This window comes from Culex pipiens, chromosome 3, assembly GCF_016801865.2.
Source record: "Culex pipiens pallens isolate TS chromosome 3, TS_CPP_V2, whole genome shotgun sequence".
NCBI classification, from domain to species: Eukaryota; Metazoa; Arthropoda; class Insecta; order Diptera; family Culicidae; genus Culex; species Culex pipiens.
The window spans coordinates 166,352,566-166,476,822 of record NC_068939.1 but is presented as its reverse complement, the minus strand read 5'-3'; the positions used below and the strand labels follow the sequence as shown (position 1 = coordinate 166,476,822).

Sequence of the window (124,257 nt, the reverse complement as noted above, 5' to 3'; positions counted from 1 at the left end):
TTTTTAAAATATATGTTCAAAATCATCTTCAGAATCAAAACCATATTTTATATTCTACCCAGATTCTGTGTAAAATTTTACCCAGATCTGTGTAAAATCCTACACAGATCTGTGTAAAATTTTACACAGTTTGTTTAATAAAAATTACACAGATTTGACAGACAGCGGCTGTACACAGATCTGTGTACAAGGCTTCTACACAGATTCTGTGTATTCCAGGTTTTGGGCAATCTGTGTCAAATTTTACACAGATCTGTGTTATGTGGATTTTGCGTGCATATTACCAAAAAGTTGTCAATGTTTAAATAAAAATATAAAATTTTCACAATACATATCCGAGTTGGCTCCAATATTTACCCATATTGCTCCCATCTTCCCTAACCGTGTACTCGATTTTTTCCTTTTACAACCTTGTATGTGTTCGTGTCGAGCGCACTGCTCGACTCGACTCGCAAACTCGAACGGCACACGCACACCAGCGCCGACCGTTCACAAGAAAGCAAACCACCAGTCAGTGCAGATCGTGCTCCGCGAAAAATCGTTCTTTTCCGTGCAAAACCCGCTCCAAGTGTTCCGGAATCGATTACAAACCGTGCGTGAAGGTGTCCCGAGGGCGCGTCCGGTCGTGAAACATGGATTACGGCGGCGGATGGTCGTGAAAAGTGCGGAAAACTTTTGGTTCGCTTGGCTGGGAAGAGCCAAAAAAAAAAGGCAAAGACAAAAGAGTGGAACGATTGGTCGACCACTCACCAGCGACAAAGTGAGCGGTGAGAGTGCGTGCGCTCGCGAGTGATTGCGTCAGTGTGGGAGTGAGTGGCGGAGCAACTACTGAGAACCGTGACTTGAATTTTGGCAGAGTTATGTCGGAAGTGAAATAACTTAGCCCAAGTGGAACAGTGATTATTTTGTGGAAAATGCAGTTTTTATTAGATTTCCGCACCTAAAAATGGATACAAACATTGTTAGAATGGAGGAGCAAAGTGGGCCGAGCAGGAACATTCTGGTTCCAGGTAAGTGCAACTAGACAAAATGTTTAGAATCGAACATGAAAACTGAGGTTTATTTTTGTTTTGGTGGTAAATGTGTAAAAATTATAAATTTATTTAAAAAATTTACAAATCTCAAAGTCATTGCAAATTGAATTAGTATAAAGCCTACCTAAACAGAATTTCCTTACAGAATAAAATTAAGAGATTTTTAATATTTTCGCCAAATGAAGTTGTTTTTTTTTTGTTGTAATTTTTGGAAATACAAGCTAAAAAAATAGTCTATTGAAAACACTAGTAATTTTTTATGTTGTCTGATTTGTCAAAATTTTCGTAGAGTCTCGATCGATCAATAGTGAAATGATATCGCCAGACAGGTTAAAAAAGAAACGTTCTAGATTTTTTGGCTATTAATTAAAATTAAAGCTTTCGGATAGGTTACTTTAAATCTTGTATTCAATTCAAGTCAGGTAGTCATCCGCAGATAAATATTTGGACTTATATGAATAATTGAACATTGTGGACTTATGAATAACAAACAACTGTACATTTATTCTAGAGTCAGATCCATACAGCGTCAGTGTTTATTTGGTCGAAGTGTACTAATTCATTGGCAGATCTGGTTCTAGTTGTAATGTACGACAAGACTACTGTAGGACGTGACAGGACGAGGGCCCAGTTTAGAGGTTTCGACATCAACAATGTGCGGCTGGATCACGCTCCAAAAAAAAATCATTAAGTAATTTATAATATGTTTTTTTCCCCCCAAATATTGCCCTAGAATAGTTTTTGAGAGTATGAAAAAATTATCTACTATAGATAAAGCTTGATTTTTAGTTTTCGGAAAACTAAAATATCGAATAAATTCCAAAATTAAAAAACTTTTTTACGTTTTGAAACCATGAAGAAAATATTGAAATTGCAAAAAAAATAATCCAAGAAATTTTGAGTTTATTGCAAAATTGTATAAAAAATTGTCTTTTCAAACATTTTGCTTAGAATAAGAGGAAAACACAAATGATATCAAACTGAATTTTCATAGAAAAAAAAATTAACCACTAAATAAATTAACATTGATTAAAAAAATCAATATCAAAAATTACAAAATTAAAAAGGGAACATGGCAAAAACATTTTTTATGTATTCCTTGGTATTTTTCTAAATCCTTTGAAAGAATAATAACAGCAATTATGTTTAAATCGTTCTTTAATTTAAAATGATGATGATAAATTTCAAAAAAATGGAACGAAATTTTAAGTTCAGTTATCTTAAAATTTTTGTCATTTCCAGTTGAAACGAAGTATCAAAAAGTATCCAGGTTTTTAAGCGAAAATGGCGTTCGAAAGTTGAACGCCCGAAATGTCAAAATCACGCACTGGTACCAACATTACGAAAAAATAGTGCCATGGCATGACAGCCACATTTTTTTATAATGTTGGTGCTACTGCGCGATTTTGACATTTCGGACGTTCACCATTCGAACGTCATCTTCGCTTAAAAACCTGGATACGTTTGCCAATTTAAAAAATAACATGGAAGTTATAAGTATTGTTGATCTTTCGAATATATTTCAAAGACTAATTGTTTGTGTTTCTACTCAGAATCATAATAATGAATTTCCAATTTTTGAACTATTTTACAAAAATTGCCTATAGTTGGATTTTTTTAAATTCATTTAGAATTTTTGATGTTAGAAATCATTCTGTACATAAGAAATGCCTATTATTTGAGCATTCTGGAAAAGTTGGGAATTTGAAAATGGGCTTTGGGTGGTCACTAGGGTGGGTACGTTTTTCAAAATGTTCTCCGATTAAGTTTTAGTATGGTCCCTCTTGTAGGGCCGCATGTCCATAGGGGCTCTCATTTCAAATATCAGCGCATTTAGTTGAAAACTGGTTGCGCGCATCAGGGTTAAAGTTTACATGGGAATTACTATGGGAAATTTTTACTTTTTGTTCAAACGCTCCTACAGGTCTGGGAAAATCACGCGCCAACTTCTGGTATGGTCAGACCTATGGGGAATGGTCTGGAGAACACTTCTCCCGAAGAGAGCACACAGATTCGTTGTACCTAGAGCTGGCGCATTGGCAAACAATCCGATGTCTCCGGAATCAACGGTTTTCCCTGAAAAAGCATCAAATTTTCCTTAGCATGCTATGAAAGCTTGATGAACACCGCGACGCCGCAGCTACCACCTGGATAAGAAATGGCTGGAATATTCAACTTCAAACCTCTTTAAAACTAGAAAATGAGCATTTCGAGTAATCCTGATTCAGAATCTTTGCATATCAATTTTGTGTTTTGTTGCTAATATTTTAACCAAAATGCGAATTTCTACATGTATGCAACCCCTTAATGTAACCAAATTGATCTTAAATTTATAAAAAAGAGATGATGTAAAAGCCTTTGAATCGTAGTTAATGCCACAAGTTGCAGATAAAAATTGTTGAATAAATACGAAGCGCTGATTTTTTTTTTTGCAATACCGAAAAATACAAATCTGGAGTTTTTTTTAAAAGGTCCAATAAACCAAATTTTCAGTTTTAGCTTTTGGAGTGATTTTTAATACCCCTGACTCAAGGCGGTTTCAAAAACACCCAAAAAGCAAAAACTTGTAATTTGGTTTATTGGAACCCTTTAAAAAAAAATCCTGAAATATTTTAAGATTTTAAGTCAACCGCCAATGTGTTTAGTTAATTCGCCGTTTAAAACTAAATTATATTGGAAAGAATATTACATTTCAAAAAATAACTTTATAGCACTCTTCGAGTTCAGAAAAGTATTTTTTTTCAGCTATTTATCGAAAATTATTATTTTTCGATTTTGTTATTTTTGGTGAGGCCGTTTCGTCATAACAGGATAAGTAAATAGTTTCACAATGTAGGGGAAATCTACCCATTTTAATCCTAATAAGCGGTCGTGTTTGAATGATGCTGGATAATCTAGAGTCTCCCTTGAATTTTACTAAAACCAAGTACACCAACGAGTAGAGCAAGTTTTTGTGAACATTTCTGTTTATTTTCACTTTCACTAAAAGTTATTCTATTTCTTTACCAAGCATTTAACAAAAAAAAATTCCCAAGGGTATTCTAATCGAGGCGAATGCATTGGGCCACGCCCATTTTTCTAATATCGGCTTAGTTCTTTTTTCTTCCAACACTCTGTCGAGTGTTGCCATTTGCGCTGACAGTTCAAACGAACACTCACGAAAAGTGGCATTTATAGGGAAAGTTTCCTGGCATCGCTGGCTGTGCTGCTGGTGGTGTTGACGGCCAGCCTTTGTTCTTTTTTGCCTTCGTCTCTCGCTCGGTTTTCTTCAGCCTTCGGTTGGAATGCAAAGTGAAAATTGAAACGTCAAACGACTTGACGCGTTTGTTTTTTTGATGGCGCTTGCTAATTTATTACATTTTTCGGGATTATTCTTCAAGTGAGTGCCTTACTAATGATCAAAAGAACATGTTGCCGGTAGTTGGAAGCAATTTCATATCTTAAGCGCCGTGAAAAAGTAAGCGAAAGTGAAAAGGTAATTTTGGCGATATTCATTAAGCGTTTGAGGGATTCTCGTGTGTGTCACTGTGTGTGCCAACAAAATGATGAGAAGTGGTCTCGCAAAATACAAATTATGATCAAAAGTGCATTAAATGTGATCTTTTTGGCCAGTAAGTGGCATACATTTGCGTGCTTACTCGAGGCGGTGCTGTTGCTGGTAAGTTTATAGCCCAAATAGTATTTTTGGAGCTTTAATCGAGCATCAAACTCTCCATATGACGAAGATAGGTGTTTGATTGGAAAGGGTAGATTTCCCCTAGTTGCAAAAAACAATTTATTGTTTTGCCTCATAATTTTTTTTCTTCTAAATTGTTCTAAGACAAACCTTTACAAAACATTATTTGCAATGACAAAAACTTTAAGTCAAACTTTTCAAACTTCGCCCCTGCCGTGTCCTGAGAATCCATTCCGTCCCAGTGAGTACCCCCTACACTGAGTTCCTCCTCCTCTCACGGGTGGGCTCTCAGCTCTCAGATCGCTCTGCTGTAGCAGCAGCACCAAGCAAAAATAAACCCATCATCAGCGACCGTACAAATCGACGACCAGCGAAATGACTCAAGATTTGTCTCCGTGTTTTCTTTCTCGTTTTTCGCAGAACTCTACTTCCTGATTTCCAAGTTCCTGGCCAACGGACCCCTGCAGGAAACGGCCAAGGTAGGTAAAATCTGGTCCGCCGGGGCTTCCCCGGTGGGCGGACCCTCGAATCGCACTAACTTTCATTCCGTTTGTTCCAGGTTTTGGCCCGCGAATTGGAGCATTTAAATGTAAGTTTTTGCTGTTGTTGTTGTTGGGTCGGTTGTAAACAAATGCCAGAACGGTTTTAGCAGTAGACGCCGCCGCAACGTCAGACGTCGGGGGTTCAAACTACGTTTGTTTTTGTTTAGAAAGAAGCACGTGCTCCGAGAACTGTCAAAATGAGGCGGCGATCGGAGACCGTTATGTGGTGTTATAACGGTGCAGGGTGTGTTTTGGACGACCCAGACCTGCTGGCTTGTGTGGCCTTGACCTTGTCCTAGAAACACACAGACGGCGGCGAGCCTCCGATGACGTCTGGCGGGGGCCTGCTGCGATCCAAAGTTCATTGACTTATGATGGTCTTTTTTGTTTTGGTCTCGTTTTCTCCTTTCCCTTTCGATTTCGGAATTCCCTTGCCGCCGCCCCACCGACCGTTTTTGGGGGATGACCACCTTGCAGATCTTGCCGCGCCGTTTGGACTGGACCGGCCAGGAGCACCAGCAGACGTTGGAGGAGTTGGTAAGTTGGTATTGCTGGGAAGTCTAGGTTTGGGGGGAGGCCTCCATGAGTCACGGACCACTTTCGGTTTCGATGACCGGAATCGACTCCGGAGAACCACCCAACCGTCCCCTCTCTCTCTTTCTCTCGCACACACACACGACTACAGAGAGACATGGCCAACTGAGCACTCAGCGCACGTCAGCAGCAGCACTCGTTTTGCGATGTGGAATGAAGGGCGACCCCGGGGGAAAATTTGTCGGTTCCGCGGTGCTTCCGCGGATTTGGACCGGAAGTGGCCACTTTTTTCAACGTTTTGATGAACTCCTTTATGTTGATAATTATTTTTGAGTAATTAATTACATTTCAGACCACTTTGAAGCTCGCCAACTTGAGGAACCGTTTTCACCCAACCGGAACCGGAACCAACCCGGAACATCCGGTGGAGTGCCGAAATCAACTTTTTAGCGAAAAAAAAATCGTACAAAATTTTCAACCAAGGCCAAAAGTTTCATCAAGCAATCAATCAAGAATCTCCTTCGAAGCCCCTCGAGTGGCCACCGGACGTGGCCAACCCGAATTCTTCGGAATTCCGCCCGCCGCGCTAGCTGTGCGAGATATCGATTTGCTCGACCTCGTCGACGCCGCCATCTTGGATGAGCGCGTGATTCACCTCTTTTGCGAGGGTTTGAGATGCAAGCCTGGGGGACAATGAGGCATGGTTTGAAGGTCTTGACCAAGTGGACAATCCGGACATTCCGGATCGAAGGTTGATTGGATGTTACGAGGGGAACAATTTTCAGTTTACGGCTTTGTGTGAAGCGCAGAACGACGAAGCGATTGAGTGTGTGTGCGCGCTCTCTTTCGTGTTGCTTTGCGTCAGCAGAAATTTATAGAGCTAGCGGAAATTGATGGACTTTGTGTAATTTTTACAATAGTTTGACGATTTTTATAAAAGTTTTAATTGTTAGGGTTGCAAGTAGGTTAGTACTAGTGATATGAAGGCAAAAAATGTCAAATTTCAACTTTCACCAAAGTTGTAGCAGATCATCTGGCAATGCCAAAAAGTTAACTTTTTCAAAAAAATATTTTTTCACAATTTTTGAACAACAATTGCCCTTAAATTTCAAATCGCGACGCCATTTTAGCAGGGGCAGAAACGTATTTTATTTTCTACCTTCTGGCTCCTTTCGCTCGTCGTCGTCGTCGACGACGGTTCAACGAGACCCGCACACATCCAACCGTGCTGAAGCCACACAACCACACGCTCGCTCACCACCCTGCCCGGATCGATGTACGACGACGATAGCACAGACGAGGAAAAAAACCTTCCCTCTATACTTTGCTCGGGCGCGCGTTACCTAAGCAAAGTTTTCATTCACACACGATTTGAATCCTGCTGGCCGCCGTGTCGAAAGGAGCCCAATCGGGATGGTTTGTTTACAAACGGAACGGCCGCGGCCAGCTGATTCCGACGGTGTGCGGCTCGACCCAATCCGGGCCACTTTTTGGGCACGTGATCAAAACCAAAATCGTGTCACTTTTCCCACTGTCCTCGCCGCAGGCATTCCAAAAATACTAAAATTTCAAAAATCGTCAAATTTGACCAAAAATGCCCCGAAAAGCTGCGAGATTTTTTCTGCGAGCAATTTCATCATCATCGCTCGCGTTCATAACATGGCACAGCGCCATATTCGAAACGGGGAACGTTCGGTCGCAGCAGCGGCGGTGTATGACTCGTCGTCCGAACACCAATACCAACTCGCCGTCGTCGTCGTCGTTGGAGGTTCTTCTCGAACGAAACGAACGAAATCAACGAAATACAACAACACACTGACGGAGGCCGACCCGCCGCGCACACACCGTTGAGTGTTGAGGAATCATGTTTCTGCTGGTGGGCCCAGGCGAGGCGTACCAGTAAACTGGGGTGATTTTGGATTTTTCCTATTAAAAAGTTGCGTAATTTTTGGTTTGATTTAAATTTAATGTACAGTTCGTCCAAACTTGATTATTCGAAGTCCTCAGCAAAAGTTTACTTGGGAAGAAAGTTTAACTACATGTTGCACGCAATTTTAAAAACTTTTAATTTCTCGATAGCTCATATTCAAGTTTGGCGATCCTAAATTTGTAAAATTTGATTAGTTGCGAAGTGGGCAAGCAGATTCCTCTCAAATAGCAAAGTTGTTCAAATATTGCAAAATCAGCTTATTTGCTAATTATATGGAAACTTTAACCTGCGAATCATACGGGGAGTTCAGATTTGTTGTACTTAATTTGAAAATTAAAAAGTTTAAAACAATGATAAAGGAAACAAAAAAACAAACGGACCAATTTGTAGTTTCTGAAATATCATCATTTGAATTTCAGGGTTCCTAAAACCCAAAAACTGTCCAACTCCAAGCGAAACTATCTTCAATGGAGAGAATTTCGCTTATCCTCTTAAAAACGTTCTCAATGAATTTAAATTCAGGAATTCCAAATCTCAAAAAAAAGACTTGAAAGATTAATTCTTGAACTCATAAGTGCCACCATTTTTTTTCCGCCATCGTATATTATAGGAAATTAGATTTCGTGATTCGAGTACAAACTGTATAAAAAAATGTCAGGACCTTTAATTTTAGAATTCTTTTTAAATTTTTGTTTTTTTTTTTTATTTTAAAACTTTTTAGGATTTTTTTTATTTCAGATTTTTTAGAGAAATAAAAAATCCTAAATTTTATTTTTTAGCATTTTGTAATTGAATTTCTGATATTTGTTTTCAATTTACGAGCTTAAATTTTTCGGTTCATGAATTTATATAAAAACAAGCCTTACCCGACAAACTTCGTTCTGCCTTTTTTCGTCTGTTGACGTTTTTAACTTTTTTGCTTATTCAGCCTCCTGTGATCAAAATTTGATTTTACGTAACTTTGCCCATACAATCTGCAGATTTTCCGGAATCGGTTCCAGAGTGGCCAAGGTTGTCACTTTTTGGCGTAAGAACCTTCCTTGGAATTATACGAACCCAACGCAACAAAAAGCACCTCGATCCGACGCTCCTTACTGAACTGATTCGCGTTCGAACAAAACCATCGAAATTTTTTATATATATAGATTAATTTATTATTGCAGGCCAAGGATTGATACCTAAGAGCATGCAATAGCACTGACCTTGTTGCGTGCTCTTCGGTTGACGTCCACGTAAGGAACATCCTGGAAGGAGCGTAACTAACTACATCCGTAGTTCTGTTAGATCATCCGAATTATCTTGATCAGAACAGTATAGCTCTGGTTCCTTGCGAGTGTCCTATTTTCTTACCTCCACGTTGGCTTGGTTTTCATGATGACCTAGCTGGTGGCCTGTGGAAACGGATCATAAACCTTTGACCACCGCGGGTCAGAGTCGAGACGGCTAAAAGAAAGGGGCGCGACAATGTGGGAAAGGGAAGTAATTTGTGATTGTAGACGGTATTGTTTCGATTCGCAGTATGTTGAGTCAACTGCTGTGGATGTACCTGAAACATCGCACAACGGGGTTTCTCTTCTCTTCATTCTCAGCTACCACCTATCTCCTTTTTTATTTTGCTCTACTGATTCTCAATTCTTCACTGATTCTTCTATTTAATATCCATCATTTGATTTTGATTTTACTAACTTTTGATTCTCTTATCTCTCAAAACTTTTCCACTCTTTTTTACCAATTGATACTGCTGTAACAAACTTTGGTTTTTTTTTTTTTCTTAAAAATATACTTTTCCTTAATGTACTAGTAATATCAAGTCTATTTATCAATCGCCTAATCTTTTTTGATTTTATTGCGAATTTATTTATTTGAATAATTCTTTATCTGTCCTATAATCTAATCTGATCTAAGCTTGTTTTGATCTCTATTTAATAACTATTGTCTAATTTTACATCTAATATTTACATCTAGCTTCTCATTTTTATTCTTTAAAATACGATCATCATTCTCTTACAATTGATACTTGATTTTTATAAAATAAATTCTCTTTTACTGTCTATTGTTTTCAATCTTCACCCTTTTTTTCAAACAAGTGAGGTTTGAGCCCTTACTCAATATATGGAATGGTTAAAGGATTAACACAAATATTACTAATGTATTGGCAGTGCGTGTTCGTCGGGAACCTGGTGCATAAGATCGGTCAAGGCCCGTTCTTACACTGAAAATTGCGAATTGCGAATGTCTGGAAGGAAAATTAATAAATCATAAACATAAAAAAATTTAACAAATTTAGAAATTCATAAATTGACATTTTGACATTTTTCGATTTCAATTTAAAAATTTAATTTTGACATTTTTCAATTTAAAAAATTTCTTTTGCATTTTTCAATTTCAGTCTAAAAATTTAAAAAAATGTAAATTTAAAATACAGACTTAAAAAAACAAAAAATTACTTGGAAAGTTCAAAAAATCTAAAATTTATAAATTCAGGGAAACAATTATTAAAAAAATCCAAAGTTTAAAAATGTTTTATTCAAAAATTCTGAAATTCAATAATCTAGATACCTATTCAAAAATTAGAAAATTTAAAGTTGAAAATAAAAAAAATAGAATTTGGGGAGTTCAGAACATCATAATTTAAACATTTAATAATGTTACACTTAATTTAAAAAAATTATAATTGAAAATTTAAAAACAATTAATTGGATTTTTTTTAAATTTCTTCAATTAAAAAAACAAAAAATCAAGAAATATGTTTGACCTATTCTAAGGAACAGAAAAAAAAGAAAAAAAAATCTTGATTCAATCATCCGAAGTCCAAAACAAACCCTCGGATAATCAAACTTCAGATAATCAAGTCTGGACTAAATTGTTTTGTTTTTGTAATTTTTGAATTAATTTTTTTAAATTTTCTGTTTGAATATCTTTAATTTTTTGAATGCCAATGTTTCTAATTTTTGTAAGAATGTCAAATGGTTTTTGCTATGGCATTCTTGATTCTTTGCAAAAAAAACCGTCCTTTAAATATTCTGTAATTCAAGATTCGGCGTACTTGGGCAAATCTAGATTTTTACAAAGCTTTTCAAAAATATACATCATAATTTAGATATGTGTTATTTTCAGTCGCATTTAAATATAACAATATCTCTATTGGGCGTTGCAAATCAACAATCGGAAAACGGGTTTTTGGATTATTTTAAGCATCTAACTCGAGCCTAAAGTTAGTATAACAAATGTTTTGCATACAAAAATTACATTTTTAAATCGCTAATAACTTTTCAGATACGAGTTTTACAGCTTTGGCATGTTCTACAAAGTTGTAGAGCATGAAATTTATAATAAGAATCTCATTTTTGAGAATATTTGGATGAAAGTAGCGTGCCCTGCAGACAACACCGTAAGAAAATTTGGTTTTTCATACATTTTTTCAATTTTTCCCTTGCAAACTTCAGCCTCGAGTATCAATGAGTAAATGTTGACCGATTATGCTCATATTTGACCCAGAGTCCTAAAATAGGTTAAGGAACAATAATCAGCTTGTAGAGCGAGGTTTTGGAAAAAAGTCCCATATTCTGGGCACCCTGCTTTCTGCACAAGCTGATTCAACTTGTTAAATTGAACATGATTAAAAAAATTACTTTGGCTAAGATTTATCATTTGATTTTCAAAATATTCAAACAACTTTTTATGCAGCAATCAATCTTTTCTGAAAACTAAGATTTTTTCTACCTTCACTTTACATTTTAGCAAAAACTGTAGCTCGATGTCACTCCGGTTAACGGTAATACAAAATATCAATGAAGTTGATGTTCTGTTGTGATGTCTTTTTAGTTGTTTCATTACATTGGTATCAAACTCGGGTTAGTTTTCAAAAGGTTTTAACTTTTTGAAGAATAAACAAAAATCATTTCATTCGAACTTTTAAAAAGAGACCCTATTTAGAAATTTTAACAAATTTGAGATTGAACCGTTTTTTTAACATAGCAGGAATATAGCTGTTGGTTTTAATTTATTCTAGAGTTTTTTTTGAATAGGTCCTATGAACACAATAGCTTATAGGACCTTTTCAAAAAAAGAAAAAAAAAACTAGATATTTACTATTTAGGTACCATCGCAAAAAACTAAATCAGAATGTTTCTAGGAAAAACAAAAATAAATCCTTCGAGCTAGAATCTATTTTCCTCACTACCAACTGAACTCCTTCTCAAAAGGTAAAATGATGGCACCTCATCACTAGGGTTAGTGAAATTTCACGATTTCGCGGACAGCGTGAAATCCGCGAAATTTGACTTTTTCCGAGAAATCCCGTGAGATTTTATGTTTTTGTGAAAATGTAACGATTTTTCTCAAAATAATTTATCAAACTCAAAAAGGAATAAAAATAATCTTATGAACTATTCTAGAATAAAGCGAGTTTTTTTTAATTATTTTTATTTATTCAGATTTTCTTTTCCATATACATTCATTCAGTTAAAATATCATTGAGTGTCCAATCACAATCGATGACTTTTCACCTTAATTTAAAATACTAGCAATTTTCATTTATTCATGAAATATTGTAGCTTTCACTTATCATTGATTTCAAATGGGGGGATCTACATGTACAAAAATGAAAAGGGGATTAGAATAAAGCGAGTGAATACCCTGGTTAATTACAAATATAGGGTTCGTTTACGGGAGCGAATGACCCATAGGGTTAAAGTTTCCCTAATAAAATCAACAACAATAAATATGTCACGTTGATATGAACCATTTGAAGAAATTTTCAGATATTTGAGTTCGTTTTAGAACTAACTTAATTTAGTAATATTTTCATTCACTGTATTAACAATTTTACTGCTATTTTATTTCCAAGGTGTAGTTTTGAAAGAAATTAAAAGATTTAAGCTTTGTTTTATTCAAAATGAAATGAAAAGTATTTTTTATCTTAAGAATCACATTTTAAAAACAAATTAAAAAAAAAATTGGCCTGTTTGTTTTAACGATATTTGTTTATTTGGGTGGATGATTCCCGTGAAAATAAAAAAAATATTTCTTTTTTGTTTTCTTTTCTCATTAAGAATTAAAATTTCGATTTTGTTAAAAATTATATTCTTTTTTCAAATTGATTTTAAATTTAGTTTTTGAAACGTGAGCTTAAACCCTTAAAAAATATGTTAAATGTTGACTGAACAAAATTGTTAAATCTTGCTTTGATATGAATTTCAATTAATTGTAAAATGATATAACAGAAGCAAATTAGCGAAAACATTTTAGCTTTATTAGTCGAATATTAAAAGAGCAGTTTAGTGAATGAAAATACGCGTGCCCTAATTTTTTTTTTAATATATGTAGAGCCCATCCATAAACCAGGAGGATTTTGTTTGAAAATGAGGAGAATTTTTGTTGTGTCGCATTTAAATATAGAGAAGATTTTATTAGTTTATTGAAGAATAAAATATAATGAAGCATAAAAAGTAGTTTCTGTGTTTAAACATAGGATTTTCAGAGTTATTTTAACATTTTTCAAGTTCCGTGAAATTTGCGTGAAATTTTGTGTTTTGAAATTGAGGTCCCCGTGAAATTTGCCATTTTCGAGCGTGAAAAATCACTAAGCCTACCCATCACCGTCACCTCTAATAATGTGAGAGCATAAATTTGGCTATACTGCTGCTGCTGCGCTGCTGTTGCACACACCTCGAACACAAAGTAAAATGTTGCGACATAAAAACAGGGCAACTGCTCGAATTTCTACACGTTTGTTTTGGTTGCACAAACTCACACAGACTCACACACACCATAACAAACACAAACAAACTGCCCGTGTGTGAGGTCAAAGAAAGGTTTATTTTACTCTCTCCCACCCTCCCTCTCTTTACTAACGCAATTCTCCCCTCTTCTGCAAAAAATAAAACAGGAGCGCAAATATCCGCACATTGGACCGCAGCACCTGCTCGAGCTATGCGCCCGCATCGGACCGATCCTGGACAAGGAGCTGGCGCCGGCCGTCCCCGGGGTGTTGTCCCTGCTGGGCGCCGGTCGGCAGAGCGTCCTCCGTACGCGGCACAGCGTAACCCAGCCCCAGCAGCTGATCGATTACTGCTCGCGGCGGAACCACATGCCCCTGGCCGATGCCGTCCACCGGAACAACACGCACAACATCGTGCGGGTGTTGTATGGGCGCGAGAGTGCCGGGCCGATCGTACGCCGGCTGGCGATTCCTAGCTCGTTCTACTCGAAGCAGATGCTGCAACGGCGCACGTTGGGGCATTTGAGCGCGGTGTACTGTGTGCTGTTTGACCGGTCGGGCAAGTACATTATCACCGGGGCGGATGACTTGCTGGTGAAGCTGTGGAGCGCCATCGATGGGCGGTTGTTGGCCACGTTCCGAGGGGCGTCGGCGGAAATTACCGATATTGCGATTAATCTGGACAACACGATGCTGGCGGCGGGTTCGTTGGATCGGATATTGCGCGTGTGGGACATTCAGTACGGTGGTCCGATTGCGGTACTCTCTGGCCACACGGGGATGATTACGTCGGTGAATTTTTGCCCGTCGCCGAAGACGGACATGCGCTACCTGGTGACGACCAGCACGGACGGATCGGTCGCTTTTTGGGAGTACAGCACGCGCGGAGGGAAGGCCAACTTTAACTCGAAGCCGGTCATGTACCACGAGAAGCTGCGACCCGGGCAGGCGCAGATGATTTGCGCGTCGTTTTCCCCGGGGGGAATTTTCCTCGCTGCCGGTTCGGCGGATCATCACGTGCGCGTTTACCTAATGTCCGAGGATGGGCCCAAGCGGATCCTCGAGACGGAGTCCCACTCGGACACGGTCGATTCCATCCAGTGGGCCCACCGTGGGTTGCGGTTCATTTCGGGCAGCAAAGATGGGACCGCACTGGTGTGGCACTTTGAAACGCAACAGTGGAAGTCAACCCGGTTGAACATGACCGAGCGGTTGCCGAGTTGTCCGCCGCCGACGCCCGAGGAGGCCAGCTCGAAGCCCAAGGTGACGATGGTGTCGTGGGACAACGGGGACGATTGGGTCATCACGGCGGTGAACGATTTCACCATTAAAATCTGGAACGCTCACAACGGCAAGCTGCACAAGGTGCTGCGTGGTCACACGAATGAAATCTACGTGCTGGAGTCGCACCAGAAGGATCCGGGAGTGTTGCTTTCGGCTGGGCACGACGGTCAGCTGTACATCTGGGACATTGTGCAGGGCGTTTCGTTGGCCAACTTCCTGAACCACATCGACGGCCAGGGCGATGGGGGGATTTTCGATGCCAAGTGGTCACCGGACGGAAACATGATCGCTGCCACCGATTCACACGGTCACATTCTGATGTTCGGGTACGGTTCCGGGCACGAACGGCTCAAGCAACTGCCGAAGGAGTTGTTCTTTCACACGGATTATCGACCGTTGATTCGAGACTCGTCACACCACGTGATGGACGAGCAAACGCAAACGATGCCCCATCTGATGCCACCACCGTTCCTGGTCGACATCGACGGCAATCCGTACCCTCCGGCCATGCAGCGGTTAGTCCCTGGACGAGAGAACTGCCCGACGGATCAGCTGGTGCCAAACATTGGCATTGGCGGTCAGGAAGCCGCCGAATCTCCCTCGCAAGAAGTGTCCTGGTCCAACATTGACCGAATGATCGAAGCGTTGGCCAATCGGCAAGCCGGAGATCAGGCACCCGATTCGAACAACGATCGCGATAATCCTCAGCCTCAAGGAGCGGACGCCCAACCCAACGATCCGAACCGTCCCGCCGGAGGACGTTCCCAGCAAGGGGTGCAGCGTTTCAGTGCCGGCAACTGGCATCGCGATGGCAGCTACAAGTTCCACCGCCGGCAGTACGTTCGCCCGATGAACCATTCCCTGCTGCAAATGCTCAAACAAAAGACGTACGCCGCCGGTCTGCAGGAGCACGAGTTGTACCGTCGCGAGATGCGTCGGCGGCCGCTCATGATCAACACGTCCAACAACAGCAGCTCGTTGACGAGCCAGTCGAATCGTCGCTCCGGCGGCGGAAGTCGCAACAACTCGAGCCGTCCGTTGCGTCGCTCACAGGCCAACGGCGATGCCAACGGGAGTCGAGCTCAGCCAGCGTACAGAACGAGAGCCGTGCGGGAAAACGAACCGGAACCGGAAGCTCCCGAGCAGCACGAATCGTCCTCGTCGGAAACGAGCAACAGCGACGATTCAACGGCCATCGAGGAAGAGTTGGACCTGTCCGGATCGTCCACCTCGGACACGGACAGTTCCGACTACTCGGACTGGGTGTCGCACGAACCGGGTCGCAACCTGGAACCGCCGAAGCGTTCCAAGCGCAAGCACGTCCAACGTCGTGCGTACTCACCTCCGGAAGTGGAAGCCCCGGGACCGTCCAGCAGTAGCAACGGACGGCGCCCGAAGGTGCGCAAGATCCCAATCACCCGCGACGGTGAAATCCCCGAAACGTACCGTCCCCCCGAATGGCTGTCGGAGGTCATCCCGCGCAAAGCCCCGTACTACCCGCAGATGGGCGATTCGGTGGTGTACTTCCGGCAGGGCCACGCTCGCTACCTGGAGGCCGTCCGCAACAAGAACGTGTTCAACCTGGGCAACAAGTGCGAACCGTGGGCCTCGATCGAACTGCGTGACCACGAGTGCTGCAAGGTGATCGGTATCAAGTACGAGATTCGACCTCCGCGACTGTGCTGCCTCAAGCTGGGCATCATGAACGAGGAGGGCGGTCAAACGGGTCGCTCGTTCGTCATCAAGTATCACGACATGCCCGACGTGCTGGACTTTTTGGTGTTGAAGCAGACGTTCGACACATCGGTGCGTCGCAACTGGGGACCCGGCGACCGGTTCCGCTGTATGATCGAAGACGTGTGGTGGCTCGGCCAAATCGAATCTCACAACCAGCTGTCGCCGGACTTCCCCGATTCGCTGTTTATGTGCTTCCGGGTACGCTGGGACAACGGCGAGTACGAATTCATGAGCCCGTGGGATTTGGAACCGGTCGACGAGAACCGACTGCCCGTCGAGGTGGGCGGTGCCGTGCCCGTGCTGGACGAAGAACTGAAAGCGACGCTGTATCAACCCAAGACGGAAGAGTGGCCACGGGGCGATCGGGACGCGTCCTGTCGGAGGATTATCGCCGGACTGGAGCAGGTCATGGGCCTGGCCATCGCCGACCTATTCCTCGCCCCGGTCGATCTCAACATCTACCCGGAGTACGCGTTCGTCGTGGAGTATCCGATCGATCTGAACACGATCAAGGCGCGCTTCGAGAACCACTTTTATCGGCGCATCACGTCGGCCCAGTTCGACGTGCGTTACCTGGCCACGAACGCGGAAAAGTTCAACGAATCGCACAGCAACATAGTGAAGCACGCGCGGATCATTACGGATCTGTGCCTGCGGATACTGGGGTAGGTTGAGGGATTCACTGCCGTTCTACGCATAATTGTCCCATGTTCAAAAAAGTGCAACTGAGAAAAACGCAATTGAAATTTTTCGACCGATTCTGTGTTTCTACGCATAATTGTCCCGTGGGTTCCTATTCGCCCTATGTGTCCCTAATCACCCCAGTTAGCAGTTTATCACCCTTATTTGTGATTCTCTTGCTATACAACAGGTAAACGTGACATAATGCTTAATAAAACTAATGATACCGTGTAAGAAAATACTTGGTGGGACAATTATGCTTAGAAGCTTAACGATGGGACAAACAGACTTGGTGTTGTTATGAGTTTCCGAACAAAGTACCAGATTTTTTGTGTTTTTCTTAAAGTACACATCAAACTAAACTTAAAAATGTCATAAAGTCAAAATCGTCCAAAACTGACATGGGACAATTATGCGTAGAACGGCAGTTCAGGACGTGAAATTTTAAATTCTGATTCTAATCTTATCTTTTCACAGAGATGTGAACGACGTGGACGTTCCGGCGGTGTACCATCAGCTGGTGGACACGTATATTTCTTCGGACTCGGACAGCGATACCAACCAGGGAGCGGGACCTTCTACCAGCACCAGCAGCCGACGGCCACCGGCTGGATCTAGACGGTAAGCTAGTCGACTCCTATTTGAAATTTTATTCTAACGCTTAAATCCCACAGATCTCGCAGGTTGGTCCCGGAGGGCGATTGGCGCGTCGATTGCCGCGAGCTGCTCGAGATGATCTGGCAGTGCGACGATTCGGAACCGTTCCGGGAGCCGGTTGATACCATTCAGCACCCAGGTAGGACTCCAAATATCTACGAATAGAAGTAGTCATACTAAATCTCCCTGTTTTGCCCACAGACTACCTGCAAATCGTGGATACACCGATGGATCTGCGCACCATCAAGGAGGACCTGCTCGGCGGGAACTACGAGTCGCCGCTGGACTTTTGCAAGGACATGAAGCTCATCTTCCAGAACTCGCGCAACTACAACACCAACAAGCGGTCGAGGGTGAGTTTGTTGTGGGGGGTGTAATGCTAAACGTAGCCCTGCAACTGGGTTAGGGCGTCTCCATTGCTGGAGGCAAATCATATTTGAGCTAGGTTTATGAATACCGAGATTAAATTCCAGAGTTTTTTTTGAAAAGGTCCTATAAGCTATTGTCTTTCATATGTTTATAGGACCTAATCAAAAAAAAGTCGAGAATTTTGCTACAGCAAGGCAATTCTTAAATATAAAAACATTACAAAAGAATCCAGATATTCAAGCCTTCAATTAACCCTGTACAACCTAACCCCGCCTCTAGAGGGACTCGACCTGACAATTCGTCAAAAATCCACTTTCAACCAAATTTTGATCTTTAAAATGCATTGGAAAGAAGAACTATTACAATTTTAGAAAATTTTAGAGTTGGAAGTTTGACTTGTTTTATGTGACTTTGCCAATGTGTTTAAATATATATTTTTTTCTGGGATAAACTTTGACTATGCTTTTAACTAATATTTCCTATATTTTTTTTGTAAAAATAGGAAAAATATAAAATAAGAGAAGTCAAGTTTTTCGTAGAACAAAACTTGCTCAAAATGACGGGATAAATAAAAATAATCGAAAAAAGATTTAGGCATTAGAGTGTTAAAAAAAACATCAAATTTAAAAAAAGCAATCCTTTTATACAAAAAAAAATTCTCTATTTGTTTACTAATTAATTTCTCTGCAACCATGCATTTTTTCAACCTGGTTCAACCTGCGTTAGTTTAAATAGAATGTTAGCTTATAGCCATTAAAATTTCATTCAATTTGGTCGAATCAGTTTCAAGTAATGGTGATAACCGTAAAAAATCTCGATTTTGCTCTGGGCGGGAAGGGGTTAAAATAAGAAGACTTGAATTGTAATTCCTAAATTAAAAAAACATCCACAATTTTATGTAATATTTTCAATATTTTATTTTTTATTTTTAGTAATTTTAAAATTGCATATGGAAAATGCAATTTTATATATATATTTTTTTTTATTTAAGATTTTATTTTTTTTGTCCCGCCCATGTGGATCAAACGGATCGCGCACAGGACTTACAATCCAGAGGTCATCGGCTCGAAACTCGCGTAACTATGGGTAACTGGCTTCTCTCAAACCCTTAGGAGCCCAGGGCGACGAAGATAAAATGTAGACTAACCTAGCATTAGTTGCCGACCACTTTAAAGTCAATTTCGTTTAATTAATACATATCTGGAGTTTTTTTTTTTTTTTTTTGAAAGGGTCCAATAAACCAAATTTTCAGATTTTGCTTTTTGAGTGTTTTTAAATACCCCTGACTGAAGGCGGTTTCAAAAACACCCAAAAAACAAATACTCGAAATTTGGTTTATTGGATTATTTCAAAAAAAAAACTCCAGATATTTGGAATTTAAAAAAAAATTACAAAGAGAAATTAAACATATGAAATTTTAGTTTTAAAAACTCATAAATCATTATTAAAGGAAAAATCTAAAGGCTATAACAATTAAAAACATGTTTGAATTCCCAAAAGAAAAAAAAGGAAAAAAAGACTTAAAATTGAATTTTCAAATTTAACAAAATATAGGCTTGACTCTTTAATTTGAAATTTTATTTTTTAAGTTTATTTTTTTTGGTCCATCACTTAATTTAACGCGGTAGCAAACAAAGAGCAAAATGAAATCCTGATCAATTGAGTTACGTTTGCTACCGCGATGTGTTTGCCATCGGGTGCAAATTTGATTTGCTCTCCTGTTTGCACCCAACAGTGGAGATGCCCTTAGACCGTAAAGAAATCCTGAACATGCTCTATATTTTCTCATCCCTTTCATGCACACAACATTCGAAAACAAACTTATTTATTATCGAAAACTAAAATCCGTTGAAAACGAGAGTAATTCTTGTACCATTGAGAGAATAATTTTAAATTCGTTTGATTTCTTATAATAGGAGAGCATTGCGGTAAGACCAATTGAACAAATTTACCTATTTTTGAATATTGTTCATGTGCATGAAACTTTATTAAATTCTTAAATGTCAAAGTTAGGGATTAGCTTTAAATGTTTCTTGAAGTCGAAGAAAGTTAGGCAAAACCTAAGTTATGAATACGTTTTTCAACAAGTTTACTTTATTTCTTCTCCCTTTCAGATCTACTCGATGACGCTGCGATTGAGCACGCTGTTCGAAGCGCACATCAAACCGATCATCTACAACTGGAAGTCGGCCCGGAGGCGTGGCAAGGCGAACGCGGCCAAACGGGCGGCCGGCCAGGGCGGTGGATCATCGGCCGGAGCCGGATCCAGTGGAGGAGCACCAAAGAATCGTGGCCGCGACGACCGCAGCAGTCGAAGTGGTGGCGGAGCTGGACCCAGCAGTCGACGGTCAAACCCGCAAAACCACAACAACGCCAGCGGAAGCGGGAGTTCGAGGAACCAGAATCGTACCGAGGATGACGACGACGATGACGGTGACGATGAGGAGGGACCCTCGCGGAAACGACCCACCCGCAACGGAACGGCCTCGGCCCGGCGAATGCTTTCGAGCAGTTCGAACGGGGTTTCTTCGAGTAGTAACAACGTTTCGCCCGAGGCACAGCCGGGACCGAGTCGAAGCAACAGGGCGGTGCCCAGTGTGGGGGCGTCGGCGGCGGCGGCCGGTACGTCGTCCTCCAGCCGGGTGACGCGAAGATCTCAGGAAGCTGCAACGGAAGACGACGGAACGATGAGCAGTGCGGGAACGGACAGCTCGAGCGATTCCAGTGACAGCAGCGACGACAGCGCGTCGGTTCCGGTGTCCCACCGGCATGATTATGACTCGGGGGAGATGTACGATCCGTACAAGCGACGGCGGCGAAAGCAGTCGAAGCCGAAAAAGGCAAAGAAAAAGAATCCGAGCAAGGTCAGTTCATCGACGCCGCAGAAGAAGAAGCCTCCGGCGACGAGTGCGGCGACGGCCTCGACGTCCGGTAGTACGGCAATCGCTGGAGGGTCAAGGTCTGAGCAGTTTTCGTCCAGCAGTCGGCAGCATCTGCCCCAGCGTAATGGTACGGTGACGGGGTTGGGAGTGGCGGGCAGCTCAACGAGGAGAGTTGTTGAAGAACGTCGATCGCAGGAGCAAGACAAACCAAAGAACGTCGCTACTGGAACTGGTGGTGGTGGCGGAAAACGTACGCTGAGAAGCACCCGGAACAATACCGGAAGTGAAAGTGAAGACGACGATGACGAGGCGGGTGAAGGTCCGAGCAGTGGGCGTCGAGTACCGAAACGGGCAAACCGGTACGAATCTGACCACAGCTATCACATGGAACGGCCGAAGGCGGCTCGGATCGTGTCGGATTCGGACCACGAGGAGCAGGAGTCTCCGCGGAGTACGCGCGGCAGTACGCGACGAGCTCAGGCCGAGTGGGGTCGAAGTGAGGACAGTTTGGACGCCGCTCCGGAGGACGAACAACCGTCGAATTCGCAACAATCCGCTGCCAGCAGTAGTCGGCGGATGATGCGACCTCGCAACCGAATTTCGGATCCGGAGCAAAGTCCCGAAGAAACTGCCACCATCAGCAAGCGAGGATCGTCGCAGCGGGCCGCAGCCAACCGAGCCCGCCTATGGTTGGCCAGTGAGAGTGACAACGACCACCGTCAGCTGCAGTCGCCGGAACTTCCCAGCACAAGCTCGTCCACGTCACGTGCTCGCGTCAGTCGAATGGTGGTTCCTCCCAACGGAAACAGCAACAGCAGTACGGCGTCAACGACCCGATCGCCCCGCAAAACCACCAGCTCAACCGCCGGCGAAGGTAGCAGTCGATCCGCCACGAATCGTCGCCTCCGTAACATCTCCCAAAGTGAACCTTCCGTGACGCCACCTCCACACACCGTGGACCACAACTACGGGGAACCGTCGTCACGACGCTCCTCCCGCAACAGGCACCAGCTCTCACGCCACCAGCGAAACGCCGACGAGCTCGATCACACCCCGGAAGAGGGCGAAGATCCGCACACGACGGAAGGACCAACCGACGACACCAGTGACGACGCCCCGCTGCGGCCACGAACCGCAACGCGTCCCAGCCAAATCAGCTCACGGTTGCGCAGCAAAACCGCTTCCCCGGCCAAGAGGGGCAGCAAGAAGTCGTCCGGGACGTCCGAGGAGGACGACGGCGCCCGGCCAAACGACTCCGACGAGGAGTTTATCGGCGTCGAAGAGGAGAGCGACTCCGAGGAGAAGGTGACCGGCGACAGCACCGACGACGACTCGGACGACAATACGCCGCTGCGGGTGATGTCCAAATCGCGGACGGCCTCCAGCCGCCGGACGCAACCGAGCAGCCGATCGACGTCGTCAGCGTTGGCGGGCCGAAGTGGGAACATCAGCAGTCGGACGCGGCAAAAGGAGCGGAACTCGTCCGAGGATGACTACGGGGTGAGTTTTGCGTCTTGTTTTTTGGGCTAATCTCAATACTAATCGGCAACTCTCTTCCAAAAACCTAGGGTCCCGGTCCGTCGACGTTGCGAAACACGCGCAACCTGAAGCGGCCCCGCTACAACGAGGACAGCGACGACGAGGACGGTGGCGCCACCGGACGAAGCCAACGACCCAAGCGGCCAACCATTGTGCCCAGCAGCGAACGGCCACATCAGTACTTTGGCGGCGGAGGTCCTTCGTCGGCCAGTCGGCAACAACAACAACAACAACACAATGGCGGCACAACCAGCAACACCGGCACCGACAGCCACAGCGAGGACAACGAAGCCCTCACGAGCGTGAGCAGCCGCGGTCGAGTTCGGCGCATCAAACCGAACGTGCGGAGAATATTCCGCGAGTAGCAGCAGCGGAAGGCAGGCGTCTCTTTTGTACAGTCACCCTTGTAAATTATTGTGTGTCTCTTTCCCGTTTTGGTAGTTTTGTAAGTTCAATGGATTGTTAGATGTTACAACAGCAAGAAAGACGGATCAACGCCGCGTTCCAATACTGCCAGATTTTCCGAAACACACACCCACACAGTACCGGTTTTTAAAGTATCGTTTAAGTCACGAATCAGAAGCTCAACTTTGAACCAGCTAGATTTGAGTTGAACACGAGTAACTTGTTAGGAAGTTTAAAAGACTGATCGAATTAACAACTCATTTTTTTTCTGTTGTTGTCGCAAAAACAAGCCAACTTTCAATCTTTTGCTCTTTCTGAAGAAACCATCCTAAGTGTGTGTATGTACAATAGGTTAGTGTTTATGCGCTTTCGAGTGTCCCTTTGTAAGTATCGTTTTCTCAACCGCGCTTAAGTTTAATTCACTCAAAAAGTACACATAAATCGAGGAGTAATATTCGTGATTCGTCAAGCTATTATTATGAGTAATGCTAACACAACACAACAGAAAAAGGCATCGATTGTCAACGTAGTTATTAGATGTAAGAGAGAGAGAGTCAGCGCAGCGCAGAGAGAAACAAACGCAAAAAAAGTTAGACTAAATTTCTTGCAAAAGATTATTCTGAACCGAGCGTTGTTGTCCTTTAGCTAAGACGTACCGAAAGTGATCCCCGATATTCTCAACTGTTACTAATTTTGCAGGTTGAAATATCCGCCGTGACGAACCAAGCTTCACAAAAAAAAGGTAAGTGAAAAAAAAAGTTCCATCCTTCTCTCCCCGACGGGGAATTGAACCCCGGTCTCCCGCGTGACAGGCGGGGATACTGACCACTATACTATCGAGGATTTGGTGATTCGAGGGTGAGTTTGTGGCGAGCAGAGCGGACTGAAGACTGAGCTCTATTAATAGCGTTTCGTTATCTCAGCGTTGACTGTTTGTTGTTTGGCAACGGTTCGCGTGCAGCTCGTGCAGTTGCTCCTTCGCAACTTGAGCAGTTCTCCACGTTGTCGCAAATTGATTCTTAGATGTAGGGGAAATATGTCTAATTTCGTGAGTCACCTATCTTCGGCGTATGGCAAACTGTCTATAAACTTTCCAGCAAACAGATGCCGTTGAGTAAGCACATCGAATAAGCAAAATTTGCTGGCCAGGGTGGTTACCACGGGAAAAAATTGGGAATTTTCTAGTCTGGCCGGGAAAATCACTTTGGTAGAATAATAATGCAAACTAGGTATGATAGAAAATAGTATGTTATATGAAAATTACGTTGATTTTTATATGGTGTCTCAGTGTTCCTACATTGAAAATATAACATATTGCAAATAAACTCATTTAACTTTTGGTAGAAAGAAAAAAATTTAATTAAAAACATGGTGTCGATTTCTGGAAAAGTCAGGGAAAACCTGGAATTGTCAGGGAATTTTATTTGACCTGGAAAAGTCAGGGAAAGTCAGGGAATTTTAAGCTTGGTCAGGGAATTTCGATGATCTTAAAAATATTACTACAAAATTTCATTCCATTTTGAAAATTCGCCCTTGATGATGTATTTGAATGTTTTCCGAGCCAAACTTTGCAACATTGATAATATTTATTTTTTTTATTGGTCAGTCCGGAAGGAACGCAGAACTCCATATAAAAAATGCTTAAGAAAAGGGTCACGATGAAAATCGCGTAGCTTGTTTGCAATATGTTTAGGTTTAAAAATCAAATAATTTGGATTTCCGTTCAACTGAAAATTACAAATTACTAGCGCACACAGGGTGGGACAATATGAGGCAGAGATTTGTTCTAAAATTGGTCGATTGCTTAGCATATAGGGACCATAGAGAAAATCATACATTTTGTCAGAAAAATTGAATAACTTAAAAAATCTTAAGTTAAAACATTCGAACATTTGAAAATTTTAAAAAATCTAAAATTCTAAAGCATAAAGATTCAAAGTTTTTAAAATTTTGAAATTCTGGTAATTTGGAATTGTTGATATCTCATTTTTTTAAATTCTTATTCTTAAATTCTAAAAAAATGTAAGGCTAGAAAATTTTCCAAAATTTCACTTTAGTATTCGTTATCTAAATTTATATTTTTCTCAACATTAAACTAGTCTAATTTTGTGTAATCTAAAATGTAAGTAAAATAGTGATGATGAAATTGAATTAAAAATTAAAGAATTAAATTCAAGAATTAAAGAAATAAATCAAAAATTTATGGAAAGACATGGTTGTTACGGACTACACTCAACTCATTTTTAAACATACTGACTCTGAATAATTAATTTCTTTAAAGTTTTGAGCAATGTTATTTATCCTTATTTATTGTTCTTTTATACTGGATACATTCAATTTTAATCTTGTGAATCTTAACCATATTTCAAACTTTTCCTGAAGATACAGACATTTGGATGTAACAAAAATTATTATTGGGCATGTTCCAGTGGGTGTACTGTGCTTCTATCCCAAATATGAGCTCGATTGGACGTAACAGAAGCTTCTCCGCCTTTGAATTTTAGATGGGATTCAACCAGTAGAATTTTTTTAAATTTGAACATTCTTGAAGAAAAATAAAAAAAAATCCAAACATTCAAAAATTACATCTCCAACATTGAAAATTTGATTATTCAGAAATTAGGAAGTAAAATAACGAAAAAAAGTATTGAAAATCCCAAAAAAATAAATCCATATTAAAAAAAACTAAAAGATTCGAAAAAAAAAACAAAAATCAAAGATATCAATATTCAAAAAAAAGTAAAATAATAATAATCAAGAGAACAGAAAAATATTATTTTTAAATTCTTAAATTCTTAAATTCTTAAATTCTTAAATTCTTAAATTCTTAAATTCTTAAATTCTTAAATTCTTAAATTCTTAAATTCTTAAATTCTTAAATTCTTAAATTCTTAAATTCTTAAATTCTTAAATTCTTAAATTCTTAAATTCTTAAATTCTTAAATTCTTAAATTCTTAAATTCTTAAATTCTTAAATTCTTAAATTCTTAAATTCTTAAATTCTTAAATTCTTAAATTCTTAAATTCTTAAATTCTTAAATTCTTAAATTCTTAAATTCTTAAATTCTTAAATTCTTAAATTCTTAAATTTTTAAATTCTTAAATTCTTAAATTCTTAAATTCTTAAATTCTTAAATTCTTAAATTCTTAAATTCCTAAATTCTTAAATTCTTAAATTCTTAAATTCTTAAATTCCTAAATTCTTAAATTCTTAAATTCTTAAATTCTTAAATTCTTAAATTCTTAAATTCTTAAATTCTTAAATTCTTAAATTCTTAAATTCTTAAATTCTTAAATTCTTAAATTCTTAAATTCTTAAATTCTTAAATTCTTAAATTCTTAAATTCTTAAATTCTTAAATTCTTAAATTCTTAAATTCTTAAATTCTTAAATTCTTAAATTGCTTAAATGCTGCCATTTTTGTTACCATCTTAGATTGCATATTGATAAAATTTGAAGTGTTTTTGGAGTTTTTTCGGTTAGAGAAATTTTGAGAAGAAGATGTAGAAAACATTGCTTCGATTTTTTCAAGTGACGCTTTGGTAAGATCATCGAGTATGAACTGTATCTTAAATTTAAAACCTCAATATCGAGAATTTATTACATTTTTTAAATTTTATTATTTTTCTATTAAGATTTCATTTTAGATCTAAATTTCTAAATGTTTGTTTTCTTTTTGCAAAAATATTTGTTTTGGCTTTTTCCTCTAGTTTACCTAATCCTAGCAAAAATACATTTTCAGCGTTTCAAGATTCTGCGTTCTGAGATTACAAAATTGAATTAATATGAAACTTTTTTGTATGTTTGTCGCAAAATTATTTTTCTTAAAATGACGCGGATTGGGTTTTGGGATGGCGCGAATTTTTTTTCGATTTCTCCGTAACAATTCTGAATAAAGGAATTTGAGAGTTCAAGAATTTATAAAATGTGGTCTCTTCGGAAAAGTTGTTTCCAGCATCCGAGATTTCATAGGGATTGTACAACTACATTTCACATATTTTCCCCAAACAACATTCAAGGGGTTACAAGGAGGAGTTCCCATGGTCAGATCGAGCTTAAATTTGGAATCTATTCCAAAACACCCAAATATCTAAGTTTGATAAACATTGACTTTTTGAAAAGCTCGAGCAGGTTGTATCGAGAAATTAAAAGTGAGAGTGTGTGCGTGCAACATGGAGTTAAACTTTTCGAAGTGCCATGGAAAGCTTCACAGCAACTGCACAGAAAGTTTAACTCCATATTGCACACACTCTCATTTTTAATTTCTCGATTTTGTTTTTATTTTTTATAAAATGTATTGATTGTGTGAATGATCGCCTGTAGGCTCTGGTCAAGGCAGACACATTTTTTTTTAATTTTATAGCAAAAATATTTTTTTTGTAAAATTATTTAAGAAGATGTTTTCTTCAAATGTCCAGAAAATCGTTTACTTTAAATACAATCATTGTTGAAAAAGACGTAGATCTTTTTTAAAACCGTAAACATGTACTTGAAAAATTTACATTTAATTGTATATTTTTCTTAGTTTTTCAGTTTTGTTTTAATCTTTCTTAAGGTTCTACAAAATTACATATTTTTCATGTTTTTGTCTCCAAAACCTTTAGTTTTTTTTTAATAAAAACACAATCAAAAATGGCATCGGCCTAGTTCGTTTGAAAGTTCCGCCAAAGGCAACAATTTTAAAATTAAACATGACTTTTTACTTTAATTCAAATTTTCAATTGCTTATTTTTTGAAAACTTTTAACTTTAAATTTGCTTTAGGAAATGAAGTGAAACTAACTAATCGCAATTTGAAATTTGCAACAATTGCAATAATTAATTATTTCTAGAGTTTTTTTAAAGGTCCTATAAGCTAATGTGTTTCATATGTTTATAGGACCCATTAAAAAAAACTCTAGATTTTTTGGCAACATTTAAAATGGCATCACCAGATAAAAAAATAGGACAATTTTATAGTTGCTCATTTTGGATGTTCGATTAGAAAAAATGATTGACAAAAAAAAGTTTTTAAGTTTTTGCAGAATCCATCAATAGAAAAATAATATAAAAAAGTCATTGATTTTTTTTATATCTTAAATTTGCAATATTCAAAAAGGAAAATGCATGAAACCATAAAAACACTCCAAACAATATGTTAGTAAAAAATAGAAAATAAAAAAAAATTGTGGTCTGGAGAGGTCAGGGAAAAGTCAGGGAATTTTATTTTGGGATTTGGATCGACACCATGAAAAAATTCAGAAGAAAATCTTAATTAACGTAAAATCCACAATTTTTGAAGTTCTCAAAAATTGTGGAATTCATTATATCAATTACAGTCCAGACTCGATCATCCGAAGCCTTGACAAAATTTCACTTCGGATAATCGAATCACGATTTTTTTTTTCTTTGTCTTATTTTTGATTGTTAAGCTTTGGTATGGCCTTTGAACTACTCTAAAGTTATTTAGACTTTTTAAATTGAAGATGGCGACCAAAATGGCGATGATTAAATATTAAAAAAAATGCATTTTTTTTTATTTTACAGGCAATCAACCATACAAATTTGGCTAAAATAGGGTCGCAAAACTCGATTTTTTTGTTTAAAGTAAGAAGTTTTGCTCTTTGGGGGTTTTTAACCGCTAATTTTCAACCGTTTGGAGTAGTGTTTATCCTTTTTTGAGAAAACTTTCTAAAATTTCGTCAAAAAAATATTAAAGATTGGGTCGGTTTCTGGGATAGCCGCTACAAACAGGAGATTCTTTCAAGAGATACAGACTTTCGAATGTTTGCATACCGTTTTTGTATGGACATCTGCTTAAATTGTATGAAGATTTTTATGGGTGAACCAATAACAGAAAATAGCTTCTTTGGTCATAGGGATTAAATAAAAGAAAATAACTTCACAAAATTGGCCTGTTCGGGTGTACTCCATTTGGCATAATGGACATTTGGCATAACGGGTTTTCAAGAAGGTCGTTTGGCATAATGGACGTTTGGCATAATTGGTCCAAGACGTTTGGCATATTGGACGTTTGGCATAACTCGTTCAAAAATCATCAAGGACGTTTAGCATAATTATTGCTAGCTTTTTCTGTATTTATTTTTTATAAAGTATAAAGTATTTATCTTTTGTGAAGAATAATAATGTAAAGCTTTTTTCCTATTTTCTAGCTAAACTGATTTTTTTAATTAAGATTAAGATGATTTTTTTTTTTCAAGAAATCAAGTATTTTTGTCATTTTCTCCCAATAGATGTAATTTTTCCCCTTTTTTGAATATTTCTTAAAAATGCTTTAAAATGCAATTTTTCATAAATTTACTAGAAAATGTATTTAAAAATAATTTATATAATATTCTCCTTTGAAATACTTTGCTGCTAATTTTTTGTATTAAATTTTTCCTTCTTTTATTTTAAATTCTACCTAACAAAGTGATGTAAGTTTTGCCAGTCTTTAAATATTTTGCAATAAAGATTTTTTACTATTTTACCTTTTCCTTTTTTTTTAAATTCAACCTAGGGTAGGGTAGTCATCAATGAGACACTTTTGGTTTTCAAACTTCAACGATTTTTGTATTTTTTTCATTAGCATGTTTTAAAGAGCTTTTTGTTGCATTTTCTTTCTTTTAGTTTGTTCTAGCACTAATAAAAATATGAGATCGATCTCACGTCTACAACCAGAGTTATTCAACAAGCTGGGGAACAGTGAGACACTCTACGAAAATCAACATTTTTCTAGTAAAACATCGTGTTTTTGTATTGTTCCATGGCAGGTGACTTGCTTTGAACATTTTCAAGCAATTTTGCCAACATGAAACTTTTATTAACAAAAGTTACACTAAAAAAGTATCAAATTTTTGTAAAATCCTCATATTAATACCAAATAACTTTGTATTTTTGGTTAAATAAAGTTTAAACTCTATAAATATGCCAAAAATCACTTTTAATTCATGTTTTGAAAGATTTCCATCTATTTTGAAAAGTTTAATGAAGAAAAATCAAAGTGTCTCATTGTTACACATTGGCCGAAAAGAGTGGGGAACAATGAGACAATCGTGGATTCTGGGTAAATTCTAAATTTTGCCCAAATCTTAAGAAAAGAAAATGTAGCCCAACTCATGCCCTGTGAAGTGACGAAAGAAATTTGGAGAAATATTATTTTTTGTGTTAATGGCAGCCTATGAGCGTAAATGTAATTTTTAGTCATAATTTACTTTTACACCCCAGAATCAAACATGTATGCATAACTTTGCAAGGGAGCTTTCATAACCAAAGCCACTACTATCGCAGACGTGTATCTAGTAGACACACCATTCCCCCAAATATGAGCCTGATTGGTTGAAACTACGACTTGTGAGAGCCATTTAATCATTGTTCCCCGTGTCTCACTGATGACTACTCTACCCTAAATAATGTATCTGCATTTTGCTCTTCTTTAAAGAAATGCAATAAGTTTTTTTTAAAGCAATTTTCTCTTCTTTTATTTTAAAACTTAAAGAAGGCAAAATCATTCAAAAGCTGTGCAGTTTGTTTTTTTCAATATTTTGCAATTATTGTTTTTTATGCAATTTTCTCTTCTTTAATATTCAACCTAATGGATGTACATTTTTTCTTTCTTTAAATATTTGGCAAATGAGTTGTAATGAAATTTTCCCTTTTTTCATTTTAATTTCAACTTTTAGAAGGGAACATCTTTAAAAAAAAATACATTTTGAATATTTGAAAATTGAGTTTGTTTATGAAATTTTCCCTTCTTTTATATAAAAATCTTTAAATGTTTGTTTAAATCTCATTATTTTTTATGTTTTTCACCTACATCTATTCAAAAAATCAATTTATTTTGCTTTTGTTTTTAGTTGTCCCGTCTTTAAGATTGGTTTTGAATTAATAAAAGAAGGGAACTTGCGTAAACAATTTTATTGCGAAAAAATAAACCAACAGAGAAAAAATGCAGAAGTGATAGAAATGTTTAAAGAGCTTTAAGAGATTTTCCCTTCTTCAAGTTGAATATAAAAAAGATGGGAAAATTGCAAAAAAAAAAACTTAATTGCAAAATATAAAAAAAAGTTGCCTCCATTGTCGAAGATTTGAAGGGGTTTTTGTCATCTTTAAGTTGAAATTCAAATTAAAGAAGGGAAAATTCCATAAAAAAATATAAATGCTACTTATATTGAAAGAGGAAAAATGTAAATGTTTCCTTTTTTAAACTAAATTTTAAATAAAAGTATGAAGACTTCATTAAAATGTTTTATTGTGAATTATTCAAAAAAAAAAAACAATTTACTATTGTGGAAAAAATGTAGAGATACCTAATAATTCGAAACAAATGATAATCTCTTATAGTAATATAAAAAAAGGTAAAAAAACAATACATTTACAGTTGTAAAAATTAGAAATACTTTTAGAAAAAAAACCCGATTTAATCCCACCTGGGGTGAGATAGAGCCTTTCTTACAAAAGGAAGATAACGGCAGTTGATTTTTTTTCAAAGAAATAGCAAAATAAAGAATGGTCCATTCATGAATCAATTCAAAACTCATCATGATTTTTTCATAAAACTGAAAAGCGCTGGTTTTTGCCTCATTTGCCATGGCCGGGTGTAAGCTGTGCTCGCACACAAGCATTTTCGTTTTTTAAATCAGAACAAATTATTTGTGAGGTAGAGAATTAGCTCACAATTTGCGATGTTCGTTATGTTTTCTGCCTATCGCTAAATTGTAGGGCTCGAAAAATGCAATTTTTTGGATAAATAAACGATTTCAATACTTCAATTTTCGATCGAATTTTCATTTGAAAACCACCTGATCAGGTGAAAACACACTCCGAGTCCCCTTAAAAAATGGATAAATTCAAATTTGGTATGGAACTGGTCCAGGTTCAGCACATCCCCTTTCAAATGCGCCTAAGAGAGCTTAAATCCATAATGTGGGCTCTGAGAAACCCCCTACCACAAAATTGAGCACTTTTTTACCACACACGGACGTCACGCGTGCTCTACAGTAAATTAAGCGCCAAAATTCGGATATTGAAGATAGACCAATTCTGTCATTGTCAACCGATCGGGCGTCGAAAATCGGTCGTCCATGATTTTTTGCAGATTTTTCGAATGAATATTTCTCGAGAAATGATTTGGGAACGAAGCTTGATTTGGAGTCGGAGCCAAAAGCAAACCCTATACCTTTCTTTAGTAAGAAAGGCAAAAACAGTAATAATTATGCCAAACGTCCATTATGCCAAATGGGGCACACCCGTTGCACCAGAGCACTAATTTTTCCCTTCAAATTGAAACATCTCGAAATTTTTTGAATGAGGTGAACTCAGTTTTCCTGCGCAGTTTTATTTACGCAGGATATTTACTGCCTCCAATTCAAATTGCATCCAATTTGGTCAACTCTGTAACAAATGGCAAGGAAAACCGTAAAAAATCTTGGGTAGGGAGGAAGTTAATTTGATTTAAAATTTGACCTTAAATATTACCAAAAAGTGCTCCAATGTGATCAAAGATGGCGACATTGGGTTATCAACACCATTTTATTTTGTAATTTATTGGCCAACCAACGGGTCGAATAGGGTCCAAAAGTCCAAAGTAAGTTTGTTTATACAACGGTTAAAAACGCAATCAAATGCATCATAAGTTTTTCATAAGTCTCCGTACAATTTTGGAGGCTGATCATACAACATGGGTATGTAAATTTATGAAATTCTGTATTTTGAGTAGGGATTTTCTGATCGATTTGATGTCTTCGGCAAAGTTGTGGGTTATAAGAAAGAGCCCTATCTTCTTTATTTCACTTTTAATGACTTAAGTGGAAATCCCAATAAATTTTTTCATTTTGATTTTTTTATGTTTTATGGAACTAAAAATACATATTGTGAGCCATAGTGCGTGATGTTGCACAATTTGGTTTAAAAGATATGAAATTTTGAAAAAAATCGGACAAAAATAATTTTAAAAATATGTTTTTTTAAACAAAATTTCAATTGAAAAGTACTTATACAACATATGGTAAAATCAACAAATTTGCGATTTTTAGATTTTTTTTCAGTTTCAAAAAATATTCTGGAAAGAAACCAACTGAAAAAAATATTTTTGAAAAGCTGATAAAATTTCCTGTAATTTTCTCTCTGAAAGATAAGATATAGCCTCACAAAAAAAACGTCTGATTTTTGATTAGGTATGACTGCTAAACTACGCTAAAATGGCGGCCAAAATGCCGGTGATGCAATCGGGGAGGCAATCAACACCTCAAATTTTACTAAAATGGGGTCGTAGAACTAAAATTTTATGTTAAAAAACAAGAAAATGAAAACCTCCGGGTAATCGAGTGTGGACTGTAATTTTATATCTTGAAAACGATTGGCTTTGTTTTCAATGTTAAAAATTGAAACTTGTGCGAAGTTTTCTGATATTTGAATTTTTTTAAGAATTTTGCCGAAATATGAAATAAGGAAAAAATCTATCTTAAAACTTTTTAAAAGTTCTGCTTAATAGGGACCATCCATAAACCACGTGGACACTTTTTTGGGAATGTTTACATTCAGAAAAACACATAAAATCTAGTACTTTGTTCGGAAACTCATTAAAAACAACACCAAGTCTGTTTGTCCCATCGTTGTACTTCTACGCATAATTGTCCCACCAAGTATTTTGTATCACGAAATCATTAGTTTTACGAAGCAATTTATCTTGTTTATCTTTTGTATAGCAAGAGGATTACAAATAAGGATGATAAAACGATAACCGGGGTGATTAGGGACATATAGAGCTAAAAGGGACCCACGGGACAATTATGCGTAGAAACGCAAAAATCGATCGAAAAATTTCAATCGCGTTTGTCTCAGTTGTACTTTTTCGAACATGGGACAATTATGCGTAGAACGGCAGCATACCATCCTGTATTTTTCGTGAGTCTTTTTGTAAAATTTTAAGCTATTTCCTCAAAAATTTTGAGCGATAAAAAATCGTGACATCACCTTGAAATTTAACTTTTCTACTTAAAAATCAAAAAATCTAATATAAATGGCGTGTATTTTTGTTTCAGTGTATTTTTTTTTCAGAATGTATTTTTTTTTCAGAAAGCCCGTCCAATTTCCTACAAGTTTGTCTTTGATCACTTTTAGATACGATGCAACGGCTTCGAGATACCGTATTTTTTAATTACAAAATACAAAAATATTTAAAAACCTTACGCCCTTCTCAAATGTTTTTTTCGAGGACATTTGGCTCCAAATACACAAAAATGGCTTATATAGGCCTAGAACAACATGCAGGCCAAGGGTGCACATGATACTGATGATACTCGTCGGTTGACACACCTAGGCGAGGAACATCCCGGAAAGAGCCCAACTACATCCGTAGTGCTGTTTGGACAAAACAGCATGGCTCTGGTTCCTTGCAAGTGTCCTATTTTCTTACCTCCACGTTGGCTTGGTTTAGTCATCATGATGACAAGGTGTAACCTAGCTGGTGGCCTGTGGAAACGACTCGTAAACCTTTGACCAGCGAGGGTCAGAGTAGAGACGGCTAGAAGAAAGGGGCGCGTCAATGTGGGAAGGGGAAGTAATTTGTGATTGTAGACGGTATTGTTTTGATTCGCAGTATGTTGAGTCAACTGCTGTGGATGTACCTGAGCATCGCAGAACGGGGTTTCTCTTTTTTTCCATTTCAGCTAACAGCTATCTTCTGTTTATTTTGTTTCACTGTTTTTCTAAAACGGATTCTGTTTACTATCCTCCATTTGATTTCGATTTTACGTATTTGATTCTCTTATTTCCCAACGCTTTTCCACTCTATGCTGCTGTAACAAACTATCTGCTTTCCCTTAATTTAGCAGCGATGTCAATTTTGTTTATCATGTGCCTTTTCTTTATGTATCTATTTGAATAATTTCTCATCTTCCCTGTAAATGTTCCATCATAACAATAATCTAAGCTTGTTTGTTACCTCTTTTTATTAACTATTGTTAATTTCTATATCTACTTCATAAATTACTATATTCCTTTTACTATTGATTCTTTACAAAGTATGTTTCCTTCACTCCTTCATTGTTTTGAAACTTCACCTTTTTCTTAAGCAAGTGAGGTTCGAGCCCTTGCTCAATTTATGGAATGATTAAATGGTTAACACAAATATTACTATTGTACTTTTGAAAAACTTTTCTAAGATGCTTAGGACCAAAATATTGTAACAAAACACCGCGACAAAAGAAATAGCAACAGATAAACACGACTCAACAATAGGGAAGATTTCAGGAGAAAACAATACACAGTAAAATAACAACTAGTTTTTGAATTCAAACTAAAAATAAAACAGTTTTTGCTTTAAAGAAAGTTGATAGGCACACTTTAAATGGTTAGGCGCTTATACTTACATCAAACCCTACGTAATGTACCACCCCCGGCCGAGTTAAAATGCGTAACCGGAAAAGAAGGTGTGCATGCCTGGCACGAACACTCAAAGCGTGTTCTAGCGTGTTGCTCGTACTGACTCAGAGCAAGGGTGAGATGTAGGTGTAAGGGCAGTGCGTGTTCGTCGGGAACCTAGTGCATAAGATCGGTCAAGGCCCGTTCTTACACTGAAAATTGCGAATTGCGAATTATATAGGCCTAGAACAACATGTCTACAAAGCTTCATTGAAATCGGAGAGGGTCGGGTACAAAAGTACCAGAAAAATCCTAATTTGAGTTGGAATTGCTCTTTCTTGTTTTTTTTTTTCTTTTTTTTTTTTTTTCCACAAAGCATCAAATTTTAGGTCTGCGAGCCAATTTTAGAAAAAAAATAATATGGTTGATTGCTTGTAACATTACCAAATTGCTTTAACGATTATTTTTAGCTCATGTTCGAGCTCAACGACCCAAATTTGCGATTCGTTTATCCGAAGTGATTTTTTCCGAGAACTTTGTATAGCCAAGTCTGGACTGCATACTAAAGCAAACAATTTGTTTAACTGAGGTTTTTTTTAAGTTGTTACAACTTTCAAACTTTTAATCCGATTAGCAATGACATAGACTATAGTTTGACTTTCAGATATTTATGAATACCTACTCAAGAAACGCATTGAAAAATCAAAAGAAGGTAATAAAAACAAGTACCATTTAGATTGAAGAATACATTATCTTGATATATTCACGTGCTTTGCTACAATAAAAAAATATCTCTATCCACTATATATCAGAAAGCTATATCAAAATGGTCATAAACCACGTTTCGCAATACACAAACATCTACTCTAATGAATCCGGGTGCTGCACAGTCCGCACATCCGCCCCTTGTGCACCGTCGGCAGCAGGATGCTCGCGATGGACTTCCGGTCGTACTGCACCACCGCTCCGTTCAGTTGATTCTCCAGAATGAGCACGTCCTCGTCGTCCAGGTACACCCGGAAGTCGTAGATCTCCTCGTCCGGCGGGTACTGGTACACCACGTTGCGCAGGTTGATCAGCTGCTCGTCGTTGATGTTCAGTATGGGGTCCGTTTCCTGCTGGTTGGCAATTTCGTACACGACGTAGTTGCCGCCGGTGTAGATCTGGATGCCCTTGGCGTTGTCCAGCATGAAGACGGCCAGCTTGGGCGAGTCGGAACAGTCCGCCGCCAGCAGGAAGGTATCGTTGGCGCGGAAGTCTTGCCGGAGTTCCGGCGTCAGCTGGATGATTCGGTCGTGGAACGTGGTGAGCTTGTTGTTGACCAGGCTGCACATACCTTGGGGGGAAAATGAGGTTTGTATTGGGGTGAGAAATGGTTCATTTGAGGTAACTTACTCGTGAATCCGTAGTCGATGCTGTTCTTCTTGGGATGGTGCAGCTTTTCGTTGTAGTTGTACCGGGTCGGGATCCAGATCGTTCCCCCGTTGATGGTGATGTCCGTGTCGCTGTTCCAGCGCGTCGTCTTGATGTGCACGTCCAGGTGGTCGGTGATGTTTAGAGTTTGCACACGTCGCGGCACGACCGCCGACACCAGGTGGTCTAGCCGGTGCAGCAGGTTCACGCTCCAGGAGGGCAGTTTCTCAAACTTGAAGCTCGCGTCCAGCCCGGACACGGTGGTCAGCGGGGCGAACGTTTCCGCGCTGCAATTCCCGGAGAACGGCGGCGGCGTCAACCGGAGAATCTCCTTGGGACAGTTGGCGTCTCCGGTGTCCAGGATGTTGTAGAAGTCGTGCACGTACTTGGGCAGATGGTAGGACACGTTGAACGTGATGCGGGGTGAGTCGGGACAGCGCTTCGGAACGCGCGTCTCGTTGAAGGCCAGGTGGCCCGTGAGGCTGAAGGGACGCTTCAGGAACACCAGCGGCTCGTAGTCGGCAAACAGGCATAGCTGCGGGAAAAGGGGGAAGAGCGTTAACATCAATTTTCCTCTCCTTGACCTAATTCGGTCGAAAAACGAATTGTGAACACGTGTCGCACCTCCACGTGGTGGCTGCGTGTTTGCGCGCCCGACCTCGTCGTTACTATGGCGATGCAAGGACAACAAGGACGTTTGGAATTTCATCGCAGTAGACACAGGAGTTGTTAGGAACGTTCGGTGGGCAGAGTGAAAATTTTCGTTCAGCACTTTGGCAGCAGGTGAAAAATTTCGTGTGGATCGGAATTTCGGGAATTTTGCGTTTAAAATTTGTTGAAAATTTGAACCTATTTCAGCTAAACTAGCATGGCTTCGGTAAGTTTGGAGGAATTTCATTTTATTTCGCTTGAAATGATGGTATCGATTTTTTTGCAAGTTGGAACAAAAGCGGGAGGCGTTCCGGAAGTACCTGGAAGGGGCCGGGGCCATCGACTGTCTCTCAAAAGCTCTGATCAAGCTGTACCAGCAGGAGCAGAAACCGGAGGATGCGTGCAAGTTCCTCCGGCAGATCATGTGCGAGACGTGTCCCACGGACGAGCAGGTCACCGAGATGACCAAGGACCTGGCGGATTCGAAGAAGGAAATCTGCTGCCTGAAGAAGGAGATCATGTCGATGAAGGGCGAAGTCCGACGGAGTTCGAGCGAAGTGGCGCTCGCGTTGACCGCCGGATTCGACAAGCTCAAGGAGGATGAGGCCTGCACGTCGCTGCTCAAGAAGCACCTCACGGAAGAAGTCTTCAACGAGTTGAAGGAGAAGAAGACAGCGCTCAAATCGACCCTGCTGGATTGCGTTCAGTCCGGGCTGGAGCACCACGACTCGGGAGTTGGACTGTACGCGGCGGACGCCGAATGTTACGAGCTGTTTGGAGCGCTCTTCAAGAAGGTCATCAACGAGTACCACGTTGACTTTGGCGATGACAAAACGCACCCGGCCAGCGATTGGGGAGACGCGACCACGTTCGAGAATCTGGACCCGGAGGGCGAGTTTATCGTGTCGACGAGGGTGCGCTGCGGAAGGTCGATCGAGGGTTTCCCGTTCAACCCGCGCATGACGATGGACCACTACGAGCAGATTATGGAGCGCGTGAAGACCGTCCTGGAAGGGCTGCAGGACGATCTGAAGGGCGTGTTCCACCCGTTGGAGGGGATGACCAAGGAACTGCAGACACAGCTCATCGACGATCACTACCTGTTCAAGGAAGGCGACAAGTTTCTGCAGACGGCGAACGCCTGCCGGTTCTGGCCCATTGGACGAGCCATCTTTTTGAACGAGCCGAAAACCTTTGTGGTTTGGGTCAACGAAGAAGACCACCTGCGGATCATCTCGATGGACAAGGGCGGAGATTTGGGTAAGCTTTACTCAACATTAATCTCGTACCCTCACAATTAACTGCCCCTTTTCAGGTGCCATCTACCAACGTCTCAAAACCGCCGTGGAGGCCATCGGCAAAGACATGGCCTTCGTGCGGAATGAACGCCTGGGCTACCTAACCTTCTGTCCGTCCAACCTCGGTACGACGATCCGCGCTTCGGTGCACATCAAGCTGCCCAAGCTGGGCAAGGTGCGCGAAAAGCTGGACGAAGCGGCCGCCAAGTACAAGCTGCAGGTTCGGGGCACCCGCGGCGAGCACACCGAGTCCGAGAAGGGCGTCTTTGACATCTCGAACAAACGACGGCTCGGCCTCACCGAGTACGAAGCGGTCAAGGAGATGTACGACGGCATCAAGGAGCTGATCGAGTTGGAGAAGAACACGGAAGATGTGAAGGAAGAGGAGAAACCGGCGGAAGCGTCTCCGTCGGAGACGAAGCCGTCCGAGTCGGCACCAAAGGTGTAGAGATTGACAAATCAGCTTGCTTTAAGATTTACGGAGACAATCGACGTAACAAGACCTGCTTAGAACAATTTGTATTAAATCGTTAGTTTGCTTGCAAGAGTCTGCAAAATTGATTTTATTCCCGCCATCACTCGATAATTTGCCGCCGATGTAGAAAGCGCGACCGCGCACCAAATAAAAAGACAAACGCTGAAAATTGATTATAATTGAATTTAATTGAGCGCGCTCACCTTCCAGCTTGAACTGTTCCACTCCTGGCGGGTGACGGAGAAGAAGAACTTGGCCGCGTTGTTGCTCTTGTAGTCGGTGAACTGTGACGTCAGTTCCCACTTGTGCAGCACTTTGACCTCGTCGCGGCTTCCTTCCGGCTTGGGGATCGTATGCGCCAGAATCAAATTAACCCGGAACACTTCGTTTTCGGACACGTTCGTCTGGCGGGAGTAGTTTTCCACGTCCCACTTGAGCGTTCCCTGGAGGCGGGTCTTCTGCCGGTTCGACACCAGCAGCGTCAAGTGTTTGTCCCGCCCGATGTGGATCGTGTTGAGCTGAATCAGGTTAATCAGCCGGAGCACGTGGTTGACCAGCGAGAACGGCGCCCCCGAAAGAACCTTGGCATTGTCCAGCACGTCAGTCTCGAGCATAAACATCACGTTGTCTTTCGTGTAGTCCTCGTGCGCCCTCGCCATAAACTGAATCCCCAAATCATCAAACGTATACCCAAACCCGGCAATCTCCTCCTCCTTAGGTTCCAACCGATCGCGCATAATCAATGCCGAATCCGACGGCGTATTCCGCGTCCGACTCTTCAGCGACACCCCGCTGGTCAACCCGTCCGGCCGATAAAAAGCGTAGCTAATCGACTTGCTCGCAATATCCCACACGATCTCGTTGTTGATTGGGATGTACACCAGGAAGCCCTGCTCGCGGATCGTCGAGTACTCAATGTCCTCGATCGGGTTGTAGCTGCGGATTTTAATGACCGCGTACGACGAGTACCGCAGGTCCACCTGATTGCTGCGCGCCACCCGGTCCATCATCATCTGCTGCGTCGTGTTGCCCCGGATCGTCGCCAGCACCGTGTTCTCGATCAGGATGTCCGCCGGCGTGCCGATCAGCGTCGGCAGCGCGTACTTGATCATGAACGGGCGCCGCACGATCTGCATGTTGATGTGGCTGTCCCGCAGCAGGAAGTTGATCCGGTTGATTACTTTTGGGGGGGAAAAGTTATTAACAAAGTTGGTTACAATAACCTTTATCGTTTTCTAATTAAGATAATTTTATCGGAGATAACTAATTTAAATTGAAAAAAAATATTTAACCGTATTTTTTAAATAGGGGGTTTTTTTTTTTTCCTATTTGGGGTTTTAATAATTTGAAATAGATTTTCGCAAAAAAAAAATCTCTGTAATTTATTTTTTAAATTGCAAATACAGTGAAAATTTATAGGAAATTTCACGTCGTTTGCAATCGTTTTAACAGGCTATGTTACAAATTGTAAAAAAATGTACACTTAACATGAAAATTCCTTGAAAATTTATAAAAACTTTGCGTTTTGCGATATATCTCTTTCTAACTATAAATATTTGAGTATATATGAAAAACTAAAATAAATTGAATAATTTGGAAGTTGAATTTCCTAAATTTGAATGCGACTGAAAATTGCTAACGTTCAAATAATTATGTATTCGTTGTTATTGTGAATTGATAATCCAAAGCTGCTCCATAAGGCCGAATCTCAAAATGCTGAATTTTGAAGGAGAGAATATCAATAGAGTGAATTTTGTTTTTTTTTTTTGTTAACAATTAGTTAAATCAAAAGGCAAAATCTTTTTTTTTTTTTGCAAAAAAAAAACATCAAAATTCTAAAAACTCATAAAATCCAAAAATTCTAAATTTAAATTAAAAGATTTTAAAGATTTCTTAACTCTAAAATTAAAACAAAAAATCTATCATTCTTAAACTTTAGAATTATAATTATAATTCAAAAAAAAAAAAAATTATTTGCATTTTCAAAAATTCTAAACTATATTTTTCTTTAAATGATCTACAAAAATTCACATTGTAAACACTTTCAGATTCCAAAATATTTAAATTATCACATTCTAAAATGTTTTTTATTTAAAAATAAATACCAATCTTGAAATTCTAAAATTAGTAAACTTTTAAAATTTTAAAATTAAAATTTAAAATTATGAAATCATCAAAAATTTTAGAATTTTGAAATTAATGAACTCAACAATTCCAAAATTTAATGATTTAAAACTTTAAATTTTTAAAATAGTTAAATTCTTATTCAAAAACTAAAACAATATAATTCAAAGATTAAAAATTTATAACTTTTAAAATACTAAAATTTAAAAACTTAAAAATTTTGTTTTGATCTTTTTAATTATCAAATTTTGAAATTCTAAACTTTAAAAATTGAAAAAAAAACCTTTGAATTCAAGAAATTAAAAATGCCAAAGTAAAAATAAATAAATAAAAACAAACAAATAATTTTAAAAATCAAAAACAAAAAAAAACTAATTTAGAACTTCCAAAATTCTAAAACACTAATATTCTAAAAGGGTAAAAATCGAAAAATTCAAAAAAATCATGCAATGATCAAAACCTTGAAAAATAAGAATCTTAAACTTTAAAAAACGTTAATTTTAAAATTCTAACATTTTAAAATTCGAAACACAATAATTCTAGTTGTCAAGAACTTTCGGAATTCAACATTGTAAAACTTTGAACATACAAAATTTTGGGTATTCAAGAACTCAGAAATTCTAAAGTTAAAAGATTTAAAAGTTTTGAAAATTTTAAAATATTTAAATTCTCAGCCAAAACCTACAAAACATAATTAAAACAATTAAAATTAATAACTTTTAAAGTTGGAAATGATAATAGAAGTAAAAATAATAAGCAAATAATCAAAAAAATCTTGACTTCTAAAAATCAAGACTAAAACAAAATAAAACAATAAATTCTTCTAAAATTTTAAAAGAGCAACATTTAAAATAATGTTTTATACATAAATCAAAACCTTGAAAAATAAAATTCTAAAACTTGAAAAAAAAACTTTAATTTGAAAATTCTAGCATTTTCATTTTTTAAATTTGTAAATAAAAATAATTCTAGATTTCTAGAACTAAATCAAAAAATCAAATTATTCGCTCTACAGCGCTCTGCCTTGGCGTTCTCGATTGCGAGATTCCTACTCGAAACTAAGTGTCCGAAGGGTTGATTGTTGAGGCAATTGCAAACCTCTTTTTACACCTTAGCTTCCATCCACCCCGGAACTCGAACTGACGACCTTTGGATTGTGAGTCCAACTGCCTACCAGCGACTCCACCGAGACAGGACCCAGGGAGACGACTCCTGCACCTGGATTGAGCTAACGACCTAACCCTTTAGGTTAGACCGGGGCCAACATTTACTTCCCCGTCCGAGGGAAGGCGTGATCAGACAAATCTCGTCTCGAAACCGGGACCGTCTGGGAAGATTTCTAAAACTCTTAAGTTGTAACATTTTTATTTATTTTTTTTAGAATTTGGGAACATAAAAAAAACAATTCCAAACTTAATAAAAATTCTAAGGCAGTTGAAATCTTATTTTTCTTGGAAAAAAAAATTAAACGTAGAAAATTTGGAACTTTTTAAATTCTAAAATACATAAATTCAGAAATTTAAAAACTAAATAGTTTAAAAATTTTAAAAGTTTAATAAAATCTTAAAATTTTGGGACGGGAATTTAGAAATCTTAACTTTTAAATTTGAAAACTATAAAATTCTAAAAAATATTCTAAAATTCTAGGACTCTAAAGTTCTTTAATTTTAAAATTCGAAAATCCTGAAAATTTACAATAATTGTAAATTTTCAGGATTTTCGAATTTTAAAATTAAAGAGCTTTAGAGTCCTAGAATTTTAGAATATTTTTTAATAATTGTAAATTTTCAGGATTTTCGAATTTTAAAATTAAAGAGCTTTAGAGTCCTAGAATTTTAGAATATTTTTTAGAATTTTATAATTTTCAAATTTAAAAGTTAAGTTAAAGGTCCAATAAACCAAATTTCCAGTTTTTGCTTTTTGGGTGTTTTTGAAACCGCCTTGAGTCAGGGGTATTGAAAACACCCAAAATGCAAAAACTGAAATTTTGGTTTATTGGACCTTTTTTTTTAAAAAAAAACTCCAGAATTTAGGAAATCTCAGAAGCAATCTGGGCTTGACAATCATCACATTAACAAGACGAAAATTTCCAATCTGCAACCCACTAAGATCACATCCTCCATGATGCGAATGCGAAAGAATCTCAAGCGCTCAAACACCGAACTGTCAACATTTCTTAGGAGAGTCACCGAGGTCACGCAATAAATCCGCAACTTTTCTTGACCGTGTTCCTTTCCGAGGTTCGCCCTTTGCCTAATATTTTAATACGTTTTTGAAAAAGAAAAAAAACGTATTGAGCTGTCAGAAAGTGTTTCGCGTTTCATTTGTGATAATTTTAATAGCTCATCTTAGTTGGCGTTGAAAGTGTTGCTGGAACCTTGATTTCCGTTTACAACTCAAAAAATCGTTTGACACTTCGAAGGAACTGTTGTCCCGATTCGCCCCAGTTGACGGTAAAGAAAGTTGGATGTGAAAAAAATCTCTTGGATTTTACAAGATCAGATCACGACAAAATCCCCTGTGGAATACTCACAATCGCCGTCGGTCAAGTTGTGAAAGGTCGTCTGGTTCAGGTGGTACGAAAGAACCGCTTTTCCCTCAAACTGAACGATAAACTCAAAGTGCAGCGGTGTCGGGTTGGACGCGGGCATCTTCATCGACTTCAGGATACTGGTAAGCCGGTCCATCTTCAGATAGCTCGAGTTCAGGTTGGTCAACCGGTGAATGACGGCGTCCGTTAGGCCACGCGCCTTGATGTAGAACTAAACCGATGGAAACGCAGGGTGGTTTAGGTAGCGTTCAATGGAGACGGTGGCAGTTTCGTGAGACACACTTACCCCAAGCTGACCGGTGAACCGCCCGAGGGCTTCGGTGTCGAACTTGACGTACGCCATCATGGGCAGGTCGGTCCGGTGGCTGCCGATCAGCAGCGCCTGCAGCATCGATCCAATGTGGAACTTGCGGTCGCGGTAGTCGAACAGGTAGTTGCCGGTGACCCAGTACTTGGAGGGTGGAGCCTTGGGCAGCTGGCGGGTCATGTAGGCTAGAAGTTGCTTCCTTTTTTGTTGGAGGGAAGAAAAAAGATTATTCAAATTCTTTGAAAAGATCGTAATCTTACATGTGCTGATAGCAGGGATAGGTCGTGGACGAGATGCTCAGCACGGTCGTGCGGTAAAAGTTGATCATGTGCGGGTCGTTCTCCGTCTTGATGACACTGTACAGACCCAGCAGCCGGCCCGGCGTGGGGTTCGAAACCAGCAGCATGGTGAAGGCGGCCACGCGCAGCTGCAGCGGGCTGCTCTTGGAGTGAAAGATGGGCCAGTACGTCTCGTAGACCTGGTTCGGACGCAGGTGGGCCGTCGGCATCGTGGCCCACATCGCCAGGAACCGGATGTCGGTGTTTTGGGCGTAATCGGCCTTGATGATCGGATCCAGATACTCAGCCACGTTCTCCAGCTGCAGATTTCCGAGCGCCTGCAGGTACAGCATCTGCTGCTCGTACTCAAAGCTGTCTGAAAGGGGGAAGATTGCTAGAGCTCGTGAACCCTCCTCCTTCAACACACTGCTGCAACTCACTCAAAAACATGTCAAAGTAGATCTTGACGTACTTCTCAACCACGTCTTTGGTCACTTTGCCCGCGACGAACGTGTTGTAGATCATGGTCGCGTAACTCAGGACGGCGGCGTGCTTGATGTCGGGCCGGTCCGCGCCGAAGCTCAGGAACACCTCGCACTCCTTCAGCAGATCGTACGACGGTTCGGACATGTAGAACGGCAACGAGATCAGCAGTTGGACGGCGGTCGTCGGGTTGACCTGCTGGTTGATGATCAGCTCACGAGTCAGCAGGATCGTTGCGGCCGTTCCCGTTCGAGGGATGATTTCCAACAGGATGTTACGGGCAGTTTCCTGCCGGTACGACGTACCCAAGTCGATCTCTTCAAACAGTAGCTTCAGCGTGTCCAAATCCATGGTCCCCATCAACCGAATGATCTCACTCACCGTTTCGTCGTACGGTTCTTTCAGCTTGGAATCAACAGACTCCAGATTGTCTGCCAGCGTGCTCAACAGGTCGGCCGTACGTTTGACGAGCTTCTCCTTGGACTTGGGACTGCGGCCACCGGTCGCCTCAGCCTCGGGACTTATGAACAGCATCGGACTGTAGAGCAGTGCCATCCCCTGGACAACATCCAAAGCTTGGCCAATCGCACCATGGCTAACGTACTTCAGCTGAACCTTCGTGTACAAAAACTGCGGATGATACGACTCGAACGTCCTCACATTCGTCCGCATGGTCCCGTCCACCTCAAGCAGCATGTACCGGTACGGTTCAACCTTCCGCAGCTTATAGTTCGCAATCCGCGACGTAATCGCCTGCTCCTGCTTGTGGGCCGTGCAAAAGTTCAACGGAATGTTACTCCGCGTCAAATAAATCCCACCCGGATAGATGTTACACCGGTCCATGTCGTACGTTTTGGAAATTTCAAACACATTCGACTTGTTCACCACAAAGTACTCCGTGGGACAGCTGCCGAAAATGGTCTGCTCCTCGACGACGAACGCCCCCGGGCCATCGCCGTGGGCCTGCAGCAACGAGGCCAACGCGCGCTTGATATTACTGGACCAGATGGTTTCGTGCTCCTTGAACAGGATACTCAGCACCGTACTGTCGTTGGCAATCACGACCCGGAACGGTTCCATCAGGATGTCGGTGGCCACGTTGTTCTCCGGCGGATGGGCCGAATCGACGTCCAGCGTGATCTGCGATCGTTTGTGACGAGGGCGAAATGTATTTAAAATGGGACACACATTTAAACGAAATGTACCATTTATTCTTTTAAATCTACGATTTTTTATGGATTTTTGTGATTTTGTTTTAATTTGCTGAAACTTTGTGGAAGGCTTTTTAATGACCAAAGAGGACAACATTTTGCATCATAGGTTTGTCCATACAATTTTAGGAGCGGCCGTGGCTGACTGGTAACGGTGTTCGCTTTGTAAGCGAATAGTCCTGGGTTCGATGCCCATCTGCTCCCAACGAGAAAGTTTAAGACTTAGAAATACCGAATAAGAACGAAAAATCAAAGTCGCTCGAGTCGGGGTTCGATCCCCCGTCCTTATGGATTGGTAAGCAAAAATGCTAACGTCTAGGCCGTCACGGCTAGGATACTGTGATTATCAACTATATACGCGCTGGGTCATTGTCCATTTGACAAGGGTTCGGAAGTTCTTAATAACGATTGTGTCACGTTCCCCAGATAACCATTCCCCCGAATACCATTCCCCAGAAATCAATTCCCCAGAATGAACCGTTCCCCAGAAAACCATTCCCCAGAATGTACCGTTCCCCAGAAATATTTATCGTGGTGATTATAATTATTTCCAAAATTTAAAAAAAAAATCAAAAATTTTCAAAATTTCTGAATGTTTTCAAAATTTTCCAAATTTTCATATTTTCCTAATTTCCAAAATTTCCTAATTTCCAAAATTTTCAAAATATCCCAAATTTCCAAAATTTACAAAATTTCCAAAATTTCCAAAATTTCGAAAATTTCCAAAATTTCCGAAATTTCCAAATTTTCCAAAATTTCCAAAATTTTCAAAATTACCTAAATTTCAAAATTTCCAAAATTTCCAAAATTTCTAAAATTTTCAAAATTTCCAAAATTTTAAAATTTCTATAATTTTTAAAAATTTACAAAATTTTAAAAATTTACAAAATTTCCAAAATTTACAAATTTTTAAAATTTCCTAAATTTCCAAAATTTTCAAAAATTCTAAAAAAAAAATCAAAATTTCCATAATTTCAAATTTTCAAAAAACTAAAAAAAAATTCATAATCTTTGATTTTTTTAGATTTTAAAATTTCTTTTCTCTTTAATTTTGATTTTTGAATTCCAAACTTTTTGATTTTTTTTGAGAATTTTGAAAATGTTTTCAATTTGACTTTTTGACTTACCATTGACAAGTTATGATCATTATATTTAGATCGAAAAATCTCGAACGTGATGCGAGAAATAAAGATTGAAATGTTACGCTCGAGTGCAATAATCACCACGTTAACTTGTGTCAGCAGTTATTACAAGGCTAGAAAGTTTTCCCTTCTTTAAAGAAAGGAAAACTTTACTGACTGATACAAGTTGTATTTTACCTTTAAAAGGGAGGAGGAGAGTTTTCCCTTCTTTAAGGAAGGGGAAAATTTATAGCCTTGTTATTATAACTGCTGACGCGGGTTTAATTTTCCCTTCTTTAAGTAAGGGAAAAAATACTTGACCACTTACACAACTTTTTAAATTTGTTATCACTAGTCAAGAGAGTTTTCCCTTATGGAAACAAGAAAGAATACAAGAAAAAAAACTTTAAAGCGAAAATTCAACTTCTGTTAGCAGATATCACAAGTCAAGACAGTTTTACCTTCTTTAAAGAAGGTGAAATTCAACTTGTGTCAGGAGGCCTTAAAAGAAGAAAAAATTAATCAGTTATTTTTAGTCAAGAGAGTTTTCTTCTTCCAAAAAAGATAAATTAAATTTTGTCACCTTAAATCAAATTTAGAAAATTTAAATAATCATGCAAAATGAGCAATATGCCAAAAGTCCAATATGTCAAATGGAATTATACCAATGACAACCATAATCATATTTTAATTTTAACAAACATTTTTCTTCTTTGCAAAATAAAAATAGCATTCACGGAAAACAAGAAATAAAAAGAAACTGCAATTTATTCGGCATTTGTATAACAAATTTAACATGACTGAAAAAGAAAGGAAAATTTCTTAGAATAATAGAACGAGTCATAAGCCGAATTAACATTTTCTGTTATTTTCTCAAGAATTGTTGTCAAAAAAAGGAAAAAATTCTTGGCATGGATAAAATAACCTTGTCTAATTATTATATTTTCTAAGAAATTTCAAACCAACTAATATTTGAAACTACTTTGATTTTTCGAGAAAGAAACTTTTCTGGGGAATGGTTTTCGGGGTAATGGTTTTCTGGGGAACGTGACACAATCCTAAATAACGTTTGAATCCGATCGGTGCAAACGTTCTTCAGGATGGGGCTTGTCGATAAAAAGCTGAGGTACCTCGCGCTCGGCTAGCCAGCGTAGAAATGGGTCACCGAAGCTCGGCAGAGCTAACATCTTCCAAATGCCTATGCGAGTTATTTGCTGCATGTATAGAATGTAGATCTAAAAATACATGGAAACAACTAAATTTGTAAGAAGTGGTTTGTAAATGCAGTCAAGATTCGTTTATCCCAAGTCCTCAGAATAATATAGCTTCGGATATTAGTTTTTCCATACAAAAAATGGACCTGTAAATATTAAAAAAATATGTGTCATGAGAAGGGATTTCCCGATTGATTTAATGTCTTGGGCAAAGTTTTAGTTTATGATTCAAACTTCTAAGAAAAAAACGACATGGACAAATTTCCCGTCGAATGATCAAAACTTCGGTCAATCGTATAACGAAAAAAAAAATCGTTGTATAATTTTTTATTGTCATGCTTATGTATGACCCCTAAACTACGCAAAAATTATTTAGAATTTTTAAATCCAAGATAACGGCAAAAATGGCGGTGATGTAATGTTGAAAAAATGCATTTTATTTTTTAAAAGGCGTTTAGCAACTCAAATTTGACTAAAATGAGGCCGCATAACTCGAATTTTATGTTGAAAACAATAAAAATGAAAAAAATACGGATTTTTTAATTCGTGATTTGGTTGTCCGAAGTCCCATACAAAACTTCGTATAATCGAAACTTTGGATAATCAAGGCTTCGGATAATCGAGTCTGGAGTGTACACGAAAAAAAAAGAAAAAATATTTTAAAAAATCTCAAGTTTTGTCAGTTTTTTTAAATCATTTCAAGATGCACACCTAAGTTTGAATTTGAAAAATACTTTACACATTAGGGTGGTCCAAATCCGGACTTTTTGGGGCTACCCCCTGAAATCAAAGATTGACCCATCACCAGGCTAAATTCCAAATTTGAGCTCATTCTGACCACGGGAACCCCTCCCTCCAATCGCTTAAAGTTTGTGTGGGAAAAATCGTCAAAATGTATGGAGAAAAGCAACTGTTTTACTTTTTTACCTGTGGAAGGCGCCATGATCATCCGATTCTTACCATTTCTCAACTGTAGAACCTTCATTAAATTTAGAACAACTTTCCCGAAGGCACCATATTTTTAGGATTTTTCCCGCGAAGTTATTAGCGCCCAAAACTGACCCTTTTTGCGCGGCCAGCTGTAAGGGGCTACCTAACAACGATGTTTATTTCCAATTCGTACACGCACGTGCTCTCTCTCAGGTTCAAACTCTCTCACGAGCTACCTGCCTGTCTGCCTGGTTGCTTACAAGCGCGCGCGCTGTTTCTCTGCTTGGACTTTTGTCGTCATCGTCGTTTTCGTTTGCCGTCTGCTGCGCTGCGTTCCTGGAATGTTTATTATAATTTGCAACTAAAATAGCAGGTTTGATTTGAGATATATTTAGCATATAAATTCTTATATTATGTCAAAATAAAAAAAACACTGAAAAAATAATAATTTAAAGAAAATACAGCTTAGCAAATGTCAGGTGAACAGGGTTTGTTTGTTTCTCCAAGCATTACAAGCAGTTGTTCGTAAATGCTAAATAAACATAATAATAATTCAATTATTTAAAAAAAACTTCAGGTAATACAAATGTTGTTACATTAGGTAGTTTGCTTTAACAAAAATATACTTTATTACAAATCAATACAAATTCAGGCAATTTTACAATTATTGCTGCAAATTTTCATTCATACTCTCTAAAATTATTATTTTTTGTGCTGTCTGGACATTTCTTTCTGTGTTCCTCGACCACCTGCAACAAGTATTGCAACTTTTCTTCATTTTTGTCAGTTTACCTGTATTTTTTTTGAAGAAAATTCAATTACAATGTCCCTATTTAAAAAATTACTCAATAATAACAGATGACGATTCATGGATGAACTAATTCATCGACATTTTTATTCTTTCTCACACGCTCTGATAATATGTTATCTATTGTTAATCACATATAACATTTAATTATATATCTCAAATCAAACCTGCTATTTTAGTTGAAAATTATAATAAACATGCAGGAACGCAGCGCAGCGGACGGCAAACGAAAACGACGACAAAAGTCCAAGCAGAGAAACAGCGCGCGCGCGCTTTTAGGTAAACAGGCAGGCAGACAGGCAGGCGAGCAAGCTCGTGAGAGAGTTTGAACCTGAGAGAGAGCACGTGCGTGTACGAATTGGAAATAAACATCGTTGTTAGGTAGCCCCTTACAGCTGGCCGCGCAAAAAGGGTCAGTTTTGGGCGCTAATAACTTCGCGGGAAAAATCCTAAAAATGTGGTGCCTTCGGGAAAGTTGTTCTAAATTTAATGAAGGTTCTACATTTTAGAAATGTTAAGAATCGGATGATCATGGCGCCTTCCACAGGTAAAAAAGTAAAACAGTTGCTTTTCTCCATACATTTTGACGATTTTTCCCATACAAACTTTAAGCGATTGGAGGGAGGGGTTCCCGTGGTCAGAATGAGCTCAAATTTGGAATTTAGCCTGGTGATGGGTCAATCTTTGATTTCAGGGGGTAGCCCCAAAAAGTCCGGATTCGGACCACCCTATTACACATTTTTTTAATAAAATGTAAAAAAGAGTAGAAAATTAAAAAAAAATTGAAATGCGGATCAATAGTTTCCGAATTATTGCGAGTTCAAAAATGAGAGCTAATTCAATGACACTGAGAAAAACTGATTTGTCACAAAATTTGAATTCAACTTTTGGCCATTTAAAAATGAAATAAAAGTAATAGGCATTTTTCCGTGTAGCTATAATATTGTGTAAAATTTTCTATATCTTTTGAATAGATTAAAAATTCAAATCTAAAAAGTTACACTTTTTTTAATTTGAAAATTTAGCTTAAATTTTAAAATTGAATTTTGAAAATATTTGCAAATATTTGCAAAATCATAATTTGTTCTAAAATTCATATCTCATTGATGACTATTTCGTCTAAATTTTTTTTTTGTTGAAACGTTTCCTTTTTGGTCTTTTAAAACATATAAAAAAATTAAAATCAAGAACAAAAAAAACGGAGTTTGAGAACTTTTTGCAAAGAAAGATAATACGACCAGACTCGATTATCCGAAGGCCTTGCCAAGATTTCACTTCGGATAATCGAAACTTCGGACCAACAAATCACAAATATATATATATATATATATATATATATATATATATATATATATATATATATATATATATATATATATTTTCGTTGTATTATTTTTGATTGTTGAGCCGACCCCTAAACTACGCTAAGTAATCTAGAATTTTTGGATCCATGATGGTGGCCAAAATGGCAGTGGTGAAATATTGAAAAAATGCATTTTTTAATTTTCTAGGCAATCAATAATTCAAATTTGACTAGAATGGGGTCGCAGAACTCGAACTTGGTGTTAAAAGCAAGACAATAAAAAAAAACGATTTTTTTTATTCGTGATTCAATTTTTCGAGTCCCATGCAAACCATCGGATATTGGAGGCTTCGGATAATCGAGTCTGGGCTGTATGAAAAATTGATTTTCTACCTACTTTTTAGAATTCTCCTCATCGTAACCTACAATTTTGCTGAAGATACCAAATCGATCTGAAAATCCCTTCCCGCGACTCAGATTTTGGAATTACAGTCGATTCTCCGGTCGACAATGTTCAAGATACTATCGAAGAAGAAAATCATCAGTTAACAATGCAAAATGAAGACTCGATTGAAATTATGTTTTTCGTTGTATGAGAGAATCATGGCACCGTAAAACAAACAAATGTCAAACACCCTTCAAAGCTTTGTTTCGCAAAAAAAAAATGTCTGCGCAAGCCATGAGAAAATGATTTCATTGACAAATGATGCAATATGCCCTCTTTGGTCATAGGATAGCCCACCACAAAGTTTTATCCAAATCTAAATAATAAAAAAAAATATTTCTATTCTCGGATTTCGTTGAGAATTGCTATTCGGGTCAAAACCCGAATAACATATTTCTTACTAATTTCTAACTAGGTTGCCTAACCCGCCTGCTTGATCCCAATTGAATCAAATCATCAAAATCAATTCTTTAAATCTTACTACCAAACCAGCAAACATCTGCAACCACTTATCATGCACAGTTCAAGTCTGAATTTCTCGGGAAACACTCGCTGAAACATATCAATTCAATCCTCATCTCTTCCTCGTCATCCTACCTTAACGGCCAGATTGCTGGCGTCGTACCGCTGGACGTGCAGCTGCCCAACCATCGTCCACACGTAGTTGGACTTGGCCGACAGATCCGGCACCAGCGTCACATCGGCCTCCAGCCGGTACACGATCTCGCTGTTCGCGGGAAAAAGGTCAAACGCACCGACAGACCCCACGAGCAACACTGTGGTGAAATTATGAAAAAAACATGTGACGCTCATTAATTATTTTTTTTAAACAATCTGATTAAATTTCACAAACAAGCGTCCCACTGTTCTGCCGGCGCCGGCAACCATAGTAGGCTTGGCGCCATGCTCTTGAATCATCGCTCCCCCCGGATTACACTGCGATAAGCCCGTGAAGAAGCGCGGCCTACTACGCGTACGCGCGTGGTTCTTATCAGTGACGCCACATGACTTCATCGAAATGCCAAACGACACATTCTTGCACTCTCTCTGTTGCTTCTGCCTTCTCTGTTCTCTGATAGAGACACGATGATCGTCAGTTTACCAGTGAGAATGATGTAAACGGAAAAGAAAGTTCCGAAACTGATAAGAACCGAGTTTCGCTCCGCTCAGCTGGGGCAGCTTACTTCCTTTTGGGGTGTGGAATTTTTCAAATTCGCAACACGAAAATTGCACTAAAAGATAAAGATACTAACATGCCGTTGCCACTAGCCACGTTTTGAAACCCATGGTTTCCGAAAGGGGGGTTCTTCTTTACAGTTTCCTGCTTCGATGTCCTTTTGAGTCACAGATTTCCTATTCCATCGAATCGCACTATCTCCCCCCACAAATGCTCTTCCAGAACTTCACAAATCACACCCCAACTGATATCCGCGGGTCCGCTTTCGAACTGAACCGACCGATCGCGACGACTTTCACTAGAACACTGAGAGGATCGCAACAAGATCGAGCTCTTTTTATTTGCGCCGACTTCCTAATACATATTTAAAAGAGAGACTCTTCTCGCCGAGAGCACAGCATAGCAGGCTGCTGAGAGTGACTGGGGAAGAGGCAGGACAAATTTGAGATTCAATTCTGCCGGTCGGGCAGTTGCAGAATTTGCATCCTTTATGCTGTCGGTTGGGACGCACTCGGTTTGAAGTTTAAAAGAGGTTAACCCGTAAAGTCGATGCTTTTTGGTTTTTGCTATTTTTGAGTCTTTTTAACATTTTTTGCCGAAGAGTGGGAATTGAGTCGTACACTCAGAAGAATTCCACTTTGATGCTTAATTCTTACCTTAAAAGCTAATAATTAGGAATTGGGTTAATTTAAAAAAAAATTGGTTTGACTTAGTTACGGGCAGAAGTCACTTTTTGCCGTTTTTGATCTAATATTTAAACTTGAAAAAGTCAAGTTTAGCAACAAGTTGCTTAGATTTTTTTTGCAATAGCATAGCATAGCATAGCATTGGTGTCTACCCGTAGCTGCTACCTCGTTATTGACCAGGACCCCCAAACATTGCTCCGTGGACCACAGATGAAAAGTAGGAACCAATCATACCCCCTTCGCAATTTTCAAAGGTCCCTATCATGCTGATCAATACCGACGCCGGCCACGACCAGAGGTAAGACACGGGGAAGTGGATGGGAATGTTAGTCCGATACTTGAGTGATGGGACCACCAAATCGACTGCGTCTCCGAAAAAGTATCACATGAGTTTTGAGGGGTTGGTAAGATGGGTATGAGGTCAGGATTCACTGTGGTAGGTGATGCGACCATAAGCAATTTGTTTATCGGTTGAAATTTTAAAAATCTTAGGCAGCCGGCTGCGGAAAGATAGCTATCTAGGGATTTAAATATAGTATTAATTCGACCGCGATTCTCCAGAAATTCTCCGTCGGCGTGCCTTCCGATCAACGGTGATGTAGGAAGGGCTTCATTTATTGAAATGATTTTCTATCAAAAGCCTTAAAAAATATTCGACGGCGTGCCTTCCAATCATCAATGATATAGAAAGGGCTTAATCCAGCAATACGACTTGCTAGTCTCAAAAAAACAGGTACGTTTTTATAGAAAACTATAAATAGAGTACAACACAAAAAACTCCTCGGCCAACGAACGCGAGTGTAAAAAAAAACAATGAAAAAAAAAGAAGGTTAAAAAAAACAGAACTGCGCGTCCCGAAAAGCCACACTACTGATGCCATTATTTAGTTATAATAGCCAATCACCCCATGCACTCGAACAGCAACACAAAATAGACGGAAAATAACACGAAAAAAAAACAGGACTGCGCGTCCACACAGGCACCGCACTACTCTGCTTAGATTTTTTTTTGCAATTCCGAAAAAGTCACATACAACCGTTCAACAAAAAAAATGCAAATAGTTACTTTTCGATACTAGTGCTGAAAAGTTCAACTTTTCAGCACTTGTATTGAAAAGTAATTTTAGCGAAAAGTAGACCGTTTTGTCGTTCTAGAATGGCAGAAAAAGTAGAGAGAGAGAGAGAGAGAGAGAGAGAGAGAGAGAGAGAGAGAGAGAGAGAGAGAGAGAGAGAGAGAGAGAGAGAGAGATGTTTACTTTTTGACTCTAGTTGATTTTTTAGACTCTCCTCAGTAAGGTGAGGAAGGCAAAAAAGGAACATTCCGGCTTTTATTTGTTTATTTTAAGTTTATTTAAAGCTTTAAAAACACAAAATTTTCGAATAGTAAATTTCAAATTTACAAAATATATTGCTAAAGTAGCCGGGACCGTGATGTAGGGGTAAGCGTGGTTGCCTCTCACCCAGTCGGCCTGGGTTTGATCCCAGAACGTCCCGGTGGCAAATTTTGAGACGAGATTTGTCTGATCACGCCTTCCGTCGGATGGGGAAGTAAATGTTGGCCCCGGTCTAACCTAGTGGTTAGGTCGTTAGCTCAGTCCAGGTGCAGGAGTCGTCTCCCTGGGTCCTGTCTCGGTGGAGTCGCTGGTAGGCAGTTGGGCTTACAATCCAAAGGTCGCCAGTTCGAATCCCGGGGTGGATGGAAGCTTAGGTGTAAAAAGAGATTTAAAATTGCCTCAACAATCAAGTTTCGAGTAGGAATCTCGTAATCGAGAACGACAAGGCATTGCTGTAGAGCGAATAATTTGATTTTGATTTGATTTGATAGCTAAAAAATACAATTCTAGAGCTTTTTTAAAAAGGTGCTATAAGCTATTACTTTTTTATATGTTTATAACACCTTTTCAAATAAAATTCTAAAGTTTATGGAATGTTAAATTGTTAATCAACTATTGGCAATTTTCATAAAACCACAACTTAGCGGCAAAATTTTGATCCGTAGGGTAGAGTAGTCATCAATGAGACACGGAGAACAATGATAAAATGGCTCTCACAAGTCGTAGTTTCAACCAATCAGGCTCATATTTGGGGGAAAGATGTGTCTACTGGATACACGTCTGCCATTATAGTGGCTTTGGTTATGGACGCTCCCTTGAAAAGTTATTCATAAATGTTTGATTCTGGACTGTAAAAGTAAATTATGGACAAAAATTTTTTTTTCGCTCGTAGGCTGCCATTAACACCAAAACTAATATTTCTTCAAATTTCTTTCGACGTTCCATAGGGATTGAGTTGGGCTACAATGTCCTTTCATTAGGTTTGGCCAAAATTTAGAATATACCCAGTATCCAGGACTGTCTCATTGTTCCCCACTCATTTCAGCCCATGGGTAACAATGAGACACTTTGATTTTTCTTCATTAAACTTTTCCAAATCTATGGAAATCTTTCAAAACATGAATTAAAAGTGATTTTTGGCATATTTATAGAGTTTTAACTTCATTTAACCAAAAATACAAAATTATTTGGTATAAATATAAGAATTGGTGGGTCTCGTGGCGCAGGGGTAGCGGCTTCGGCTGCCGATCCCGATGATGCTATGAGACGCGGGTTCGATTCCCGCCTTATCCACTGAGCTTCTATCGGATGGTGAAGTAAAACGTCGGTCCCGGTTTCTCCTGTCTCGTCAGAGGCGCTGGAGCAGAAATCCCACGTTAGAGGAAGGCCATGCCCCGGGGGGCGTAGTGCCAATAGTTTCGTTTTTTTTCATAAGAATTTTACAAAATTTAAATACTTTTTAGTATAACTTTTGTTAATTAAAGTTTCATGTTGGCAAAATTGCTCTAAAATGTTCAAGGCAAGTTACCTGCAATGGAACAATACAAAAACATGATGTTTTACTAGAAAAATCTTGATTTTCGTAGTGTGTCTCATTGTTCCCCAGCTGTCTCATTGTTCCTGCCAAGTGCGTCTACATTGTAGACTCTACAATGAGACAGTTAAATAACTCTGGCTGTAGATGTCGGATCGATCTCATAATTTGGTCAATGATAGAACACATTAAAAGAAAGAAAATGCAACAAAAAGCTCATTAAGACATGCTGATGAAAAAATGAGAAAAAACTTGGAAGTTGAAAACCAAAAGTGTCTCATTGATGACTACCCTACCCTACTTCTCTATTTATTTCTCCCCTTAAACAAATAAAAAAAAATCAAAATTAAAAAATACGAGTTTTGGGAAATTAATTTTGTGTAAAAAAAGGTTATTAAAAAATCTGTTTTTTTTTTAAATTAGTTATCATCAACTAATCAATGTTTGGAAAATTAATGTTTGCTGACGCAGCCTCTTAAATTTAAACTTTATGAAAAAATTGTTTTCTCAGTGTCATCTAAATTTCCCTCATTTTCAACTCGCGATATATCGGAAACGGTTGGTTCGACTTGGAATGGTAAAATAGTAGTTTTTGTAACAAGTTGCAAAAAGCTGTTTTTCCCTGGAGATGGAACCACACGTTGCCGTCGTTTCAGGGCTATTTGCCAAGATGGTTTCCGATGTTGATATATATCACACATTTATTTTATATTTATATACTTGTGTTGATAGAAATCACAGCTTTTATAATATGTAAAATTACAAGATATTGAAATTTTTTATTCGAGTCTCAATATTCTTGTTCGTAAAATCTGTTAGAAACAGGTTTAAAACTGTTTGATAGAAACAGGTTTAAAACTGTTTGATAATGGGGAGGAATAGTTAGTTTTTTTGTAACTTTTTCTAGGTTGTTTAATAATTCCAGACTTCAGTTATGTGTAAGCCAGTTTAGTAATGCTATCAGAATTTCTGATTTCAATTGAAGTGGTATACTAACCATTCTGAATTGTCAAAAAATCCATAGAGTCTCGATCAATCAATAATGAAATGATATCGGACAAAATTCGTTAATCTGTTGAACTAACGGTTTTCGGATTATGGTTGTATCGATCATTGTTGCGAATCGAGGATCTACTGGAGTTTTGACGATCAAATAGAGCCTAACATTTCAAAAGGACACACAGGTGTGAACAGGATTGTGTCTCTTTCACTCAAATTACATAAGATATATGATAGGGATACACTCTTGTTTGCAGAGCTTGTGTGCCCTAATGAAATGGAAGGCACGAAATATTCGTCTTAACAACGAGTGTTCAACTTGTAAAATATGAACGTTTCATTAATGTTTATTGTTTTTGGAAGCAGCAAGACAGGTTTTAAAAATAGGCAAAGAAATGTTTGGCTTTGTAATTAAAATTTCGGGGATTTGAGATTCAAGTTACTTTCAGACAGTTTTGTTAAGGTTGTTGTTTCAAGTTAGTTAGTTTTTCTGAAATGAATAATTGGACATAAATGATTAGTTAAATTAAAGTTAGTTGCAGTGTACGACAAGACTACTGACGGACGCGACAGGACGGGGTCCAGAAAAAATGCCCCTGACAAGGTAGTTTTCATCTTTCATTTTCCAGTTAATTTATTTGATTACCTTTAGATTTGAAATACATCATAGGTTCCCTTTGTATAAATCTCAATTGAGTTTTTGATTGAATCATAATTTCAGATTTCAGGGTTGTTACGGGAGAGCCGAAAAATAATCCGCGCCAAATCCGCGCCGACCTAAAATCCAAAACCGCGCGAAATCCACGCCATATAAAAAATATCGCGACCAACATTTAAGAAAATTTATTTTTTAATGAAGAAAACTAATTCAGAAAGTATTTGATTAAAAAAACTCGTTTTATGTTTAAAGGCTCCAAAAGAATGAAAGCAATAAATATATTTTGAAAAAAATCCTCAAAAGACGGTCAAGGCAAGGGTAATGAAAAAAAAATCTTCAAAATAGAAAATGCAATATTTAAATACCTAAAAATTTAACTTTAAAAATATAACCTCAAAATTAAATCAAAATCGAAAATTATAATATGATAAAATTTTAAATTTTGAAAGTCTAAATATTCATAATCTAAGAATTTTTATACAGTTTGTAATCCTAAATCCTCGCTAAAATTTCACTCCGAAGGAAATTTAATTTCCGATATTTAAAATAATGTCTTCTCATAATTTCAAAATCTCTTACATAAAATAGGACTACAAAAATTGTGGAATTCAAGAATTAAAGAATTTTAGAACTAACAATTTAAAAATTTACGAATTTAAGAATTTAAGAATTTAAGAATTTAAGAATTTAAGAATTTAAGAATTTAAGAATTTAAGAATTTAAGAATTTAAGAATTTAAGAATTTAAGAATTTAAGAATTTAAGAATTTAAGAATTTAAGAATTTAAGAATTTAAGAATTTAAGAATTTAAGAATTTAAGAATTTAAGAATTTAAGAATTTAAGAATTTAAGAATTTAAGAATTTAAGAATTTAAGAATTTAAGAATTTAAGAATTTAAGAATTTAAGAATTTAAGAATTTAAGAATTTAAGAATTTAAGAATTTAAGAATTTAAGAATTTAAGAATTTAAGAATTTAAGAATTTAAGAATTTAAGAATTTAAGAATTTAAGAATTTAAGAATTTAAGAATTTAAGAATTTAAGAATTTAAGAATTTAAGAATTTAAGAATTTAAGAATTTAAGAATTTAAGAATTTAAGAATTTAAGAATTTAAGAATTTAAGAATTTAAGAATTTAAGAATTTAAGAATTTAAGAATTTAAGAATTTAAGAATTTAAGAATTTAAGAATTTAAGAATTTAAGAATTTAAGAATTTAAGAATTTAAGAATTTAAGAATTTAAGAATTTAAGAATTTAAGAATTTAAGAATTTAAGAATTTAAGAATTTAAGAATTTAAGAATTTAAGAATTTAAGAATTTAAGAATTTAAGAATTTAAGAATTTAAGAATTTAAGAATTTAAGAATTTAAGAATTTAAGAATTTAAGAATTTAAGAATTTAAGAATTTAAGAATTTAAGAATTTAAGAATTTAAGAATTTAAGAATTTAAGAATTTAAGAATTTAAGAATTTAAGAATTTAAGAATTTAAGAATTTAAGAATTTAAGAATTTAAGAATTTAAGAATTTAAGAATTTAAGAATTTAAGAATTTAAGAATTTAAGAATTTAAGAATTTAAGAATTTAAGAATTTAAGAATTTAAGAATTTAAGAATTTAAGAATTTAAGAATTTAAGAATTTAAGAATTTAAGAATTTAAGAATTTAAGAATTTAAGAATTTAAGAATTTAAGAATTTAAGAATTTAAGAATTTAAGAATTTAAGAATTTAAGAATTTAAGAATTTAAGAATTTAAGAATTTAAGAATTTAAGAATTTAAGAATTTAAGAATTTAAGAATTTAAGAATTTAAGAATTTAAGAATTTAAGAATTTAAGAATTTAAGAATTTAAGAATTTAAGAATTTAAGAATTTAAGAATTTAAGAATTTAAGAATTTAAGAATTTAAGAATTTAAGAATTTAAGAATTTAAGAATTTAAGAATTTAAGAATTTAAGAATTTAAGAATTTAAGAATTTAAGAATTTAAGAATTTAAGAATTTAAGAATTTAAGAATTTAAGAATTTAAGAATTTAAGAATTTAAGAATTTAAGAATTTAAGAATTTAAGAATTTAAGAATTTAAGAATTTAAGAATTTAAGAATTTAAGAATTTAAGAATTTAAGAATTTAAGAATTTAAGAATTTAAGAATTTAAGAATTTAAGAATTTAAGAATTTAAGAATTTAAGAATTTAAGAATTTAAGAATTTAAGAATTTAAGAATTTAAGAATTTAAGAATTTAAGAATTTAAGAATTTAAGAATTTAAGAATTTAAGAATTTAAGAATTTAAGAATTTAAGAATTTAAGAATTTAAGAATTTAAGAATTTAAGAATTTAAGAATTTAAGAATTTAAGAATTTAAGAATTTAAGAATTTAAGAATTTAAGAATTTAAGAATTTAAGAATTTAAGAATTTAAGAATTTAAGAATTTAAGAATTTAAGAATTTAAGAATTTAAGAATTTAAGAATTTAAGAATTTAAGAATTTAAGAATTTAAGAATTTAAGAATTTAAGAATTTAAGAATTTAAGAATTTAAGAATTTAAGAATTTAAGAATTTAAGAATTTAAGAATTTAAGAATTTAAGAATTTAAGAATTTAAGAATTTAAGAATTTAAGAATTTAAGAATTTAAGAATTTAAGAATTTAAGAATTTAAGAATTTAAGAATTTAAGAATTTAACAATTTAACAATTTAAGAATTTAAGAATTTAAGAATTTAACAATTTAAGAATTTAAGAATTTATAAGCTCAAGAATACTAAAATTATTTTAGATTTGAGATTTTATTTTCTATATTGTTATGAATTTGATATATTTTAAGTTTTCAAATTTTGACTTTTTAATTTTCATTTTTTTATAAATCTTCAAATTTTCGATTACCAAAATTTTTGGTATTTTGAATGTCAGATTGCTAAAATTTTGAATTTCGAAATTTCAGATTTTTTAAATTACAATTTTAGAAGTTTCGAAAAAACTAATATTTTTTTTGATTTTTTTTTTGTAATAATAGAAACTATTAAATCACATTTTTTTTTTCAAATTTTTGAATTTCTGAAGCTTTGAATTTTGAATAATTTGGCTCATATTTGGCGCCCACCAGAACAAGCCCCAATTATAGTTTTGGTTACACATTCTAATGTTTATATTTTCGAGAAAAAATTGTAATTTTTGATTTACAATATTAAAAATTGAATAAATCCAGTGTAAAATTAAAAATAAATAAGGTTAAAAATCATTACCCAAAACTCAAAAGAAATTAAATATTCAGAGCCGGAGATGTTAAGAAATGACAAGAAACATATAAAAAATAATTTCTACATAATCTTCATCTTCAGTTTTTGACGTTTCGTGCTAAGAAAATACAAACAAAAATTTTTCAGAAGAAAGTTCAATTAATAAAAATTATGACTCAAAGAAAAAAATAATTTATTTATCAAAATTGCCATCCGCGCGAAATCCGCGCCTGAGCAAAATTAGCCAGAAAATCCGCGCCAGATCCGCGCTATCCGCGCGAAACGCGCCATCCGCGCGATCCGCGCCGTCCGTAACAACCCTGGATTTCCTATATTCAGTTTTAAAGTTAGATTAACGTAACTGCTCAAGTCATCCAAATTCTTACTACTCACACCTACACTAATTTTCTTTCACCTTCCCCCTCCCGATCCCCTATATCTTCCGGTGGTGTTCATTTGGTATGCAATACTAGTTCGGCCACTACCCTTTTTTCCACAAGAAACCGGACTTGGACTGACTTGAGGCCGCGCCCCCCACCTTGCTCCGTAAAACGAAAACGAAACGAAAGTTGCAAAAAGCTGTTTTTTTTCAGCACCAGTCGTACATTTATTAAACGAGGTTTACCGAGTTGGATAAATACGACGAGTGCTTGAAAAAATTATGTGGAAAAATATTGAAAAATGTTACTTTTCGATACAAGTGTTGAAAAGTTCTGGATTTTTTTTTTAAGGTCCAATAAACCAAATTTCCAGTTTTTGCTTTTTGGGTGTTTTTGAAACCGTCTTGAGTCAGGGGTATTGAAAAACACCCAAAAAGCAAACACTGATAATTTGGTTTATTGAACCTTTTCAAAAAAAAACTCAAGAGTTCAACTTTTTAGATCCACTTCAGTCAAAAGTAGAACTTTTTAGCACTGGTATTGAAAGGTATTAATTTTCCATTCAGTAATTTTTGATAAGGGAAAGTAGGCCGTTTCGTTTTTCCAGAAGGACAGGAAAAGTTGGCAGTTTCACAGCGGAATTGCAAAAAATAAACTTATGTTAAATAATCCTGAAATTTTAAATTTTCTTAATTTCTAGATTTAATCAGGTTACAATAAGCAGGGTTGTTACGGGAGAGTCGAAAAAAAATCCGCGCCAAATCCGCGCCGACCTAAAATCCGAAACCGCGCAAAATCCACGCCATATAAAAAATATCGCGACCAACATTTAAGAAATTTTATTTTTTAATGAAGAAAAACTAATTCAGAAAGTATTTGATAAAAAAAACTCGTTTTATGGTTAAAGGCTCCAAAAGAATGAAAGCAATAAATCCATTTAAAAAAAATCCTCAAGAGACGGTCAAGGCAAGGGTCATGAAAAAAAAATCTTCAAAATAGAAAATACAATATTTAAAAACCTAAAAATTTAGCTTCAAAAATATAACTAAAATTACAATATGATAAAATATTAGATTTCGAAAGTCTAAATATTCAAAATCTAAGATTTTTTATACAGTTTGTAATCCAAAATCCTCGCTAAAATTTCACTCCGAAAGAAATTTAATTTCTGATATTTAAAATAATGTCTTGTCATAATTTCAAAATCTCTTACATAAAATAGGACTTCAAAAATTGTGGAATTCAAGAATTTAAGAATTTAAGAACTAAGAATTTAAAAATAAAAATATTCAAGAATTTACGAATTTAAGAATTTTAGAATTTTGGAGTTTTAGAATTTTAGAATTTTAGAATTTAAGAATTTAAGAATTGAAGAATTGAAGAATTTAAGAATTTAAGAATTTAAGAATTTAAAAATTTAAGAATTTAAGAATTTAAGAATTTAAAAATTTAAGAATTTAAGAATTTAAGAATTTAAGAATTTAAGAATTTAAGAATTTAAGAATTTAAGAATTTAAGAATTTTAAGAATTTAAGAATTTAAAAATTTAAGAATTTAAGAATTTAAGAATTTAAGAATTTAAGAATTTAAGAATTTAAGAATTTAAGAATTTAAGAATTTAAGAATTTAAGAATTTAAGAATTTAAGAATTTAAGAATTTAAGAATTTAAGAATTTAAGAATTTAAGAATTTAAGAATTTAAGAATTTAAGAATTTAAGAATTTAAGAATTTAAGAATTTAAGAATTTAAGAATTTAAGAATTTAAGAATTTAAGAATTTAAGAATTTAAGAATTTAAGAATTTATAAGCTTAAGGATACTAAAATCATTTTAGATTTGAGAATTTTTTTTCTATATTGTTTTGAAAATGATATTTTTAAGGTTTTAAATTTTGACTTTTTAATTTTGATTTGTTTTTAAATTTTCAAATTTTTGATTACCAATTTTTTTGTATTTTTAATTTCAGATTACTAAAATTTTGAATTTTGAAATTTCAGATTTTTTAAATTACGATTTTATAAATTTCGAATAAAAAAATATGTATTTTGATTTTTTTTGTTATTATAAAAAAACTATTGAAACAATTTTTTTTCGAGTTTTTGAATTTCTGAAGCTTTGAATTTGGAATGTTCTGATCTTTTTATTTTTGCCAAGAATGTTTAAATTTAGAAAAAAAATATTTCTACCGATTAAATTCCATTTCAAAATTCGAAAGTGGAGGCCAGCTTCTGTTACGTCCAATCAAGCTCATATTTGGCGCCCACCAGAACAAGCCCCAATAATAGTTTTTGTTACACATTCTAATGACTATATCTTAGGGAAAAGTTTGTAATATTTGATTTACAAAATTAAAAATTGAATAAATCCAGCATAAAATTAAAAATAAATAAGGTTAAAAATCATTACTCAAAACTCAAAAGAAATTAAATATTCAGAGCCGGAAATGTTAACAAATGACAAGAAACATATAAAAAATAATTTTTCGACGTTTCGTACTAAGAAAATACAAACAAACATTTTTAAAATTGCCATCCGCGCGAAATCCGCGCCTGAACAAAATAAGCCAGCAAATCCGCGCCAGATCCGCGCTATCCGCGCGAAACGCGCCATCCGCGCGATCCGCGCCGTCCGTAACAACCCTGAATAAGTTTAATTTCAATAAATAACAGTTTTCTGGAGCTTTTTGAGCTGTGTATTCCGCGAATTCTTTATGAAGGAGTTATTGGATTTAACAGGGTGACCACTCAAATTCCATTTTCAAATTCCCGACTTTTTTCCAGACTTTTCCAGAAAGCTTAAATAATAGGCATTTCTTATCTAAAGAATGATTTCAAACATAAAACTTTCTATAAGAAAAGTAAATATTAACCACCGAAAAAAAATCTCAATGAATTAAAAAAAATCCAAATAAAGGCACTTTTTGAAAATACAGAAACTAAACAACAAATAAAGAAAACTTCAAAAATGTAATTTCATTATTATTATTCAGAGTAGAAAAACAAACAATTAGTCTTTGAAAAAATAATCGAAAGTTCAACAATACTTATAACTTCCATGGTATTTTTTAAATTGGCAAACGTATAGTTTTTGATATTGTTTTAACTTCATCATCATTTTACATGAAAGAATGACTAAAACGTAATTGCTGTTATTATTCATTCAAAGGATTTAGAAAAAATGTCAAGGAATTCATAAAAGAAAATGTTTTTGCCCATTTTAATTATGTAATTTTTGATATTGAATTTTTTAATCAATGTTAATTTTTCTAGTGGCCAGTATTTAACTGTTTTTTTTTCAATGAAAATTCAGTTTGATATGATTTTATTTTTTCCCACTTATTTTAAGCGACTGTTTGAAGAGACATTTTTTTTAAATAATTATGCAAGAACACAAAATTTTTGGATTATTTTTTTTTGCAATCTCAATATTTCCTTTATGTTTTCAAAACGTAAAAATATCCACTTTTGGCATAAACGAGATATTAGCACCAGGTGGTAGAGGATGTTCCAACGCATCTTCTGGAACTTGAATTTCACTGAAATAGTTTTTAGACTTGGCTGCCGATGCGAAAAACCAAACGGCTAATATGCCACTCTTATGGGAAATTGCCTTGACGGAGATTTTGTGACAAACACTAAAACGCGATTTTCTTGGAATACTTGATTTGATATAATAGCCGAATTTTCAATTATGGGCAGATTACGCTCTATTTTTATATAAGTTTTTCATCAACTTAACCTCTTGTTTTGTGAACAAAAATTAAAAGCGATCATTTGATTCATAAAAAAAATATTATGAAAATCTGTGTCAAAGACCGCAATATTCGTAAAGATTTTAAAGGTCTTAAACAGGTTTTCCATACTCAAATATATTGAAATAGTGAAAATAACCTTAAATTTAAAGTAAGTTACTAAAGCAGAAATGAGTGAATCCGACTTTTTGACATAAAAATATAAATTCCCGATTTTTTCCCGATTTTTGGCGGATTTTGACGAATTCCCGACTTTTTCCCGACTTTCCCGATTTCCCGACTTGAGTGGCCAGCCTGAATTTAATTATGAAACCTTGCATTTCACAGCATGCAGTCTAGACTTGATTATACGAAGTTTGATTATCCGTAAGTTTGTATGAGACTTCGGATAATCGAATCACAAAAAAATCCCGTAATTTCTCCCTACTTCTAACATCAAATTCGTGTTATGTGACCACATTTTAGTGAAGTTTTAATATTTGATTGCCTGTAACATTAAAAAATGAAAACGATTTTTTTCGTGATTCGATTACCTGAAGATTTGAACTATGTGAAATGAAATTTTTTCGAGTCTGGACTTGAGCATGCCAAAAAGCCCCTTTTAAAATATGGTCCCAAAGATTATACATAAAACGGACCACCTTATCGATTCCGGACTGCACACATCGCAGACGAATTTCAAAACAGATTGAATAATCTGCACTTGCTTACCAGGTTTTATATCCAGCGGTCAAACAAAGAAGCAAAATAAAATCTTTGAATATTCAACAAAGTGTCCCTGTCGGTTGCTATACTTTGTTGCGTTTCAATGCTCTTTTTCGCAGATGCTTTCTTTCTTTTCTGTTTCGACGAAAAGATCGCTGTTGCGACAACTTTATCAAGCTATTTATTTTGAAATTTTTATAAAATGTGAGTTTCCCAAATAGCCACCTACGATATTTAATAAGTCTTATCATTATTTTCGCATCTAACTAAACTGTTTCAGCACGAACGACCTAGAGGAGGGAGTGTTTGGAAAGTGTTTGAGCTGGGCTTGTGTGGGTGTGTGTGTGTGTTGTTGTGGAAGAAGGTGAGAAAAATTTCGTCGGTACTTACCTGTGGATTGATCGTCTTTATGTCCTCCAACTCCTACTAACATTCTAACCTATTCTAATCGCAACGCGCAAGCCTGCAGTGTTATTTTGTGTTTTCTTCTGTTTGATTGTTAACAATGTTGGGATAGGAAGAGGGTAAAACCTAGCGTGTGAACAGTTTCCTATTATTGATCAAAACTTCTACTCTTCCAAAGTTCAGACGACGACGTGCAGGCTGGTCAATATCTTGTGAAGCTTCTCGAGCAATTCTCTGCGAAGAAGAAAACAAGCACAACATTAAAACGCGTCCAAAAATGTAACCAAAGAACCAAAGACTCACTGCTGCCCGCCGATGGACGCGTCCAGCTGATTTTCGACGTGGCGCAGCATCGCCACAAACTGCACCATGTTGACCATGACGGCGGAACCGGCCGTGAGCCAAACCCGCGGCAGCGTGTACACCACCATCGAGGCCTTGTTGATGGCGTCGGCCGGCGTACAGACGCGCATCCCGTTCAGCAGGTAGCGATTCAGCAGCGACCCGATGGCGAGCTCCGTCAGCGGCCCGTCCGCGATGAGGCCCTGCCAGCAGGTGATGTTGCGCAGCAGCTTGAGGCCGCTGGAGAACTGCCGCTGGAAGAAGGACGATTTCGCCTCCTGCATTCTGTTTGAGGGGGGAGATTAAGTTGGAGTTGGATCGAATTATTTCAATAAATTATAGTATGCATAAAATTGGCCCAAGAAAAAGCGCTTCCCTAACACGGATGTGAATTTTAGTTACCATTAAACTGAGTTATTCAACGCCATTCTGATTATGCCACGGAATAACTTCTTAGACTTTTCTTAAAGTATTTTCATTGAAAAAATCTAAAAATAGAAGCATTATAAATAATCATTTTAAACATAAAACTGCTAATAATTTTATATCTGAAAAAAATATTTGCAAACTAAATTTCAAATCCCAAGAATAATTTTTAAAAATAAAATGAAGTGAAAAGTATCACAAAATAAAAAAAACACTTAATAATCGAGTGGCCAGAAAAAAAACTATTGCCGCAAATTTAAATTTTCAATGCAAAACCTTGTACAATTAACATTGTTTTTATTTTTAATGAAATAGGGAAATTTCAGGCCATTTGCAATTTTTTAATTTTGGAACCACAGATCGGATAAAGACAAAAAACTTTAGGAAAAAAAATATTTTCACGAATTCTTAGCTATCTCGAACAAAAATCATATCATAACTGTAATTAATCCATAAACCATTTTGTGATACTTTTTCCTTTAAAGTTTTAAAAGTTGCCTAAAATTTGAAATTGAGTTTTTTCAGAGTTGGCATTTCAAAATTCTGCGTGTTGAGATTCGGCCTGATGTGGCAATTCTGGATTTTGTGTAATATTATATGAGCAAATCTCTACGAAATCGGTCTTTTTTCTTCAATTTTAATTTTTGTATTTTTTAATCCGACTGAAACTTTTTTGGTGCCTTTGGTATGCCCAAAGAAGCCATTTTGCATCATTAGTTTGTCCATATAATTTTCCATACAAATTTCGCAGCTGTCCATACAAAAATGATGTATGAAAATTCCAAAATCTGTATCTTTTGAAGGAATTTTTTGATCGATTTGGTGTCTTCGGCAAAGTTGTAGGTATGAATACGGACTACACTGGAAAAAAATGATACACGGTAAAAAAAATTTGGTGTTTTTTTTATTTAACTTTTTATCACTAAAATTTGATTTGTAAAAAAACACTATTTTTATTTTTTTTATTTTTGATATGTTTTAGAGGACATAAAATGCCAACTTTTCAGAAATTTCCAGGTTGTGCAAAAAATCATTGATCATTAAAAGGGCGTAATATTGAATGTTTGGCCCTTTTGAAATGTTAGTCTTGATTTGAAAATTTTGAAAATAATGTTTTCGAAAAGATCGGAAAATTTCACAAATGTTTCATATATTAACATTGAAAATCGGACCATTAGTTGCTGAGATATCGACTTTAAAAAATGGTAGGCTTTTGGGTGAGACTTAGAAAACATCAATTTTCCTGTTTTTAAACCTTTGCATGGCAATATCTCAGCAACTAAAGGTCGTATCAACAAAGTCCTTAGAAGCAAAATATAGAGAATTTTCTCAGCTTTTCAAAAATATTTTTTCCAAAAGTGTGCAGACATGTGCACTAATTTAAAAAAAATGAAAAACTGCGACTATTTTCAAAAAAGTCACCTAAACATGGATTTAACTTGAAAACGGTGCACTTTATCAAAATTTTAGTAAAGTACTTTTTGATTGCAAATTTGATTTTACATCGAAAAATGAAGTTGAAAAATTTTTGCGACCAATATTTCGATTTTTGAAAAAATCAGTATTGATTAAAAAAATTATAACTCGGTCAATGATTTTTTGCACAACCTGGAAATTTCTGAAAAGTTGCAGGCCAAGGATTGATACCTAAGAGCATGCAATGGCACTGACCTTGTTGCGTGCTCTTCGGTTGACGTCCACGTAAGGAACATCCTGGAAGGAGCGTAACTAACTACATCCGTAGTTCTGTTAGATCATCCGAATTATCTTGATCAGAACAGTATAGCTCTGGTTCCTTGCGAGTGTCCTATTTTCTTACCTCCACGTTGGCTTGGTTTTCATGATGACCTAGCTGGTGGCCTGTGGAAACGACTCGTAAACCTTTGACCACCGCGGGTCAGAGTCGAGACGGCTAAAAGAAAGGGGCGCGACAATGTGGGAAAGGGAAGTAATTTGTGATTGTAGACGGTATTGTCTTGATTCGCAGTATGTTGAGTCAACTGCTGTGGATGTACCTGAAACATCGCACAACGGGGTTTCTCTTCTCTTCATTCTCAGCTACCACCTATCTCCTATTTTTATTTTGCTCTTCTGATTCCCAATTCTTCACTGATTCTTCTATTTAATATCCAACATTTGATTTTAATTTTACTAACTTTTGATTCTCTTATCTCTCAAAGCTTTTCCACTCTCTTCTATCAATTGATACTGCTGTAACAAACTTTGTTTTGTTTTTTTCCTTAAAAATATACTTTTCCTTAATGTACTAGTAATATCAAGTCTATTTATCATTCGCCTAATTTTTTTTTTGATTTTATTGCGAATTTATTTATTTGAATAATTCTTTATCTGTCCTATAAATTATCATTACTATAATCTAAGCTTGTTTTGTATCTCTATTTATTAACTATTGTCTAATTTTACATCTAATACATCTAGCTTCTCATTTTTATTCTTCAAAATACGCTCATCATTCTCTAACTATTGATACCTGATTTTTATAAAATAAATTCTCTTTTACTGACAATCGTTTTCAATCTTCACCCTATTTTTCAAACAAGTGAGGTTTGAGCCCTTACTCAATTTATGGAATGGTTAAAGGATTAACACAAATATTACTATTGTATTTTTTGGTAAACTTTTATAACATGCTTAGGACCAAAAATTGTAACAAAACACCGCGACAAAAGAAATAGCAACAGATAAACAGACTCAACAATAGGGAAGATTTCAGGAGAAAACAATACACAGTAAATAACAATAAGTTTTTGAATTCAAACTAAAAATAAAACAGTTTTTGCTTTAATGAAAGTTGATAGGCACACTATAAATGGTTAGGCGCTTATACTTACATCAAACCCTACTTAATGTACCACCCCCGGCCGAGTTAAAATGCGTAACCGGAAAAGAAGGTGTGCATGCCTGGCACGAACACTCAAAGCGTGTTCTAGCGTGCTGCTCGTACTGACTCAGAGCAAGGGTGAGATGTAGGTGTAAGGGCAGTGCGTGTTCGTCGGGAACCTAGTGCATAAGATCGGTCAAGGCCCGTTCTTACACTGAAAATTGCGAATTGCGAACCTGGAAATTTCTGAAAAGTTGGCATTTTATGTCCTCTAAAACATATCAAAAAATAAAAAAATTAAAAATAGTGTTTTTTTGCAAATCAAGTTTTAGTGATAAAAAGTTAAATAAAAAAAATCACCAAATTTTTTTTACCGTGTATCATTTTTTTCCATTGTAGTCCGTATTCATACCTACAACTTTGCCGAAGACACCAAATCGATCAAAAAAATCCTTCAAAAGATACAGATTTTTGAATTTTCATACATCATTTTTATATGGACAGCTGCGAAATTTGTATGGAAAATTATATGGACAAACTAATGATGCAAAATGGCTTCTTTGGGCATACCGAAGGCACCAAAAAAGTTTCAGTCGGGTTAAAAAATACAAAGAAAATCGAATGACCGAAATCCTAGAGAACTGCTCATATCGAATATGATTAAATTATTTAAAAGCTGGTAATTTTCAGTCGCGTTTAAATAAGCAAAACCAAATTATTCGATTTTTGCCTTCGTCACCTTATTGAGGAAAGGCTATAAAATCACTCGAAAAATGAACTTCTTATTTCGGTCTAGGAGACCTACCTTCACGTATACCTATCGACTCGGAATCAAATTCTGAACAAATGCTGCGCGTGTGTTTGGGTGTGAGTCCGTGCACCGAAAAATATGCTCTTAATTATCTCCGGACTGAATGAACCGATTTTAACCGCTTTGGGCTCATTCGATCCGTCTTGGGGTCCACAAGACCCTAGTTAATATTATGAAGTTAGTTAGTAGAAAAGTACCTAAAAAGTTATGCTAAAACAACGATTTTGGCCAAAGATCGGAAGATTGTAAAAGGGTGGTTTTTGTAAGAAAACCAGTCTTTTTAGGCGTCATCCATAAAGTATGTCACGCTCTTGGGGGGGAGGAGGGGTCTGAGCAAGTGTGACATTGCATGTTATAAGTATAGGAAAAGCGTGACAAAGGGGGGAGGGGGGTAAATTTTGGCTGATTTTAGCGTGACGTACTTTATGGATGAAGCCTTATACATTTTTAGAAAGGTATTTGAAAGATCTTTTCAATGAGCTTCAAACATCGAAGATCTGACATCTCTATCAAAAGTTGTTAGCACTTAAGTGTTATTTTTGATGTCCGGGTCCATTATGCGACCCGACGTTAGTTAGATAACTCCAAGACCTTTTAACATTTCGGAAGTCGCTTTTTTCGGCCACCGTTTGTAAGGTGCTCAAAGAACGCTAGCGCGACTGCGAGCAGGGTTGCGAATGAGCGAGCGCTCACGGAAGGCTTGCTCGCTCCAGCTGGAGCGTGAGTTTTTATCAGGTAGCTCGTGCTCGCTCACGCTCACCGGAGCGTTTTGCGCTCACGTGAGCTGGTGAGCCAAAGTAGGTAGTTGTTTTTTCCTGTTGAAGCATCTGCCTGTTTGAAACGAAGTTTCTAGAACTATCTCAGCACAGGCAGCAAAAACAAACATGAAAGTGGTCGAACAAACAAAAGTAGGCAATGAAATGGATTTGATCAGCGAACCGAAATTTACGTTCTATTTAAAATCTAGACATTTTTCGAACAAGGAACAAAAATCTAATTTCATAATGTAAACATTCATTGACGTGAAGAGATGCACTGTTTGTTCACAAATCAAATCCATATTGTATTGTTGTTATGTACAAAAATATTGACAATTTATGTATATTTTATTTATTTTTAAATAATCTTTTAAACAGTTACAATCATCCTTGTTCAAAAAATCATATATAACTTGTAATTGAATATTTTCAGAGGTTTGGTAGCGAAAGTGTTGAATAAAATCCACTTGTTGGAAGAAGAGCCAACCTTTTCGTGGTGAAAAATATTGACAGTTTATTCGATTTGAGTCAAAAGGGTTAGGAATTTTGAGGCATATATTTAAAATAGAACTGTTTCAAAAATGTTACCCTATTTTCTAAAATGTTTGCCAAATAAAGACTAACCTTATAGAAATGATAAGCCGTTTCTAATCACTGAATCATTGAAAGATTTAATAAACGGAATAACTTTTTTTAATGGTAGCTCATTCTGACCCGCAATCTGGAAATGTAGTCAAAACACTGATTAGGTACATAAAACCAGTTTAATTTTATAGCATTTAACCTTGAATAAAGCTTATCAAAACATAAATCCTCTTGAATCAATTCATTGTTTTGTGAGTTTTTCTAAGGTTTACAGGCCCTTTTATTTTTTATTTTTTTTATTTTTTTTTGAGGCCCTTTTATTTAGGCGTCTATACCCCTCCGCCCCTCTCTGCTACAATAAGGCCTTTGAATTCTAAAATATTTATACATTCGACTGTATGTCTAAAAAATTATTTAACCCTTGCGAATCCAACCTTTTATTTAAAAACATGATTGATGAAAATAAGCTATTCCAATTCATATATCATAAAATTTGTTCACAAAGTCATATTTCCACAGCCCTACTGCACCTTACGCAAAAAATCCATCTAGAATTGAAAAAAAACTTTCTCAAAAACGTTAAATGATTAGCGACACGTCCAAAATGAGCGCTCCGTGAAATATGAGCGCGAGCGCGAGCGTGGAGCAAACGCGAGCTGAAAACATCGGAGCAAACGTGAGCTAGCTCGTTCTTCCTCATGAATCAGCGAAAAGTGAGCGCTCACGAGCGCGTGTGCGCGTGAGGAACGCAACACTGAATGTGAGGAAGGCACAATAAGTCAGGTTTTTTTACGTTGAAAACATAAAATAAAAAATATATAATCATTTGAAAACAAATAACGCAAGCTTTGAGAGTTTTTCGATCTTTCCTGCACAAAAAAAAAAGTTGAATTTTGGAATGTTGAAAATTTGGTAGGTTGAATATTACCTCTTTATTTGTGTAATATTACATAAAAAATGTGTAAAAATGTGAACCTGATACCTGATTCATCAAAAACTGATGAAAATTCATAATTTTCTGGGGTAAAATTTATCATTTATTTTGCCACAAAATCTGTCACCATTTCCTGATGAATTTTTTTTTTCTGTGTATATATATATTTTTTAAAATATTAATACTTTTAAACATTTAAAAACATTGAGCTGTGAAAATGTTTAAAATTTTTAAGTTAAACGTTTTTTGAAGAATCGTTTTGTTTTGTTCAGTTGTGATTTTCATAAACTTGTTTTTCAAATTGTGAATTTGATTTAAAGTTTTAAACAAGCTTTAATTTTTAGATTGAGAATAATACAAATATATGATGATAAAAAAAACAAATAATTCAGAAATACCAGAAAAAATTATTTGAACTTGTAGTGAAATCAACGAGAAACAAATTAAATTCAAAATGTATTTTTCTGAAAATTTATACTTGTTGGCCCCAAATTATTTAAGTTTAAATTTTTATACAGAGAGAAAAAAAAAAACTTCTAAATATCTTAAATCCAAAAATCAAATAGTTTTATTAAATCACGAATTTATAAGTTTACTAAAGGCTTAACAAAATTATTTTAAAAATATCTAAAAAGCCCTTAAAAAATAACCATTAGCTTATTTTTAATTTTTTTAAATATTTTTTTTTTTCATTATTAGACTAATTTTTTTTATTTGGAAATTTTAGAAACAAGCTAAAAGACATCTTAAATTTTTGAAATTGGTTGGAAATTTTTAACAAGTCGATTTTTTAAATAAAAATGTTACGTTACGCTCCATACTAAAAAAAAATGTATGAAAAGTTTGTTACGAGGAGGAGCGGGGGTCTAAAAATCCATTTTTTTGCGTTACGTAGTAAAAGAACGCTCCCTTAAAATAGTTTTTTTTTTATTTCTGCAGTTTTTTCAATTTTTGTTTTTTTTAAAGCGAGATAGACTTTCAAGCATTTTTGTATTCACTTATAAATAAGGCCGTTGCAAATATTTTTTGAAGTTTATGTCCCTCGACTGGGATCAAACTCGAGGAGGGGGCAAAAAAAGATATAAAAATTGAAATTACAAGCCAAGGTTTCAACAATTGGATGAAAAAAGTGTTTTAAAATGCATTTTACACGTGCACAGTTGTTTTCACATTATCAGTTCTCAAAATATCAATGTATTTACGGAAAAAAATATCTCCGCACAAAAAAAAACTGTTTGGGGGACTGTACATTAGTATTTCATATAAATTCAAAATGTTTTTAAAGAGAGTTCAAACAAACTGGCTTTCAGTTGAATAAACTTCTATTTTTATTAAAATTTTGGTGTTTTTCTAAAAAAAATTTTTTTTGCCCACTTATTTTTTTTATAACTGCCAGCGCCCTGTCTGGATCTATCCACCATGTGACAAAAGGTTTGAAAAAACTGTTGTCGCGATCTTCAATTCTGTCTCTCCTCTTTCTGTCCTAGGTTAGCTTAATATTTCTCGCCGCAAATTGCCAATATAAGCAAATAATTACCACTTATTTTTTGGGCTAACTTTGAAGGGAGGGGGGGGGGGGGGGGGGGATTCGAATAAATTGTCAACTAAAACAAAGTTTCCGACAAATTTTGGAAGGCTGACTAAAATTTTGCTTCAGATATTCCCTCCCAAACAAATAATTATAACTCTTAAAAAGCAGGACTAATTTGTTACATCTTAATATTCGCCAGTTGGTTAGGGCGCATACAAAAAGACTTTTTTAAATGTTTCATATTTTAGGTACGGTCAAATTTCTATTTACTTTTTTTTTGCATGATTTACAGCAATCAATCTTATACATGAAAGTGGGTGTGATCATTCATCTTAACAGATTTAACGAATAAAAGGAAAATTAGGTCTGGCGTCCAGTCCAAATAAGACCTGAGGCAAGATTTCAAAGTAAGAAATGGGCACTTACTGCTTGGGAAACACTGGAATAAAGACGTCGTTGTCGATCGCGAGCTTCAACTTGTCCAGGATGGCTTGGAAGAGCGTTCGCAACTGTTTACAGGTTCTCCTGAGCGAGGGGTAGTCCCGGCACAGTCGGTTGATCAGTCGGACCAGCTTAAGGGTTTGCGTCGTCGAAAGGGGATCCCAAACCTGCTCGATGAGAACGGCCAGCTTGGGCAGGATGATCTTCTCGATCAGCGTCGGCACCAGCCGGACATCCGGGTCTTCGGCGAGGCTGGTTTCGGTTTCCGCGGACGACACGTGACCGTACAGCATCGCACTCCGGTACCAGTGTTCCCGCTCGAAATCGAACCCATCCTGGCCGCTGACCGGATTCCAAACCACGTGCCGCAACCGGATCAACGGACCGAGCACCTTGGGCAGACACAGGCTCACGTACGCGTCCTTGTAGGCGTCCATTTCGGTGGCTCGCCAGCTCTGGAATTTATCCAAAATCTCCTGCACGTCGCAGAACTCCCCACCGGCATCGTCAAACACCTGCGCGGCCTCGGCGGCCACCTCTTTGAGCGCGGCCTGGTACTTGGACACTTCGATGTCGGCGACCTCGTCGTCGCTGGACATTCCGTCCAGGTGGGAGGTGGACTGCTCGTTCTTCTCGCGATCCCGCCGACGGCGCGTTCTCCGACCTTCGCGTTCCGCCGCACGGCGGATCCGATCCGGGTCGTCCGGTTGGCGTTTGACGTTTTCTGCAAAAAAGTTAAGATTGCGTCAATTTTGAAATGTCTTTGGACAGCTGCACCATCAAACTCACTTCCAGCGTCGGCCATCTCCTTGGCCTGGTCGCGGACGTCCTGCCGCCGGCGCTCGATAAGCATCGACGAGTAGCGGGCCATCAGCGACAGGGCGCGCTGCTCCAGCGCCACAATCTGGGGCATCTTTTCGTCCAGACACTCAACCAGGTCGGCGCAGTAGCACTTGATCTCCTGGTAGAATCGATACCGAGCTGCCGCCGCCGGGGCCTTCTGCTCGCTGGCCAGATGGTCCAGCTTGAGCACCTTGACCTCCTGCGTGATCCGTTCGATGTCGGTGATATGTTTGTAGTTCAGTTCCTTGGTGGTCGAGAGCCGTGCGCTGAGCTGCCTCAGAATCTCCTTCGGCATCCGAGGTCCGGCCGGTTTTTCCTGCTTGCCGGCGGTCGCGACTCGAGAAATGAGCGAACTGGACGCGGCCCGTGTATTTGCCTTGGACAGGCCACTGGTACGAGCGTAGGCTTGCTCCAGCAGTGCCGCAGTAGAGAGCGCGTGCTGGTCGTCCTGCTGGTGGTGATCGTACTGCTGGCCGCTGAAACCCTGGATCATGTACTGCGAGATGACGGACTCTTGGTGGGCGGACACCAGCTGCGCACCGGTCACACCCTTGCGAATCTGCTGGTTCTCCCACTCCTTCGCCTCAAAGTCCGAATCCTCGGCGGAATCTGCAACAAGGAAGTTTGATGAAATCTTCTACTCTTCAAGTTCTTCAAAGTGTCCTACCTTCCCGTTGAACGGAGTAGAACTGCTCGCGCCGTTCCTCGCGCTCCTTCGCTCCGGTGATGGCCGCCATGTCGATCCGGTCATCGTCCTCGTCCGACCCGTCGCCGGCACCGTCCTCGCGCACCACCCGCTTCTTGCTCTTGTCCTCCTTGGGCTCCTCCACCGGGATAAAGTCACCTGAAAGATGATCCACACCACAAATTTAGCAACTTCCGCAAAAAATATTGCATAAGATTAAGCGCTGGGTGACCACTCAAATCACAATTTCCAATATTTTTCAATTGTACATTTTTTCAACCTTTTTTTAGATTTTTGAATTTTGAATAAATAAATTTTTAATTAAAATTAAATTTACAACTTCAGAACCTGACAAATTTTGTTTTTTTTTAAATTTAATATTTTGAATTTTTGAATGTGTGTTATTTTTAAATGCAGGAATTATTTAATTTATGAACTTTTTTTTGGATTTATTTTTTTCCTTCAAGAATCTCAAGAGCATGCCGCAACCGAAAAGTATATGTTTTTTCTTGAGCGGGTCTTGAAATAAAATGATTTACATAAATTCGAGGTAAAAACATCATTAAAAACCATTTCTGATCACTTTTTGTTTTTTTAAAGCCAAAAAAAAATGACAAGATAACCATTTTTCCATAGATCAACTATTGTTCCCTTGGAAAGAGCCTTATCGTTGTGAACAATAATATCAGCAATCTAAGCTTGATTTTAGGACCCAATTGGCCATTTTAGTCATTTTGATCGTTTTTTAGCCATTTTTGTCATTTTGGTCGAATTGATCATTTTGGCAGATTTGGTCATTTTGGCCATTCTGATCGTTTTGGTCAATCTAGTCGTTTTGGTTATTTTGGTCGATTTGGTAATTTTAGTCTATTTGGCCATTTTGGTCAAATTTGCCATTTTGGCCTTTTTGGATATTTTGGTCATTTTGTTCATATTTACCGATTTGGTCAATATTGTAATTTTGGTCGATTTGAAAATTTTCTAATTTTAATAATTTTAGTCGATTTGATCGTTTTGGTCGAATTTGCCATTTTGGCCGATTTGGTCATTTTAGTCGATTTGGAAATTTTAGTCGATTAGGTCATTTTGGTCGATTTGGTCATTTTAGTCGATTTGGAAATTTTAGTCGATTTGGTAATTTTGGTCGATTTGGTCATTTTGGTCGATTTGGAAATTTTAGTCGATTTGGTCATTTTGGTCGATTTGGTCATTTTAGTCGATTTGGAAATTTTAGTCGATTTGGTCATTTTGGTCGATTTGGCCATTTTGGTAGTTTTGGCCATTTTAGTCAAATTTGTCATTATGGCCTTTTTGAATATTTTGGTCATTTTGTTCATATTTACCGATTTGGTCAATATTGTCATTTTGGTCGATTTGACAATTTGCTAATTTTAGTCGATTTGATCGTTTTGGTCGAATTTGCCATTTTGGTCATTTTGGTCATTTTGTTCGTTTTGGTTGAATTTGCCATTTTGGCCAATTTGGTCATTTTGGTCGATTTGGTCATTTTAGTCGATTTGGTAATTTTAGTCGATTTGGTCATTTTGGTCGATTTGGCAATTTTGGTAGTTTTGACCATTTTGGTCAAATTTGTCATTATGTCCTTTTTGGATATTTTGGTCATTTTGTTCATATTTACCGATTTGGTCAATATTTTCATTTGGGTCGATTTGACAATTTGCTAATTTTGGTAATTTTAGTCGATTTGATCGTTTTGGTCGAATTTGCCATTTTGGCCGATTTGGTCATTTTGGTCATTTGGGCCATTTTGGTCATTTTGTTCGTTTTGGTTGAATTTGCCATTTTGGCCAATTTGGTCATTTTGGTCGATTTGGTAATTTTAGTCGATTTGGCCATTTTGGTCGAATTTGCCATTTTGGCCTTTTTGAATATTTTGGTCATTTTGTTCATGTTTTTTTTGTTAAGGTTTTTTTTGGTCGTTTTGACAATTTGCTGATTTTGGTAATTTTAGTCGATTTGATCATTTAGGTCGAATTGGCCATTTTGGCCGATTTGGTCATTTGGGTCATTTTGGTCGTTTGGTTATTTTGGTTGATTTGGTCATTTTGTTCGATTTGGTAATTTTAGTCGATTTGGCCATTTTGGTAGTTTTGGCCATTTTGGTCGAATTTGCCCTTTTTGGCCTTTTGGATATTTTGGTCATTTTGTTCATATTTACCGATGTGGTCAGTATTGTCATTTTGGTCGATTTGACAATTTGTTATTTTTGGTAATTTTAGTCGATTTAATCATTTAGGTCAAATTGGCCATTTTGGCCGATTTGGTCATTTTGGTCATTTGGGTCAAATTTATCTTTTAGGCCATTTTGGTCGTTTTGGTAGTTTTGGCCAATTTGTCATTTTGTTCGTTTTGGTCTAATTGGGCAAAAAAAATAAAAATATTGAAATAACAAGCCATAGTTTCAACATTTGCACGGAAAAGTTGTTTTAAAATGCATTTTACACTAGTTCAGTTGTTTTGCAATCATTAGTTTTCAAAAAATGTAAAATTTGACGAAAACCAAAATTTTTGCGAAAAAAAACTTTTTGCGATAATAAACATCGAAAATTTTCAAAAATTCAAATGATTTTTAAATCAACCGAAACATGCTAAAAATGATTCTAAGCGCAGGGGAATGCATTCAAAATTAATTTCAACTGATTGCACTTAAATTTTCATTGAAATATTAGAGTTTTAAAAAAAAATATTTTTTTGCCCCCTGATTTTTTGAGCCAACTTTGAAGGGGGGGGGGGGGACAAAAACTTAAAATAAAATTTGTACCAGCCTTATTGTTCAACGATAAAGTTTATTTATCTGATAAAGTTTATTTATCTGAGTACAATGGCCATATGTACGACCGCTAAGGATTTAAAATGGATTTGACAGAAAAGGTCCTACTTGACAGTTCATTCCAAGGGGACTATAGCCGATCCATCGAAAAAAATGTTGTCCTGTCAATTTATTTTTATGCATTCCAATAAAAAAAAGTGATCAGAAATGGTTTTTAATCGTGTCTTTTATCGTTGTACATAAAAATTTTCATAGGGCTTAAGGACCCTATTCAAGATTTTTTTTATCAAAATTATGTTTTCATAAAGTGGTTTTGATTCCAGAGTTATCCCCGCCATTTTATTAAAGTATTTAAATTTTTGCCAATTTTTCGAAGTTTTCAAAAAATTTGTGATTTCTTTCCTTTTGTTTCTTGAGTAGCCACCCTTATATTTTTTTGCGGAAAATAAAAAAAAGAAGAAAGAAAGCGGAATCCTTAAGGAACTCTAATAAACAACTTACCCTGCTCCCGCGCCTTCTGGCGCCGCTTGCGGGCCGCGTGGATCATGGCCGCGTCCGGAATGACCCCGTTCTCCAGATACATCTTGAAGTTGTCCGGTTTGGCGAACCGATGGTGGCCCTCGCCATCCGCGTCCCCACCTCCGCCGCCATCCTCGTCCTCGTCCTCCTCATCCTCGTCCGTCATGTCATCCCGGCCGGCACAGAGCGCCGCCCGCCCGTTCAGAATCTGATTCGTTGGGTCGGACTTTTTGACCACGAGCTAAACACCGGGGAGGGAAAAAGTTGCACACAGGGAAACGAGATTAGAATCGCCGGAAATGACACGGATTTCGAGCGGTTGGTTTGCGCGGAAGCCATGTGATTTGCGACAATTGCTTGGCCATCCGTTTTTTCGGTTTAATGCTACAGCTAAATCTGAATCTACGGTCAACCGTAGCGACATTGTAAAAAAAACAAATCTCGATTTTTTTTGTGTTGGGGAAAATTCATTTCGCTTGGATGGAGGGGAATAAGAGGTAGAAAGTGGTAGAAAATTGAATAATAATAACCTTACCACAAAGTCGTCTGTGCGGATTTCAGTTTGGATATTAGAACTAGTATTTTCACACTTTTCCTTTTTTAATTTATCTTTTGGCTCAGATCCTTCGCCATGCTTTGAGGAAGAGGACGACTTTGACTTTGAGGAAGTCGCCGAGGTCGACGTCGAAGACGCTGCCGCAAATGAGTAGGAATCCTCTCTGGAGCCACCGTTCTTCTCGGCGTGTCGCTTCCGACGGCGTTCCTTGTCCAGCGTTTTCATCACCTTCTTGCTCTGGGACGTTTTCTTCACCTGGAACGTTTCGCCCTCCTCTGGTGTTTAGTCGTTATGATGAGTGGTGCGAACACACGCGATTTGAAACGAGAAGAAAAAGGGAAACAGATTTGCGATGATTATTCTGCGGTGAGACTGAACGGTTTGTAGAGATTCTAACAGGTTTTCGGCGAAACCCGTCTTTGTGAAACAATGCTGAACAGTTTTACTTTGCAATTATACATATACAATTCTAAACTGCAAAACCACTTTTTTTTTAGTTTACTGAACTTGACAAAAAGTTATCATTGTTTTCACACTTGTACAATATTTTCCTCGACTTTGATAGTGATAAATACACATTCAGTTAGAAGCCTAAATTGTGTAACCCAATATGGTGTTAAACAAACCCATAATTTGCGAGAAATTTAACTTTTTTTTTGTAAAAAAAAACTTCCAAAATTTTGCAATAATGTCGCGTTAAGGAGCTATTAGATTACGGCAAGCAAACAAAGAAAACAGTTTTCCAGTTTTCGTAAACACAACAAAGATTTGCAGTAGCCCGGGTCAAAATCTGGAGTTTTTTTTTTGAAAAGGTTCAATAAACCAAATTTTCAACATTTGAATGCTAAAAGTATTTTAAAATACATTTAACACTTGTTCGGTTATTTTGCAATCATTAGTTAAAAAAAAAAAAAAAGTGGAAGATCTAACACAAACAAAAATTTTAGCCAAAAAAAAACTTTTACAAATTTTCAAAAATTCTAAAGATTCATAAATCAACCAACCGAGCCACGTAGCCCAGTGGTAACGCTTCCGTCTCGTAAGCGATAGATCGGGGTTCAAATCCCGGCTCGGACCAACACAACTGGCGATCTTTTCGCTTCTGGATTCGATTGCTTAGTAAAGGGAAAATAGTGTATCGTCACAAACTGGACCTCATCACGACACCTTAGGAAGACAACCTATGGAATGTTAACATTAAGTTGATTAATAAAACTGTCACTGAATCCGCTTTGCATATGCCGGCCCCGATACTCTTCGCGGGTGTTCCCCTCAGGAACAGGGAAAGATTTACTTATAAATCAACCAAAGCATGCTTAAAATTCAGCTTTCAGCCGATTGCACTTAAATTTCCGCTGAAATTTTTAATTTTTTTGAAAAATATTTTGTTTGCCCCCTGATTTTTCAGGCCAATTTTAAGGCGGGTGGGGGTTGTTTAAATAATTTGGACCAGCATAATTAGAGAATTTAAGAATTTTTAAATCTTCAAGCCTTTGAATTTTATACATTTTTTTTATTTATGATTTAAAAAAAATCAAGAATTTACAAGAATACAATAATATCAAAATCTTTAAGCATTTTATTTTTTTATAATTAAAACTTTTAAATTTTTGAATCAGGAAAAATATTAATTTTAAAGAAAACAATTTAGGAATTTAGAAAAATAAAAAATCAAAATTTGAATAAAAAAAATATATATTCTAGAATTTTATGATTTTTCAGGATTTAAGGAATGTAACAATTTAAAAATTAAATTATAAAAAATATATATATTCAAGATTTTTTTTAATTTTTGAGAATTTAACTTTTTTTATTTAAAAATTGTTTGGAATTTCGAAAAATTCAAAACATTTAATTTTTTTGGATTTTCAAGAATTGAAGAATTCAAAGAAAAGATTGAAAGAATTTATTTTTTTTAATTTTTAAAATTTTATGAATCCATTATAATATATTAATTTTTCGCAATTCGCAATTTTCAGTGTAAGAACGGGCCTTGACCGATCTTATGCACAAGGTTCCCGACGAACACGCACTGCCCTTACACCTACATCTCACCCTTGCTCTGAGTCAGTACGAGCAGCACGCTAGAACACGCTTTGAGTGTTCGTGCCAGGCATGCACACCTTCTTTTCCGGTTACGCATTTTAACTCGGCCGGGGGTGGTACATTACGTAGGGTTTGATGTAAGTATAAGCGCCTAACCATGTATAGTGTGCCTATCAACTTTCATTAAAGCAAACACTGTTTTATTTTTAGTTTGAATTCAAAAACTAGTTGTTATTTTACTGTGTATTGTTTTCTCCTGAAATCATCCCTATTGTTGAGTCGTGTTTATCTGTTGCTATTTCTTTTGTCGCGGTGTTTTGTTACAATATTTTGAAAAGTTTTTCAAAAGTACAACAGTAATATTTGTGTTAATCCTTTAATCATTCTATAAATTGAGTAAGGGCTCGAACCTCACTTGCTTAAGAAAAAGGTGAAGTTTCAAAACAATGGACAGTGAAGGAAATATATTATGTAAAGAATCAATAGTAAAAGAAAGATAGTAATTTATGAAGTAGATAAAGAAATTAACAATAGTTAATAAATAGAGGTAACAAAGAAGCATAGATTGTATTGAGGGCAATTTACAGGGAAGATGAGAAATCATTCAAATAGATAAATAAAGAAAAGGCCCATGATGAACAAAATTGACATCGCTGCCAAATTAAGGGAAAGCAGACAGTTTGTAACGGCAGCATCAATTGGTAAAATAGAGTGGAAAGGCGTTGAGAAATAAGAGAATCAAATAAGTAAAATCGAAATCAAACGGAGGATAGTAAGCAGAAGCCGTTTTAGAAAATCAGTGAAACAAAATAAACAGAAGATAGCTGTTAGCTGAAATGGAAAGAAGAGAAACCCCGTTCTGCGATGCTCAGGTACATCCACAGCAGTTGACTCAACATACTGCGAATCAAAACAATACCGTCTACAATCACAAATTACTTCCCTTTCCCACATTGACGCGCCCCTTTCTTCTAGCCGTCTCTACTCTGACCCTCGCTGGTCAAAGGTTTACGAGTCGTTTCCACAGGCCACCAGCTAGGTTACACCTTGTCATCATGATGACTAAACCAAGCCAACGTGGAGGTAAGAAAATAGGACACTTGCAAGGAACCAGAGCCATGCTGTTTTGTCCAAACAGCACTACGGATGTAGTTGGGCTCTTTCCGGGATGTTCCTCGCCTAGGTGTGTCAACCGACGAGTATCATCAGTATCAAGCACCCTTGGCCTGCCTATTCAAATAAATAAATTCGCAATAAAATCAAAAAAAGATTAGGCGAATGATAAATAGACTTGATATTACTAGTACATTAAGGAAAAGTATATTTTAAGAAAAAAAAACAAAACAAAGTTTGTTACAGCAGTATCAATTGATAGAAAAGAGTGGAAAAGCTTTGAGAGATAACATTATAATATATTAATTTTATAAAAAAACAATTTAGGAATTTAGGAAAATAATTTTTTTATAAATTAATTAAAATAAAAAATCTAAATTTGAATTAATAATATATATTCTTGAATTTTATGATTTTTAAGGATTTAAGGAATGGAACAATTTACAAATTAAATTATTAAAAAAAAATGTATTCAAGATTTTTTTAATTTCTGAGAATTTAACTTTTTTTATTTAAAAAATGTTTGGAATTTCGAAAAATTCAAAACATTTAATTTTTTTGGATTTTCAAGAACTGAAGAATTCAAAGAAAAGATTGAAAGAATTTATTTTTTTAATTTTTAAAATTTTATGAATTCATTATAATATATTAATTTTATAAAAAACAATTTAGGAATTTAGGAAAATATTTTTTTTATAAATTAATTAAAATAAAAAATCTAAATTTGAATAAAAACTATATATTCTTGAATTTTATGATTTTTAAGGATTTAATGAATGGAACAATTTAAAAATTAAATTATAAAAAAATATATATTCAAGATTTTTTTTTAATTTTTGAGAATTTAACTTTTTTTATTTATTTAACAAATGTTTAGAATTTCGGAAAATTCAAAACATTTAAGTTTTGTGGATTTTCAAGAATTGAAGAATTTAAAGAAAAGATTGAAAGAATTTATTTTTTTTATTTTTAAAATTTTATAAATTCATTAAAATGTATTAATTTTAAAGAAAACTATTTAGGAATTTAGGAAAATATTTTTTTTATAAATTAATTAAAATAAAAAATCTAAATTTGAATAAAAAAATATATATTCTTGAATTTTATGATTTTTAAGGATTTAAGGAATGGAACAATTTAAAAATTAAATTATAAAAAAAAATATATTCAAGATTTTTTTTTTTTGAGAATTTAACGATTTTTTATTTAACAAATGTTTAGAATTTCGGAAAATTCAAAACATTTAAATTTTTTGGATTTTCAAGAATTGAAGAATTCAAAGAAAAGATTGAAAGAATTTATTTTTTTTTATTTTAAAAATTTTATGAATTCATTATAATATATTAAGTTTAAAGAAAACAATTTAGGAATTTAGGAAATTTTTTTTTTATAAATTAATTAAAATAAAAAATCTAAATTTGAATAAAAAATATATATTCTTGAATTTTATGATTTTTAAGGATTTAAGGAATGGAACAATTTAAAAATTAAATTATAAAAAATATATATATATATTCAAGTTTTGTTTTAATTTTTGAGAATTTAACGTTTTTTTTATTTAACAATTTTTTAGAATTTCGGAAAATTCAAAACATTTAAATTTTGTGGATTTTTGAACTCTACAATTATTTAATTTTAGAATTGAAGATTTTAAAGATAAGATTGAAGGTTTTTTTTTATTTTTAAAATTTTATGAATTTATTATAAATATATTAATTTTAAAGAAAACTAATTAAGGAATTTAAGAAAAAAAATTTTATAAATTAATTAAAATAAAAAATCAAAATTTAAATAAAAAAATATATATTCTTGGAATAGAACAATTTACAAATTAAATTATTTAAAAATATATATATATTTAAGATTTTTTTAATTTATGGGAATTTAACGTTTTTTTATTAAAAAAATGTTTGGAATTTCGGAAAATTAAAAACATTTAAGTTTTGTGGATGTTTGAACTCTACAATTATTTAATTTAAGAATTGAGAATTTTAAGAAAAGATTGAAAGAATTTATTTATTTTTTTTATTTTTTAAATTTTATGAATTCATTATAATATATAAATTTTAAAGAAAACAATTTAGGAATAGATTAAAATATTTTTTTTATAAATTTGTTTATAAATAAGTTTGAATAATAAATATATATTCTTGAATTTTATGATTTAAAAATCATTGAAAAAATGGATTGAAAAAATGAAACAATTTACAAATTAAATAACTAAAAATATATATATTCAAGATTTTTTTCTTAATTTTTGAGAATTTAATGTTTTTTTTTATTTAACAAATGTTTAGAATTTCGGAAAGTTCTAAACATTTAAATTTGGTGGATTTTTTGAACTCTACAACTATTTAATTTAAGAATTGAAGAATGTAAAGAAAGGAATGAATAATTTAGAATTTTTCTATTTTTAAATGTTACATTTTATAAATTTAGGAGTTAAAGAATTTTCTAGTTCGAGAATTTTGAAATTCTTTAACCTTGGAAATGATTTTTTTTTTGATGTTTCAATTTTAAAATTTTATGCGTTTTGTGCATTTTTTGAATTTAAGAATTTTCTAAGTCATGTAAGAATATATGAATTGTTAAATTTTGTGAATTTATTAACTTTATAATTTTTTAATTTAAGAAATTTATAAATATAATAATTTAGGAATTTTAGAATTGAGAAATTTAGGAAAATAAAAATTAAAAAAGTTATAATAACAATTTAAGAATTGAAGTATTAAAAATTTTAAAATCTCAAACAAATCTTAAACTTTAACGACCTGATGTCTTTTGTGTTTTATATTCATTTTTTTGTTATTTTGTGATTTGTATATTTTTTAAGTACTTAGGTTTCAGCATTTAATAATTGAGGAATTTAACAATTGAAAAATTTATAGATATAAGTTTTGCGATGCGTTACGTTTTTCTAAATTGTAGATTTCTCTGGAAAGTTATTGCTATCCCTGGAACCATTTGGCATCCCTGTGAAACACCTTTGGGATAATTTTCCAAGGTATCTTTAAATACAGATCTCGGAGTATACCAGTATGCAAGTCACCTTTACAACATTATTTGAAGTTAACTTCAAATATTTTTGCAGCGACTTATTTTATTACTTTATCAAAAGTTTCAATGATTAGAACATTGAAATTAATTTTGACTTTTCAAAATATATATACAAAAAAGAGGCAGATTAACTTTTAATCAAATACTTATTTTATGAAACAAAAATGTGGTCATGATCAACATGCATCATACAAATCTGTTAATAACAGTATTTTGTTATTAAAGAATAGAATGGTTTAAATAGAATGTTTTGATTAAATCGTGCAACCATCGATCCTGCATAAAATGGTTGAACCTTCATAAAATCTGTTTAAATTACAACAATTAAATAATGTCGACATTTGGCGATATTTGTTTTGATCATCAAGAAATTCCCTTCAAAATAATTTACATATTCAACAAATAATTATTATCCCCAACCAGCCTCTGAAAAGGAAACATTAGTCAACAAGCAAACACTATTCGGGCTTCAGGCCACCCACAAAATGTGTTACCTTCGTCGTCGAAACTTAGCAAAGACATTTTGGACGCGGCCCCCGCCGAAGAGGACGACTTTTTCGTGCTGTTGCTGCCCACTTCACTTTTGGACGACGACGGTTTCTTCTCCTTCCGGGACGACGCCGATCCTTTTAGGCACGGTGGCGGCGGTGCCATCTGGTCCACCTCCATCGGGCCGCCACTTCCGTTGCTGGTTTCATCCTGCTGCTGCAAGTGCGGGGCCTGGTCGTCGTCGTCGTACCCGCTGAAGACGCGCCTTTGGATTAGTTTTTTCGGCTTCCGGAACAGGGACATGGTTGGAATTTAGTTGCTTCGCACGGTGCGCTGGTTAGTGCATAGTTTTTGCACTGTTTTCGGGGTGGATTTTGATGATTTAGTGGAGTTTTTGGCGACGAAAAACTAAAACGTTTGACTTTTTTCGCAAATTGCTTTTCTGACTTTGACAGTGACAGCCGTCTGTCTGCGCGATTTGCGGGGTTCTCACCGCGTGAGTTCCTTGAAGGCGTTACCAAGCGTTACGATTCAGTGACGTTTCGCCGGGTTTACGTAACGGTCGGCAGCAGAGCGCGCGCGGTTGCAGATGTAAACAAAAACATCTGGTCGGAGGAAAAATTGCGTTTTTGATTGCATTTTAAGTTTTTAATCGGTTTAAAATCAGGGAAATTTGTGAAATATGTACAAAACAGGCACCACAATGAATCGAATTGATCCGGCGAATCCATGTCGTGTAAGCACACCGGTAAGGATGAAAATCAGCATTTCATAACTTTTTGTAATGCTCTAACCAACCGGCAGAACAAGTTCCGGTCGCTGCTGAAAGTGTCCACCCTGGCGGCGTCCGTCTACTGTGGAGTTTGCCTGTACAAGTGCAACGAGAGCTTTTACGAGAATATTTTCATGCCAATGGTGCGGATGGTTCCTCCGGAGCTCGCCCACCGGTTGGCAGTGCTAGGTCTCAAAATGGAAGTTGTCCGTCCAAGCTACCAAGATCCGGAGGTGCTGCGCACTCAACTGCTTAACAAAACACTGGAAAACCCCGTAGGAATCGCGGCCGGATTCGACAAGCATGGAGAGGCCGTCAAAGGACTGGAACGGCTGGGATTCGGCTTTGTGGAGATCGGTTCGGTTACACCGGAACCCCAACCGGGTAATCCGAAACCGCGCGTCTTCCGACTCAACGAGGACAAAGCCATCGTCAACCGGTACGGGTTCAACAGCGAAGGCCACGAGGTGGTCTTCGAACGAATCAAGAAACTTCGCCAGGACGGCGACCTCAAAGTAACGCTCGGAATAAACCTCGGTCGGAACAAAAAGTCCGAAGACAACATCGAGGACTACGTCCAGGGCATCCGCAAGTTCAGCGTGCTAGCAGACTACCTCGTCGTTAACATTAGCAGCCCAAACACGCCCGGTCTTCGCACCATGCAAAACAAATCAACTCTCCAAAGTTTACTCACAGAAATCGTGAAAGCCAGAAACGCCCTCCCACCCAACGAGCAGCGACCCATTCTGGTCAAAATAGCCCCGGACCTGTCCGACGGCTGCGTTCAGGAAATCATCGCCGTCATCCAAAAGAAGGAATGCGCCATCGACGGACTGATCGTCTCCAACACCACCATCGATCGACCGTCGGAGCTGAAAAGCATCAACGCCGGCCAGCTCGGCGGACTCAGCGGAGCACCGCTAAGCTCAAAATCAACCCAGCTGGTGGCCAAGGTGTACAAGTGGACCGGCGGAAGGGTTCCCATCATCGGCGTCGGTGGCATCTTCAGCGGGCGCGATGCGTACGAGAAAATCCTCGCGGGAGCCAGTGCGGTTCAGCTGTACACGGCGCTCATCTACCACGGGCCTCCGATCGTGGCCCGGGTCAAGCAGGAGCTGGGCCAGCTGCTCAAGGAGAATGGGTACGAGAATGTGCAGCAGGCGGTTGGCAAGGGCGTTGATCAGTTTTTGTAATGGCGGCGGCGAACGTTTTGTAAGATAATTCGTTGTAAAAGAGGCTGAAAGAATACAGCTTGTTATAAAGTTTAATTTGGCTTTTTTGAACATTGAAAGAACACGACCTGATTTGCGACACACACTCTCTCTTTCATAAGATCGACGATCTAAATAGCAGGAGCATTACATTGAGATCACCGATCTGAATAATTATGGAGTGTTTGTATTGAGAATAGTTAATCTTAAATCATGATTTTTCATTGAACATCAAGTTAAATAAAAAAAAATAGATCTAAATTTTGGGATCAAAAATTTAAAATGTTTTCCAATATAAAAATGGCATTTAGTCTTAAATTTCCAGTAAAATGTTAAAAATTCAAAAACCCTAAATTCAAAAATTTCAGGACTTATTTTTTTAGAATTTAAAATTTTTACATTTTTAAATTGTTGATTTGTAATTTGCAAGGTTGTTAATCGATAAAATTAACGTCGATAATATTATCGTCTGACGATAACGATAATGGTTATTGTTATCATCGGGACGGTAACGATAATCTATCGTTATCGTTATTTCGATAATTCTATTGGCGTTAATCTTATCGCCGATAATGGACGATAACTCATTTTTAAAATCATTCTAAAATCGATTAATTCAACTACATCATGTTAAATTTTCAATGCTTTCACTAAGAATATATTTTTTGAAAATGTAGTTAGTTTCAAAGTATAAAAAAAATGTTCACAAAATACCTTATTTTTCGTACTTTTTACTGAAATTTTCATAATTTGAAGTATGGATTTAAAATTTTGTATACTCTTACAATTTATTAGAGTTTTTTGGAAAATACTAAAATTTTCACAAATTACCGTATTTTTTCGAAAATACTCATATTTTCTTAATTTGCAATATGGGTATCAAAGGAATTAAAATGTTGCATTCTTTTTTACTTTAATAGAGATTTTTTTCATTACTAAAATTTTTACAAATTGTCGTATTGTTTCAAATATATATTTTTTTTAAATATGCAATATGAGTATAAAACGAATTGAAATTTTCTATGCTTTTTCACTTAATTAGAGTTTTTTTTGGAAAATACTATTCTTTTACAAAATACCGTTTTAATACCCATATTGCAAATTTTGAAAATTTGAGTTTTTTTTTCTAAAAAATACGGTAATTTATGAATTTTTTGTGTTTTTTTTACCCATAATCCAATAATGTGAAAAAGCAAAGAAAATTTCGCTTCGCTTGATACCCATTTGCATATCATGAAAATTTTAGTATTTTTGAAAAACCAGTAATTTGTGATTTTTTTTATAATTTACAAAAAGTATTTAATAAAGTGAAAAAGCATACAAAATTACGCATATTGAAAATTTTGAATATATCAGTATTTCCGAGAAAAAAAAACGATTTAATATCACCAAAGGTGCAATAGAGCCTTTCTTACAAAATGATGAGACTCCGAAAAATATATTGGTCCACCCAGTGAGAAATTGACATAAAGCTTCAAATCTTTTTAAACTAAACCTCGAATGCATTTTTTTTTAAATTCAGAGTTACATTATGGGTCGCAAGGTATTAAAATTTAGGAAAAAATAATTGGATTGACATTATTAGAAAAAAAAAATAAAGGGTACTCAGTCTTTAATGTTAGTCTATGATTACCTTAAAAAAATATGTATCGATATAGACAAATCCAGCGAAAGCTCAACGCAGCTTTTTGATGGTGAGAGATTTGACAGCTAAATGTGTCGATTTTCATACGTTTTGTTAATTTTCTTTTAAAATAAAATACTTAACATATGAAAACTATATATTTTTGGTGCCCAAAATTCCTGCTGAATCGGATGGTGTACTTATCTCGATTGCAAATTTTTCGAACAGTTTTTATTTTAATAATATTCTAGACACATTTTGTGCACCTAATCAATCAATACTTTTATCATAAATAATCATTTTATTGCTTAAAAATTGAGTTTTTCTGAGCTCCCATATTCAAATACATGGAAGCTGTCATTTCTAATACCATTGGCCACCTAGCGGCCATTTCAAACTGGATTCGTCTATTGCACTTTGTCGATCTATCATGAGAAGCCAGAAAGAACACTTTCACGCGCAGCGTAATTCGACTTGACGACTTGTCGATCTTTCGAGCGAGAACGAACCGGGACTTCGAATTTGATGTTCAGTATATGATTCTGTATAATACCAACAATTTAACAGGAAAAAATACGGTAAAAAAGACGAAAAACACTAAAATGGCTATATCTCTGGAAATACATTTTGGAAAAGCTTCAAATTTTGGGCCCAAGCAGTTTATGGCGCATGTTTTCGAATGGCTTTTTGTTGGAAACTGAATTCTTTTAATTTGATAGTGTTATCTGTAAAATAGTCCGAAAAATACCTCTTTAAAATGGCTTTGACCACATTTACTGGTCGAAAATCATGAATCGAAAAATAAAATGTTCGTCTCTGACCCCACGGCTACAAATCTGAATTATAAAAATTGTGGGTTTTACGAGCGGGTTTCCAATGATGGAAGATATAAATTTTTAAGAGCGAATACAGACATCACCCAAGTATTTCAGAAAAAGATCTCTCAAAAATTAAACCTTCAATTTAGTAAAAGGATTTTTTCTGGGACGATTCCTCGCCGTGCACGATTTTTTTTAAAGATTTCTGAGAAAAGCGTTTTTCTAAAAGCAAACCTTAAACCTTTCTTTTGTAAGAAAGGCAAAAACCGGTATTTTGTCAAAATTTAGGTATTTAAAAAATCTAATAAATTGAAAAACTATACAAAAATTCGCTTCGTTTGATACCCATATTGCATATTTTAAAAATTTGAGTACATTCGAAAAAATACGGCATTTTGTGAACAATATATCGCCGATAGAATTACCGAAATAACGATAACGATAGAACTATCGTTATCGTCATCGATCCTCGATAATTTTATCGTTAACAACCTTGGCAATTTGCTTAAAAACCATTCCTGATCATGCAAAATATATAAAAATTGACAAGACAACATTTTTCGATGGATCAACTATGGTCCCCTTGGAATGAACTGTCAAGTAGGACCTTTTCTGTCAAGAAGGGCGGGCTGTTGGGTTAATTTTTTAGAATTGATTTTAAAAATCGATTTTAAACCATTTGTGATCGTATAAAGGGTCACTGTACTAAGAACAATAATCTCTTTCGTTGTGGACAACTATAACATAGCAATTTAAGCTTCATTTTAGGACCCAATTAAAGAGTTTATTTTTTTGGTTATTTTTTTTTTACATGAAAAATCAGTTATTTCAGATCTAGCTAAATATTTAATTTCTTAACTTGGAATTTTTAACTTACAAAACATAATTAAAATTTCGCTGAATTTTATTTTTTATATTTTTTATTTTATGGATGATCTCAAACTCTTAATTCAAATATGGGATCATCCATAAAGTAATTAAACACTGTAAAAAAAGTAAACAAGTAGTTTGTGCATGGCTCTTATTTTTTTTTTTTTGTTTAAATTGGTTTGATACAGTTCAGTTAGTTATTCCTTGCGTTACACTTTATTATGATCCTATTATTTTTCAATATTAATATTAAGATATTATCTTTTTAGAGCTGAAAATTTTGTGCAATTGTTATGTTGATCCATAGTTGCATTAGTTTTGAAATTCAGCAATAAAATTTTTGAACACCTAATTTAGATTTTTTTTAATTTCAAAATTTTAGCATTGGAAACATAGAATTTTTAAATAGCATAGTTTTTTCATAATAATTTTAGGATTTTAGAACTTTAATATTTCCGAACTCTGCTTTCAAAATTTTAAAACATAAAAAAATCAGGATTTCAGAACTAAATTGTGCAGATTTTTTTTTTATTGAACAAAATCCAAATAATAATCTGCGATTTTTTTTGTATTAAAATGCTACTAATTCAATCATTTAAGTAATTTAACCCTCTACTGCTCAATTTTTTTTTCTAAAATTTTAATTTTTCCCGTGTTTTAATTTGCATTTATCTTGTCTAGTTTATGTTTGTTTTTTGGTAGTATTTGGCCTATTCTACCACCTCCTATCATTACATTTTGCCTTTCTATTTTTTTCATGTTTTTACAGTCACTTTTTCAATTTTTTGCTTGTTTTTCACATTTTCTGCTATAAAATGGCACCATTTTCATTTAAGTTGTAAAAAAATCGCAGAGGCATAGTCTGGGACACTAGAAAAATTACTGCATACTTCTTTTTACTTAAAGTAAAGGATATGTTAGCACAAAACAGAGCCAAAGTTGACCCCTAACAAATTAAAGTTTTTTAAAACATTGGCAAAGTCACATAAAACAAGTAAAACTTCCAACCCATAAATTTTCTAAAATTTTAAAAGTTCTTCTTTCCAATGCTTTTTAAAGATCAAAAATTGATTGAAAAATTGATTTTTGGCGATTTTTTAAATCGAAGCCCGTCTAAAGGCGGGGTTGGGTTATGTTTATATTTTACAAATTTAAGATTTTCTGAAATTATGAAGTTCCAAAATTAAATTCAAAAATTAAAATGTTATAAAATCCTTAAATTCGGAGCTCAGCTTCGAAAATTCTGAAAGTATGAACTGCGTTAATAAGGCCGTTGCAAATATTTTTCAAAGTTTATGTGTTTATGTAACTTCAAAAATATATTTCCAACGGTCTAAATTTAAAATTTTTAGATTGGTTCATTTTACAAGTGGGTTACCGGATGGGCCAAAATTTCTCATAGATGGCGCTGTTCGTTTGGTGGTAAAAATTTGTTCTGAGAAATTTACTTTTTTGTGAATATCTCAGCAACTACAAATCATTATTCAATGCCAATATTACTTTACTACCCGGTACGGTAACTGTTTACGTCACAGTGGTGACATCTATTGGTTTAAAATTAGTTCATCCAATGTGCCACCAGAGGGATATAGCGCACAACTAACGCGAACCTGGCGGAAATTTGTTAAAACACACCGTTCCATTGTAAAATTCTCTATGCTTAAACAAATGTGTTTTTTTTAATTTTATAATTTAAAATATCAGAATTCAAAAAACTGTTTATTTTAATTGATGATGATGTTATTTTGTTATTCGGCTTGGGTTCGATCCCAGACGCGGTCCCGGTGGCATTTTTCGAGACGAGATTTGTCTGGTCACGCCTTCCTTCGGATGGGGAAGTAAATGTTGGCCCCGGTCTAATCTAACGGGTTAGGTCGATAGCTCAGCCCAGGTGTAGGAGTCGTCTCCCTGGGTCCTGCGCCTCGGTGGAGTCGCTGGTAGGCAGTTGGACTCACAATCCAAAGGTCGTCAGTTCGAATCCCGGGGTGGATGGAAGCTTAGGTGTGAAAAGAGAGGTTCCTTCGGACACCTAGTTTCGAGTAGGAATCTCGCAATCGAGAGAACGCCAAGGTAATGCTGTAGAGCGAATAATTTGATTTTGATTTTTTTTTTGTTTTTGTGATTGGATTTTTTTTGATTTTGTGAATAAAAATGCATCATTTATAAATTGAAAGAAATCGTTTTTTATTTATTTTACTGAAAATAATAATGATCAACAATATCTGTGTAATATATATTTATCTGACTCTAAACTGTTAAATATATTTGATACATACGTCAACTATTTCTACTGCAATAAGCTTACGTGCCTAAAGATACGAGGATTAATTCGTTTTTAGCTTTTTGCTTACAATCTACATATCTCTAAAACTTTTTTATTTATATTCTCTGTTTGTGTGTGCCATTTTCTACATTTGCAAATAGGTAGCGTAAATGTGCCAATTTTGTTGAACAAGATTTTAGAGTAGAATACAATTTGGAAATCATTTTTTTAAAGGTACCAGTCTCTAGAAAGAAGCTCACCAAAAACTGTGCTTTTCTTGTTTTTGCTAATTTACACCAAAAGTTGTTACAACACATGAAAAATATCACAATCCAGTTTTAATGTCACGGGAGTTCCAATCTGTTTTTTCTTTTTTGCGCAGAGAAAAACGAATAATACGACTCTAGAAATGAACAAACGAAACACGACAACTTAATCCGCACTAGAAAAGCAATTGTTGCACACCCGCACGTCGCTCAGCCAGCCCCGCTTGGGCACGGGCCGGCGATGCTCGGAACAGCCGGCGCACACGGCATTCCCACAGGCGCGGCAGTGATGTCTCCGCCGGTCGATGGCCAGGTACGACGACGAGGAGGACGGTCTCGGCACGACCACCGGACTGCCGCCGCCAGTTGACGGAGTCGATCGGCTGGGGGACGCTCCGTGTCTTCCGTTGAGGGCCGGTCCGGCCTGCACGAGCGGGGTCGTCGAGTTGAGCTCCTCCGGACAGCCAAAGACGAGCTCGCAGATGTGGCAGCGGGGCGCTTCCGCGTCCGGAACCCAGTACGAGGGCCGGGCGGAGTCTTTGATCAGGTCTGCGGGAGGGAGAGACAGCTTGGTAAGGTGTTCAAGGACCGCAACGGATATTCCGTCTTACCCTTGGGATATTCCAGGACAGCACCGATGTTGGTGAGCGTGTTGATGACGACCTCGCCGTACTTTCGCACCAGAACCTCCGAGTTGTCGGTCGCCGAAGAGTTGTTGCCTGCAGAAGACGTCAGATCTGGTTGAGTTGAGTCGCCGTTGGCAGCGACTGTGTGAGGGTGGGTTACAAATTACGTAATTACGTTACAAGTTACGCCAATCGGGGGTGGTGTTTTTCGGGTTTGATTTGAAGAATTTGCAAGAGAGAAGAAACACCAACGTGAGTAAGACATCTCAAGGGAAGACAAAGATCCAGCGCTCAACGCCCTACCTGCTGTCCCGTTGGTGGCCGGATCGCCCACGCTGGTGCCGTACTTTTCCGCCTTCAGCAGCTCGTCCCGGCACTGGTTGCACACCCGAACCGGATAGTCCCAGCCCCGACTCGGCACTCGCATCTTGTGCTTGGAACACGCGCTGCAGAATCCTTCTCCGCAGCTTCGGCAGTGGTGCTTCCGCAGGTCCAACCGTTCAAAGTTGCACGTGCAACCCTTGCAGTACTGTGAAAAGAACCCATTTTTACAAAAAAATCCTCTCCTCAAAACATGAACCTAACAACAAAACTCACCGTAATCTCGCTGTCCGGGCGCCAGTACGCCGGCCGGATCTTGTCCGCGACCCACGATTTGAGCGTTTTCGTTGGCTGGGCGCCGACACTGGCGACCGCGTCGGTAAGGTAGGCCACCCCGTCCAGCACGAGCTGGGCCGAGTGGGTGGGGCCGCGCACCTGCAGCCCGCCGTCGTTCCACACGTGCACGATCTCGGTTCTGCAAGAGAGGGAGGGAAGGTTCATTTGATTGTTTTATTTTTTTGCTTTTGATTTTTTTTTCAAAATCATCAAGAAATCAAAAATAAGGAAAACCACAACTCAGGGCAAACATTCCAAGTTCATTTGAACAGAATTTGAAAAGTAAGTATTATAGATTTGCCGAAAGAGTAGCGCAAGTCGAAAGATCGCCAAGTCGTCAAGTCGAAGCGTAAACGCCTGCGCTGTTACGTGCAGCTTGATCTGTTGGTTTATCCAGATTTTTAAGCGAATATGGCGTTACGAATGGAGCACGCCCGAAATGTCAAAATCACGCTGTGGTACCAGCATTAGGAAAAAAAAGTGTGGCTGTCATGCCATGGCACACTTTTTTTTGCAATGTTGGTACCACTGCGAGGTTTAGACATTTCGGGCGTGCTCGATTCGTAACGCCATCTTCGCTTAAAAATCTAGATACGCTGTCGATGCTTTGTTCTGTTTGCATTCATAGATTTATTTTCGAGACTCTAAACTCTTTTTTTGTTCCCCTGAAAATACACACAAAATTTATGAAAATAAAAAAAAGAGATTCGAAAATGCTGAAACCAAAAAAACACCGATTGCAAGGGGTAAATTCCTTTTTAACTACATGGGAGAAAAAAAAACATGCAGACCGGCTCCGTGGCTTGGTGGTTACGGCTTCTGCCTCACAAGCAGAAGGTTCAGGGATCAAATCCCGGCTGGTACCTTTGAAATTTGGAATGAGGAATTTGAACTTTGAATATGAACAAAAACGAAAATAAATCAGGTGGGATTCGAACTCACACCCCTGGATTGGTGGTCTGGGACGCTAAGTAGTCGGCCATCAGAAGGTTTACACTGTAACAGTGAATTGATCCGTAGTGTTGAAACATGTTATCTTCTCATATTAAATACGCGCTGATCCCTGATTTGCCTGACGGGATTGGAAGTCTAAATATAGATCGAGTTTCCTTCAGATGCTTGCTTCTATGTTTAGGCGGGGCTGAAACCAGGTGGCAGCACGATGTAACGCCACGTCCCTATGCCCAGCGACCTCGGAATTGGACCGCAAGGAGCTCTGTCATTCTGAAACGGGTCGTTGGAAGCAGCGCGAGGGCTATCACCACCTGATACCCGGGACTGAGATAATGTTTATCAGCATTCGGCATATACAAAGTCTGATACAAATTATACTTTCCCATAATTTCGCTACCGGTTAGCGGGTATTGGATAGGACCACACACACACACACATGGGAGAAAAAAAAAACATGCAAAAAAAATCCAAAAAAATCACGAAACACCATTCTATTTTTAGATACTCCAATATTTCAAATTTTAAGTATGGACATCAAAGATGCAAAATTTTGCATAAATTTTCATTTGATTTATTGGAAAGAACGTGGTCAAGAAATGATGCGCATTATTTTCGTCAAAATGCTAAAATTTAAAAAAAAACACGCATTTTAAAATTGTAGAAAATTAAAAACGTAAAAACGAAGAAAATATCGAAAACTAATCATTCAAAAATAAAAAGAAATCCTCAATATTAAAAATTTTGAACGAAAATCTATTTTCTTACGAAATTCTAAATTATTATTTTTTTATATTGTTTCATTATTTAATTTAAAAAAATCTTTAATTCTAATGTTTTCAAATTCTCATAATTCTATAATTCTTGAAATTTAAAACTCTCAAAATTCTATAATTTTTTAATAATTTTTGAATTTAATATTAAATCAATTGTTAGATATAATAAAGGCCGCCCAAAAATCATACATTTTTGGTGTCAAATTTAAGGTTAAAATCAAATTGTAAATTCCTTTTTAAATGCGTAGAAAAAAAGATCATGAAAAAAATCAAAAATTCCCGAAACACAATATTATTTTAAAAATAATTCTATATTAAAAATTTGCAGTGTGATCATCAAATCAATCAATTATTTTCGTCAAAATGGTAAAATTAAAAAAAAACAAAAAAAAATTAAATTGATAAAAAAATTAGAACTAAGAAATACAGGGTTGTTACGGAAAAGTTGAAAAAAAATCCGCGCCAGATCCGCGCCGACCCCAAAACCCAATCCGCGCGAAATCCGCGCCGTATAAAAAAAAAAATCGCGAAAGAATAATACAGAAGGCATTTGGATCAGTACCGTTGATCAGTTGTGGATTCATATCCCACCTGTACCAAATGGAACCTTTATTGCCATTTCTGAAACAATATTAGCATTTTTTGCAACACTTTAAATATCGTTGCTTTAAAAACAAATTCAGGAAAAAAAAATCAAACCATAAAATAAATCACCAAATTATACAATCTAGGGATTTAATACTTGATAATTCTCGCCAAAACTTAACTCTGGAAAATTGAAACACGAAATTTCTATTATTTTCTTCTCTAAATTTCTCTAAACTAAAATATGACTCCGAAAATGATCCGAACTAAGAAAATGGCAAAAAAAAAATAATAATTTAATAATTTAAAAATTTAATAATTTAGTACTTAAGTAATTTAATAATTTAAAAATTTTAAAATTTAATAATTTAATAATTTAATTATTTAATAATTTAATCATTTAATCATTTAATAATTTAATAATTTAATAATTTAATAATTTAATAATTTAATAATTTAATAATTTAATAATTTAATAATTTAATAATTTAATAATTTAATAATTTAATAATTTAATAATTTAATAATTTAAAAATTTAATAATTTAATAATTTAATAATTTAAAAATTTAAAAATTTAATAATTTAATAATTTAATAATTTAATAATTTAATAATTTAATAATTTAATAATTTAATAATTTAATAATTTAATAATTTAATAATTTAATAATTTAATAATTTAATAATTTAATAATTTAATAATTTAATAATTTAATAATTTAATAATTTAATAATTTAATAATTTAATAATTTAATAATTTAATAATTTAATAATTTAATAATTTAATAATTTAATAATTTAATAATTTAATAATTTAATAATTTAATAATTTAATAATTTAATAATTTAATAATTTAATAATTTAATAATTTAATAATTTAATAATTTAATAATTTAATAATTTAATAATTTAATAATTTAATAATTTAATAATTTAATAATTTAATAATTTAATAATTTAATAATTTAATAATTTAATAATTTAATAATTTAATAATTTAATAATTTAATAATTTAATAATTTAATAATTTAATAATTTAATAATTTAATAATTTAATAATTTAATAATTTAATAATTTAATAATTTAATAATTTAATAATTTAATAATTTAATAATTTAATAATTTAATAATTTAATAATTTAATAATTTAATAATTTAATCATTTAATCATTTAATCATTTAATAATTTAATAATTTAATTATTTAATAATTTAATAATTTAATAATTTAATAATTTAATTATTTAATAATTCAATAATTTAATAATTTAATAATTTAATAATGTAATAATTTAAAAATTTAAAAGTTTAATAATTTAATTATTTGATAATTTAATAATTTAATATTTTAATAATTTGATAATTTATTGCTTATTGCGAGATAAAATCACGTTTCTCCTTCGCTGTGAGTGACAGGAGATTATTGCCGCCTAACTACCGCATAGTAAAAATCAAGAAGTTGAACTGAAATTCTGCATTGATTTGGCTGTCAACTTGGTTTGTTTTGAATATTTTCCAAAAAGTCGGCGGAAAACTCAAGGCAACCTTTGACAACAGCCGAAAATTTGTTCTGCGGTTGTCATGCGGCTGTCATGCGCCCATTATCTTGCGGTCGTATCACCGCGCGTAAACTCTAATTATTGACGCCCGCAATAATAATAATTTAATAATTTAATTATTTAATAATTTAATAATTTAATAATTTAATAATTTAATAATTTAATAATTTAATGATTTAATAATTTAATATTTTAATAATTTAATAATTAAATAATTTAATTACTTAATAATTTAATAATTTTATAATTTATTAATTTCAAAACCTAATAATTTAGTAATTTAAAAACCTAATAATTTCATAATTTAATAATTTAATAATTAAATAATTGATTGATTTAATAATTTAATAATTTAACAATTTAATAATTTAACAATTTAATAATTTAACAATAATCTTATAATTTAAAAATTATTAGATTATTGTAATTTGATAACTTAAGAACTTTCTTAAAACATTAAAAATTAACAAAAAAAATCAATTGTAATATTTTCGTAACTTCGTAATTGAATAATTCGTACTTTTAAGGTTTTTGAGTCTGTAAGTTTTGACAAGTTCAAATTATGAATTCTTTTTTTTTATTATTTGAACATGTAAATTCTGAAGTTTCAAATTGTTGAATTCCAGATTTCTTTTTTTTTTTATTTGAACATTACATTTTTCTTTTAGACGGAGATTTTAGCAGATTTCTAAGTGGATTTCGTCATGTTGTGATAATTGGGAATAGAATCAATTCTACCTGAATCAGAGTGGCAACAGAATTTTAATTTTTTTCAATAAACCAAAAATTTAAAAATTTTAATTTTTATATTGAAAAAAACATAGAAAATCTAAAATGTTTCATAGCTTAATTTTTTTAAAATTCTGTAATTTTCGAATTTTGTTATTTTGATTTTAATAAAAATGGTATTTTTTTGAATTGTTAAGCAGATGTTTGAAAAATAATGAGTTCTAATGTTATGTCAAATTTATATAACAAATCTCAATCCATTAAAAAAAACGCTCCTTGAAGATTATTTCAAAGTTTCGTATTAAGAAAAAAAAGCAATCAATAATTTTTAGGAGAAAATTTTCTTCATTTACAACTTCTTAGAAATTGATATTTTCGCACTTAACGAAAAAGATAGAATTCATTTAATTCCTAATAATATTTTCCATTGTAATTTGAAAGAATTTCTATCGTTCTCACTTATTTTGGTTATCAAAATTGCTATCCGCGCGAAATCCGCGCCTGAGCAAAATTAGCCAGCAAATCCGCGCCAGATCCGCGCGATCCACGCCGTCCGTAACAACCCTGGAAATATCGAAAACTAAAGATTTGAAAATAACAAAAATAGAGCTGGGACTTCGGATATCCGGATAATTTACAGAATTAATAATTCTATTAGAAAATGAATAAACTTATACAAACCAGCTTTGACTCCCGACTGTTGGGTGACATAAAGATGAAACAATATAATTTTACAGATTTCCAAAAGACCTCTAATTTTGTATCACATGATTTATGGCCGAATACTATTATCCGAAAAACTATCCGATCCGTTACATTTTTATTTCTAAATCTATTTTGGGTTCATCAAATAATTTTATCCAAATAATTTTCACGATTTTCGTATGTCTCTTTTGATTTGGTTTGATTAAAAAGACGATATCTGATTTAATATAGAAAAAAAAAATGTAAAATATCCAGATATCCGAAGTCCCAGCTCTAAACAAAAATCCTCAACTCTAAAATTTGAAAATTTTAAATATAAAAAAATATTTCTTCAATTCAAAGGTTTTAAAATTCTCATAATTTTAAAATTCTTCAGTTCCTAAACTTTCAAAATTGTATAATTTCAAAATTATTATATTTGATTATTAAATTATTAAAATTTTAAATTAATCGATTGTTAGATTTCATTAAGCCCGCCCGAAAATCAGACATTTTTGGAGTCAAATTTAAGGTTAAAATCAAATTGTAAATTCCTTTTTAACTGCGTTGGAAAAAAGATCATGCAAAAAAAAAAATCAAAAATTCCCGAAACAAAATATTTTTCAAAAAATAATTCTATATTAAAAATTTGCAGTGTGATCATCAAATCAATCAATTATTTTCATCAAAATGGTAAAATAAAAAAAAACACAAAAAATTGATAAAAAAAATTTAGAACTAAGAAAAATTTGGAAAACTAAACATTCGAAAATAACAAAATTCCTCAACTCTAAAATTTGAAAATTTTAAACAAAGATCTATTTTTTGAAAGAAATTCTAAATTATTATTTTATTAAATTAAAAAAAAATATTTCTTCAATTCAAAGGTTTTAAAATTCTCATAATTTCTAAACTCTCAGAGTGCATAATTGGCAAACGGAGCGCGTGGTCGTAAAAATATTCGGAGTGAAAAGTGACTTTTTTGTGATTTTCAAAGCCCTTCCTATATCATTGTTGATCGGAAGGCACGGCGTCGGGTGGATTGTGTTTAAATTTATCGATTAAGGTTTAATTTTTTGCGGTGAAAAAGCCATTTCTATATAATGATCGAAAGACGCACTGACATTTTGGATTAATTAATAGTGGAGTGAAATAATTGTGTGTGAGTGACTTTGTGTGTTAACCAAAAAGACCTTCCCATAGCATCGTTGCTCGGAAGGCTCGCCGACGGGTCTGTAATGAAAGTCCTCCCCATAGCGTCGTAGCTCGGGAGGCATCGAAAAGCCAACACCTTATCCTACTAACCAAAAAAAATTAATCACGTGATGCTTGAAGGAGATGCTGTGGATTCAACGGTCTCAAGCGGCATCAACAAGTATATAGCGAAAAACTATGTGCTTGATGAGTCTGCAACTTCAACTATCGGACTAACATTCCTCCCTTTCGTTGAACTGCAGGCTTCTTGGGAGGGCGCCGGTATTGACTAATAAAGTCGGGGTCTTCAGGGGTTAAACAGTGAACGGATGGTTGGCTCCCACTGATCATTTTTGATTCATTGTTTAACTTCAGCTGATCTGTCAATAACGGAGTAGCAGCTCATTGGCAGTCAACCATGCTCATGCTCATGCTCTCATAATTTCTGAACTCTCAAAATTGTATAATTTCAAAATTATTATATTTGATTATTAAATTATTAAAATTTTAAATTAATCGATTGTTAGATTTCATTAAGAGCGAGTTTTTCACCGATGTGAAACAGGTCGTATCGAGTTGCTCCGATTTGGATGAAACTTTCAGCGTTTGTTTGTCTATGCATGATATGAACTCATGCCAAATATGAGCCCTCTACGACAAAGGGAAGTGGGGTAAAACGGGCATTGAAGTTTGAGGTCCAAAACACATGAAAAATCTTAAAATTGCTCGCATTTCCGTTAAACTTCATCAATTCCAACTCTCTTAGATGCATTCGAAAGGTCTTTTGAAGCCCTTCAAAATGTGCTATAGACATCCAGGATTGGTTTGACTTTTTCTCATAGCTTTTGCAAATTACTGTTAAAAATTGATTTTTTTAAAACCTTAATAACTTTTGGCAACAGCCTCCAACACCCATACTCCCATAGGTCAAAAGTTAGGGAATTTCATGGACTATAAGCCTACGGTATTAACTTTTTGGCCAATCGCAGTTTTTCTCATAGTTTTTCGATTTTTCTAGAACAAACATTTTACAACGTTAGTTTTTGCTCTGTAGGCCTCCATAGCGGCACTTTTTGATCTCAATTTTGTCATATTCGGAATCCTCGGTCAATTTCACGTAAGTTAGAAGTATTGGAGTTGTAATTTTGATTTAAAAAATAATTAAATAAAACATTTTTGAAAAAAGAAATAGATCTTATTTACCCTGTGATCAATACGTCAAATGCTGTATCAAGTAGGCGAAAACTTGTTTACCCCTAATCCGACAAAATTCTAAATAATATTTTAATTAATTCTAAATGGCATTTTTTCCAATCAAATTCAAAATTCCAACACCTCAATCTAATGTAAAATTTTCTGAGGATTCCGAATATGTCAAAATTGAGACCAAAAAGTGCCGCTATGGAGGCCTACAGAGCAAAAACTAACGTTGTAAAATGTTTGTTCTAGAAAAATCGAAAAACTATGAGAAAAACTGCGATTGGCCAAAAAGTTAATACCGTAGGCTTATAGTCCATGAAATTCCCTAACTTTTGACCTATGGGAGTATGGGTGTTGGAGGCTGTTGCCAAAAGTTATTAAGGTTTTAAAAAAATCAATTTTTAACAGTAATTTGCAAAAGCTATGAGAAAAAGTCAAACCAATCCTGGATGTCTATAGCACATTTTGAAGGGCTTCAAAAGACCTTTCGAATTCATCTAAGAGAGTTGGAATTGATGAAGTTTTACGGAAATGCGAGCAATTTTAAGAATTTTCATGTGTTTTGGACCTCAAACTTCAATGCCCGTTTTACCCCACTTCCCTTTGTCGTAGAGGGCTCATATTTGGCATGAGTTCATATCATGCATAGACAAACAAACGCTGAAAGTTTCATCCAAATCGGAGCAACTCGATACGACCTCTAGAACAAACCGAGCAGAATCTACAAATACTGCCTCTTAAGCCCGCCCGAAAATCAGAAATTTCTGGAGTCAAATTTTAGGTTTAAATCAAATTTCTTGGTTTTTCAATTTCTAATTTTAGATTTTATTTTATTGATTGATTTTTACTTTAATTAAAATTTCTTGGAATTTTACAGTTATAGCTTAATTAATTAATACAATTTTTGAATAAAAACTAATTTTGATTTCTGATTTTTTTTTTTTGTGTTTGATTTAAATATTTCGTACAAATTTTTAAAATTTTGGATTTTTTAGGAGTTTGAATTTGGTTATTTAAATTTTTTATTTGTGTTTTTGCATTTTTAAAATTATAAATTTCTGATTTTATTTTTTAGTTTCTCAATTCTAATATTTAAATTTACAATGTTTAAATTTTTCAATTTCTGTTCCTAAATTTTGAAGTTTTAGATTTTTTAAATTTTCTGCCAGCAATTTGATGATAGTGGTTTCGAGCTAAAACAAAATATGGCAAATTAAAATTTGCGTAATTCTGAATTTAATGAACTTAATTGAACGGAACATTTTATAAGAAAAACTGGGAGGTACTTTTCTAATGCAAGTTCAATTTTGCAATTTTTTTTAATACAGCGCTTGTTCGGTAACTGGGCTGTAGCCCACTTCAAAAGCAGACAAACGTCAAATTACAAAAACAAAACGAAAAGATCTAGGCCTATAATTCTGGGGCCAGCGGATGTAAAAAGCTAGTTCGAACAAGTACTGTATCCAGCTTTTTAGGCGAAATGGCGTTCGAATGGTGAACGCCAGAACTGTCAAAATCGCGCAGTGGTACCAACATTGCGAAAAAAGTGTCCCATGGCATGACAGCCACATTTCTTGTCTAATGTTGGTGCTACTGCGCGGTTTTGACATATCGGACGTTCAACATTCGAACGCCATCTGCGCTTAAAAACCTGGATATTTTTTTGTCCGGGTATTTTACTATAACTGTCACGCACTATGGTTAGAAGAAGACTTTTTAAATTCTCTAAAACTTACAAAAAATCGAAAATAAAAAAAATGTTTTTGGGAATTTAAGTTTTAATTATTGAATTTTTTCAGTGTACTTTTTTTTACAAAAGTCCTAATCATAACTTACAACGTTGTCGAAACCACCCAATCGTGCAAAAAATTCTTCCCAAGAAACAGAATTTCATACATTTACGGAGACTTGTAAGCAAAAACTAATCAATGATGCTTAATTGCTGCTATTGGCAAAGGGACAAACCTTCACAAAAATAAAAAAAAATATATAAAGAAAAGTCGATTTGCGAAATCATACAAAACCACTCTTATATTAATAAAAATGAGTTCAAATCGATAAACGGACTAAAATATCGTTTTTTTGCACCAAGAACAGTTTGAAATCAGTTTCTAAGTAACGAATAGAAATGGTCATTGTAACAGCATTAAAAAATATCTTCAGAATTATAGGCTTTTACAGTAAAGTACAGTAAAACATGTGTCTTAGTAAATTTGGTAAAAGAAAAATATTTTGAAGAACAAAAAAGCAAACCATCATTTAGCTGGTTTCAAATATTTTTCAAAGTTTATGTCACAAGGGTTTTTGACAGAAATTAACGCTATTTCGTAAAATTAAGATCATTTTTTTTGCAAAATCTTATATTTGGAGGTTCAATTCAATTATTCGAACGTTTAGGTTTAAGTAGAAATCTTCTTATAGAGACCTCCAAAACTTTTCTCGCTTTTAAGTTTATTTTTTCAAATAATTTATAAAAGTCCAATAAAAAACACATGAAAAATCGCACCATTCCTAAAAATGGCCTTTTAATTTTGAAAAAGAGCGAAAGAGCCGTTTAAAAGAGCTGCTCTTTTAAGTGGGTGAAACGAAAATGAGCGGCTCCTAAAAATAGCGATTTTGCCCACCTCTAAGTCTTGCTTGTTTGGGCTCGTTTAAAAATATTTAATTTTTTTTAATGAATTTCCGATGTACAGCAACGCAAAAAAAACACTAGACAAATCGAGCCAAACATTTCATTAGGGCACAAAACCAAAAACCGCGATTCGAGAAAATCGCTTGCAAAAAGTGGACAACTTGTTTCAATTCCTATTTAAAAAAGAAGCTTGTTATTAGGCCCTTTTAAATTCCAAGTGTTGATCATAACGGGCCCTTTCTGACTGTAATTTCGAAGAGAGCTGAAAGGGCACTAAAGCGCTGTCACCGGATTGTTGTTTTGAATGATGTTAACGGGCCCTTTTGTTTAGTTAGAAATAATGAGGAATTTAGTAGAAATTTTGATAATTGGTGAAGTTTTGTGATTGAATAGTGTAGAAAAGGTATGTGAAACATAAAAATTCTTCAAAAGTGTACTGAACAGCAGCCGCGGGACCGTATTAAATATTATTTTTTGACGAAGTTTTTCTCTGCAGAAATCTTTGGTGAAAAGTAAACCAATTTTTTTTAAGTGAATTAGTGTTAAGAATGTATGAAAAGTTTACTTTATAACACAAAAAGTTCCTCAAGTACGAGTAAAATAAAAGGGCACATTTGAACTTTTTTTTTTGGTTTGCAGTGAACATGGTTATGTGCCCTTTCGTGTTTTTGTTTTTTTCCATAGGAAATATTCTGTTATTAATCTGATTCTTGAAGGGTATGTAGGGAGTGTACTAATGAATGGAGTAGTGGAATAATCCCGAATGTTTACGTTTTGTTTTTGTGCCCTAATGAAATGTTTGGCTCGAAATGACCAAACCCGATGGGTATTTGTTCCCACTCACCTAACCGCCATCTGCTCGGGCGACTTGTTCCCGTACCAGTGCTGCCGCGACCGGTAAATCTCCCCGCAGTGCGTGCACTCGATCACGGACCCACTCCACGCGTACTTGGCCAGCCCGAGCCAGGACGAATCGTTGGCGGTTTGCGTTTTGATCGTGACGACGACCTGCCTCCCGTTGACGTGGCACTGGTTGCACAGGTACACCTTGTTCTCGTACTGATGCTGGTACTTGCAAACGGTGCCGCACTTGTGGTCCTCCTTCGAGTCCAGATGGCCCATCGACAGCTGGCAGCGCTCTTCACAGGACTTGCAGAACGTTGTGCACGTGAAATACTGCTCCGGGAAGGTGTTGTTCGGGGCGGCGGACAGTTCTCCGTTGAACTTTTTGTTGAGCGCGAGCAGGGCTTCGAAGACGACGCGGGGTTGCCGGGGGGAGCGGACGGTGGTGTTGCGGAGTTCTTTTTCCAGGGCAATTCGGAGGGGTTCGTAGCTGGTTGGGGGTTTTGCGGTGCGGATGCCGACGTACCGCAGCGAACTGAACGCGTTGAGTTCGAGCTTGCTTTTGGCGAACCGCTCGCGGAGGATGTCCTCCTCTTTTTTGCCTTCGTCGTCTTCTTTGAGCACCTCGGTGTTTTGCGTTTCGTGGAATATGATGACGGCGGGGCCGAGGGATTGGGGCGTTCCCGGGATGGCGAGGGATTGCAGCGCGGCGGAGAAATACTTGGAGAAGGCGCGCGAGGCCGTCCCGAGGAATTTGTACATGTCCGAACGGAGCCGCTCCGATCGCGTCCGGTAGATGATGATGTCCGAGATGGCCAGGACTTTGAGGAGCATGCGCATCTGCCGGTTCTCGTTGACCGTTTCCCCGAGGAGGCCTTCCGTGTCCAGACAGAGCACGTTGTTGGGCCGATGGAAGGACGCCCAAATGCCCATCGTGCACGAACTCTGCTCCGAGCTGGTCTTGAACACTTCCCGGCCGCCGAAAAATGCATGGTTCATGGTGTGGCTCTTGCCGTCGCCCGTGTTGCCGAAGATGGACACCACCTTGATCTTGACCTCGGGCGCGGCGCCCAGCTTTTTGCAGAAGCTCTCCGGCGACCGCAGCTGGACGTTTTCCCGCTCGTCCATCAGCAGAAAGCTGCGCACCTTTTCCGTCACGTTACGGCTGTTGTTGTTGAGGCCCAGCCCGGACCCGGAACCCAGCGGGACGCCATTCTCCAGGCTGCTCAGCACGTCGTCGTCGCCGTTGATGTTCAGCGAGAAGAACTGGCCGGCGGCGTTGCTCAGCTCCGAGACCACATCCGGCTGGGGCGAAAAGCTGCCGGACGAGTGGCGGGTCGACATCTGCAAAAACAAAACAAGAACGAAAGTTGTTATCAGCATCAGTGTGGACACTCGGTAAACAAGTAATCTATAGCTGAGAGCTACGTCACAAAAGACAAGGAGGAGGTTTGGTCCGTTTGACCGGTGATAAGCGCGGCAGGTTTAACCAAGTTCAGCGCTGAACACTAATCGGGGAAAATTGGGTCACAATCTCGGGCGATAAGAGAGCGATTTCTTTGTGGCGTTGCAGTTTTGACCACTGCTAAATACCTGTAGAACCTTCAAGAAAGAAGTTTCGTTTTTTAAATCCTTATCTCGAAAAAGAACCTGCCTTCGAACCGGACCTGATCGCGTGCAGGACTTGAACTCGACTGACTGACTGATGCAAACTGCCGTAATCTGGCCAGGAGTGTACGACGTAGCCGTTGCGATTACAGAGGCCAATTGCGTCACGGCGAGATTGCGACTTATGGTTCGTATTGGGATTATGCTTAGCAGAAGCTGCAGTTATTAATAAAGTGCATGATACTTTAATTTTGAAAAAGTAGGCATTTAGGTCTTTAGTTTATTTATAATTTTTACAACTATAATAATAACAATCATATTCTAATACCCTTCACCATTTAAGTATAGGAAGTCATATCCAAACTGAAGCTACAAAGTGTGACTAGAATTAATATTCCAAGCAGGGGCGCCGACTCTGGGGGGGAGGGGGGGGGGGGCATGGTACTTTTTGCCCCCTAAAATTTGGCTAGGGGGCAGCCCATACATTGTGCCTTCCCAGAAATTTTGGAAGAAAAATATACTTATATCAAATATAAAAAAGGAAATAATTGAAAATAATATCTAAAACTTAAATGGAACATTACTTGTACACGGATAGAATTCTTGTAAGCGAATCCGTAAAATAGTTCCAAAACATTTGTTGTTTTCGAAATCGCTGAAATTTTCGCAATTCGCAATTCGCAATTTTCAGTGTAAGAACGGGCCTTGACCGATCTTATGCACTAGGTTCCCGACGAACACGCACTGCCCTTACACCTACATCTCACCCTTGCTCTGAGTCAGTACGAGCAACACGCTAGAACACGCTTTGAGTGTTCGTGCCAGGCATGCACACCTTCTTTTCCGGTTACGCATTTTAACTCGGCCGGGGGTGGTACATTACGTAGGGTTTGATGTAAGTATAAGCGCCTAACCATTTATAGTGTGCCTATCAACTTTCATTAAAGCAAAAACTGTTTTATTTTTAGTTTGAATTCAAAAACTTATTGTTATTTACTGTGTATTGTTTTCTCCTGAAATCTTCCCTATTGTTGAGTCTGTTTATCTGTTGCTATTTCTTTTGTCGCGGTGTTTTGTTACAATTTTTGGTCCTAAGCATGTTATAAAAGTTTACCAAAAATACAATAGTAATATTTGTGTTGATCCTTTAACCATTCCATAAATTGAGTAAGGGCTCAAACCTCACTTGTTTGAAAAAAAGGGTGAAGATTGAAAACAATAGACAGTAAAAGAGAATTTATTTTATAAAAAATCAAGTATCAATAGTAAGAGAATGATGAGCGTATTTTGAAGAATAAAAATGAGAAGCTAGATGTATTAGATGTAAAATTAGACAATAGTTAATAAATAGAGATACAAAACAAGCTTAGATTATAGTAATGATAATTTATAGGACAGATAAAGAATTATTCAAATAAATAAATTCGCAATAAAATCAAAAAAGATTAGGCGAATGATAAATAGACTTGATATTACTAGTACATTAAGGAAAAGTATATTTTAAGGAAAAAAAAACAAAACAAAGTTTGTTACAGCAGTATCAATTGATAGAAAAGAGTGGAAAAGCTTTGAGAGATAAGAGAATCAAATGTTAGTAAAATTAAAATAAAATGTTGGATATTAAATAGAAGAATCAGTGAAGAATTGGGAATCAGAAGAGCAAAATAAAAATAGGAGATAGGTGGTAGCTGAGAATGAAGAGAAGAGAAACCCTGTTGTGCGATGTTTCAGGTACATCCACAGCAGTTGACTCAACATACTGCGAATCAAAACAATACCGTCTACAATCACAAATTACTTCCCTTTCCCACATTGTCGCGTCCCTTTCTTTTAGCCGTCTCGACTCTGACCCGCGGTGGTCAAAGGTTTACGATCCGTTTCCACAGGCCACCAGCTAGGTCATCATGAAAACCAAGCCAACGTGGAGGTAAGAAAATAGGACACTCGCAAGGAACCAGAGCTATACTGTTCTGATCAAGATAATTCGGATAATCTAACAGAACTACGGATGTAGTTAGTTACGCTCCTTCCAGGATGTTCCTTACGTGGACGTCAACCGAAGAGCACGCAACAAGGTCAGTGCCATTGCATGCTCTTAGGTATCAATCCTTGGCCTGCAAAATCGCTGAAATTTTTTGAACAAAATCGTTTACAATTTTCTGGATTTAGATGCATCATTTTTCTAAATCGACAACGTTTTATCTATACCACTGTGCTCTCTAGGAAAATCAGTAAGCTTTGAACAAGAACACAGAGGCATCGGAGAATGATTTGAGAGATGTCGTCAACATAGATTTAACCGATTTGCTTAAAGATTTCTATCTGTGCATGTTGTTCCAAAACCAAACCAATGTACTTTACCCAAAGCACTTCATCTACAATCAAACTTATGCAAACTCTTGCGAAATCAATCATCAAGTTTTCAAACGCAACATTCTGCGATTTGCCATTGCAGATCAGGATTTAGCGAATATAAGCTGAAACATTTTTCAAAATGGTAATTTGTTGACTGCTTTAGATTTAAAAAATGCTGATAAATTCGATAATTTTTTGAGTAAATTAAGAAAGGATTTGAAAAGATTTCAAATACATTAGTTAACCGTTCTATACCAATTTTATCCGAAAAATACAATTGTTTCAAAAAAAGTATTTTTTTGAAAACTAGCGCACCGATTTACTGAGACAAATTAAAACCTAATTTGAGACAATTCCACATTATGATCTTAAAAAGCAAGCAATTTATGATCGATTTAAAAAATAAAATAAAAAGGCTGTAGAAATTTTTACTGCACCCTCAAAAAATATGGTCGTATTCTGAAATTCTAAAATTCTAAAATTCTAAAATTGTAAAATTGTAAAATTGTAAAATTGTAAAATTGTAAAATTGTAAAATTCTTAAATTCTTCAATTCTTAAATTCTAAAATTCTAAAATTCTAAAATTCTAAAATTCTAAAATTCTAAAATTCTAAAATTCTAAAATTCTAAAATTCTAAAATTCTAAAATTCTAAAATTCTAAAATTCTAAAATTCTAAAATTCTAAAATTCTAAAATTCTAAAATTCTAAAATTCTAAAATTCTAAAATTCTAAAATTCTAAAATTCTAAAATTCTAAAATTCTTAAATTCTTAAATTCTTAAATTCTTAAATTCTTAAATTCTTAAATTCTTAAATTCTTAAATTCTTAAATTCTTAAATTCTTAAATTCTTAAATTCTTAAATTCTTAAATTCTTAAATTCTTAAATTCTTAAATTCTTAAATTCTTAAATTCTTAAATTCTTAAATTCTTAAATTCTTAAATTCTTAAATTTTTAAATTCTTAAATTCTTAAATTCTTAAATTCTTAAATTCTTAAATTCTTAAATTCTTAAATTCTTAAATTCTTAAATTCTTAAATTCTTAAATTCTTAAATTCTTAAATTCTTAAATTCTTAAATTCTTAAATTCTTAAATTCTTAAATTCTTAAATTCTTAAATTCTTAAATTCTTAAATTCTTAAATTCTTAAATTCTTAAATTCTTAAATTCTTAAATTCTTAAATTCTTAAATTCTTAAATTCTTAAATTCTTAAATTCTTAAATTCTTAAATTCTTAAATTCTTAAATTCTTAAATTCTTAAATTCTTAAATTCTTAAATTCTTAAATTCTTAAATTCTTAAATTCTTAAATTCTTAAATTCTGAAAAAAATAATTAATATATCATAATTTTTAAATTTTTGATTTTTTAAACATTGAATTTTATTGTTATTTCTAAATTTCTGATTGTTTAAATTTCTGGATTTCTGCTTTTATTTCATTTATTTTTTACTCTAGAATATTTTTATACTATTTTTTTTTAAATTTTGGAATATTGAATTTTGTGTACCTGTTATTTTTTTTTTTCTAAATTGCAGATTTGAAAAATGGATATTTTTTAAATGTGTATTTTTACATTTTTGAAGTTCTTAATTTTTGTTTGTTCTTTTGTTTTTATTTTTAGAATATTTGTATTGTTAAATTTCTAAATATCTGATTATTTTTATTATTGACTGTTACTTCTAGAAAATAAGTGAGAATATGCCAATGAGAAGGAAATCGCCCTCCAAAAATATAAAAAATTCCCCCCAATTAACATTCTCAATCACGTTTTAATAAATTATCTTTTTCTTTAAAAAAAATGATTCCGAATGAAAAAAAATCGTATCACATCGTAATAAAATTATTAAAATTCGTGATATACAAGAAACTTTAACATCTAATCGCCACTCTTACCTATCGATTTCGGAAAACAACCGTGCCCCTGATTCCAAGTAAGGGGAAGCACACGCAGTTTGTTTGTTGAATGTACTTCACAACACAGACCTGTATTGTAAATGTGCTATTTTATCAAACAACTGCACCAAGTGTCGACTAACGAACTTATCATAAAGTTTCTATCTAATCAAAATAATAAGATTTTTTGAACTGATGATCGTTACTTCTCTGTTAACTAACCGTTGAATCTAATTTAGATTAAATAGAATATTAATCAACAAAACTACACCCACAAGCGAACCAAATTGTGTGTGATCGTGAGTTCGACTACGAGCAACCTTTTCCTCAGGTGGTAAATGCAACCACAGCTGAGCTGCCACCAGCAAAACAACAAGGTAATCAAACAAATACTCACTCCCAGCGGCAAACGTGGCTCCAATGCAAAGTATCCACGAGATGCTAGAATCAAAACATAACAGAGAGCTATTCCACTCACGAGGTGTTGGTAGGGTAGGCCCTTGAAGCAACGAAACGCAAGGTCACCAGAATAATGTGATAGGGGAGCCCGGGGGTAAGACGGCCACCCCACTGTTTTACTAAGTATACTAATGAATATTACTAAAACGTTTAGCAATACTGTTCCTGGTGCTAAATAATGCATTTTTGATAGATAACAGTATGTTTTCCTGTCTTCAAATATTTTTTCATGTTAAATTTAAGTTTTTCCTAGATTATGTCTCTCGGAAAAGTTTGAAAAATGCGATGAGCTGTGGTACGCAAATCGTAGCCACGAAGGAATCCGTCCGATAACCGTCCCACGGGTTTGTTAATTAGCAAACGGTTTATGCGCCACCTCCGTAGAGGACCGACTTGCCTGGTTTATGCCCGACTAGACCCAGCCGCAGGGCGGGTCGTTTTGTAAAAACCTGAAATGAATGGGGGAACGTTCAAGGGACTCAAAATAGGTAAGAGGTACTCCGCTTCGCGTGCGATGACTCCAAAAATATCCAAAACTGAACGGGGCCACCCGTTGTCCGTCCGAACAACCAGTCACCTGTTCGCTCTGGATCCTCACAGGATAATTTCTACCCCCGCACCAATCGCTGCGACGGGAAAAGACCCCAGGCTGAGATTCCCAAGCAGCCTTGCACTTGGAGTAAAACAACAGTAACAAAAACGTGGAGACGTCGAATGCGAAGCGAGGGACCTCTAGACCCGTGCAACTAATCTGGCGAGAGAGACATTTCGTTCACCAAAATAACTACGCTAACAACGTCTTGGGGGAGGTGAAAAACGAGATATATTGCATGCTAAATGTGGTTTTTAATTGTACATTTTTAACCTAGGTTTAAGTTACATGTTTGTAGTGTCCTACGTGTTCATTTCCTCTTCTCTTCTTGGTTCTCTCTCTCTCTACTAACTATCTGTGTGCGGATTTGTTCTGGGGCTTAGTTACGTTAGCCCGGAGGTCACAGGTGTAACGGTGACCAACGGAACTAGGCTCGGGAAAGGGCAACGAGCCTTAGAAAATGTGTGTGTGTGTTTTTGGCAACTCGGACGACGTCTACGAGTGCGTACGCATGCGGTTTTTACGTTATAGGTGAGTACTCACGGACCAGTTTCGTTGATTGGCTTACGCGTCGCTAGTGCACCGCGCGGTGCGATATTCTTCCGGAGCAGATGAAAGGCGCGCGATCTTAAGGGGGCGGCCTGGTTGAAATCGGGCTTGGCCGGCTGGCCGGCCTGGTGGACGGGTCGCCTCCTTCTGGAACCTGGACGGCGCGTGACCACGAGGACCGACGTCTACGGTCTGGTGAACTTCTGCGGCGAATCTGGACCAGCGGCTGGACAGGAACGGCTGGCGCAATGGATGGCTCTCCCTGGAGCCACGTGTAGCGTGTGGTCTCCCTTCCGGATCCCAGTGGGCCTTCCGGGGCTCGATCGCTGAGACCGCGGGGTCAGCAGGGCGGCTAAGGCTTTTGGTGGCGGTGTGGCGAGCACGAGCTGGTAGGAGGCGGTTGGTTCCGACTCTAGAACAGAACGCCGTCGTCGGCTGTTTGGCGACGATTAACACACATCACACATCAACACACACACTAGGTACTTTACCTTTTAATTCCTCTTCGCACACAGAATCGGACCGCACAAACTACTAGCTAAGCTAAGGTTGGACACTACAGGAAAGAACAAAGATTAACTACACAAATCTACAGATCACTCGTTTCACTCGAGTTACCGTCACTAAACACACCGGGGGGCTTGACTACTGGATCGGCGCTGCTGCCTCTTCCGCGACTCAGGACCAAGTGGACGAGTAGAAATTGTAACTTTCCTCAGAAAGCGTCATTAGGGAAAGGTTGAACGGAAGTACGTAATTTCGTGAGAAATTTCGTAGTTTCGAATAACGAATTTACCCGAACAGATTTTGGCAATATTACTGAAGGCATCTCGTTCCCTCTTACATATTTGTCATCTGGCTTTCCTGTTCTAATTCATTCCAGGCTTTCCGAGAGGGCTTGATCGTGCAAGTTCCTCTCAGCAGGTTTAACCCAGCAAGTCTTCCCATACGTGGAGGTGCAAGTTGTGCTTTCTCCAGGACTGTTTGGCTTATCGGACGGATTGGCGGGGGTGTGAGGAAGTGAGGTGTAGCACTGTTCTACTAAAGCTTGCCATGTGCTAGCTTCGACACAAACCCTTGATTCAGTTGGACTTGTTTATATTAATTTATTATAGCTGAATGAAAAACAAATAAACGAATAGAGTGACCATGTTACAGAGCTATTTGCAAAAAATGTTTAAAAAAATAAGTTATTTGGGGGCAAGACGGCCACCTCTTCCGGGGGTAAGACGGTCACCCGTTATTTGTAAATTAATATTTTTGACGGCTTTTTGACTATTAAGACATATTTATAGATACGGAAAAGCATTTTCATTAAAACTATACATTTCAATCACAATGCTGTTAACTACCGTTTCGACAACATTATTTACTGTGATAATAGCAAAACTCATTGAATAGTATGAAATCCTATAAAACTTTTTATAAAAATCGCTGATTTAATATTGTTTACATAATTTTGATTTAATTCTAATCGAAATACACAAACTAGTTATTTTGCATCAATTTGTGTTTGTTTTGTAGTAAAAATTCAATTTATCATAAAGTGTGGCCGCAATAATATGAAATTCACTGAGCCAAAATATGATTTTTTTAAACAGCATTTTTCTTCACATTTGAAATTAGATTTTTTCAACCAAAATAGTTATGATGTTCAGAGAAGTCTGTTCAACCAACCATGTGGGTATTTAGGTGGATTTAGCAAAGCTATTAAGTTAATTTATAGCACTGACCGTCTTACCCCGCGTATTTCATAAATATATACGATTCCAAGTATTTTTCATAAATTGCTGGATAGTATTCAAAATTGGTTTTTAGACCAACTAAATGGTGCCATTTCTATAATGGACTACTAATAGAACACTATGTACGAAATTTGAGATCAAAATATTCTGTTGTGTAAATTTTATGAGACTTCTCCCTTAGGGTTGCCGTCTTACCACGACCTCCCCTACAGTGGCGAGAGAGAGGGTGAACCGGCGGCTATTACAGCGATAATATTTGTTTATTTAATTGTAGCAGATGCATGATATGGAAAATGTCACTGTTTCAGTCAATGATTGCATTATGAAGAGAGAAAAAATACCTAAAAATGTTCTAAAGTGAAGGGAGATTGAATGTGAAAGGAGAATAGACACCTTCAACAATTATTTATACAGATTTCGACGTCAACATATTAAAAGACGTCATGGTTATTGATAAACTTTCTGGATTATAACATGTTCTAAAAGTAATATAATTTTCCCATCATTCAACCATTCAAAATTAAAATCTGAGCAATTCTCTACGAAATGATCTTTTTTATATTTCTTTTTGCTTGATTTTTTTAATTTGGCGAAAACTTTTTGTAGTACTTCCGTATGCCCAAAAAAGCCATTTTGCATCATCAGTTTGTCCATATAATTTTACAGTTGTCCATACTAAAATGGTATGCAAAAATAAAAAAATGTGTCTGATATTTAAAATCACATTTTGTCACTAAAAAAATATTTCCAAAAAACTTTTTTTTTATTTCTTCATAAAGTGCCATATGTATTTCCAGAAAATATTTGACCAAGCTATGCTTTTTTTTAAACAGTAATTGAAAAAAATCATTAAAAAAAACCAACAAAATTTTGATCAAGTGCACAGTTTTCAAGATAAAGCCATTTTTAGGTAACTTTTTTGAAAAAAAAAGTCGCAGTTCTTTGCATTTTTTAAATTAGTGCCTTTGTTTGCCCATTCAAAATAATCTTTAGAACTTAACCCTCTACTGTACAAATTTTTTTCGCAAATTTTTTTTTCTCGTGTCCAGGAGGTCATTTGGAGCAACTTTTGTTCTACGAAAAACATTACTTCTCTTGTGATTGTTTTTTCTTGTTTCATTTCTATTTTTTTGCGTTCATCATGTTTAGATTATGTTTGTTTCTGATATTAGTAGGCTTATAATACCACCTCTATGATTATCTTTTGCCTTTTAAGTTTTCTCATGTTTTTACAGCCACTTTTTATTTTTTTGCTTGTTTTTCACATTTTCTTCTATAGAACGATGCCGTGGTCATTTAAATTGTTTAAAAATGCGTAGAGGCATAGTCTGGGATATTACAAAAATCAGGGCTGCGGAGTCGGGTCATGTTTCAAACGACTCCGACTCCGACTCCAACTCCGGCCTACAAACTCTAGCCGACTCCAACTCCGACTCCGACAACAAATGGTTAGCTCCGACTCCGACTCCACTTATTATGGAAACATTGATAAATAGAATTATTTAAACACTTTCTAAATGTAATGTTTTTCTCAAAAAAATAAATTCGAATCACAAAACTGAAAAAAGTTCCAGGTAACAAGTTTTAAACATTCTTGAAACAGAAATCAAAAAATATCCCTAATTTTGAAAGCATTTTCAGAAGAACAATTCAGAAGTAAGGACCAACATTTTACCGACGATTAATGATTTTTTTAAATAGTGATTTTTGTAAAACAATTAAATCATGTATGTAAAATCAAATTTGCAATCGAAAAGTACTTAGCACATTTTTTTTATTAAGTGCACTGTTTTAAAAATATAGCCTTATGAAGTTAAATTTTGTCCGAAAATATCCGGTTTTTCGATTTTTTTTAATAGTGTCCTTGATTGACCATTCCTAAGACTATTTCGTCTTAGAAAATTGGATCACTGAATCGCAGCAACCATTCAGCGGATAAAAGAAATAGAAACAGGATGATTGTTTTTTTTTTCTAAGTCTAACCCAAACAACTCTCCATTTTCTAATGTCGATATATCAGCAATTAATTGACCGATTTTCAATATTGAATAATGAAACATTCGTGAAATTTTCCGATCTTTTTGGAATTTTAATTTTTTATGAATACTAACATTTCAAAAGGGCCATACATTCAATATTTTTAGAAATGGACAATCATGGACACTTTTTTTAAAAGTAAAAAAACCGGCATTTTTCGAACAAAATTTTATTTTGAATGGATATATTTTTAAAACGGTATAAGGATTTCTAGGCTCAGTGAAAAAAATATAATTTAACCCAAAAATTATGAACTCCTCGTCACAGTGTCCTGATGCAAACAATAATCGAGCTCGAGCTTTCACAGCCCTGCGAAATATGTTGGCTGACATATCGAGCGGTCAGTCATAAAAACCAGCTAGAAGTCGCCTGACAAAAAACTTTTGCTAGAAAGAGATATGAAACCTGATGCAAACAAATGTCCAGCTGTCATGTAAACATACTTTGAATGTGTTGGTAATTTTCTGACTAGAAAGCCTTATACTTAATTAAAAAATGTGTTAAGTACTTTTCGATTGCAAATCCGATTTTAATTTAAAAAATTGGTCAGAAAATTTTTAAAATACCGATTTTGGGAAATTGATTTTTTTGCAAAAAAATAAATTAACCGATATTTACGAAGGTTGAGATCGGCCGATTTTGTAGAGAATTGCTCATCGGATAAATCTAATTAAAAAAATGGTTATGCATGCGACATAAAAAAAAAACAATTAAAAAATAAGAAGTTTTGTGAAAAATAAAAAAGCATAATTTTTGTTGAATTTTAAATAACTCCGACTCCGACTCCGGCTCCGGGTTATCAGAAATTTTCGGCTCCGACTCCGACTCCAGCTCATAAAATGTAGCCGACTCCGACTCCGACTCCAGCTGTTCGAGTTTTCGACGACTCCGACCCCAGATCCCCAAAAAGACCCGACTCCTCCAACTCCGACTCCACAGCCCTGACAAAAATTACTGCATACACTAAAACCCCCGATTACGCTCAGGCGTTACGCTTTTTGTTAGGTTGATTTCTCGAAAACAGTGTAATGTTTCTACAATCTTAACAGATTCCCAAAAAAGTGTCCACGTGGTTTATGAATGGTCCCATTATTAAAATTTCTAAAAAAAATATTTTAAGGACGTTATTTCCAACGTCCTTGATAATTTTGATTTTTTTTAACATTGATTTTTTAAAATAGGAAGTTCAATTTTCCCGTGTTTAAAATTTCCCGGTTAATTTTTAAACAGACATAAAATCTATGTTTTTCATTATATTTGTAAGGTTATTGAAGCTTAACATTAAAAAAATAACTCAATAACATTAATTTATAATAATGTACAGATCAATCGAAACTAGAACAGCAGTTTTTTAGATAGCTTAAAAGAAATTTAATATTTTGTTTTCTTCTTCTTTGGTGTGTCTTGGATTTTAAATTAACCGCAATTTTTAATCCATTATGATGTTAATTAAATAAGGCTCTGATATTTACATTTATCCTTTATTTTTTATGTATAATATGACAAAAAAGGCTTGAAATTTTTTGAAAATATTAAAACAAATAACAAGAAACGCCAAAAAATAAAATGATACGAGCCAATGTAATTTTTTTGATAAGTTTCGAATTTCGTGTTTTATGTAAAACATACAGTCTGAATAGGTACAGTAGATTTTAGAGCAATATATTTTAAAATCGGAGTACCAATCTTTTGTTCTGTTTCTGTTTTAACCGAAATCAATAAAAAAAATCATTACGTTATGCAAAAACGCTACTTAATCCACCTTTAGGTGATTGGTGCCTTCCTCACATTCATAAAGTCAATACATTCAGTAAAAATAGCAACATTCCCTTAAAATGTTTAACAAATCAACTTTATTACTCATTTCATTTGATAGGGTTCGCAGACCTTCAATTTTTCTGGTTCATCGGCAAGGTCTGATAAAAAAATACCTATCCAACGATAGTTCACATGGAAGATTCAGACAATATTTCTATCACAATATCTGAGATCCGGCCTTCGAAAAGTATATAAATAACACTTAAGTGCCAATAACTTTTGATAGGGTTGTCAGATCCTTGATGTTTTAGGCTCATTTGAAAGGTCTTTCGATTATCTAACTAACGATGGGTCGCATGATGGACCCGGACATCATTTTCATTGAAATATCTGAGATCCGGCCTCTAAAAAGTGTATAAATAACACTTAAGTGCTAATAACTTTTGATAGTGTTGTCACATCTTCAATGTTTTGGGCTCATTTTAAAGGTCTTTTTAATACCTTTCTGAAAATGTATAACATGATAGGGTTTCTTGCAAAAACCACCCTTTTTACGATCTTCCGGACATACGCCAAAATCGTTTTTTTAGCATAACTTTTGAAGTACTTAACTAAACTTGCTGGTTATAAATAGAGACCTATGGGACCCCAAGACGGATCGAATGAGACTAATACGGTCAAAATCCGTTCATCCAGTCCGGAGATAATCGAGTGACAATTTTTTGTCCACCCACCTACACACATCCACACAGACATTTGCTCAGAACATGATTCTGAGTCGATAGGTATACGTGAAGGTGGGTCTACGAGGTCGAATTAAGAAGTTCATTTTTCGAGTGATTTTATAGCCTTTCCTCAGTAAGGTGAGGAAGGCAAAAACAAAAAATGGCTTAAACAATTGTTTAAATCCGTTACATTTGACCTAATTTGCCCAGGCTGATGTTTGATGAAAAATAAATAAATATGATATTTTTTTTTAAATTTATGATCATAAATATACGTAAATATAAAACCAAGTCTTTTTTAAAATAAATAACATTAAATAGAACATATTATTCGAAGCGCATTTGCAAATCAGGCATTTTGTGGATCTGTAAACTAACATTTCAACAATTTTCCCGAATAAACCAAATTAATGCAGATATATGCTAAATACAAGCTTGACTGCTTTCAAATTCTTATCGATTACTTTGTATTTAACTGTTAATTTATTTCCACGACAAAAAATAAAATCATTGCAAATTTTATGGAAGTTTCTAAATTTTATGCTGTCATCTGCCTATTCGTCGTGGTCGTGCTATCTTGCCACATGTCGATTTTGGGCCAAACTGAGCTAAGAACGTCATTTTGGGGCAACTTTCAATGCCTCGCAAAAATAGTGGAAAGCCCGTGCAATGTTGTCACTCTACATAAGAGAGTAATTGCGATTTGAACGTGCTTTTTTGTCACACCCTGCAAGTGCGACAACTGTCCAAAGGGAAATTAGTCAGAGGACGTTTTGTCACATGTACTGCCCATTTTATCATAAATGTCCCACCACCTTTGAGTTATTGATGCACGGTGATAATTAATAAATATTTGGGTGAGCCGTATTGTTGAACTGGTAATGTAAATGTTTTTTTTTGGTAAGATTTCATCGGCTGGTTTTTACATGTAAAGTTGGTGATAAGTTTAAATATTTTAAGCTTAAAATGGCTTAAAATTCTTTTCATTCGTAACCTGGCAATATAGAAAAAGTTTATACAGTTTTGAAAGGTATTTTTAAAAGTTGTTTTGATTTTGAGTTTCAATGTATTTGATTAATATTGTTAACGATCTTCTGCTGTTTTGAAGCATTTCAATCGCGTCTGGGATTACCAATTAGGCACCAACAGCACAAGTTGGTATGTTAAATAGGCAAACAACCTCCAGTAGAAGGAATTAAAGCCGAGTTCACAAAACACACGAGCGCCGGATAGCGACGACGGATTCACGATGTTGTTCTCATGCTGGCAAGCAGCAGCTTCGTCACCGTGGCTGTTTTGGCCAACAGCGAAGCAGTTCGATTCGCTGCTGGCCAAAACAGCCACCACAAACAACGAAACGGAATATGAATAAACAATTAGAAGGGGCAGCAAATCGTTTAAAAAGCAACGAGTTACACGCATTGACCTCTGGTTGGGGCACTGAGTCAAGTGCCTTCAGCAACCGGAAACGGACCATTTTCAAGGGGCTGCTTGCTGAGTCAGCTGGGTTGCGGAATTTATCGATTTTAGCTTTTATTACCTTATCGTCCACCAGGATCGAGAAGCTGTCGCCATCTTCCGCTTCTTCCATCATTTTTGCGTCGTGGCAGCGGGTCTCAACTCCCACGTAAGCTGCTGGTCAGTCCTTGACCGAGGTCAGAACCACACACTCTCCGCCTTCCCGCTACACAACGGGACAACAAAGAAAAATCTTCCTCCCAAAGTGATCAGCACAACAAAAACAACAACTTTTCCATCAACTCGACGATGATGATGATGGCGCACTATACGTAAACAAAACACGCACCAAAGCAGGCTTTGGACACTCGCGGGCCTGGCCTCGACTTTGCTTCCCCCCTTTTTCTTACGAGGCTCTTCCTCCGAATCTTCACCCCACCTGGTCCACAACACAAGTCAAGGAGAGAAAAAAACACACGATTTTTCCTGCTCACTTTACGCGTGCTTCCACCGGAAATTGCGCTCCAAAAACACACCCCGCCGAACGTCCGCACCCGAAACCACCCGCGGGAACCGTTTTCAGCCCGTTCGGACGGAACGCTGCAAGCGAAAAAAAAACGCACTGACTAATCGCGCCCAGGCAGGCCCCACCAAGGAGGAATGATAAGAATTTTTCACCTCCACACAGAGCAGCTGCAGGCGGAGCTTGTTTTTCTTTTTTGAGAGCTGCGACACGATCACGGAGTGACAGCTGCAATGAGTTCCCCCGTGAGTGTGGTGAGTGACGGCTGCACTGGGAAAAATAGTGAAAGGCGTAACGGACGTAACGTGACGAAGTGCAACTTGAGAATGGGGTCCTGAAGGCAAACAATTGGGTCCTAAAATAAAGTTTAAATTGGGTCCTAAAATGAAGCTTAGATTGCTGCACCCTTACCAAAAATCATGATTTTTTGAGTTCCAAATCCCACTTTTCATACGATTTTTTGAGTTCAGGTACTACAACCATAAAAAATGGTTATAGAGGAGAAAATCGTGACGTCAGAAATGAACTCAAATCACTCAAAGTTCATTTTGTGAGTGACTTTAACAATTTTGCCTAGTTTGACAGTTACTTTGTCCGTACTTTTTCTGTGGGAGAGAAAAGGAGGCGAATACTTTATGAAACTCATACCTGTCAAAATTCCTAGCCTCAAAATTTTGTCGCGAGTTTCTTTTCTCCTCTATATGGGTTGAA

At 35.9% G+C, this 124,257-nt stretch overlaps 6 protein-coding genes and 1 non-coding gene across 10 annotated transcripts; 3 read left to right on the top strand and 4 right to left on the bottom strand.

Annotated features, from left to right (window-relative positions):
- Nucleotides 1-488: 488 nt before the first annotated feature.
- LOC120419518 (PH-interacting protein) lies at nucleotides 489-23,616 on the top strand. Its single transcript, XM_039582233.1, has 10 exons — nucleotides 489-1,010; nucleotides 5,131-5,189; nucleotides 5,270-5,299; nucleotides 5,730-5,789; nucleotides 13,607-17,124; nucleotides 17,618-17,761; nucleotides 17,815-17,936; nucleotides 17,999-18,150; nucleotides 20,281-22,548; nucleotides 22,617-23,616. Exons 1-10 carry the CDS (start codon nucleotides 947-949, stop codon nucleotides 22,950-22,952), a joined length of 6,753 nt encoding a protein of 2,250 aa, XP_039438167.1. The 5' UTR covers nucleotides 489-946; the 3' UTR covers nucleotides 22,953-23,616.
- A 147-nt stretch (nucleotides 23,617-23,763) lies between these two features.
- Trnad-guc (transfer RNA aspartic acid (anticodon GUC)) lies at nucleotides 23,764-23,835 on the bottom strand. Its single transcript has one exon. It is a non-coding gene; the product is annotated as a tRNA-Asp (tRNA).
- Nucleotides 23,836-36,064: 12,229 nt separating this feature from the next.
- On the bottom strand, nucleotides 36,065-53,436 carry LOC120418627 (vitellogenin-3). Its single transcript, XM_039581074.2, has 9 exons — nucleotides 53,199-53,436; nucleotides 52,543-52,721; nucleotides 44,871-46,053; nucleotides 44,413-44,806; nucleotides 44,132-44,351; nucleotides 43,828-44,056; nucleotides 39,374-40,350; nucleotides 36,729-37,281; nucleotides 36,065-36,669 (listed from the first exon to the last, which is right to left on the bottom strand). Exons 1-9 carry the CDS (start codon nucleotides 53,230-53,232, stop codon nucleotides 36,200-36,202), a joined length of 4,239 nt encoding a protein of 1,412 aa, XP_039437008.1. The 5' UTR covers nucleotides 53,233-53,436; the 3' UTR covers nucleotides 36,065-36,199.
- LOC120418636 (arginine kinase Lit v 2-like) lies at nucleotides 37,477-39,343 on the top strand. The gene is made up of 3 exons (XM_039581085.2): nucleotides 37,477-37,623; nucleotides 37,685-38,657; nucleotides 38,713-39,343. Exons 1-3 carry the CDS (start codon nucleotides 37,615-37,617, stop codon nucleotides 39,141-39,143), a joined length of 1,413 nt encoding a protein of 470 aa, XP_039437019.1. The 5' UTR covers nucleotides 37,477-37,614; the 3' UTR covers nucleotides 39,144-39,343.
- Nucleotides 53,437-66,559: 13,123 nt separating the features above from the next.
- On the bottom strand, nucleotides 66,560-88,030 carry LOC120418898 (PAX3- and PAX7-binding protein 1). The gene is made up of 8 exons (XM_039581432.2): nucleotides 87,583-88,030; nucleotides 80,852-81,147; nucleotides 80,299-80,557; nucleotides 76,989-77,165; nucleotides 76,268-76,930; nucleotides 75,464-76,202; nucleotides 67,112-67,435; nucleotides 66,560-67,042 (listed from the first exon to the last, which is right to left on the bottom strand). Exons 1-8 carry the CDS (start codon nucleotides 87,878-87,880, stop codon nucleotides 66,988-66,990), a joined length of 2,811 nt encoding a protein of 936 aa, XP_039437366.1. The 5' UTR covers nucleotides 87,881-88,030; the 3' UTR covers nucleotides 66,560-66,987.
- Nucleotides 88,031-88,161: 131 nt separating this feature from the next.
- On the top strand, nucleotides 88,162-89,598 carry LOC120418911 (dihydroorotate dehydrogenase (quinone), mitochondrial). Its single transcript, XM_039581442.2, has 2 exons — nucleotides 88,162-88,325; nucleotides 88,382-89,598. Exons 1-2 carry the CDS (start codon nucleotides 88,260-88,262, stop codon nucleotides 89,540-89,542), a joined length of 1,227 nt encoding a protein of 408 aa, XP_039437376.1. The 5' UTR covers nucleotides 88,162-88,259; the 3' UTR covers nucleotides 89,543-89,598.
- A 5,493-nt stretch (nucleotides 89,599-95,091) lies between these two features.
- Nucleotides 95,092-123,729, bottom strand: LOC120419062 (zinc finger FYVE domain-containing protein 1-like). 4 transcript variants are annotated; one of them, XM_039581647.2, is made up of 6 exons: nucleotides 123,106-123,729; nucleotides 107,843-109,185; nucleotides 96,625-96,823; nucleotides 96,331-96,556; nucleotides 96,013-96,120; nucleotides 95,092-95,950 (listed from the first exon to the last, which is right to left on the bottom strand). In XM_039581647.2, the coding sequence occupies exons 1-6, from the start codon at nucleotides 123,157-123,159 to the stop codon at nucleotides 95,568-95,570; spliced, it is 2,313 nt and encodes a 770-aa protein (XP_039437581.1). In that variant the 5' UTR covers nucleotides 123,160-123,729; the 3' UTR covers nucleotides 95,092-95,567. The 4 variants fall into 4 exon arrangements, with proteins under 4 accessions (XP_039437581.1, XP_039437575.1, XP_052566094.1 ...); XM_039581641.2 differs by having other exon boundaries at nucleotides 96,013-96,168; nucleotides 123,106-123,725; XM_052710134.1 differs by lacking the exon at nucleotides 123,106-123,729 and adding an exon at nucleotides 109,435-109,649 and having other exon boundaries at nucleotides 96,013-96,168.
- Nucleotides 123,730-124,257: the final 528 nt, after the last annotated feature.

Excerpts from the sequence above, each read along its gene's own strand:
- LOC120419518 (XM_039582233.1), top strand. The coding sequence starts at position 947 with ATGGATACAAACATTGTTAGAATGGAGGAGCAAAGTGGGCCGAGCAGG. Across the intron at positions 5,790-13,606 it reads AGCAGACGTTGGAGGAGTTG|GAGCGCAAATATCCGCACAT; the intron begins GTAAGTTGGTAT and ends AAAATAAAACAG. Across the intron at positions 18,151-20,280 it reads ACACCAACAAGCGGTCGAGG|ATCTACTCGATGACGCTGCG; the intron begins GTGAGTTTGTTG and ends TCTCCCTTTCAG.
- LOC120418636 (XM_039581085.2), top strand. Across the intron at positions 38,658-38,712 it reads GGACAAGGGCGGAGATTTGG|GTGCCATCTACCAACGTCTC; the intron begins GTAAGCTTTACT and ends GCCCCTTTTCAG.
- LOC120418627 (XM_039581074.2), bottom strand. The coding sequence starts at position 53,232 with ATGGGTTTCAAAACGTGGCTAGTGGCAACGGCAT. Across the intron at positions 52,722-53,198 it reads GTGGCTAGTGGCAACGGCAT|TGTTGCTCGTGGGGTCTGTC; the intron begins GTTAGTATCTTT and ends ATTTCACCACAG. Across the intron at positions 37,282-39,373 it reads GGAACAGTTCAAGCTGGAAG|CTATGCCTGTTTGCCGACTA; the intron begins GTGAGCGCGCTC and ends CTTTTCCCGCAG.
- LOC120418898 (XM_039581432.2), bottom strand. The coding sequence starts at position 87,880 with ATGTCCCTGTTCCGGAAGCCGAAAAAACTAATCCAAAGGCGCGTCTTC. Across the intron at positions 81,148-87,582 it reads GCTAAGTTTCGACGACGAAG|AGGAGGGCGAAACGTTCCAG; the intron begins GTAACACATTTT and ends ACTAAACACCAG. Across the intron at positions 76,931-76,988 it reads CTACTCCGTTCAACGGGAAG|ATTCCGCCGAGGATTCGGAC; the intron begins GTAGGACACTTT and ends TCCTTGTTGCAG.
- LOC120418911 (XM_039581442.2), top strand. The coding sequence starts at position 88,260 with ATGTACAAAACAGGCACCACAATGAATCGAATTGATCCGGCGAATCCA. Across the intron at positions 88,326-88,381 it reads CATGTCGTGTAAGCACACCG|AACAAGTTCCGGTCGCTGCT; the intron begins GTAAGGATGAAA and ends ACCAACCGGCAG.
- LOC120419062 (XM_039581641.2), bottom strand. The coding sequence starts at position 123,159 with ATGATGGAAGAAGCGGAAGATGGCGACAGCTTCTCGATCCTGGTGGAC. Across the intron at positions 96,824-107,842 it reads CCCGAGCAGATGGCGGTTAG|AACCGAGATCGTGCACGTGT; the intron begins GTGAGTGGGAAC and ends CCTCTCTTGCAG. Across the intron at positions 95,951-96,012 it reads TGTCCTGGAATATCCCAAGG|ACCTGATCAAAGACTCCGCC; the intron begins GTAAGACGGAAT and ends TCCCTCCCGCAG.